This window comes from Engystomops pustulosus, chromosome 1, assembly GCF_040894005.1.
Source record: "Engystomops pustulosus chromosome 1, aEngPut4.maternal, whole genome shotgun sequence".
NCBI lineage: Eukaryota > Metazoa > Chordata > Amphibia > Anura > Leptodactylidae > Engystomops > Engystomops pustulosus.
In genome coordinates, this window is record NC_092411.1 from 240,472,979 (window position 1) to 240,590,970 (window position 117,992).

At 41.7% G+C, this 117,992-nt stretch overlaps 2 protein-coding genes across 12 annotated transcripts; one reads left to right on the forward strand and one right to left on the reverse strand.

Annotated features, from left to right (window-relative positions):
* Nucleotides 1–13,846: 13,846 nt before the first annotated feature.
* FGL1 (fibrinogen like 1) lies at nucleotides 13,847–31,532 on the reverse strand. Of its 6 annotated transcripts, none has more exons than XM_072122416.1 (10): nucleotides 31,448–31,532; nucleotides 30,027–30,120; nucleotides 27,603–27,687; nucleotides 25,088–25,163; nucleotides 21,747–21,927; nucleotides 21,125–21,284; nucleotides 19,740–19,837; nucleotides 16,191–16,279; nucleotides 15,405–15,592; nucleotides 13,847–14,367 (listed from the first exon to the last, which is right to left on the reverse strand). In XM_072122416.1, exons 4-10 carry the CDS (start codon nucleotides 25,151–25,153, stop codon nucleotides 14,208–14,210), a joined length of 942 nt encoding a protein of 313 aa, XP_071978517.1. In that variant the 5' UTR covers nucleotides 25,154–25,163; nucleotides 27,603–27,687; nucleotides 30,027–30,120; nucleotides 31,448–31,532; the 3' UTR covers nucleotides 13,847–14,207. The 6 variants fall into 6 exon arrangements, with proteins under 6 accessions (XP_071978517.1, XP_071978524.1, XP_071978510.1 ...); XM_072122423.1 differs by having other exon boundaries at nucleotides 30,027–30,136; nucleotides 31,448–31,494; XM_072122409.1 differs by lacking the exon at nucleotides 27,603–27,687 and having other exon boundaries at nucleotides 31,448–31,525.
* An 8,260-nt stretch (nucleotides 31,533–39,792) lies between these two features.
* On the forward strand, nucleotides 39,793–106,969 carry PCM1 (pericentriolar material 1). Of its 6 annotated transcripts, none has more exons than XM_072122457.1 (39): nucleotides 39,793–39,948; nucleotides 53,776–53,903; nucleotides 55,790–56,032; nucleotides 56,197–56,469; nucleotides 61,906–62,019; nucleotides 63,591–63,740; nucleotides 67,010–67,187; nucleotides 68,290–68,390; nucleotides 69,217–69,433; nucleotides 70,669–70,852; nucleotides 72,835–73,020; nucleotides 74,131–74,288; nucleotides 76,458–76,699; nucleotides 78,955–79,109; nucleotides 79,578–79,707; nucleotides 80,209–80,340; nucleotides 83,281–83,465; nucleotides 85,899–86,099; nucleotides 86,444–86,666; nucleotides 86,945–87,090; nucleotides 89,883–90,076; nucleotides 90,202–90,376; nucleotides 91,300–91,622; nucleotides 91,708–91,857; nucleotides 92,433–92,605; nucleotides 95,065–95,196; nucleotides 95,302–95,422; nucleotides 95,545–95,676; nucleotides 97,031–97,170; nucleotides 100,267–100,401; nucleotides 100,711–100,908; nucleotides 102,333–102,392; nucleotides 103,260–103,386; nucleotides 104,062–104,222; nucleotides 104,299–104,356; nucleotides 104,753–104,955; nucleotides 106,223–106,315; nucleotides 106,394–106,523; nucleotides 106,609–106,969. In XM_072122457.1, exons 2-39 carry the CDS (start codon nucleotides 53,808–53,810, stop codon nucleotides 106,632–106,634), a joined length of 6,045 nt encoding a protein of 2,014 aa, XP_071978558.1. In that variant the 5' UTR covers nucleotides 39,793–39,948; nucleotides 53,776–53,807; the 3' UTR covers nucleotides 106,635–106,969. The 6 variants fall into 6 exon arrangements, with proteins under 6 accessions (XP_071978558.1, XP_071978578.1, XP_071978586.1 ...); XM_072122477.1 differs by having other exon boundaries at nucleotides 106,226–106,315; XM_072122461.1 differs by lacking the exon at nucleotides 39,793–39,948 and adding an exon at nucleotides 51,676–51,855.
* The last annotated feature ends 11,023 nt before the right edge of the window (nucleotides 106,970–117,992 follow it).

The window sequence follows — 117,992 nt, forward strand, 5'->3', positions numbered from 1 at the left end:
CAGCTGTTCTATATGCGTTTCAAACGCAATGAAAACGCGACCAAAACGCAACATGTGAACGCGCCCTGAGGGTGCGTTTACACATGATGTTTGCAATAGTCCAGGGATGGGTCTCGGCCCAATCGCATCTGAGTTTCCAGTTAAATGGATGCGATGAGCAACAAGCACCCAGGGGGGCACATTTACTTACCTGTCCGACGAAGTTCCCCAAACTGTGCGACAATCATGCACTGTGCCGTGATTCACTAAGATCCGATATCCTGCATGTGTGGCTTCCCTGCTCAGGTCCGACGGAGTTCACCTTCTTCTTACTGGTGCATGTAAGTGCATTGAGGCAGATTTACTTACCCAATTTGAATTTTAAATCCTGTGCTCAGTCCGAATCAGTCGGATCGTCCGACGGCCCACCCCCGATTTCTGTTGCATGAAAGCCGGCGCCACTGCCCAAAAACTGATCGCATGCGACACAATGCCAGAGCAGACCCTTGTTAAATTAGTAAATAAGCCCCATTGTTTTGCATTGCATGTATTTTTACTGGCTATAACTGGCGCCTGTTCTGGGGAAGGTTTTATTGCAATTCTACTACATGGTGCAACATAACGGCCACTTGCAGGATACTTCACTAGTCTGAAAGCTCCTGATATATCTGGTATGGTGGAGGGGCGGGAATTACCCCAAAATCCCCCCTTCCACTCCATTCATTCCTATGGAACTGATAGATATACGGGTACAGAGCTTGACAACCACCAGAAGGTCCATAGAGAACAAATCACAATGGGGGTAAATATATCACTGCTTCTACACCAGTTTTCGGGCATAAAAGCAGTGAAATAATCTCAAATTCTTGCACAGTGATTATTATACGACCACACCACCTCCAAGCCATGTGGGCATGGAGAGGATGTAGTTGGGAGAGGGCACAGGGTGTTTTTGCCCCATGCCTGCATACTTCTTAAAAACCTGTAAACCTGTAAACCAGCAATCTGGCATAGCTTTGCCTGGCGGCACAGCCTCACGCTAGATACATCAGATAGTCGAAGCCTCTTGACGTATGGGGTGGGACGGAGGGGGTGCTGCTTCTATCATGTCGGCGCATGAGCATCAACATATGATAAATCTTCCCCTATAATTTTTGCAAATCTCTGCATTAATTATAAATGGGATATAAGTCTCCTTTCTTACACCCCATAATGATAGCCTCATTTTTCGTTAGGTTGGAACTTGGCACAACCCCTTAAATGTCTTTTTGATCTACTCTGCAAAGATCAGGGCCGACCTATGGGGTGGGCTTCCCGGGCCCCCACCACTTGAATGGATTCCTGTGGGCACAGGTAGACTACAAAATGCACCGTCCTGATAGAAGATGCATCTTTGGGGAGATGTATATATGCATTATTGGGGGAGGCTGTATATATGCATTACTGGCAAGGAGGTTGTGTATATAGGCAATACTGGGGGGAGCTGTATATATGCATTACTACGGGGTAGCTGTGTGTATATGCATTACTGGGGAGGAGAGGCAGTGTTTATATGCCTAACTGGGGGGCTTTGTATATATGCAATACTGTTAGGGAGACTGTATACAGATGTATTACTGGGGGTCCTATATATGCATTACTGAGGGAGAGGCTGTATCTATATACACGCATAGAAAAAATTGTTGGTACTCCACAAAAAAACCCACAATGGTCCTGTTTACACATATACCTTTCTTGGCATACACTATGAACATGCTAACAGACTAGCTAACACTTGGTCTGTGAGCTTTGGAGTGTGGGATCTGGAATTCGGAAAGGAGGAACCAGCAGCAGAATTCATGAAAAAGATGAAATTACATTAAAAAATTGAGCCGTCTTATGTTAGGTCCATATTTCCATTTCAGCAGATGCTGTTGCATTATTGTTGTTCTTATTTTTTCATTTATTATTATCTCACTGTGGTTTCCTCTTTTAGTGTGTCAGTATCCTATCATGCAGGGACAGTCCTTGACCCCACTGAAGTACAAAAGAAAAGACAATTCTTGGCATCCACAGATAATGAAGTCCTATTAATATTTGGATTTACATAGATCCTATGTGCTGGTCGATAGAATGTACTGCAGATGTGATTTCTTTTAAAACTATTGGTGAAAATGTGTGGAAATCTGAAAAGAAGAATAAAGCAAGCGGTAGACTATAGAATTTGTAGGATACCTGATAACCACAACAAATTTTCCTGGCAGAAGGTGAATGAAGTATTTTAAAGTCCTATTTACTTGCATTGTACTGTGGTATTGGGGCTCATTTACTAAGGGTCCGTAAAGCGCATTTTTGTTGGGTTTCCCGACGATTTCCGTTTTGCGTCGCATTTAACAGGGGTTTTTGGCACGAGCGATCGAATTTTGACGCATCGGCGCCGGCTTGCACAAGACACAAATTGGGAGGATGGGCCGACAGACAACCTGACAGACTGGGACTATGCGCGGAATTTAACATTTCGAATTGTGTCGCAAGACACACACTTACAAGCACCAGGAAGAAGAAGGTGGATTCCAACAGGAACTCGGGAGCACGAGCTACGTGAATCGCACCGGAATTCATCTTCGTCGGACCGTCCGAATCGGGGATCACGACAGGACCAGGTAAGTAAATTTGCCACATTGGGGCACATTTACTTACCCGGTCCAGTCGCGATCCAGCGGCGGGTTCTCCGACGCTGATTCGGGTTCTGCCGGGATTCACTAAGGTCCGTGCGCCGATATTCACCAGGTGTCGCTGCTGCGCCAAGGTCCGCTGGAGTTCACCTGCTTTTTTCTGGTGTATGTGAGTGCTTGATCTTGCGACACAAATGGCTTTTTAAATTCTGCGGTTTTTCCGAATCCTTCGGGTTGTCCGGTGGCCACGCCCCCCGATTTCTGACGCTCGAAAGTCGGCCGCGATTGCGCCAAAAATTGATCGCGTGCGCCACAATCCCGTGAAATACAGTGCAAAGTGGAAATATTCGGGAAAAACCCGACGGATTCGCGGCTGCGGACCCTTAGTAAATGTGCCCCACTGTCTTTAATCAGCAAAATGTCAACCAAATCTTAAAGGGACATTCCTATACTATGATTCTAAGGACCCTCAACCCTTTAATGGCGAGAGCCAATAGTACGGCACATCGGGATGTAATTTCCTAAAAGCCACAGCCTTTTATGGAGCACAGGTAAACTATCACTGTGTCTACAAACACAAATGGCTGCAAATGACTTCCTACGTAGACTGGAGTGATTGTGATGCCCCATCTCTCTGTTGCACAACATACATACTCCTTTGACAAAATAAAATACATCCAGTTTTTATACCCCTCCCAAAAAACTTAAAAATGGCCCATTCCTCAAAAAGATTGTATTCAGTCAATGAAGCATAAGCCATCAATGCCTCTGATATTGATTCAGAATGTCCCATTCCTCTATTTCTCCTCCTCAACCGGGGATGAGGGGCTCTCAATTTGTCAGCCGGAAATTTGTCGGCAGGTCTAGTTTTTCTTTGTGAAATTTGTAAATTATTGGTTTACTATAAAATATTTTTCTTTATCGTGCTCCTGCCTTGTGAGGCATATTTATGAAGTGTCAGTGCCACAATATTGGTCCTTTACTGATACTCATGACACTTATTAAGATACTCATGACACTTATTTTATGTTTGGTTGCACAATTTTGGTGCAGCTAGGGAATCCCAACACTTTTCCTGAGCTTCTATGTTCCCAACACTTTTTTGGCACACAAATAGAGGAGCTAAAAGCTGGTCTCCCAGGCTCTTTTTGATCTTCATAAATGTGGAGACAGTTCAGAACCTTTTCGGTCATGCGCCAATTCCTGAATCCCTTGTGCCACAACCTAACATCACAGTGTAAATTACTGCACAATCCGTGTGGCAAAAACCAGAACCTGCACCACAATTGATGAATTCCCCTCAATGTATCCTGCCAACTGGCAGTCAACTTATCCTAGATCTAAACAAATCCTTGTCTGTATGACCTCAGTTCATTGGTGAATTGCATATTCTATTTATATGCTTTGACTTTTTTAACCAAATGCAGTGCATTTTCGCTCAAAAGAAATCTACCATTTGATTTGATGCAGTATGAACCAAACATACCTTGAGAATGCTGTAGGTACACTGATGCAGAAACATATCTTGTTTGATCCCTGAGTTGAGTGGTTCTGCTGAAAAAACTATTATAACATTCGGGACCTTGAGAAAGCTAGATTGCATTCAGTCTACCGTTCATAAACACATTGCAATGAGCTTCCTGAACTGTCCAGACAGGACTAATCAACCTGAGCTGGTGGGAAACCCCCTTTAATGTAAGAGGAGAAGTGCCGGAGCAGCCACAGGAATGACAGAGCCTCATTATAATAATTTTATAATAGTTTTTTCAGCAAAAGCACTCAGCTCAGGGATTAAACAAGATATGTTTCTGCATGAGGGAAGCTACAGCATTCTCAAGGTATTTTTGGTTCATAATGTATGAAATCAAATGGTAGATTTCCTTTAAGCTAAGTGTAGAGTTGAATATGGATACAGAAAACCTTCAGCAGATGATCTGACTACCTTTATAACAACAAGTTAATGTAGCAAAAGAATGGCCTTGATATTCATTTCCAGGCCTTGCTAATAGGCATCTCAATAACATTATCAATAGATTTTACTAAATTCTTCCCATTATCGAAAACCAAAATTAAAAAATGTAGCAAAGTGTCATGATATGTGTCATATATCAGGTGTAACAAAGTCAATCTCAAAATTATGAGTAATTTTTCACATTACACTCTACCAATACACAGACAAGATTTCACGTGATGACCATATAAGGCTTTGGCTACCAATTGTACAAGGGAGCCAATAAACACAAAATCGCAGTTTGTAGATATTACAATAAGCTTTGGATTTTTTCTGCAGCAGACCTAATATATCCCCATGTTAGGTTACAAATTGTAACAGGCAGTAATCTTCCAGGAACAGAACACGAACAGATGGCTTTACAACTTCCTGTAGATGACAAAATACGGCATGGAATATTTTCGGAATCCAAATGAATTTTTGCTTTCTTTCTTACAGACTGCAGTAATTACAAATATAGCTGGAACTAATACTAATAAAAAATAAAAGAACAGACTTGAAGGGTCACCAACTTTTCAAAACATTTGGAGTGAATGACGAGTACAAATAAATACTATTTTATTTTATTTCATTACAGCAAAGTGTTTTCTTGAACACTTTATTTGTCTCCAGGGGTGTAACTAGGAGAGGCTGGGCCCCATAGCAGACTTCTGAATGGGGCCCTCTTCACCAAGCAGTCTTCTTATCCCAAGGAGGTTGTGGGCACATATCTTTCCCAGTAACTGCAGACCACATGGGGGGAGTAGGAAGCTTGAGATCAGAGATTTATAGTCCTGCCATCTCCTTCTCCCAACATTTCTTATATGAGTTCACAACTATGTGTGTACTGTCTCTTATCATATTTAGGATAGCACACGGACAAACGCTTTTCTATGGTTTCACACACGGCTGTGGTTTCCACTGCCCCATGTATGAGCCAACTGCAGTATTTTCTACTGTCATCACTGTGTGAGTGGACCTCACCACAAGTCTGTTGTTTGCAGAATGAGAATGCAAATGTTTGTGTACAGGTAGGTTTACTTCTGGGTCAGGGGTGGATAAGACCCACCCTACATGTGGTATTTGAGTCAAGCTTCTTGCCGAATGGAAGATGATTCCCTTCTGCCTGCTTCCATTCTCCAGTTTCAGGACCTTTCATGGACCTTCATATCAAGTATAACATTTGGTGGGTGGTGTAAGTGTCCATGAGCCTCGGGCTAGAACCACCTAAATTATCATCCACTACTGCTCTGGTTTTTAAAATACAGAACAAGTATATTCTATCTCTTTGACTGGTTTTCAGTCACAATCACTGAAGCAATGGTGAGTGAAACGACATGGGTGGTCCTACTGCCCATCATGAGCATGTGCATTCTATTGGACTTTTGGCGAGGCACATACGACAAGCTGATGCAAAACTATATACAGTAGCACAGGAGGAACTATGGTTCTGCCCATCCTAGCAAGTCAGTGACTCAATCTACAGAGATTGCAGAAACTCAGGTTATAAAGTACCATATACTCGAGTATAAGCCTAGTTTTTTAGCACAAAAAATGTGCTGAAACCCCAAACTCTGCTTATACTCGAGTAAAAAAATATAGGTTTTTACCAGGCTTATGCGGTAAAAATTAGGAGCCTTGGGTTATATTTGGGCCGGCTTATACTCCAGTATATACGGTATCTACAAATATTAAACAAATGTGGTGAACCTTACGGAAAATTATTTTTTCATTAGCTCAACACATCATCTCAGGGAATTCTGTCTACATACCCAGTTACAGCAAGTGAAGGGAGGAATTGGGAGACATAAACATGTTGATTGTGGACAGAACTTCAAGCTTGTGTAAATAAAATGTATGACTACCTAAACTCAATACAACAGTCATAAAAGAACATAGAAGACCATAGCATCACCACAGTTCCTTTATCCTCCGCTGTGACCTTTTCTAAACCACATGGAACAGAGTTTGATGTGTTATTGATGAGTGTTACTATACTCAAGACAATTACCTAAAGACCAGGTTGTGTAGTTGAGAGATATTTTTGCTCTAAATTATATATTGTGCTTTATTTTTATCATCGTTATTATTGATACATTAGATCTACTGATGTCTGACTGAGTAATATCGTGCTGCAGTGAGCATCTTATACTAGAACACAACAAAAGGGATTGAACAAGTCAATCACATCACTGATGTTCTCTCTGATACTCTGGACTGTTTGCATCTACACTCACCGGCCACTTTATTAGGTACGCCTGTCCAACTGCTCGTTAACACTTAATTTCTAATCAGCCAATCACATGGCGGCAACTCAGTGCATTTAGGCATGTAGACATGGTCAAGACAATCTCCTGCAGTTCAAACCGAGCATCAGTATGGGGAAGAAAGGTGATTTGAGTGCCTTTGAACGTGGCATGGTTGTTGGTGCCAGAAGGGCTGGTCTGAGTATTTCAGAAACTGCCGATCTACTGGGATTTTCACGCACAACCATCTCTAGGGTTTACAGAGAATGGTCCGAAAAAGAAAAAACATCCAGTGAGCGGCAGTTCTGTGGGCGGAAATGCCTTGTTGATGCCAGAGGTCAGAGGAGAATGGGCAGACTGGTTCGAGCTGATAGAAAGGCAACAGTGACTCAAATCGCCACCCGTTACAACCAAGGTAGGCAGAAGAGCATCTCTGAACGCACAGTACGTCGAACTTTGAGGCAGATGGGCTACAGCAGCAGAAGACCACACCGGGTGCCACTCCTTTCAGCTAAGAACAGGAAACTGAGGCTACAATTTGCACAAGCTCATCGAAATTGGACAGTAGAAGATTGGAAAAACGTTGCCTGGTCTGATGAGTCTCGATTTCTGCTGCAATATTCGGATGGTAGGGTCAGAATTTGGCGTCAACAACATGAAAGCATGGATCCATCCTGCCTTGTATCAACGGTTCAGGCTGGTGGTGGTGGTGTCATGGTGTGGGGAATATTTTCTTGGCACTCTTTGGGCCCCTTGGTACCAATTGAGCATCGTTGCAATGCCACAGCCTACCTGAGTATTGTTGCTGACCATGTCCATCCCTTTATGACCACAATGTACCCAACATCTGATGGCTACTTTCAGCAGGATAATGCGCCATGTCATAAAGCTGGAATCATCTCAGACTGGTTTCTTGAACATGACAATGAGTTCACTGTACTCAAATGGCCTCCACAGTCACCAGATCTCAATCCAATAGAGCATCTTTGGGATGTGGTGGAACGGGAGATTCGCATCATGGATGTGCAGCCGACAAATCTGCGGCAACTGTGTGATGCCATCATGTCAATATGGACCAAAATCTCTGAGGACTGCTTCCAGCACCTTGTTGAATCTATGCCACGAAGAATTGAGGCAGTTCTGAAGGCAAAAGGGGGTCTAACCCATTACTAGAATGGTGTACCTAATAAAGTGGACGGTGAGTGTATATATGTTCTTTTGGGGTCATTTATCATTAGTCCAGCTCTTTGGAGCTCCACTTCCCATTAGATTAATTGATGTGGCTTTGGCCCTTTCTTACACTGTATTTGCTGTGTTGGATGTGTTTTTCAAAAAGTCCCAAAAAAGACGCAAAATGCATAAACAGTTCCAGCACACACAGCAGCAGGGGACTGAAGTGACTATGCAACTTTTTGTCCCAAATCATGCACGGCGTTGCACTAGAAGTAGTCTTACAATATCCTGAATGGTCACCTAAAGTAGGAGTTTTTACAACCAGTTCATTACAAACTATGTTCTTGGCTAAAAGATGAGACAAGCTTAGACAGTGTATCTCCATCACTATGTGTATTATATGTGCTCAGTGGAGTGGTACTCACACTTATTTACATTTGCTTGGAGCATACAAAGGTATTTTCTGTGATATCAGAGTCAAACAATAGAGAGATCCGGTGCTTTCTCCTTCTGAACACTGATAATGGAGATGTGTTTTTATAGTGATACGGGACGTAACATGTAAACACTGCTCCATTGCTTGCGTAGATATTCAGTCACTTTGTTGTACAAGTCTGTGATTCCTCGGCACAGCCAGTCCTCTGAGAACGCTTGATCCCAGTGCAGGCCTGTGCGTGTCAGGAATTATGAGATCAGACCTGTAATGCTGGGCACAGCACAAAACATTGGTGTGATTCCAATACGAGAGTGTTTCTTTCCAAGTATTACTAGGCTATCTAATTAACAAACCTGTGGGAACCTGAGACCTTTCACATGACAACCCATTTTCTGAATTCTCAGAATTTTCAGCTCATTTAATTTATAAAGGATTTATATACTTTTAGTTTAAATACACTGGAAGATGATACGGACACACTGCGCCAGCGTATGATGAATAACCCCCCTAGGCTACTTATTGCTGCAACACTGGCTCAGATTTATTATAAGTGAGGCAAACTGTACTATGTGCAGGTTGCCTCACTAATGTGCAGAGTGCACCAGATTAATTAAGACCGGTGCACAGTCTTTACTAATCCGGTGCACCTTGCATAGGCGGATCACGCTTAAACTGAGTGCATTTTTTTCCCCGGTGCACTCAGTTTAACGGATGTGCACCACAATTATGTTGGTCTTGCCAATATAAATGTGCCGACCGGTGCAAATATGCTGCAGAAAGCCTCTTTAGGTGCACAGCATAGTGTCAGAAACGCTACATAATGTGCAAACTACACCTGAAAACTGACTTAAAGGGGTTGTCCGAGTTTAAAAAAATAATAAAATATATGTGGCCGGGAGCAGGCTGCCAAAAATAATAAAGATGTACTTACCTCCGGTGCCTTCCGGTATCCAGCGCTGCTGTCGCTCCAGTCCGGGCGCCATGTAAACAAACATGGCCACCGGAGCAGCGCTGGACTCAGCTTCCGGCCGGCCGTGGCCGGGTACGCCTATCCGTCCCTATACACAGCATTGTGTATGGGGGCCGGAAGGTTGTCGGGTCCGGCCGGAACTGAGTCCAGCGCTGGATACGGGAGGGCACCGGGAGATAAGTACAGCTTTATTGTTTTAGTCAGCCGGCTCCCGGCCACATATAGTTTTTTTTTTTAAACTCGGACAACCCCTTTAATAAATGTGGGCCACTATGTTTGCTGTTCCGTTTAGGATTAGGTACAGCAAATCTAAGCTCTGATTTTCTGATATATAGTTCCAAATATTGTATACTGAAATTAACTCCTTAATGACTGCCATATCAACTTGCCATATCATTTGATACAAAAGCTTTCCTGAGGCTGTGCTGTGTTATCAAAGCCCAGCCTCTGTACTAACACCCACGATCGGAAAAGCTCCAATCCCAGCTGTTTAACCGCCTTACCACCGAACATGGACATGTCTAAGTAGGTTCAGAGGGAGCTTGCTCCCATCAGCACCCTGCAACAACGATCATATGGTGCCGACGGTGGCGCCAGATGTGCAGCCGTGCGCCGCTGTTCTCTACGGAGGGGAGAAGGGTCACCTCCTCTCCACCGCAGAGCGGTATGCCTGGGCATACCGTTGTTTTAGCATGTGCATAGTTTCAATATACTGGCCCAGATATATTATTGGGGCACATTTACTTACAAAGTCAGACAAAAGGGCATTGTCCATGTATAATAATTGGTGTGATCGCTTCCCTGCACTGGCCCGACAGAGTTCACCAACTTTTTTGTGGTGCACCTTTAACATAGGGCGTGGAACACAATTTGCAAGTTAAATACGGCGCTTGGTCCGAATTAGTCAGACCGACCAACGGCATGCCTACCATAATTTGTGCCGCATGGAGGCTAGCGCAGCTACACCACAAAAGGGTCACGTCCGACACTTCTTCAATACCAGTGCAGGTGCACAGTCCGACAAAAGTGAGCAGCGCAACCAATCACAGCTCCCCTTTAAAATATTCATGAGCACTGGTAAAATAAAAGCTGAGCTGTGATTTGTTGTCATGGGCAACTAGAAATATTCTGACTTTCAGACAGCTTGATAAATCTGCCCCAGAGTGTTTGGAGATTGCACATGTATTTATTATGTGTTTGCACCACAATTATTTTGCAGTTGAATTTTGTCCAAAACTGGGGCGTGGTAGTGTGTGTTCTTAGTTTGCGCCATATTTATTACTGTGATAAGCAACATTTGTGTTGCAATATCATGAAGCAAAGTACCAAGAAAAAATAGGTGCAACTGTGTCACATCCTGAAAACAGACCAAATTAACTAAGAGCGTGCGCCACTATTAAGTAATGTGATACAAAGTGCACATTACTGAGGCAAACTGCATTAAGGAAGATTACACCAGTTTTTATATATCTGGGTCACCGGGGCTACTTTACCAAGGGTCCGCGGACCGCATTTTCATCGGATTTCCCGGCGATTTCCGTGTTGCGCCACATTTAATAGGGGTTTTTGGCGCATCGACGCCGGCTTGCATGCGACACAAATCGGAGGCGTGGCCGTTGGACGATCCAACGGATTCGGACAACGTGTGGGATTTAACATAGAAAATTGTGTAGCACTCACATACACCGGGAAGAAGAAGGTGAACTCCGGCAGACCTCAGCGGGGAAGTGACAGATGCAGGATCTTGGGCGCACGATGTTGGTCAATCGCGCCGGACTTCATCCTCGTCCGGATCTGGGATCGCAACAGGACCGGGTAAGTATATGTGTCGCACTGTGTTTTAGTGTGTGCATTTGTTTCAATATACCGTGTTTTCTCCGTCTTTCACTGATGTTGGCAAATTTCAATCCCCTAGTGATGTTTAGGCAATAAAGATCATTTTAACCCCATACTTTTCAATTTTAATCAGTTTTATTAATGTTTTACCTCCTATCACTCAGTGATGGCTAGTGAAAGATCCCAGAGTGTGGACGGGGACTCTCTAAGCAGACACTTTATAATGAGATGCTATTAGCTGACAATGTGCTTAGATTATCAGGGTACAGGTTTATCTACACTTTTATTTAGCTTCTGAAAATTCTACTAGTATCTGACACATAGACACATAGAAAAAGAGATGAGATGAGATCCATGAGATGGATATAACAAAATGACACAGTCAGCACTGCTACATCTCTGCTCTATCACACATCAGATTTGATGTGTCTCCCCGGAAAAGAACTTATCTGCATGTAGTAGCTTGTAGCTCTCTCCCTGCTGTTGTTTGCCAGTGTATCAGTGTGAGCTTGTCCTGGAATGCAAGGAGAGGGGCCACTGCAGGGAGCAGAGAATATATCAGCTCGCAAAAAACATATCCTTTTGACTGGCAACACGACCACATTCAGTACCTAGGTCTACAAGTCACTAAATCCACAAACCATGTCTTTTATCAAAACTATGTACCGCAACTGTCCAAACTTTGCATATAAGTAATACACATCCAAAAAACAGAAATAGCTTGTACAGGGAGGATTGCAGCGTTCAAGGTGCTGCTGTTACCTGGGCTACTATACCTTTTTAGCACCTTATCTAAGTACCCAACCGCTTCTTAGAAGCACAGTCCATGATGTCTCATTGCATCTGGGGAGGCCACAAACCTAGAAAAGCTAAATGTACAATGGTAAAACATAAATAAATGGGAGGGTTAGGTTTACCTGATATTAAGGTCTATTATCAGGCTATAGCCTGGCTGGATCCTAGCTAGAGCAGCCAAGTGGTGGAGGGGAGAAAGGGAAATGCCGTAATAATAATATGGCACTTAGGACTCATGGCAAACATATGGCAGATACCTACAAATATTCACGGATCTCCCTTCACTACAGCCCTACAGCCCTATACGCATGCTGGGGAGGTTTACACACAGGCCCCTCCATTCCCCATGGAGGAAATGGAATCCCTACCCATAGAAATTCTAGAAGGAGCACTCGGCCGCCAATAGCTAAGACACTGGATAGATAAGGGCGTGCTTAATATCTCCCAAGTACTATCAGGCTCCAAGGTGAAGCCTTTCCCAGAATTGCAGAAAATGTTCATGCTCCCAAATAGGGATATTTTCCAATACTTAAGGGTAAAGCACATGGTTGATTCCATCGCACAACGGAAAGTTGGTTTTGATCCAAAGCTTGAGAAGATTCTATCCTCAGAAATGACGTGTATGTCTTGCAACAATTGAATTTTAAATCCCGCGCTTAGTCCGAATCAGTTGGGTTGTCCGACGGCCATGCCCCCTGATTTGTGTCGCATGAAAATTGGCGCAATTGCACCAGAATCCGAGTGCGTGCGCCAAAACCCCTGTTAAATGTGACACAAAACGGAAATAGTCCGGAAACCTGATGGAAATGCGATCTGTGGACCCTTCGTAAATGTGCCCCAATGAGGATCCAGGGGCACGCTGTATCACACTCTGTGGGACTGCCCAAACTCCAGGAATTCTGGAGAGCAGTACACGAGATAATAGAACAAATTATCCAGAAGCCCTTTCCTGCACAACCAGCGTAGACAGTCCTTCACCTAAAAATGAAAACTTATACAGATTTTTGTAAGAGTCTTCTGTGCAAACTGTTTACTATAGCCAGGAACGTTATCACTCGCCACTGGAAGGCCATGCATCGGAATACATGAGGGAAATAAATTTAAAGGGCACCTACCACCACGATTCTACCTATAAAGGTAGATTGGGTGGTAGGTGGATGTAAGGGACGTGAGGATAGCTCTTTTTAGAGCTAATCCTCACGTCCCCGCTAACTTTTGGTACACTTTATGGAACTAATATATAGGTAGAATCGTGGTGGTAGGTTCCCTTTAAGCTATAGATACGAAATGTATCTTCCAAAATGGCCTCCTCAAGGGACAACCAATCCAACAGATATGGGCACCATGGGCATCTCACACTCTTTGTGATCCGATTGTGGTCTAGCAGCTTGTACCTAATGGGGTTTTTATGGAAAATTACTTCCTTGGGTATATGTAATGCATCACCATTGAGGTCCTCATAGACACCAGATGCTAGAGATGAGGTCAGAGATTTCTGTGAGAGTTTTAGCTATTGTTGTTCAATGTGTTGTAGTTTTTCTTTTCAGACAAATCATATAATATATGTATGACTAGCTGTGAGGGGCCGGGGGTTGATGACAGAGAGGGACAAGTGTATAGCACATTACTTGTTTAATACTCAGCAATTGTACTTTAACCGTATTTTAGTCTCATCCTTCACTCAGTAGCGTTTGCAATGCGAATCCAATGTCTGTTTGTTTATGCATAGTATAACAAAAACCCAATAAAAATTATTGAAACGAAAAGTACAATAGAGGAGTTGACTTTTATTGCAATTCAACTAGTGAAGATAATGAGATAACTACTGAAAAGTGATCTCTACGGAGCAGGAAATCTGTTCTTATGGTAAAAGCTCATTATTATTATTATGTTACCAAAAATATCACAATTATAAAAAAATAAAATAACAGTCTTCTGATGCTACTTACAATCTATATTTGCCAAAATATATGTGATGTGTATGGCTAGCTATGGAAGATAAGAGTATTGATACACATTAATAACCTTTTAGTAATGATGGTTATGCATCTGTGCGGAGGACATGTATAATGCTCTGGAAACATTTGTGGCTGTACATATCAGTGAAAAGAACAGTTCAAGAAACAATTTATACAAGATTTGGCTCAAAGTGTATGGATCTAATCTTCATAGCTACATATTTAAGGGAATACCACCATCCGTGCCATGTGTACCAAACAATCCCGTCATCTGTGTTAGATGTGTAAGGTCCTTTGTAGTACAAGCCATTCAGGTTGGTAGAGTGACACCTGGTGGAAGTATCATAGAAGAAATCAAGTACAGAAATTGGAAAGACATGTAATACAAATAATCAATCATAATACATATCATGTCTTAATAAAAATGTTTATTCTGTATATATTTTATTTTTTATTTTATTTCTTTATCATACATAAATAAGAAGAATATATTCTACAGATTTCACCACAATGTGCTGAACTGCAATAATAGCTCTAGTAATTGACGCTCCAGGACTCAATAGAATACAACACATATTGGGGGTCATTTACTAAAGGCCCGATTCGCGTTTTCCCGACGTGTTACGCGAATATTTCCGATTTGCGCCGATTGTACCTGAATTGCCCCGGGATTGTGGCGCACGCGATCGGATTGTGGCGCATCGGCGCCGGCATGCGCGCGACGGAAATCGGGGGGCGTGGCCGAACGAAAACCCGACGTATTCGGAAAAACCGCCGCATTTAAAGACCGAAAAAGTGTCGCTTGGGGAGCGCTTACCTTCACTTGGTCCGAGGTGGTGAATTCCGGCGCGATGAGATGACTTTCAGTGCAGCAGCGCCACCTGGTGGACGGCGGAAGAACTACATTCATAAATCCCGGCCGGACCCGAATGCAGAGCAGAGAACGCGCCGCTGGATCGCGACTGGACCGGGTAAGTAAATGTGCCCCATTATTTTAAAAGTATTGTCCAGGGTTTTAAAAAAAATGGCTTATCCTGTTCAGTACAGCCTATGGTGATGTGCTTTACTGCTTTGTGGATAGTCCCCGATTCAGTAGTCCTGCTACTTACTGCTGTCTGCAAACTCTCTGTGATTCTTTGTTTACATGTCTGAGCTGTGCTGAATAGGAGGTGTTATAAAGTGGGAGACGCCATAAAGACAGCTTATAGAAGTGAGACATTTATTGAAAAGTGGCCAACCACTTTAAATCTACAACTAAAGAATAAGACGCCACTTAAACCAATGAAGATGGCCCATAGTGGCATACAGACTAACGGACTGCATCATGTGCCCCACTAATATTCCATTGCATAGTGCACAGATGTTACCTGTTATACCACCATCCTCCTTTGTCCTCCTTTGCACAATTCTCTTCATAGTTATCATTGTCTCGATCCCATGTACTGAACTTCATCCCATTGTGGTTTGCCCACCATTGAACTTCAGGGTTAAAGCCCCCAGTCAGAGAGTCACCAGCTGTACCCGAGTATTCCCCACAACTTATTTGGTAAGCATTCTGGTGTGGAGGAAAAAAGTATCAAGATAACAAGTATTAATATATATTAAATTCTTTGATAATGAATATCTATGAAAGCCTTTACCTTCAGTAATATTGCTCTGTTATTTTTCTCCCCTTTATAAATGAGTCTGTGTAACAACATTACACAATGTTTCCACCCTTGTATGTATGACTCAGTGTGACCATTTTATTACAGTGTTTTGCTAGAGTTGAAGTACTGTCATGACATAGCACCTAAAATATTGTACTATAAACTTAGCAGTGGTGATGCTTTCCTATACTACTTTTATGGAAGACGACTGTTGTTCTAACATGTAGGCAGGGGTGTAACTTGAGGGGGTATAGAGGGTGCAGTCACAACTGGGCCCAAGAGGCTTAGGGGCGCCATAAGGTGTCACTTTCCCATATGAGAAGACTAGTAATATAAACCATATGTTATAGTTGGGGGCTTGGCACAGACTTTGCATTAAGGCCTATGAGCTTCAAGTTATGCCACTGCATATATGTTTCAGCTGTACTTTACAGGACTAAGAACCCAAAAACACAGTCCATCCAAGGGTGCAAAAACCTGTTTCTTAATAGTTTCCTAAATTACCTCTTCATCTCCAACTCTGAAGCTTTTATAGTCAGCATATCTCTTTTGTCCTTCAAAATCCAAAAGGTCTATTCTCAGTATGTAGTCATCTACAAAGCAAATAACTAGTGATTGATCACTCAACTCACATCAAAAACAGCTTCTGCTAGTATAAATTGTTACTAAACATGCACATTCAGGCAAAACAACAATCTCGTTGCCCCAGCTGGTAATTTAATAACCCAATATTATGGTACAGATATTTGATTTACCTGTAGTCTAATATTTAAGGTTCTGTTTTGGTGCAGACAGTATGAAAAAGATAGAAGCCGCAATATTTATAATAATAGACAGGAACATTTCATAATAAGGGTAAAAAATGAGAGTTTACACAGTACCAAAATTCATTCTAGATATATACACTATATGCTAGCCTTCTCCTGCTCTATAATATACTACCTACAGATAGCAAACTATGTATAATATGCTAGCCTCCTCCTGCTCTATAATATACTACCTACAGATAGCAAACTATGTATAATATGCTAGCCTCCTCCTTTTCTATAATACACTACCTACAGCCAAAACTACAAGAAAAAGCCAGATATTTTCACAATTTAAAGTAATTCACAGGTTTTAAATGTATTGGCGCCCTAATTACACCAATACAAGAGAAAGTAGGAGAAATTTGGATTGTTATTGTAGTTTCCCTCTAGTTTCCTCTTAACAGGATGAATCATGGGTCTGGAGAAGAGGCTACAATGATAATCAAGCTCTGTCCACACCTCCTCGATTCAGGTCTTGAGTCATGAATGTAAACCTTTGTGCTGGGCAATGGCCTGGGTGCCCAAAGAGAGGGTTCCAAGTGCCACCTCTGGCACCCGTGCCATAGGTTCGCCACCACTGCTCTATAACATGCTGCCTGCTGATAGGGCTCTATCCACAGTCTGCTCAACATCCACAGGATGTTTCGTAAAATCTGTTTAGTTCCTACTGCTCTATAACAAACTATCACGTTGTCCAGCCTGCTCAGCTCCTCCTGCTCTAAAAGATGCTACCTGAAGACAGAAAACTTTATACAACCTACTGGCAGGATTGTCTGGGGAGCTATCAGGTCCAGCAACAGAAGGATTCTGAATCACCAACTTCAATGTTCATTGAGTGACTGCAGGATTAACAGTATCACCCCATACACACTGCTGACTCATCTGTCCTTTATGCACCTGCAGAGGTCACATCAAGGGATTTCCTTCATCTTCTCTGCATAGCCGGCTCACCGGCATCACATCTACACAGCCACATCTAAGTTATGTCATCTGTGTTTGAAAGATGAAGCATGGGTAGCATTTAGGAAGAAATGTAGATTGAATTGCTGGTATTTACAGATATAGCTGTAATATATGAGATAACTGTTTTATTGTAGAAATTTAGGAATCATGAATCACTCATGTGTGAGATTGAATTTTTCCTATCTGCTTCTGGACACTGCCTCCACTTTATGTCACATCCTCATAGTATAGCAGAAGATGGGAAATAGAAGGACATTGCCCTTTACACTGAATGGATCAAAATCAACTAATGTTCACGCGCCGGAGATCTTAGCACTAATAAATATTCCGCTACCAACACAGAACTGTTTATGTGAAGCTCCAGTTTGTAATATATGACCTGGGATAAGGATAACCTCATCACATGCAAATATGGAAGCAATTGAATGTTACTAAATTTGTTATATTTATAAGCAGCAAATGTAAACTCCATGGCTGAGGAAGGATGAATTTTCAGCCACGCATACAGGTTATTGTTTATAGCTGTTCTCATTTTCGTAGTACGCTTTTTATATTCTTTGTATATATTTTTCTGCTTATTCTCTCATGAATTTAATAAATATTATATCTTGTGTAATATAGTATAATATTTTTTTTATAGTTTGTATTGTTTGTAGCTGCCTGTATTATGTATAGGAACCGCACAGACAAAAGTAGAACTAAGAGGTCCATGTTTTCAGGAAAAAAAGACCATATCAAAAACAATGTTGTGTGTAATGCAGAAGGACACTGAATAGATGCTACTCGTAGGGAGTGGTGTAACTGGCCCCCTGCTTTTTACCATCTAACGTGGAGGGATTTCATTTTTTAAAGTGGTATATTGGCTGTGAAACAAGAAAGAAGAAACACTTATCTTTTGGGACATCAGATCCAGTTCTGTGCCTCCGTCAGCCCTGGTCTCTTTAAATATACAAAGGCTCAGCGGTGACATCATGACCATAGCTCATGTCACGAACAAGAGTAGGTGCTTGCTGTGGTTGTGACGTAACCGCAGAGCCCACACATACAGAGACCAGCAGTGACAGGGGTACTGTCACACAGTGGGGCTTATTTACTAAGGGTCCGAGGACCGCATAAACATCGGATATTCCACCGATTTCGGATTTGCGCAGCATTTAAAAGGGTATTGTGTCGCACACGATCGGATTTCGGTGCAATCGTGCCGTCTTTCATGCAACGGAAATTGGGGGGCGTGCCATCGGACGATCTGGCGGATTCGGACAAACAGCGGGAATTAACTTGAAATTTGTGTCGCAAGCCAAGCACTTACAGGAGGAAGATGGTGAACTCCGGCGGACCTGATCAGGGAAGCACACTATTAGCAAGTCGGGTGCACAATGTAAGTGAATCGCGGCACAGTGCATTGTCGGGATCTCCTCCGGACCGGGTAAGTAAATGTGTCCCAGTGTGTTCTTGGTCAGTTCTTGGACCGTTCTTGGTCGCATGCGTTTCTGCATGTTTACCATGTGTTTGGCTGCTTTGATTCTGTTTTTCTTCATTTGTGGACGTTTAAGCAGCTGTGAAAATGTTAATACAGTATTCCAACCAGCCAAACAACGCATGCATTTTCAGTGCTTGGTTTAAAAGCACCAAGAACACACCCTTAAGGTTTTTTAAAGGGTTAACACACCTTACAGCCAAGGATTTAAGTACTGCAGCCCCTCTATGCCCGTCAGGCTCATTAGCATAATTTTAACCGTTGATTTTAGAAGGAAGGAGGCTGTGGATAACAAATATAAGAAGATTACCACAGTCACAGTGCCTGGATCTATGAGTAAGTGTCTCCGGTTTATGCATGATACTATGGGGCAGATTTATCAAGCTGTCTAAAAGGGAGAATGCTCTTAGTTGCCCATGGCAACCAATTACAGCTCAGCTTTAATTTTACCAGTGCTTATGAATATTTTAGAGGGGAGCTGTAATTAGTTGCTTCATTAAATTTAGATAAGCAACGCTGCACTCTCCTGAAATTGCATGTATACGAAGTTATAGTATGGTTCCATAGTCATGGGGTATATCACTATGGCACACTAACTTATATTCAGGGAGCAGGGAATTTGTGAGCCCATTTTGAGGATTTGGGGCATATGCGACAAGGATCTTTTGAAAAAATTGATATAGCTGGGAAATAAGCTGAAATTTGTTGCATAATCTGTATTTCCCATAGATGAATGGTTCTAAACAGCACACTAAATTGGGTCAAGAATTGAAAATGCAGTGCAATATCATAAAATAAATGTACCTTGTAATGTCAGATAATGTAATTTGTCATTTCCGAGCCAGAATTCTCCCATTGCTGTATTGAAATCACCAAACCCATCTTTGTAGTCAGTCCAATTTCTTAATGAAAACATGAACACAGAATAATTTTAGGTGTCAAAAAACCTTTGCAACAATTTTTATATTATTTGAGAAGTGAATAATAATAAATATTTCCGGTACTTCTGTGGCATCATCATATTGGCCAGCACTTTACAGATAGTGGGGTGCATATAAAAGAGCATTACTGAGTGATAACATAGTCATATGAAACAATAGGAATTGATAGTGTAATATATGGTATATGTTACCTTTTTTCTACTTTCTTCTCCTGCAGTGAGCAGTGAGTTTAAAGAAATCTACAATGAAAGTCAAGCATGATACACCATGGACATTTACTCATAGATCTAGGCAGAGTGACACCATGCTGCAGCTTCATAGGCTGTTAAACTATATCAACCTCCTCCTATCCTTGGCACTTCCCCCCTTCCTCGGCCTGATGTAACCTCACTGCAACAGAGGAAGTTTCAGCACACAGAGGAAAGGGGAATTGCTTCTTGCACACATGTAACAGCCTGTGAATCTGCAGCACAAATGGCCTCCGGTAACACCCCCAGGAACACTTCAAACTCATTAGCATTATATTAAAAATTGATTTTAAAATGAAGGAGACCATGGATAACAAATATAAGAAGATTGCCACAGTCACAGTGCCTGGATCTATAAGTAACTGTCCCTGGTTTATCGTGTGTGATTAAAAGTAGTTTCCCGTTAAGTCTACAAATCGGATTGATAAGGAAAGGGAGCTAAAGATAAACTCTTTACAGGCTGTGGCCGCATTCACACAACCATACATACGCCCCTCCATAGACGGTAATGGGCGCACCGAGCGATACGGTGCTGTATACACGTGGCACTATACTCCTCGGTAAACAGGAAAAAGATAGGACATGTGCTACCACATCAGTGTGAATGCGCCCTTAGCGGATATTTATCTTGAAAATTCAACACTGTACTAAGAGATAAGACTATCCAGGGACCATAAAGACTTAAAGCATTAGAAACTTGAACTCCGGGAGCCCCTCAAGCTCATTTGCTCATCTGCTTTGTAAAAACAAGGAAGAGCAGATACTGCCAGAAGAGGCACACACCAGAACGTAAGTGTGCTTGGTTTACAATCCTTGATCCTGGTGGTAGATTTCCATTAAAGCAGTTTGAAGAATTGTATATTCCCACTATACATCCTTTTGACAGGGCAGGCTATTGTTTGTGACTTATTTTTTTGATCTCACCTCTTGGTACCATGCAGAAGATGTTGTACTGGCTGTTTCATTATATTATAGTTTTTTTTATAAAGTTAATGATTACCTATAAAAGTTCTGACTTCCATCAGAGCGTCTCTGAAAGACTGTCCATCCCCCTCCTTCAGACATGTCACAAAATACAGAGAATGAGGAGTTATTCTGCAGGGGTTTAATTTTATAGAATCCACTTTGCTTATGTCCATCATTGTAGATTTCGCCGCAGTCTGTAAAAAAGGCAGTAAACAGGCAGTTATGTTTAACTTTTTTAATACTGAGGCAGGAATAAGCGATGGGCCCTGGGCTGTATGGCTATTATAACCCCTACATATAGTACTGGAATCAAGCTTTTTGTGGAACGGAGAATGTGTCCCTTCTGCCTGCTATCAATATGCAGTTTCAGGACCTTTGGAGGATCTGCAAAGGTCCTGAAATGGCTCTTGTGTACATATGTATTGAGAGCAGGAACAGAGGATTTCATGAATGAAGGTCCTTCTCAATATAACATTTGGTGGGTGGTTCAGGTGGCCATGGGCCGCTACTGACTGGGGCTATGTAAAAAAGACCAGTGGACGACCACTGGAGTGTTTGCGCTGGATTAAGAAATGGTTAACTCAGATGCACAACCCCTGTCCAACTACAGTGAAGGAATAAGGACTGTACTTACTGGGTTTAAACAAAAAACTGACCTGCAAATGTTCTTTTGTCTCCTAAATCAATTACAATCGTCTCATCTCCTCTGTCCATGAACTGAAGCTCCTTTTCTTGCAAAAGGTTTTCAATTTTTATTTGTTGTAATTTTGTTTGGTGCTCAAGAAGTCTTACTTGGGCCTTTAACCTCAGTTGTTCTTGGATACATTCTTCTAAGGCCTTAAAAATCAAAGATATGACCATTATATATATTATATATATGAACTGAGTTTATCAGAAAAACTGTTTCATCATTTTTAAGTGTCAAGGTTAGTTTATATGGCAGATTTTGATCTCAGGTTTTGTGGGGTGAAAGTCAGTGGCAAATTCATTCTCCCATAATAACCAATAGGAGGCTCCTAAGACTTGCTCTATATTCTAAAGTGAATCATTGTGGATACTGCTCGATACTTAAATGGATACTTAAATGGAACTTATCACCACAAATTTCACATATACAGCTGAGCCCTATTTACTAACTGACACACAACTTTTAGCTAAAATAGTTTCCCTTACATCCCCATAGATCAACTTTATCTTATATTACCTGGAATCAGAGGGGGAGTGTCCTACTCAACTGGCCCCTCCCATCTACTCCTCCCCATGTCCCATACCTCTTCTCAGCAGTCAGCACTTAAAGGGGTATTTCCATTTCAGCAAATTAATGCTATTGTATGTATTATAAAAAAATTGATACAATTTTCCAATATACTTTTTGTATCAATTCTTTACAGTTTTCTAGATCTCTGCTTGCTGTCATTCTATAGGAAGCTTCTATGTTTACTTCCAGTGCATAGAAATCTCACCATGGTCACACAGGTGCACGACTCCTTATAACACACAGCTCTGATTACTCTCTGGGATACCAACGAGCCGTGCACCTGTGTAACCATGGTCAGATTTCTGTCCACTGGAAGTAAACTTCCTGTAGAATGACAGCAAGCAGAGACCTAGAAAACAGTTAGGAATTGATACAGAAAGTATATTGGAAAATAATGTTTTATAATACAAACAATGACATTAATTTGCTGAAATGGGAATACCCCTTTAATGTCATGTGACCAGGGTGATGTCATCTAAGGTTCTTTACCCAGTTACACTTGCAACATCTACCCCATGCATGTATCTGATAACATGAAATCACTGCAGCCTCCCTGGACTTCTACTCCTCCCGATGCCTCCATGGAGTTTTCTGTGATTTCATGTGATCAGATACATACCTGAGGTAGATGCTGCAAACTTAACAGGACCTAAGATCAACCTGGCCACATTGCACTTTCCTGTTTTTTCATGTCCATTTTCACTCCCCACCTTCAAAAATCTATAACTTTTTATTTTTACATCTAAAGAGCTGTGTGACGGCTTGTTTTCTGCGTAACAAATTGCACTTCATAGTGATGGTATTAAATATTCCATGCCATGTACTCGGAAGCGGGAAAAAAATTCCAAATGCAGTGAAAATGGTGAAAAAACGCATTTGCGCCATTTTCTTGTGGGCTTGGATATTACGTCTTTCACTGAGCACCCCAAATGACATGTCTACTTTATTCTTTGGGTCGGTACGATTAAGGGGATACCAAATTTGTATAGGTTTTATAATGTTTTCATACATTTACAAAAATTAAAACCTCCTGTACAAAAATTATTTTTTTGATTTTGCCAACTTCTGGCGCTAATAACTTTTTTATACTTTGGTGTACGGAGCTGTGGGTGGTGTAATTTTTTGCGAAATTTGATAATATTTTCAATGATATCATTTTTTGGACTGTACGACCTTTTGATCACCTTTTATAGATTTTTTTATATTTTTCAAAATGGCAAAAAAGTGCCATTTTCGAATTTGGGCGCTATTTTCTGTTACGGGGTTAAACGCATTGAAAAACCGTTATCATATTTTGATAGATCGGGCATTTTCGGACGCGTTGATACCTAATGTGTTTATGATTTTTACTGTTTATTTATATTTATGTCAGTTCTAGGGAAAGGGGGGTGATTTGAAATTTTAGGTTTTTTTATTATAATTTTTTTTTTTTAAAAACTTTTTTTTATTTTTATTTCTACTATTTTTCAGACTCCCTAGGGTACTTTAACCCTAGATTGCCTAATCGATCCTATCATATACTGCCATACTACAGTATGGACGTATATGGGGAATTTCCTCCTATCAGCACATTGTAATGAAGGGGTTAAAACGAAATAATACCATGGAGACGGATCGCCGCTCCCCGATGACGTTACGGGGAGCAGCGATCCCAGGTAAGATGCCGGCACCCATGCGCCGCTATCTTTTTGAGGCTGCCGGCAGCTTTGCCGGCAGCCATCACATTGATAACACCCGCGATCGGTGCTGGCAATATGCAGCAAAGACTTACCGGCTATGGAGAGGGCTCAGCCCGTGAATACACGGCGGGCGGGCGCGAACTGGTTAATGTTTCATACTGCAGCATGTCCTAGCAGTGAGACCTCTCCATCAGGAACAAGGAAGCAGGGAAATGCAAGTAACATTTACTATACAGGACTCGCTTAGTGTGATGGACTCACATCAGCTGAGTTGCAAATCAGTTTACAAACTGATTTTTTTAACATTGCAGCCATGGAAAAGGACCATTTAGGGATAAGGACAATGCTTTTGATCATAGTTTTTTTTTAATAAAGAATTTATTTTGGGTGGGTTAATTTAAATGGCAGGTTTTAAGATACATTTCCAAAAACATATTGACATATATATATATTGATAAAAAGGCTCTTTTTTGCCCACTTCTTTTTCCTAACCATTGAGAGTATGGACTAGTAATAAGAGAAAACTAAAGCAACATATTCAATTCAGAGAACTTTGTGATTTACACTGTTCTTGATTAAAATCAGACTTACAAAAATATTTACATTTTTGCAATAAACTACTTACAACCAGAAGTTTTCAGGAATACAAAGCAGATGTGCTCATGGTTTATAGCCAAATATTCAGAGACAGAGAATGAGGTTTTATGTGGATTCTCAGTGCCAAACTATACTATTTAAGTTGGGGGCTTAAAGAAAAGGTGCCACATAGGTGCAGCAAGTACCGTTGGATAATATGGTCCTTTATAAGGGACAACTGTTCTCATCAGTATACTGTATTAAGTTCTGAAAAACTTTTCATAAAGTTTATCTTACTGAAACTAATCTCAGAATGCCCGGCTGGTCAGAGTCAAATTTGTTCGGTGAGATTTACTTTATACTGGGTGGGTCAGCACTCCTACCTCCTCCTACCCCCAGTCATTATGCTAGCCATCGTCAGCCCCAATGACCAATTATGAAAATAATCCAATGCATCCCGTCCCTCTACATATGCATCACTTACCATTGATGGGAGAACAAGGAGTGTAATGAAGAATACAATATTGAAAGATTTAATGGAATTTTCCATTGTGACAGATCTAGGAAGATAAAGAGAAAACTTTTCAGTATACGGGTAATAAAATATTAGTAAAACAATATAAATCCAGGGCACCTACTCATAGATCCAGGAAACCATGACTGGTAAAAACTTATATTTGCGATCCATGGCCTCCTTCCATCTCAAAACCAACTTTTAAAATAATGCTGTGAAGCCAGAAGTGCTTCGGAAAGGGGGGGGGGGGGGGGTGAACGGAGCCCATGCGTGCTCACAGGCTGTTACACTGTGCAGAAGCACTTCTCCCTTCTGACTGTGTGAAAAAACTCCCTCAGGTGCCTGAGATAACAGCAGCGAGAGGGTAAGTGCTGAAGGAGCAGGGGGAGGGCAAGACTGTGTAACATGCTTGTGAAGTTACAGAATAGATGGGCTCTGGTAACACCTTCAGAGCCCTTCTGGCTCATTAGTATAATTTTAAAAGTTGTCTTTAGAAGAAAGGAGGTAATGGATGACAAATGTAAGAAGATTACCATGGTCACAGCGCCTGGATCTATGAGTAAGTGTCCCTTGTTTATGATGCTTAATTTTGATGGTAGCTTTCCTTTAATATCCTCTCCTTTGAAGCCGAAATCAAGGCTGAATTGGAAAAAAGAGGTAAAAAATGGAAAATCTGTCTCTTTATGATTCAACCCTCATTATTTTGTGAGGAAAACCTACACAAGCATTCTTACTTATACATATAAGATGAGAAAACATACTGTGTGACCAATTAGCAACAATATGGGAATTTAGGAAAGACATATATCCTAAGATATATCCTCACAAAATTAAATCACTCCATATAAATTGTGTCGCATACATTACACATTCCATACTTTCCCCTGAGACTTGGTTTGGCTTCCAACAGAGGAACGGCAGCACCTGGGCCCAATCATGTGGGTGGGGTTTTCTCCAGAAACATATGATTCCCATTTTAATATATTTTGCAATACTCAAGTTTCAGACGTCATTGTCAGAACACAGCTTGTTCCTTCTATGAAGTTTCTCTTCACTAAGAACTGAAGTGGCTTACATCTGCTATGAGGTTAGACGCTAACTTCTTATTAGAAAAGGGAGGTAGCTAATTGGAGAGCTTCCATAAAACTTCTTCTCTTTCATGGTTCATCAAGTTTTATTTTATGTGTTGTTTGAATAGAAGAAAATTGGCAATTTAGGTTTCTTTCAAAATAAGTATACCATCATGATTAAAAAAACTATTTACTATTTAACCTAAAGGGGTATTCCCGCGAAGAGAAGATTCTTAAATGTACTCAGGATAACAACATAACACATTCTCTAATTCATAGTTATTGACAAAAATATAGCATTTCACATATAATTCCAACTTGTCTCTATCAGTCCTGGTGTACACAATTTCGGTTAGCCCGTAAATCTGCTGATTTTTATAATAGGGCAGGACAGATTTTTCTCATGAATTGTTTTTTTGCTCAATGCAGTGTGATCTCTGCCCCTCCTCCCTTCATTACAAGATGAGCTCACACAGACACTTCCTGCTGGCAGGCAGCACGTTCAGAGACCTTGTGTTATTGTGTGTTATATGCATCTCATGGATCTCATCATCTCCTCTCTGATCTATCTCATCTCTCTTTCTATGTGTCAGATACAAGTATAACGTTCAGAAGCTAAATGAAAGAGTAGATAAACCTTTACCCTGATAATGTAACCGCATTGTCCTCACACAGAGATCATATTATGTCTGCTTAGAGAGTCCCGGGCCAGACTCTGGAATATTACACAGACCATCTCTGAGTGATTTCAGATAAAATAGTAATAAAACTGAGAAAAATTGTAAAGTATGATGAGATCCATGAGATGGATATAACACACACTGACACAATTCAGCTCTGCTATAACTCCTTCCCCTGCGATAAAGATCTTTTCTTATATGCTTGTAGATTTAGTCTCCTCACACTGCTACTTACCGGCAGGAAGTGTGTATGTGTGAGCTCATCAGTGTATAAATGTGTGTAATTGTATAAACATGTCTGTATAATGGTAAATTCACAAGAATGTTTGGGGGACGTATATCTGGCTGCAAATTTGCTGCCGGATATACTTCCCTCATAGGCGTCTATAGCGCCTGGGCTTGGTACGGTGAGCACAACAAGTACTCACTGTTTCGAACAAAAGAGAAAGACCCTGCTCTATCTCTAAGAACAGCCATGCAGCTCTATTCTCTATGGAGAGGGGAGGGGTGAGCCACGATCACCTCTCCTCCTCTCCAGCACACCAGACGTGAATGCAGCCTAAATATATATGTTTTTTTTTATGGAGAAGGGGGCTCATATGCAGAAATCTGCTATGGGGCCCAGGCTCTCCTAGTTACGCCCCTGGTCTCTGCTACATCATTAATCACTCCCTAAGGAAGGAGGGGGTGATAGTGATGCTGGCTGCATAAAGATAAATAACCCTTCCTCCTTACCCCTCTCTTAGGAGTTCTCTTCAGCCGGGTTAACAGTGTCCACTTCAGTATGCTGACTGTATACTGCAGCTTCCAGCCTCCATGACTGAAACAGAGGACGTAAATAAAAATCTTTTTTAGAAGAATAGTGCCTCTAATCCCATGCATAGTGGAACATGTATAAAGATATCTAAAGGGTACTGTGTGAGATTTGTGGGTGGGGGAGCACTGTTGATGGGTTCTTTTTAAAATCAATTTTATTTTTATGGTAATGGGGCACCAGAGCCCCTCAAGCTCCAAGGACTCTGGCTATTACACACTACCTGAGCCCTTCTCCCCCTAATTGCTTCAGAACTTGTGCCCTGAGATGCTTATGCCTCCCAAAGTATTTTAGCATTATTTACATATTTCAAAAGTTAACTTTTGCCACAGAAAAAAGCAGCGTGAAAATAAAAACAAAAGTATGGGTGGCAAGTGTAAGCATAGACTTACTTAACATAGCAGTTGGTTTGGGTAGGTAAATCATGGTGACTGATTCCCTTTAAACGTCTCATATCATGATATAATCACATCTTTTAAGGTTACTGTGGTCACAGTATTGAATAAAATCATCAACCACCATGAACCTATCAGGGGTGGTGATCTGCTTTTATGAAAACCAGGATTCTGTCATAGAACAATCTGTATTAGATCCTGGAAGGAGAAGAGTCTGGTACAGATGTACTACACTGGCAATTTACTGCAATAAGCGCTGGCTTCCATGCAACACAAATTGGGGAGGAGGGGTGCCAACTGCCACAATGGCACATCACCAAAACACTGGCCATACCGGATGCACTGCAACCAACCGACTACAGCCAAACATAGTGAAGATCACATGACCTGCCCAAGTGCAGGACATGTGATGTGGACATGTGATCAGCGGCCATCTTCTGTCCTGTATCTTCTCTGCATGGAGGAAATTAACAGACCGATTAAAGGACAAGTAGCATTGTAATTCTTCATTACAGTCTATGCCAGCAGCATTTTTTCTGCAAAGGGGAACAACATTTTAAATAACAACTAATTACATATTATCTTATATTTTACTGACTCATTTGCCACCCTATGGAGCAAGCGGGGCGGTCTGGGGAAGAGGCAGCGTCGATTACATTGTACTCCGCCACAGTGTTAGATAACGTTACTGGAGGTTTCCGGTAACGCTATCACTCTAACACTGCGGCGTTTGTTTAAGCACTAGGAGCTTCTTACTTCAGTAAGCAGCTCCTAGTGCTGAAATTATGGGTGACAGGTCCTCTTTAAGTTTCATTGATAGTCCTTGTTCCCATGACAGCACAAAATTTAAAAAAATCACTTTTATGGAGTTACAATTATAAAATATACCAATTCCGACTTCAAGTTAAGTACAAATCCGTGGACTGTGAGTATATGGAATATGGTGGTGGGGAGAAAAAAACTAAAAAGATGAAACTGACACTGACAGGAATTCAACTGATTATTTTTCTTACAACACATTAAAAAAACTACCTGCATGGGATTTCTATAAGCCAGACTCAAGAGCCTCTATAAAGACAACCATGTATTTTAAAGGAAATCTGCCAACAAAATCAAGCATAATAAACCAGGGACACTTACTCATAGATCCATGCACTGTGACTGTGGGAATCTTCTTCTATTTGGCATCTATGGCTTCCTTCCCTCTAAATTTCAACTTTTAAAATAATGCTAATTAGCCAGAAGGGATATTGGGGGGCATAATCAGATCCCCTCCATACTGCAGCTTCACAGGCTGCTACAGTGTGGAAGGATCACTTCCCCCTATCGCTGTGGAGGGGGGAAGTGCTGGGCAAGCAAAGGAGTAGGGAAAGCAGGGTAACAGCCTGTAAAGGTACAGAAGAGGGTCTCTGCGAAATGCCTCAATTAGCATAATTTTAAACATTAATTTTATCATAAAAAGATGCCCACAGTCACTGTGCTTTATGAGTAAGTGTCCCTGGTTTATCATGCTGGATTTTGATGGTAGATTTCTACAGTGGTGATAAGTACCTGCACACAGTTTTCAACCCTGGACTCATATCTGTCAACTGACTGGCAGCAGGTCCTTTCTTTCCCAACATATTTAAAAAAGAAACATTTAGAAATGCAAAGACTACAATACCAAAAAAGACCTGGGACCCCATAGACAGAAATCAGGTAGTTTAACATCTAAGACCTGGATGGTGAACACATGCATGGATTTTATAATTTGGATTATTTTATGCATTATGGGTCATAATAGTGCGATACATATCTGGTAAGGAACCAGGGTAATGTTAGAATAAACCCCCAAATCACCAGGCTGTTTCCTAAGATTTAAGGTTGATCACAAGATCTGTTGGCGATTCACATCCATCTATGACAAATCTCCAAAGCCCCTGTGTGATTGGGGAGAGAGAATGAGCTTACCCCTCTGCCAGACCGTGCTCTTGTCTCCTTCTATACTCCTTTCTTGTGTAGGTTTTTCCAAGTTCTGTCCGATGTGCTGTTCAGTTAAGCAACACTGTAACACACATCAGCTATGAGTCAGGGGCCAAGAATGTTTCGGATTATCCAAATTTACAGGGAATACAATAAAAGCATATTGTGAGGAGGACATTCCAAAAAACGCAACATGAACGTGTAACTAAATCAAATCAAACCGTAATCCAAATAAAAATGTATGGAATAAGCAGAGGTGTCATTTCAGCAATTATTAAATCCAACCTCAGGATTATATAACTTGTATAAAAGGGTCTCATAACTACGTTTCTGTACTGAAAATCCCACCATGGAAGTTATTGTATATACTCAAGTATAAGCCGACCCAAGTATAAGCCGAGGCCCCTAATTTTACCACAAAAACCTGGTAAAACCTATATTTTTTTACTTGAGTATAAGCCGAGTTTGGGGTTTTTTGTGCTGAAAAAGTAGGCTTATACTCGAGTATATATGGTACTTAATTAAAAACAGGTAAAATAAATAAAACTGTATCTTTTTTAAAAGGTTTACCCCAAAAAAGTTAATTGAAAGTTGCAGAACAATGAGGGTCTGACCTAAAATAATTGGATTGGCAGGGTGCATGCTCAATCTCTTACTCCGCACAGATGAGGGGCACAGGACCCCCATTCCTTTGGTCAGTGGGAGCCCTATTAGAAAGTTACTCACTATCCTGTGGAGAATTGATAACTGTTAAACCTGTATCAACCCATCCCATAAACCACTACCTGTCATTTTTTTATTTCTCCTAGTCAATTTTCCAATGTTTGATATCTTATTAAAAAAAAGTCAAAAATGCAGAGTAAATTGAGTTACATCAGATAAACCATCTTTTTGAAATTGCGTTGGCTTACGGTACGTCCTCGTAGTATAATGTAGCTGTTGAATGTCCATGGTTTCTGCCAAATGTTCTGTGATATTGTGTCTTTTTGCATTCACTGCTTCTACCTTGCAAAAGGATGCAATTTTGTTAAGTGGACTTCTACAAAGTGTTACTATACATTGCTACACATTAGACAAAGGGGATGGAGTGGTAGATAACCTACAGTCACTGTATCCTGCTGGATGGACCATAAATCTCGATCAATGTGTGCAGAGCACATCTGGTCATAAATGTCAGGACCATGTTATTTAACCCATACAGTAATTCCAACAAGTCTTAAAATATGCTGACAACCAGGGATAAAGTGCACCAGATGTGGATGTAATTTTTGTGCCTGACCATAACTGACCAAGTCAAATGTGTAAATGTCATGAATCCTATAATATCTCCTGGCCGGCCGTAAATGTTTTCATATTGCAAATCAAGTATGCAGGATGTTATAAAATGATATTGAAGGTATCATACTTACATGAGAAAGGTGTTCAGTATGTGCTCATATGTGTCCAACTGATCTGCTTCTACAGCATAACATGGATATATATGGGATAGTTTAAGGGATGAGGCAAACTATTATGCAATATCTGCCTCACTCCGCCAAGAAATAACAGGATCCAAGTTTATTAAAACAATACTGAGGATCAGGGCCTCTGAGTGTTATGAAATGTGATCATGAATTCAGCTAAAAAGTTTGCAACAATTTTTTTGTCTTTCAAGTAGATGGCTTTCTAAGGCTACATTCATATCCCTTTGTTATTATATGCTCAGTGTATATGCCAGGAAAGATATTGGTGTATACATCGAACATATCTATAGAATTATGCTCATCAATAGCCTTACTGTATATACTCGAGAATAAGCCGACCGAGTATAGGCCACGGTACCTAATTTTACCACCAAAAACTGGGAAAACGTATTGACTTGGGTATAAGCCGTGGGTGGGAAATGCATTGGCCACAGCCTCCCAGTATATACCCAGCAAGCCTCCTGTAGTATATAAACCCGCCCCCTGTAGTATGTAGCCACCCCCTTTATTATATAGCTAGCCCCCTTCAGTGTATAGCCAGCCAGCCCTGATTAGTATATAGCTACCCCCCTGTAGTATATAGCCAGCACCTTGTGGTATAAAGCCAGCCCCCTTTAGTATATAGCCTGCCAGTCCCCTTTAGTATATAGCCAGCCCCCATTAGTATATAGCTTGTCATTCCCCTTTACTATATAGCCATCCATCGCCATTAGTATATAGCCAGCCCCCATTAGTATATGGCCAGCCCCGTGTAGAATATAGCCAAGCCCCGTGTAGAATATAGCCAACCCCGGTGTAGTATATAGCCAGCCCCTGTGTAGTATATAGCTAGCCAGCCCCCAGTTTGCACAGCACAAAAAAAATAAACTAAGTACTAAGCTGGCACACACTATGATGTCAGCAGCGCAGGTCCATGTGCAGTGGCTAAGAAGAGGTAAAGGGAACCTGTCATTAGGGAGGTCATTTTTACCTGATGACAGTTACCAATGTGTTGATTTTAAAAATACCTTTATATTACCTGGATCCCTGCCAGCAGTGTGTGGCGAGTCCTGGGGGAGGCAGCTCCAAGGCCCATGCCTCAGTCATGCCGTTACTTCCGCTCCTCACTTAGTTTCTCCCCTACGCATCACAGCAAGGTGTAAGATAAGGGGAAGGGGAATGGGCCTTTGAAACTACTCTACCCCAGGGACTCACCACACACTGATGGCAGGGCACCAGGTAACGTAAAATAAAGTTTTATAAAGAAGTGCAATTGTTCAGAATGCCAATAAAAGCATTTTTAAAATCAACATGGCATAGGCTACTTTAAGCTGTGATCAGGTCAAAAACGACCTCCCTTATGACAGGTTCCCTTTAATACTGTAACTTTGGTGATTTTTACTATACATTATGTGATCAGTGTCATAGAATCAGTCATAGAATGAGCCTACAAAATTATGCAGCATCCAGCATATTCTCTGTGCATTGTTAATCTTAGCTATGGACTTTCCTGATCCTGGTGTCTGTTTAGACACAGCAAAAATATCTGACACGACTCAAATCCCGGAAAACCAAGTCAAGTTATTAAATAGACAATGAGGACTTGGTAACAATGGGATGACTTCTCAATGTCGTGTTTTCAGAAACGCCAAGCATACCTTTGCAACAGAACCTTAGTTTATATCATAGGTGGCTTAGCTACTGGATTAGCTACAATCAGAGCTATAATATACATATGACCATATCCAATGTTGTGACCGATTTCTTTTTATTATACTATCTTTCCAAATCTGAAAAAAGCACATGATAAGCACCATCACAAGAGTGTGGCCATAAGTGCCACAACTGCAGGGGATGAGATGGAGCATGCAATCAGAAGACTATTAGGATGGAAGTCCTAGCGAGGTGGTGGATTCAACAGGGAATGTTTTTAGTTTATAAATGTATCAGTATCTCTTTGGATGAATTGTTGACCAAATCTGCAACCACTACTCATTTCCATGGGATACTTGGGGGTCGCCATTCTTGGGATTACTAAACATTGCAGTAATCAAGACCCCCAAATTGCCAAGAAAATAAGAATTGTGTTCATGGATAACTAATGACCGTGACACTGTATATAAATTCATGAAGGTGGGTGTGGTAATCAAATTCATATTAGGGAAGGAAGTCCAAAACTAGATTGTGGCATATGCGCCCCTGGTGAGATTTTCAGGTTATAGTTCTAATTAAATATAGTGGCCTGAAAAAATTATTTTTATTTTTTTTGTTTAATATGACAACTAAAAGAACATCTTCAAAAGTCATTTTATGGAGACACCTTCCCTTTAAGGGGAAGGAGAGAGCAGCTTTTTGTGAGACTGGGGCGAGGCATCTGAGCATCCCATGCCGCATCATTATTGAGGAGGGTTTGGCACATTCTGTCATCTGATGGAAACATTTGAAAAAAAATTGAGAATATTTAGACCATCACAAAATGGAGCAACTTGGTGCTGCAGATGAGCCATCTATTCGAATATATCAAACAATAAAAATACTCTCAGTATAGTGTAAGCGATCAGAAATCTAAAAAGGTTGTAATAATGGTGCCTGGTTCTCTCCATGCCGGGAGGGAAAAGAAGAAATGATTTTGTGATTGGACATGTTGACACTAACATATCATAGACACCGTTCACACTGGTCCGTTTAGTGCCTTTCCAAATGAAACCAGCAGTTTGTGGTGTAACATGGAGGCTGGGTAAAAAAATGAACACACATAGTGCAGAGCATCCCAAATGTTAAATAAAAGTATTGAAACAAATTCACATAACAGCTTTACAACTGTGCAATCATGAAATCACTAAGGCCCCTTTCACACTTGCGTTTTTCACGCGCATGCTTTTGAAGCGCAGAACTTGCATTCCACTCTGACCCATTGAAACCAATGGGTCTTTTCAGACTTGCATTTTTTTTCACGCACGTTTAAATCTTGACATGCTCTACTTTTGCAAGTCACGCGCGTGAAAAACGCACCATGCAAGTCTATGGAGACGCATCAAAAACGCATTGCACTCTGAGATACATGCAAGTGCAATGCGTTTTTCATACATCAATTTGCCATAGAAAAGATAGAGCTCAGTCCTGAGTCCATTTCAAGCGCATTTTCTGCGCGTAAAAAACGCATTGAAATTGCATTGAAAACGCGCATGAAAAACTGAGACACTGAACAAACTCTGACTGAAAACTGATTGCACTCTGATGCAAAATGTGCGTTTTTTTACTGACCAAACCCTGATCGCACCCTGATCAAACTCTGACGTGATCTGCAACGCAAGTGTGGAAGGGGCCTAAGGGAACGCTCCAGTCAGAGGAAATTGTGAATGATGTTTCATAACGTTTTCTTTATTTACATTTTAAAATTTGCCACCAAAAAGCCTCCTCATTCAGAGCCGTCTATTACAGAAGTTCCTAAACATCAGAACTGTATACATATTTATATCAACCTAATTCTATAGTTATATTTGTATCAGATGTACTGCACTCCATATAAAATAGTTTTATAGTGACATCTAGTGGTTACTTTGTAACTAGCTACATGTTTAAGGAAATCTACCTTTTGAAAATGGTCGTTCACTCTCGGGAGCGAGAACTTTCAAGCATGCAAGGCGGATGCATAGTTATGCTAGAGACCAAGTGCTGAGTGCCCTGTGTCAGGGGCAAAGGAGCGCCAAATGGTTCATTTGCCTATTGTATAAATCAATTTTTGGACGAAACTGTTGATTTCCATCAGCTCACCTACCGCTATGTAAAGCTATGTTTGGGTCAGAATGACCATTTTCAAATGGTAAATTTCCTTTAAGTAATGTGTGGCAGGTGGGATTAGGAAGTAACTTTTTGCGATTAAAGTAAATTTTTATGCATTTTTAAATAAAATTTTACACTTTCATGAAGGTGCCTATGTCAATAAACAACATAATGCAATTTTGAAAATGGGGCAGAAAAATATGGCTCGTTGTGGTATAATTCTTTATGCTGTCATTTCAGTTTTATGTGTACATTACAGTAACAAAATTGTAAAAAAATTCAACAAAATTTCCTGGGAGGAGATCCCACTGATCAGGCGCCTGCCCAGACGTTGTAGTGATCCATCTTTGTTTGGAGGAATTTTCACTAAAGTTCGATCAGTCTGAAATTTGATTTTCCACTTTGATTTTGTATCATTCCACATCCAGAGCTCCCTAGGATATTCATTCAGATTTTCATTGATTATTTTTATGTTTTATTGTTCTCAACACATTCCACTATGTAATGATTAAATAACTGCACCTGAAATCTCCCATTGATTTAAGATATAATATGATGTTTTAGTGCTCCCTTTATTTTTTGAGCAGTGTATGTGGTTGCGATGTGATGGATCAGCTGAATAACCTGCAGATAAACAGAAAATAATTAGCTTTACACCTCCTAAAAGTAAAAGAAGAACATGTGTAGAGCTCATAGATACCTAATGGGCATATGTACATACATATACATATACAGCATATACACCCATGCATCATATACACATACCATATGCACATACAGAAAGAGCATATTTACATCACATATACAGCAAATACACACATGCATACAATAACATATACAGTATATACACACCACACAAACATACAGCATATTCACACCCAATACCCTAGATGCCAGTGCTTAAAGCATGAATCATATCCTAGACCAGTGATGGCAAACCTTTTTGACCCTGAGTGCCCAAACTACAACCAAAACCCACGTATTTTTCGCAAAGTGCCAATGCGAAAAATTAAGCAGTAACTTATTATTACCTGCTCTTTCACAGGTTTAAATTGTATAGGCACCCGAGGACACCAATACAGTAGAAAGAAGGAGAAGAAGTTTGGATTATCATTGTAGCTTCCTTCTGTGGTTCTGGGTTGCCTGGGACTGCAAGAGGCCTTGAGTCCTGTCTGGTGGAGTCTGCGCTGGGGTGATGGCAAGGGTGCCCATAAAGAGGGCTCAGGGTGCCGCCTTTGGCACCAGTGCCATAGGTTCGCCACCACTGTCCTAGATAGTGCAAGGTAGCATGCCGGAAGCACTGACAAATCCCAGCCACATGAGCTCTAGCATTGTGAGGTATCAGAAGGAACCCAGGGTCCATTGCACCTGAACACGGTCTCACAAGGGGTCTGAGGATCTCATCCCAGTACCTAATGGCAGTCAGGCTACCTATGGCGAGCACATGGAGGGCTTTGCGACCCTCCAAAGAAAGGCCACACCACACCATTACTGACCCACTGCCAAACCGGTCATGCAGAAGGATGTTGCAGGGACCAAAAAGTTCTCCAACTAAACACACTACTCCAGCTCACCTAGATCCTTGGCGTCATTTTAGAGTCTGCGTATCCACCCAGCTGCTATGGCAATGTATCCAAACCGAAATAAAATCCACAGATCCAACTCTTCAACAGATTATAACCGCCTTTAGAGTATCAATCCATGGCATCCACCGGCATAAGACAGGTATGACTATAGACAGTCAACGCGTTTCTACTACTATAGCGTGCTCTCACTCATGACAGGTTTGTAGCAAGCACCCAGGTGTTAAATGCACCCGGTGTTTCAGGGAACGCCCTTCTCTCGCTATTTGTATTTATACAAATATAAATCATATTAAAATGCAAAATACAAAACATTCTTCTATAATTGTGAATACAATGTGCATCTTATTAAATACATTTCTGAAATTACGTTGACAATTCAATGAAAAGTTCTCCACAGCACGCCACTGTTCTTAGAGCTGGAACAGTACACACAGTGCCGGCTCCAAGATCACAGGCGCCCTGCACATGTACGAGGAAGCACATTAGGAGGCAGCGCTGGCACGTATGATGCAAATGGCGGGCAGGAGGTGGAGCTGCCTGACTGTCTGCAAGAGAAGCCCCTCCTCCTAGACTGCATGTTACTATAGAATAAAAGTGCTGACACCAATGAATATGACAGACAGTCTGCGCCCCATGTTCTCTCCTCCTCACAGCCTGCACCCCATGTCCTCTCCTCCTCACAGCCTGCACCCCATGTTCTCTCCTCCTCACAGCCTGCGCCCCATGTTCTCTCCTCCTTACAGCCTGCGCCCCATGTTCTCTCCTCCTCACAGCCCGCACCCAATGTTCTCTCCTCCTCACAGCCCGCACCCCATGTCCTCTCCTCCTCACAGCCTGCGCCCCATGTTCTCTCCTCCTCACAGCCTGCGCCCCATGTTCTCTCCTCCTCACAGCCTGCGCCCCATGTTCTCTCCTCCTCACAGCCTGCGCCCCATGTTCTCTCCTCCTCACAGCCTGCGCCCCATGTTCTCTCCTCCTCACAGCCTGCGCCCCATGTCCTCTCCTCCTCACAGCCTGCGCCCCATGTTCTCTCCTCCTCACAGCCTGCGCCCCATGTTCTCTCCTCCTCACAGCCTGCGCCCCATGTTCTCTCCTCCTCACAGCCTGCGCCCCATGTTCTCTCCTCCTCACAGCCTGCGCCCCATGTTCTCTCCTCCTCACAGCCTGCGCCCCATGTCCTCTCCTCCTCACAGCCTGCTCCCCATGTCCTCTCCTCCTCACAGCCTGCGCCCCATGTCCTCTCCTCCTCACAGCCTGCGCCCCATGTCCTCTCCTCCTCACAGCCTGCTCCCCATGTCCTCTCCTCCTCACAGCCTGCACCCCATGTCCTCTCCTCCTCACAGCCTGCACTCCCTGCTCTTCCCTCCTCACATCCTGCGCCCCATGTTCTCTCCTCCTCACAGCCTGCACTCCCTGCTCTTCCCTCCTCACATCCTGCGCCCCATGTTCTCTCCTCCTCACAGCCTGCACCCCATGTTCTCTACTCCTCACAGCCTGCACCCCATGTCCTCTCCTGCCCACAACCTGCACTCCCTGCTCTCTCCTCCTCACAGCCTGCACCCCATGTTCTCTCCTCCTCACAGCCTGCGCCCCCATGTCCTCTCCTCCTCACAGCCTGCTCCCCATGTCCTCTCCTCCTCACAGCCTGCGCCCCATGTCCTCTCCTCCTCACAGCCTGCGCCCCATGTCCTCTCCTCCTCACAGCCTGCGCCCCATGTTCTCTCCTCCTCACAGCCTGCGCCCCATGTCCTCTCCTCCTCACAGCCTGCGCCCCATGTCCTCTCCTCCTCACAGCCTGCGCCCCATGTTCTCTCCTCCTCACAGCCTGCGCCCCATGTCCTCTCCTCCTCACAGCCTGCGCCCCATGTCCTCTCCTCCTCACAGCCTGCGCCCCATGTTCTCTCCTCCTCACAGCCTGCACCCCCATGTTCTCTCCTCCTCACAGCCTGCGCCCTATGTCCTCTCCTCCTCACAGCCTGCGCCCCATGTCCTCTCCTCCTCACAGCCTGCGCCCCATGTCCTCTCCTCCTCACAGCCTGCGCCCCCATGTTCTCTCCTCCTCACAGCCTGCGCCCCATGTTCTCTCCTCCTCACAGCCTGCGCCCCATGTTCTCTCCTCCTCACAGCCTGCGCCCCCATGTCCTCTCCTCCTCACAGCCTGCTCCCCATGTCCTCTCCTCCTCACAGCCTGCGCCCCATGTCCTCTCCTCCTCACAGCCTGCGCCCCATGTCCTCTCCTCCTCACAGCCTGCTCCCCATGTCCTCTCCTCCTCACAGCCTGCACTCCCTGCTCTTCCCTCCTCACATCCTGCGCCCCATGTTCTCTCCTCCTCACAGCCTGCACCCCATGTTCTCTACTCCTCACAGCCTGCACCCCATGTCCTCTCCTCCCCACAACCTGCACTCCCTGCTCTCTCCTCCTCACAGCCTGCACCCCATGTTCTCTCCTCCTCACAGCCTGCGCCCCCATGTCCTCTCCTCCTCACAGCCTGCACCCCATGTCCTCTCCTCCCCACAACCTGCACTCCCTGCTCTCTCCTCCTCACAGCCTGCACCCCATGTTCTCTCCTCCTCACAGCCTGCGCCCCATGTCCTCTCCTCCTCACAGCCTGCGCCCCATGTCCTCTCCTCCTCACAGCCTGCGCCCCATGTCCTCTCCTCCTCACAGCCTGCTCCCCATGTCCTCTCCTCCTCACAGCCTGCTCCCCATGTCCTCTCCTCCTCACAGCCTGCGCCCCATGTTCTCTCCTCCTCACAGCCTGCGCCCCATGTCCTCTCCTCCTCACATCCTGCGCCCCATGTTCTCTCCTCCTCACAGCCTGCACCCCATGTTCTCTACTCCTCACAGCCTGCACCCCATGTCCTCTCCTCCCCACAACCTGCACTCCCTGCTCTCTCCTCCTCTGTGCACTCCCCTGTGTCAGTCTCCCTGCTCCTCCTCACACTTCCCTGTACTACGCCAGACTATCCTGCTCCTCCCACTCAGGAGTCTGGTCACATGGTCGTGTCGTCATGAAAGGTCCTGGAGCTTCCTAGGAAATAGCATCCTCTGCACTGATGGAGGCCGGAGCGGGGAGCCTCCTGCACAGGCGGCACTAGGTGAGTGCGAGCGGAGCCCGGCGGCCGCCTGCCTTATGTTTGTGTGGCCTCGGCCTGGAGGACACATGTAATACCCTGCTGGAGGCCACTAAGCTGCCATCGGGGGTGAGGGACTACAACTCCCAGCATGCCCGTGTACCTAACACTTGCCACAGGAGTGAGACGATGGTCTGCTTGTGTGGCCACCATCCACAGCAGTGCCTATAGTCTGCAATGTTATTGTTGTTTGTATTAATCAATATACACAGGCAATAAACTGATCACTACTAGGGAGAGCATGTAACCCTGTATATTGTGTGCTGTATACACTGAGCACTGCTAAGGAGAGCATGTAACCCTGTATATTGTGTGCTGTATACACTGAGCACTGCTAGGGAGAGCATGTATCCCTGTATATTGTGTGTTGTATACACTGAGCACTGCTAGGGAGAGCATGTATCTCTGTATATTGTGTGCTGTATACACTGAGCACTACTAGGGAGAGCATGTATCCCTGTATATTGTGTGCTGTATACACTGAGCACTGCTAGGGAGAGCATGTATCCCTGTATATTGTGTACTGTATACACTGAGCACTGCTAGGGAGAGCATGTATCCCTGTATATTGTGTGTTGTATACACTGAGCACTGCTAGGGAGAGCATGTATCTCTGTATATTGTGTGCTGTATACACTGAGCACTACTAGGGAGAGCATGTATCCCTGTATATTGTGTGCTGTATACACTGAGCACTGCTAGGGAGAGCATGTATCCCTGTATATTGTGTACTGTATACACTGAGCACTGCTAGGGAGAGCATGTATCTCTGTATATTGTGTGCTGTATACACTGAGCACTGCTAAGGAGAGCATGTATCTCTGTATATTGTGTGCTGTATACACTGATCACTACTAGGGAGAGCATGTATCTCTGTATATTGTGTGCTGTATACACTGAGCACTACTAGGGAGAGCATGTATCTCTGTATATTGTGTGCTGTATACACTGAGCACTACTAGGGAGAGCATGTATCCCTGTATATTGTGTGCTGTATACACTGAGCACTACTAGGGAGAGCATGTATCCCTGTATATTGTGTGCTGTATACACTGAGCACTACTAGGGAGAGCATGTATCCCTGTATATTGTGTGCTGTATACACTGAGCACTACTAGGGAGAGCATGTATCCCTGTATATTGTGTGCTGTATACACTGAGCACTACTAGGGAGAGCATGTATCCCTGTATATTGTGTGCTGTATACACTGAGCACTACTAGGGAGAGCATGTATCCCTGTATATTGTGTGCTGTATACACTGAGCACTACTAGGGAGAGCATGTATCCCTGTATATTGTGTGCTGTATACACTGAGCACTACTAGGGAGAGCATGTATCCCTGTATATTGTGTGCTGTATACACTGAGCACTGCTAAGAAGAACATGTATCCCTGTATATTGTGTGCTGTATACACTGAGCACTGCTAAGAAGAACATGTATCCCTGTATATTGTGTGCTGTATACACTGAGCACTGCTAGGGAGAGCATGTATCTCTCTATATTGTGTGCTGTATACACTGAGCACTGCTAGGGAGAGCATGTATCTCTCTATATTGTGTGCTGTATACACTGAGCACTGCTAGGGAGAGCATGTATCTCTCTATATTGTGTGCTGTATACACTGAGCACTGCTAGGGAGAGCATGTATCCCTGTATATTGTGTGCTGTATACACTGAGCACTGCTAGGGAGAGCATGTATCCCTGTATATTGTGTGCTGTATACACTGAGCACTGCTAGGGAGAGCATGTATCTCTGTATATTGTGTGCTGTATACACTGAGCACTGCTAGGGAGAGCATGTATCCCTGTATATTGTGTGCTGTATACACTGAGCACTGCTAGGGAGAGCATGTATCCCTGTATATTGTGTACTGTATACACTGAGCACTACTAGGGAGAGCATGTATCCCTGTATATTGTGTACTGTATACACTGAGCACTGCTAGGGAGAGCATGTATCCCTGTATATTGTGTGCTGTATACACTGAGCACTGCTAAGGAGAGCATGTATCTCTCTATATTGTGTGCTGTATACACTGAGCACTGCTAGGGAGAGCATGTATCTCTGTATATTGTGTGCTGTATACACTGAGCACTGCTAAGGAGAGCATGTATCCCTGTATATTGTGTACTGTATACACTGAGCACTGCTAAGGAGAGCATGTATCTCTGTATATTGTGTGCTGTATACACTGAGCACTGCTAAGGAGAGCATGTATCTCTCTATATTGTGTGCTGTATGCAGAGGCAGGAGAGTAGTAAGTACACACCCCACACCAGACCCTGGTGTGAATAGATTTACATCCTGGGGCACAGAATCCTGTAACTACCAGAGCTTCCTAATGTATTGGTCCTATTGATGGACGCTGTACCTTTTATATGAGGAGTCTGGCTGTGGGTCAGATCATTCTGATTGCCCCTGCCAAAAAGTTGCTCCAGCAATGTAAACAGAAACCAGTGGTTACCCCAAGATCATTGGTGCCGGGCTGCTGAATAGTTAAAGGGATTGTCCAAGATGGAACAAAACTTTGCTAAGGAGAAAAATGTCTTAAAAAAACAAACAAAAGAATAATTACAGACCTAGCGAATATACTTGCTCTTCCAGCACTGCTGCCCTGTCTGTGTTTACATTGTTGTAGTGATGGTGTCACATCTATAACATGTGAGTGCACTAAACTAAGTCCTGGGACCATTGATTGACCGCAGCCATCATATCCAGAGTTGCCGAGCACAGCGCTTGGTAACTCTCACACATAGTAAATGGGAGTGCTGGATCCATGGTATTGAATGAAGCGGCACAAGAGAACAGAGCACTGTGTTTTCGATTGTTTGGGGTCCAAACAGTCAAACCCCGTTGATCAGATTGTTTTACAATTTCTATGACACCCAGAAGCCTCTCACTCTGGTCTCTGTGACATCCTAAGGCCCTAAAAAGTAGTTTAAAACAAATTAAATAAAAACTGAAAGCCCCCCCCCTTTTCTCTAGAAAAGATATATAAAAATAATTACCCCATACAGAGGACACTGTAATGGAGAAAGGTTCCCTTTAAGGTTTACACAGATACAGCTAGTGACAGGTTCCTATAAAGCCCTATTACTGACGGAGTAAGATAGCAAATGGACGGCACTCCGTATGGGGACGGTGCTCCGGGTAGGGCTAGTGCCTGAATAAGTATTAAAGAAGGTCCCGGCACTCGTCAGCTAAATGCAAACAAATTTTATTGTAAGTTCAACTTACAACATGCTGGGCAGGGTGACAAATCAATGGGAACGCGTTTTCGGCTCCACACGCGAGCCTTTATCAACCATAAAGGCTCGCGTGTGGAGCCGAAAACGCGTTCCCATTGATTTGTCACCCTGCCCAGCATGTTGTAAGTTGAACTTACAATAAAATTTGTTTGCATTTAGCTGACGAGTGCCGGGACCTTCTTTAATACTATTACTGACGGACTCCCTTCTTTTAGCTAAAATTTTTTTCCCTTACATCCCCATAAATCAATTTTATCGTGTGTCTTTCTTGGCTGGCCCCTCCCATTTACTCATCCCCATGACTTGTGCCTCCGTACTATTCAGCAGTTCATGTCATGTGACCAGGGTGATGTCCGTGGTGGTGGTCCGGGAGTCAATTCACTCTGGTAGGCACTTATTGTATAGAACGCCTGGATTGGCAAAAAATACTGTTTGTACTGGTTTGTATACATCTCTCCCTAGATTTACTTATATGCCTATTATGGTGAATACTTGATTGTTGAATTGACCACCACCACTTTTTGTCTGTCTTTTTGGGTTTTATGTGATGATTTTAATATTTTGTTGGTTGCCATATTGTGTACAAATTTAAATAAAGATTTAACGACTTTTATTGACATTTGATGAATTTAGTATTGTATTGTGGCCCTGTATACTGTATTTTGGTCAGTATAGGGATTCTGTATATACATTGCAGGTGTTATCCTTATTGGTAATCTCTGATGTCATCAAAGGCCTTGCTCCCTTTACATTTGTAAAATGTAAACCATGTATGTTTCTCCATGGACTTCTACTCCTACCCATCTTCTATGGAGGCTGCTGTGATTTCATGTGATCAGATGCATACGGGTACAGTTTGCTAATGAGAGGAGGCTAAAGGACCTGAGGTGATGTCACTCTGCTCACATGAAATGAATGTAAGGTAGAGCTGTCAGTCAAAATAAGGGGGCGTGGTTTATTGGCAGCCCAGGAGAGACATGAGTACAGTGCCACACTGACAGCTACTTTTCGGTGATATGGGGAAGACTTGTAACCCTTTATCAGCAGGCATTGTTAGTCAGGGTGGTAAAATTCTAGTGACAGGTCTTCTTCAAAATCTCTGATATCGCTGCTCCTTCTTTCTTTTTTTTGCCCATTTGTACCCTTTTAATTTTTTTTTATTTTTTTTATAAAAAGCGACCAAAAGGTGGTATAGATCAGCTCATCGCCCAAAAATATAATCTCTGTATCCCATGTTAGGATCCACTTTTCTGTAAGCCTCTTATGTCCTTGTTTTTAAGAATAAAAGGCTTTGCAATTATGCAAATGAGCCTGAGGGGCTCCTGGCTCCATTAAAACTTATGTAGCCTGGATCCCCTTCAGGCTCATTTGCATCCCTTTAAAAAAAAAAAAAAAAAAAAAAGATTTTAAACTTGGACATATGAATTTAAAAGAGCAGTTCCTGCCAGAGGGGGCACACGCTAGTATGTCAATGTGCTTGGCTTACAATTGTTGATCTTGATCTTTTAACCCCTTACCGACATATGACGTAATAGTACGTCAGATGTGGGGTCCCGGTACATGGAGAGGGCTCGCGGGCCGAGCCCTCTCCATAGCCGGTAAGTCTTTGCTGCATATTGCAGCAAAGGCTTACCGGTAACACCCGCGATCGGTGCCGGCACCGATCGTGGGTGTTTTACCGCTGATCGCCGCCGGCAAAGGTGCCGGCGGCTTCAAAAAGACGGCGGCGCGCAAGCGCCGCCATCTTTACGTGGATCGTCGCTCCCCGTGACGTCATCGGGGAGCGGCGATCCGTCGCCATGGTAACTTCGGGTCTCACGAAGACCCGAAGCTACTTCGGGTTAACCCATTCATTACCATGTGCTGTCAGCACATGGTAATGTATGAGTAGTAAAATCCCCATATACTGCCATACTGTAGTATGGCAGTATATGATAGGATCGATCAGACAACCTAGGGTTAAAGTACCCTAGGGAGTCTGAAAAATAGTAAAAATAAAAATAAAAAGTTAAATTAAAAAAATTATAATAAAAAAACCTAAAATTTCTAATCACCCCCCTTTCCCTAGAATTGATATAAATATAAATAAACAGTAAAAATCATAAACACATTAGGTATTGCCGCGTCCGAAAATGCCCGATCTATCAAAATATGATAATGGTTTTTCACTGCGTTTAACCCCGTAACGGAAAATCGCGCCCAAAGTCGAAAATGGCCCTTTTTTGCCATTTAAAATTTTTTTTTTAAATTCTATAAAAAGTGATCAAAAGGTCGTACAGTCCTAAAAATGATAACATTGTAAACGTCATCAAAATCCGCAAAAAACGACAGCACCCACCGCTCCATACACCAAAGTATGAAAAAGTTATTAGCCCCAGAAGACGGCAAAATTCCCCAAAAAAATTTTGTACAGGAGGTTTTAATTTTTTTAAATGTATGAAAACATTATAAAACCTATACAAATTTGGTATCCCCGTAATCGTACCGACCCAAAGAATAAAGTAGACATGTCATTTGGGGTGCACAGTGAAATCCGTAAAATCCAAGCCCACAAGAAAACGTCACAAATGCGTTTTTTTACCAATTTCACTGCATTTGGAATTTTTTTTCCCGGTACATGGCATGAAATATTAAATACCACCATTTTGAAGTGTAATTTGTTACGCAGAAAATAAGCCATCACACAGCTCTGTACATGGAAAAATAAAAAAGTTACAGATTTTTGAATGTGGGGAGTGAAAAATGAAAACGCAAAATCGAAAAAGGGCCGCGGCGGGAAGGGGTTAAAGGACATCTATCGCCAGATCAGGGATTGTAAACCAAGCAAATTGACATACTAGCATGTACCCCCTCTGGCAGGAACTGCTCTTCTTTTAGCTTCTTATGCCCTTGTGTTTTTTTAAGAAAAGGAGCTTTAAAAGTTATGCAAATGAGCTCAAGGCTCCATAAACTCCTATGGAGCCTGGAACCCCTTGGGCTTCATTTGCATAATTTAAATGCAAAAACCAAGGTATAAGAAGCTAAAAGTAAAGCAGTTGCTGCCAGAGGAGGCGCACACCAGTATGTCAGTGTTTTTGGTTTACAATCCCTGATCTGGTGATGGATATCTTTTAAAAGAAATCTACCATTAAGATCCATCATGGGAAACCAGAGGAACTTACTCATAGATCCAGGCACAGTGACTGTGGTTCTTATATTTGTTACCGTGACCTTCTTCCTTCTAAAGTCAGTGAAGGGTTACACTAGCCCCTCTGTGATTTGGCTCTACAGGTTGTTACATTGACTCGCCCTCCCCTGCTTCCTCAGCACTTGTGCAGTGAGCCCCTCCTCTTGTATTCTCAGTGCTGAGGAAGCAGAATACAGTGTAACAGTAGTCTGGCTGACAGGGAGTCCTTGCATCATATGTGGGATTGGACCAACATATGGGTATGTTTCCACCAGCTGCACATGTTCTTTTGTGGTTGGCCTTATACCACTGTGGTCTGTGTAGAGGTCACACGCAATTTTTGATTTACTGAAGTATTGCTCAGTTTTGCCTACCAAATTGTGCAGCCTTTGGGTGCTGCTGGACAGGGTTTTGGCCTCCTGCAGTTGCTGCACTTTCTGCGGGATAAATCCGCTCAGGGAGGGGGAACTCTGGCAGGTCTGATGTGCATGTTTTTGCACCTAAATAGTCAGTTTTTGGCACAATTATAACATGCAGCTTTCTAGGGCAGAGACATGCACATAAGAACTGTCAGTTCTTACGATCCCCCCCATATTTTTTTTTTTTTTTTACTGAACAAATTTTGGCCTTTGCAAAAAACTAGGCTCCGTTCACACCTGCATTACAGCTTTCTGTTGCGTTTTAGGAGAGCATGTCGTAAACTAAAACTGAGGATCTTATTTACGTGCATTATCGGGTTGTAGAAAAGAAAGGGTGGCACGGTGGCTGAGTGAGTAGCACTTCTGCCTTGCAGCACTAGGGTCCTGGGTTCGAATCCCACCCAGGTCAACATCTGCAAAGAGTTTGTATGTTCTCTCCGTGTTTGCGTGGGTTTCCTCCGGGTACTCCGGTTTCCTCCCACACTTCAAAACATGCTGTTAGGTTGTTTAGATTGTGAGCCCCTTGGGGACAGGGACCAATTTGACATGCTTGTGCAGCGCTGCGTAATCTGTGTGCCCTATATAAATGAAGAATTATTATTTATTATTATTATTATTATTATTATTAGCCACAAGACCTGCTCCAAAATGTGCGTCTTGGGCAGTCCGTTCACTCATGGAGTTTGTGCATGAGCCCATTGAGATGCATGGGGACGGGTGCTAGATGCTAAATCAACAAGTAGCGCACAGACAAATCCTACGCTCTTGTACCGGGAATTGTAATTGTGTATTATCTGCAGAAATGCTCTGCAGGATATTTATTACTACACGCAGTCCCCGGGTTAAGTACAAGATCGGTTCTGTGAGTTTGTTATTAAGTTAAGTCGGAACTGTATAGTTTATAATTGTAGCTTACAATGGCCTCCCCAGGTCTGACCATTGACTAGTCATAATGCTTTCGGTGAGTGTGAAGGATTTATGTGGAATTGCTGAAGCCAGAAGGTACCTCCGGTCTTCACTCCATAGGGTGATGCCACACATGGCGTTTTGAACCCATTTTTGGTCCATTTTTAAGCAGTCCGTTAAAAATCGCATCAGTTTATGACCATTTTCAATCAAGATAATTGGTAAAACCTGTAAAAAACGCATGCGTTTTTTAACGGACTACTTAAAAACGGACCAAAAATGGGTTCGTGTGTGGCATCACCCATACACATCGAATAGTAGGATTTTCACCCCTGTTTGCATCATTCATTTATTATTATTATTATTCTATGTATTGATTAGAATATTTGACTGTACGATATGAAATATTGTCTGCTTGTTGGGCTTTTCTGAGGGCGGCTTATGTACTCCATGGTTGCCCCATTTTTCCACCAGGGGCCACTTGTGTTTCCCCTTGTTTTCCTCCCAGTATATGGTATATCATATTTAAGTGTGTATATTGACATTATAATAAAGCATATTATGAGATTTTATTGATGTCTTTGCAGCCCTCTTCTTCTTTGGTTGGTTATCTGAGGCGTTATTATTTGAGAGCTTTTCACTTGTATTTCAGAGAGGGGCTAGTTTTTTTCGGTTGTGTAGTTTATTATTGTAACCTCAGTCAAAATTTTTTTGGTCTCTGTGACAATTGGATTTTAAAAATGTTGTGTTGTTATAAGAACCGGGATTAATAATAAATCTGCATTGCAGAAACTTTTGATAACTGTTACAGCTGATCATTGTAGCCTGGGGCTCTAGTACAGTAAATTGCCAACATTCAGAGAGCTGTTTGTAACTAGGTGTCGTCTGTAAGTTTGGGACCGCCTGTATTGTTATTTATTTAGAGAGCACCATTAACCCCTTCACGCACCACACAACTATACTATAATGTTGTGGGTTGTATGGAGGGCTGAGCTCTCTCTATACACTGCTGACACCTGCCTCTTACTGCTGCCGGAGGTGCTGTGGCCAATCACGGTAGTTAACCCTTGCCACGGTAGTGTTGTCGGTGGGAGGCGCCATCTTGGATGTTTGATCGGTGGCCCCCATGTCGTCATCGGCAATTGTAAGGTTGCGGATCATTTTCCAGGACAGCCTACATTCTTCTTACAGACCTGTCATGGATACTGATCTCTAATAGCCTGCCGATGGCAGATCAGCAGAAAAATGACACTATTCTATGAGTGATCAGACCCCCCACGGTTAACCCCTTAAGGACGCAGGGTTTTTTGGCTCATTTCTCGCTCTCCAACTTTAAAAATCCATAACTTTTTCATTTTTACGTGTACAGAACTGTGTGAGGGCTTATTTTGTGCGTAACAAATTTTACTTTTCCGTAATGTTATTTATTTTAACATGCTGTGTACTGCGAAGCTGAAAAAAAATTCCAAATGTGGAAAAATTGAAAAAAAAAAACGCACGTGCGTCACGTTCTTGTGGGCTCAGTTTTTACGACTTTCACTCTTCGCTCCAAATAACATGCCTACTTTATTCTTTGGTTCGGTGCGATCGCGGTGATACCAAATTTATATAGGTTTTATTGTGTTTTAATACATTTTCAAAAATTAAACGAATGTGCACAAAAAAGAAAAACATTTTTTGCCATCTTCTGACGCTAATAACTTTTTCATACTTTGGCGCACAGAGATGTGTGAGGTGTCATTTTTTGCGAAATGAGGCGACGTTTTCATTGCTAACATTTTGAGGTCTGTGCGACATTTTGATCATTTTTTATTTAATTTTTTATGTTATGTAAAAAGGTGTAAAAGTCGCATTTCAGACATTTGGGCGCCATTTCCTGCCTCGAAGGTCACCGCCGCCTGTAACCGTTTTTATATTTTGATCGGGCGTTTTGGGAACGCGGCGATAACTAATATGTTTGTGATTTTTACTGTTTATTATGTTTTATATCCGTTCTAGGGAAAGGGGGGTGATTTGAATTTTTAATATTTTATTAATTTTTTTTATTTTTTAAACTTTTTTTTTTTCTTTTTTTTTCACTATTTTTTAGACCATCTAGGGTACATTAACCCTAGATGGTCAGATCGCTCCTACAATATACTGCAATACTTCTGTATTGCAATATATGGCATTTTTGCAGCACATTCATTACAATGAGCCACTGGCTCATTGTAACGAATCTGCAGAAGCCATGTAGCCTCGTGTCAAAAGAAGACCCGAGGCTACCATGGCAACCGATCGCCGCCCCCCCAATGACGTTCGGGGGCGCGGCGATCGCATTAAAGATGGCGGCGTCCGCGCGCCGCCGTTTTTTAAACGCCGCCGGCGACTTTCCCGGCGGCAATCACATGGTTAATAGCTGCGATCGGCGCAAGCCCAGACCGCGGTTATTAGCGGTGGGGGTTTTCTGCAAAATGCAAAAACCCCCACCTTTGTATGAAGAGGACTCAGCCCATGAGCCCTCTTCATACATCCCTTATACTTCTGCGCCGTAGAGCTACGGCGCAGAGCGTTAAGGGGTTAAAGTAATCATAGTAAAAACTTTTAAACTGTGAGGGCGCATTCACATGTTGTGCTTTGGTTGAGTTTTCATTGCGTTGATTTGAGGTGATTTGACTTAGTACATTACTGTTAACATTTGCATTGCAAATTGCAAACACAATGTTAACATGTATGTAAACAATGTGTCAACACATGCATTTGGTTAACATTGTGGTAACAAATTTGTTCACTGTGTGAACACACCCTCTAAGTTTAAAGAAGACCTGTCGTCAAAATGTTACCCCCCTGACTAACAATGCCTGCTGATAGAGCGTTACAAGTCCTCCCCATATCGCCAAAAATTAGCTGCCAATAAATAATAATTGGCAAAATGTTTTTTAACAAAAGATTACCATTTTTTTTTTTTTCAATCTACCAAAACATAATAAAACATATATAAATTCTGTATCCCTGTTATCTTATCCACCTAAAGAATAAATGGGATGTGTCATTTGGATGAAATTTGGACAGAATGAAAGTGGTGAAAGCACAGGCCACAAGGAAATGTTTGGGGTTTTTTTTTTGTTTTTTTTGTCAATTTCACTGCACTTGGAATTTTTTTTTCCAGCTTTCCAGTACACGGCATGGAATAATAAATGGCGATGCTAAAAATGACGATGACGAAATAAAATGGTTATGGCTTTGGCATGAGGGGAGCAAAAACTAACAAGGGCTGAGGTAATGTTTGGAAGTTGCGTTTTTGACGCATTCCACTGTCTTCCGCACCCACCGGTGCTATGGAAACGCCTGCGATCGGGAACGAGCCGCCGGTGTTTCGCGTTAAATTAACGCAAAACACCGGCGGCTCGTTCCCGATCGCAGGCGTTTCCATAGAAACGCCGATGCGACTGGGCCGAGGCCCGCCCTGGTGGGCGCGCATATGCGACCGCATGTACGTTCCTGCAGACGGCCATGTGAATGAGCCCTTAGCGTGTAATCGCAACGCATCGCGTGAATGCGCCCTAACACATTTTGGTATTTTTTGTGCGGCACATCTGAGGCACAGTACCATAGGATTGTAGTGTGTGGGATTATACGTATTCCAATACACACAATGAAGAAAAAAAAAATCTGAGTTTGTTAATTTCAATCCCTTTCCAACTGCTCCGTTCAGTAGTTGTGTTTTTCCAATCCGTATAAAAGTGGCGCATGTGTTAGTTGTGGTGTGACTAAGCCGTTAGTGTGCGTTAGTGCAGGGTACTGCTGCCTTGTAGGATGTGTATAGGTGAGCGGGGCAGTGCGGTTATTACAGCGGGGGAGCAGTGTGTACATGTGTGTGTGTGTGCAGCCAGTAACAGTTGTGTCAGAGGCCGGAGACAGGCGTGTGATAGGTCGCCATGGCTCGTGCGTCAGTTGCTATCCGCACGGTGTGTACACAGCTGCGCGCTCACTTTTGCCGCCACTGTGAGGCGGGCTTTGTGAGATAGCGCGGCCCCTGTGTGTACGGCGCGGGGTGTGCGCTCCTGTGTCTGCGGTACCGCCCACATCCCGGAGCATTCCTGCACAGCGGCGGAGTGGAGCGGCGGCGGCGGCTGTCCGCTAGGTGGGTGAGTGTCGTGTATGAGGTGTCCTGGGGCTCCGGGCTGCTGCGGGGCAGATGGCGGCGCTGTGCTCGGCGCTGTGCTCGGCTCTCACCATCAGCTGCAGGTGTTGCTGTGGAGACTGTAAACACTGGGAAGATCCTGCAATGTAATGGGCTCCTATGTGTCTGTAATGGACGGACTTGGAGGAAAGTTTCTGCACAGGTTACCTCACAATGATGTGACACTGGCAATAGGAAATTACACATCTGGGGGAATGGACATAAGAAAATGGCGCAACTGTGTATGTACGGCTGTCATTGTGGGGTACAGGTGACACCTCCCATCTATTCTTTGGGTCAGTACAATCATGGTGATATCCGATCTATACAGATTTGTTAGGTCAAAAGTAAAAAAAAAAAAAAAATGGTGCTACAGAAAAAATATTTATGACACCCACAACTTTTTCACACTAAGGCTACATTCTCACACAGCCGTAGTGGGATGTATATCCAGCCGTAGGGATATGTCCCCATAGACGGCTATATGGTGTTACGGTGCACACTTGCTATAGAGGGGGCAGGTGCTACTATTTGGCAGTGTGAAATTAGCCTAAGGTGTCAGTTTGGGACGCAGTAATATAGAACATTTCTATGGCTTAATTTGTTTATTTTACCTATGTGTCTGAGCGTAAGGGGTGTATATTGTGAATATACTGCTCATGTTTTAGAGTTTGCCTCCAGCAGACTGTAATAGTTGCAGCTGAATGACCGGCCTCAGCGTTCGCCAGTATAGTGCCACCTATGCACTGCACTGTCGCTGTTTAGGTGCCACGTGTTTGACCATGGCCCCTAATAAGTTAACTGTAAGTTAATGGTAGGTGGATGTTGTATACAGTTAGGTCTTGGTGGGCTTAGGGAGAGTTGTTTTTATATTTTTAGGAGAGCAGATACCTAATATGTTTGATATATATATTATTTTGCCACTAAGGGGGTTTGAGCCTAGATGATCTGATCACTCATACGATATTCTTCAATAATTTAGATGGGATGCTTGTACTTGCCATAGAAACACTGATTTAAAGGAAATCTGCCACTGTGGAAAATCTTGTATTTGTTATCCATAACCTTATTCCTCCTAAAATCAACTTTCAAAATTATTCTAATGAGCCTCATGCACTGTTACACCGTGCATGAGCACTCCCCTCTCCAAATGTGTGAGATTACAGCAGGGGAAAGGGGAGGGTCTAATAGTCTGAGAATCTGCTGCTCAGAGAGACTGGGAGGCCATGGATAAGAAATATAAGATGATTACCACAGTCACGGTGCCTGGGTCTATGAGTAAGTGCCCCTGGTGTATCATGATGGATTTTGATGGTAAATTTCCTTTGAATGGTGAAAAGGAGAGTAGTGGTTGTAGTGTACAGTGCTTCTCCAGAGCCGCTTATCTCCCTGGGGGGTTTAAAGTAATGAAAGGTAAGATGGGACCGGCAGGCCGTGCCCATAACTTCTTATTTCTTCTTCACTTTTCTGGCTGCGACAATCACTAATATACATGTGCGGTATTGTACCAATACCAGGCTTTAATAACCAATGACAATTAAAGTGGACCTTTCGGGGTTTGGGACGCTAAACCCTGACGGGCCCTATTTGTCAGGATAGGTTTTAGCCATGTTGAAAACTTTCATCCAATAGTCGCTAATCTTATTAATGTTTTCTATTAAAAATATTTTTCTTTTAGTGTTCTAGAATGTGTACAAGTACAGTGCCTGTAGTGGTGTGGTGTAATTTACCATTCATCCCTCTAATGTTTATATTTACTCTCCGAAAGGTGCAGGGAGAATGTTTTCTCTTGATGGCGCAGAGGGTGTTACTAGGGTGCGGCCGGATACAGTTCGCTTTATGTTTATTTTCTTTACAATCTCTCTTGTTGTTTCTTTTAATGCAGGTTTGTATATCATCTTCTGAGCACTTAAGAATATGGCTACAGGAGGAGGTCCACCTGAAGAGTCCATAACTGATCAGGATCTACCCAACTGGAGTCATGAATCACTGGAGGATAGACTGAACAATATGGTAACTTCACATTTATTTAGGGTCCCATTCACTCTGCCGTGGTTGGACCATATAGTCTCCTGTTTCATGTACAAATATAAGGGGATATATGAAGCTTCTGTGCAGAACAGCAGCACCAAATCTTCTTTGCGGTGAAGAAGGGGTTCCGTGCATCGTATATATCACTATATCTGCACGCAAGAATCTTCGGAGGGTATGTGAGGAGGCATAAGTGTTTGGAGGGGTGTACAAGTTTTAGAAAATTTTTTTCTTGAAAGGTTGAAGCAGTCACCATTGCTTCTCAAAGCTTTAAGTGGCTGATTTTGTCTGTCACACTTATGTGAAGTGTGGAGAGATCTGAATTTATTTTTTTTTAATGTAGTTTCATTCATCTCTGGGAGCGACGAGGGGAGAGACTCCCGATCAGCCAGTTATGCCCTGTCCTGTAAATAGGGCCTAAATTGTTTGGTGAGAAAACCCCTTTAACCCTTTAGCGCTCTGCCTCCGATATATCGAACACTGAGCTGATAGCGGCCCAGCGCAAGATCTGAGCTGAGCTGGCATTGGGATACCAGCTGTAACTAACAGCGGTCAGAGTGGTCTCCGATTGTGGGTGTTTAACACGACCGCGGCATTTAAGCTGCCTTCTGGAGGTCTTTGCCCCATGGTCTCCTATGGCAGCCCTGAGGTCCGTTCTGGGCCCCAGGACTGCCTGTAGGTAGTGCCTGTAAGATGGAGTCTATGACGTCATCTTAAAGGTGCTGTGTTAGACTATGGATGTTCATAGGCTATCACAGCTAATACCCTGCAATACATCAGTATTGGAGGTTTCATGGGGCATTAGTGATTTAGAAAGGTATGTGATGAGGCATAACTACTGGAAGTAAACTGAAGAGGCTTAAAGAAACATCCATGCTTTGTCACCACCCCCTGTACATAAACTCTCATGGATTACCAAATGGCAGAAAGATCTGAAAAAGTTGGTATAAACTTTAGTAGGGTATATATACAGAAATGTGTGTTAGCATTATTGAAAATATTTCATGGTAGCAGCTAAGGAGTTAGAGACAAGTAAAAGTACTGCTGTGCGGAAGTTGGTGTTTGCAGGTAATGAATGGATATTGTCGGAAGCCTTTTCCTTTGTTTCCATGGAATAGTGCCTAAACAGGGAGGAACAAGTCTGTGCAGACACCATTAAATATACAATGCAATGGGAAGCCATAAATTACTTCATTATTATTATTATGCCAATAATAATTTAAGCAAAACCAATATCATAATAACAGAATAAGCATTTTCTTTGTGTCAAGATGATATTGAGGCCAGCGAGTGAATGACGCAGAGCTCCCCACGTAGGTCTACCTGCACTGGAACAATGGAGAGATGGGAGCATACCCACTAATCTGTTGTCTCGCATATTAAAGCAGAGATCCACAATACCACTTACCTGACTATTGTCTTACATTGATCATGTGCTAAATAGAAGATCTTACTATTCAGCAATGGACTACCTCAGGCCTTCTTCTTATAACTCTATACTCCATGATGACGGCAATATAGAGTTATTAATATGATGTTAATTAGCCTGGGAATCTCCAGGTACGTCACCACAGTGCCTCATCTGATAACTTATTCACTTTCCGCGTTGCGCTAGCTGTCCCGCCCTTACCTGCTCTCTGAGGGGAGTAAAATTTATCAGACTAGGTGCTCGGTTGACGTAGCTGGGGTGCACCAAGCTAATTAACATAATTATTATAACTGTTGCCGCAATCGCAGAATATAGAGTCATACCCTACCACTTGCACAATGTCTACCTCTATTGCTGTACCCTTTGACACCCTCATTGTCTTGGTTGTGGAATAACACTTTGTTTCCAACACATTATTTCCCTCTTTCTTATTGATCAGGAGTGGAGTGGTCAAAAGAAAGCAAACCGATCATCTGAAAAAAACAAGAAGAAGTTTGGCATGGATTGCGAGTCCCGGCTTACAAATGATATCTCTCCCGGGTCGTCTCCTGGAGTTGGTCGTAGAAGGACAAGAACACCACACACTTATCCTCATACCAGATATGTGTCTCAGATGTCTGTCCCAGAACAAGCAGAGCTGGAGAGACTGAAGCAGAAGATCAATTTTGGGGATTTGGATCAGGTGCTTTTATCCATTTGTGAACTCGTACTCGGACATTTTCCTGTGTGCATTTCTTTTTAGTTTTTCCATTTACAATTATTATTAAGAATATATTTAGTGCTATTTATTTTTTTTCCATTGTGTCATGTGATATGCCGCTTTAATGCTTTTTCTTACATTTTTAGAGGAGCATTGGAAGTGATTCACAAGGAAGAGCAACTGCAGCAAACAATAAGCGGCAACTTTCAGAGACCAGAAAACCCTTCAACTTTCTACCACTACAGCTAAACACTAACAAAGATAAATTGGCATCTCCATGCCCTCCAAAGCGAGAAACCAGCATCTCTTCATTACCCAAGGACTTCTTGGCTTCTCCTCTTTCTAAAGAACTCCTGCAGAATTACCAGGCTTCTTTGGGAGAAGACGGTCCAGGAGAACCAGCTTTTGACAGCAGTCAGGTATGCTGAGATTTCATTTTTCTATGATGAGAATCCAGACCAGTTATGGATTTCTCGTTTTATTTCCTCATAAATTTGAGGTTGCTCACTTAACTTTACTAGGGTAAGCATAAGATCCTAATAGGGTCACCCATATTATACTTTCCCTGTTAAAGTTTGTCATTCGCCACCTGGAGTTGCTGGACTTCCTGTGACGTTTTGTGACCACCTGGTGGATGGAGGGGTCCGAGCAGTCATTACTGCATGCACAGTGTTTGGTGGGATGTATGAGTTCTTGACAAATTGGTCTTGAACGATTGAAGCAGTTGCCATGGCTTCTCAAAGCTCTAAGTGCATGATTTTGTTTGTCGAAATTATGTGTAGTGTGGAGAGATCTGCAATATTTTTCATGTAGCTTAATTTTATCTCTGGGAGCGACGAAGGGTCCGATGGAGAGACCCCCACCCCCTACTCCAATCAGTAAGTTTAGTTTACTTGTTTGGTGGGAAAACCCCTTTAACAAATGCAATAACACTTGCCTTAATGCAGTGTTAATGGCTACGTTTTGTAAACGCAAATGTTAACATCAATTTAATTAGGCAAATCTCTCTTCAGGTGTTGCATTATTTTTGAAAAGCCACATGTGAACTGCAACGTGTGAACATGCCCATAACAATGCACAAGGGAATGCTCCCCTTGTTACATCTATGTGCCTGAAATAGTAACACCAACTAGGCCATTGCTTTTATTTTTTTAATTCCTTCTGGTGATTTTAACCCGAGCATATATATCTTATCCCGAGCACTATATCTTAAACGTTTAATGAGTTTAAACTTTTGTGAGTTTGCGTATCTAATATTCTGGGTAGGTTGAAACCTTTGGGCACAAACCTATGTTGATTACAAGGTTTTGATGCATACATGACATAAGAAAATCGCCTTCCTTTGAGACAATCATCTTGTTACAGATTTTTGCAGCAGAGACTCCTATAATGTGACGGGTGGAATAACTTGTACGCATCACCCAAACTTGCCAACATGACTAAAGAGAAAAAAGAAACCTTTAGCAACACCCACCCTTTCAAGTGTGACAATAATGCTGTGGTGCTATTATATTGTAATTGACTCGTCTTCACCTGTCATTATTGTATTTTAAATATTCATGGGCATATTATTAGCCCATGAAGTACTTTTACGTTGTCATAAAATGAAACTAATCCCCCCCCCCCCCCATTGCAAAGGAATAACTTCTAAATTTATCGGTGTTTGATCTCCACTTTTCACGAGATCCCCTATTTAAATGGAGCAGTGGGATGAGCTTGTTCCAACCTGATTGCTTGATGTCCAACAGATCAATGGGAAGTAAACTTGAACTTTCTCATAAGCTTCTTTACAAACTTTTGTATCACAGCCCTGCAGACTGACAGACAATGGGAGCCGGTGTATCTCCTGTGTACTTGGAGGGGCATGGGGCCTTGTCCAGCAACTGCAGGCTTCGTATTTGCTACAGGTTGCATGGACAAGCCTACTTTAGTGGATCGCTACCAAAAAAAATAAAAATAAGAAAAAGAACTCAATGTTTTTAACAAACATCAATAAAATAGAAAGTATATCCAAATGTTCTTGGCTCCGGATTGTTGTGGTATGAACCTAGTTATCTTGTTACCCAAATTCTCTATTTGTTACTGTATTTAAGACCCTGATATCGTTGTAATAATTTTTTTTGTGTTTTTCTTTTAATTGAGGAAACTGCATGCTGCAGCATGGTAACATAGTATAGTTTGAAAAAAGACACAAGTCCATCATGTTCAACTTTTAAGAATTAAACAAATGTTTTTTTCCGCATAACCAGTGATGATATTTTGAGAAAGTCATCCAGGCCTCTCTTGAACATGTACAAAGAGTCCTCCATAACAACCTCCTGCGGCAGAGACTTCCACAGTCTCACTGCTCTTACAGTAAAGAATCCCTGTCTATGGTGATGGTAGAGCCACCTCTCCTTTAGGTGTAGAGGATGCCCCTGTCTATGGTGATAGGAGAACTGCCTCTCCTCTAGGTGTAGAGGATGCCCCCTGTCTATGGTGATGGTAGAACCTCCTCTCCTCTAGGAGTAGAGGATGCCCCCTTGTCCTGGTCACAGGCCTAGGTATAAAAAGATATTTTGCGAGATCCCTGTACGGTCTGTCCAGGTATTTGTACATTGTAATGAGGTCTTCCCTTAGTCATCTTTTTTCTAAGCTGAGTTTCTTAGGGCAAAACTATGTCCATATCATGAGAATCTATTCCTCTCCTAATACATCCCATTATTTGCTTTATTATAAGCTGCCTGGCTTTGGTCACTAAAATTAAGTCTACCATCCACCAATACCACCCCTCACCCCCCAAGGTACAGACTCGAATTTACCTCCACACAAAAGCTGATCAGATTAGTCTGACAGGAACGATCCCTCATAAACCCATTCTGGTGCTGACTTGTAAGGTTATGTACGGTGAGATACTCCGGGATAGCATCTCTAACAAACATCTCAAATATTTTCCCCACAACAGAAGTTTCCAGTGTCTTAGATCCTTTTTGTATAGTGGCACCACCTTTCCTGTACCAGAACCTGTTCTTGAGGTATCTTCACATATTAGAAAATATACTCACACGTGCGTACGGCTCCCCTATGATTGGAAACCCTACATTTATCACTTATGTAAAGCTATCAGATACACCTATTCTGTGATAAGTGCATAGGTAAACAAGATAAGCACAAAGTAGAAAAACATTGGAGCAAGTATTATTATTATAGCAGCATTTGGGTTATAAAAGGTTTTGTGCTGTGGCTGTAGTGCTTAGAGACCCGTGTAGATATGAGAATAGCTTCCTTCCATGCTACCTTTCCATTAATCACAATCTACTCATTCATACAAGTGAGATTATGAAAGAAAGCCATTGCAGGGCATCATTTGGCAGTAACTTGCATTTGGGTCCCTTGTTTATAAATTATTCTCTCAAACAAGCGCCATCAGAGTCAGACAGAACTCTGGCTGATTGATGGTTAATTGTACCAGGCACAAGTCCAATGTTCTTCAGTCCAGCATAATGGCAGCATGTACCAGTCTCAATGGGTGCATGAAAAATAATGTACGGCAAGCCGATACCATCCTCGCACGCTCAGATATTCACACATATTGCATTTTAAAGAGGACCTGTCACCCCGAATAAACCCTCCCCAAGCTGCTTACAAAAGTTAGCAGCTTCCTAGCCCTATCCCAGTAAAAGCAGTGTTAAACTGCTAGCTTTATACATACTGATAAAGCTAGCAAACACTGCACTACATAGCGCTCCAAACGCCAGACCAGTGTTACAGCCCATACCATAGGTCGGCGGTGACTGCCAGGATTCGCGTGGCAGTCACCGCCTCCTTGCACCGCTCCCTCTGTAAGCTTGGTCCAGCGTTCTGAGGGCTATAGCAGTGAAGTGTTTGCTAGCTTTATTGGCATGTTCCTATAAAGCTAGCCGTTTTATACTGCTATTACTGGAGTAGGGCTAGAGGGTTTATTTGGGAGTGACAGGCCTCTTTGAGGAAGGAGCTCAGAGCTGTGAGAATCTGACACAACTGGTATAACACGAAGACTTCAAAAACAGAAGATCTGATAACACCAGGACTGAAATCTGATCAAAATTGGGTTATTTTCATTCACCAGAATTTTACGATTTGACACAGTTTGTGAACAACTGGCCTTAGGAAACTGAATTTAGGTAATTGAATTCTAATTAGCATGTCCTTAACCCCTTACCGACATGTGACGTAATAGTACGTCACATGTCGGGTCCCGGTACATGGAGAGGGCTCGCGGGCTGAGCCCTCTCCATAGCCGGTAAGTCTTTGCTGCATAGTGTTTTACCGCTGATCGCCGCCGGCAAAGGTGCCGGCGGCTTCAAAAAGACGGCGGCGCCCATGCGATCCGTCGCCATGGTAGCTTTGGCACATGGTAATGTATGAGTAGTAAAATCCCCATATACTGCCATACTGTAGTATGGCAGTATATGATAGGATCGATCAGACAACCTAGGGTTAAAGTACCCTAGGGAGTCTGAAAAATAGTAAAAATAAAAATAAAAAAAAAGTTAAAATAAAAAAATTATAATAAAAAAACCTAAAAATTCAAATCACCCCCTTTCCCTAGAATTGATATAAATAAACAGTAAAAATCATAAAAAATCATAGATTTTTGAATGTGGGGAGTGAAAAATGAAAACGCAAAATCGAAAAAGGGCTGCGGCGGGAAGGGGTTAAAGGGGCTTGCCCATGAAAGAAAGCTCTCAAATTATGACCCTTTAGTGATGTTTACACAATAAAGATAATTTTTAACCCCCTTACTTTACAATTTTACGCCGTTTTATTGCTGTTTTAGCTCCTATAACTCTGTGTTGTTCAGTGTAATATTCCAAAGTGTTGATGGGGACTCTCAGAGCTATCAACAAGTAGCAAAGTCACCTAAAAAATCTTTGTGGGACAGTTCATGTAGGAGAGACCGGACATGAATGTATAGAAGGATAGAAAATCTGTATTCATGCATGTGAGCGCACATTTATCCTGTACATGCATTTCTGAATTCCTGTACAGGTACATATTCCACACGCTGACCACATAGGCTGAGACATGTATACTGACCACGTACATGGGGGTACACTTCTCACATAATGAGGTGTATGACACTTGATGTTTATTTATAGAAGCATGTGTTACATTGTCAACACTTTTTGTTGGATCTCTGGTTTCTTTATCAGTGACGCGTCCTCTGTGTAACATCACGTTAATTGCCTGTGTTTTTAGGGGAATCAAATTACTTGTTAGAATGATTGGCCCAATCACATACATGAGCTGCTCCCTCTTCCCTGCAGCAGGGGGGCACATTTCAAACAGCTGTGGCACCTAGAAATACAGCCCTGGTTGGGAATCTTTCATTTATTATCAAAAGGATTGTGTTTCTAGGTGCCATAGAACCACCGAGAGATCCACTGTTAGTCGAGAGTGGGAGGTGATTATGAAAATTGGACTCCTGACTGTAATTTCTACTCTGAAGAGGCTGAAATTTTTATTTCCTCCTACAGAATCTTTCTAAACCATTTTAGATCTGTTATCTGCCAGTCCCAGTAGACTCCTTTTTTATGACCCTCTCTGTAGGTTGTGAGTAGACTTTTACAGATTCGCCATTGTATCTCCAGGGCTAGTTCCCTAAGAGATTAACTTGTTAAGAAAAACAAAAGTTCTTCAAATGTCCAGCACTTATTAAATTTTAATGCGCATCTAAAAGACGCTTGCTTAAAATTTCTGCAAAAAAACTCTCATAAGTGCAACTTCTACTGAATTCCTATTTTGTGTTTTTGAAGGAAGATGTTTTGTGTCAGATCTTTGAGTGAGATCTGTGATCTGCCGCACAAATGATTTTTATGAACATGATATTTCAGGCTAGCCAAAATGAGGAGGATGCACGGACTGTAGATTCACCAGTGGGATCTGGATCTGTAGCTGAAAGCACATCACTAAACATTGATGTGCGGTCTGAAGCTTCAGATACCACGGTAAGACATTGTTACTTTTGGTATGTATTATGTGTAGAAATGAGTCGCTTTTTAGGAAGAAAAAATGGTGATACATCCTGTATACTGCATACATGCATGGGGTGTCATGAGTGGTCTAAGGATATGAGCTCAGTCAAGCAAGTGCAGATTGTGTTATGGGGACATTGAACAGATCACGGCCCCCATAGAGGTCTATGGCAGCGGACCACAGTGCGGTAAGCTTTCTGTGTCTCATGGCACTGTGACCTGGCCGCGACATGTCCTATATTCTGCCATTTTGCATCTGTTGCTGGGCTTTCTATGGGGAGGGGCAAGCACACTGCAATCTGCATAAGGCCTAATGTCCCTTTTACACTGCTGTTGTGGGGACGTATACTCTGCTATGTAAACTCCTGTGATGCCCGAATGCGGTACGGTGTACACACACACTAGTGGCATAAAACCATGCATGGGGAAAAGCTAGAGCATGTTCTATTTTTCCTGTGTTTCCGACCAGCCGCCACTGCTAACCCCTTCCTCCTGCAAAAAAAACCCAAAAACCCTCCCTGTTAAATATTTTGCAGACTATAAGATGCACCCCAGATTTGGTCATCCGCAAAAAGGAGAAATGTCTTTGACACCAAAATCCACAAACAAGCACAGCACACACCGCTCCATTCACTCACATGAACACATTCAGCATTGCAACACACACATCCCCAGCTCATCTTCATTCTCTTTACTCAATTTTCTCTGGCCTCATCCATTCACAGCATAGTTGATCAGTGCGTCACCCAATCTCTAGGACAGCAGTCAGGAGTGTATGGCAGTGTTAGATCCTCCTGACCTATGGACTTGAAGATGCAGGAACTTATAAGCAAGATTTTTTTTTATTGCTAAAGTCTGTTTGTTTTAGTCCAAAAATATATTCCTTCCATGCAGTTAATATTTCCTAGTTTGACTCAAGGGGTGTATTGAAGATAGGAAAGCTAGTTAAAGGGACACTTTAGTCAAAGCTCATTCATTCAATAAAACATGGTGCAGGGCCTGAAGGGAGGAGTGTGACACAATCTCATAGTACAGTGATGGCAAACCTTTGAGAGGTCGAGTTCCCAAACTACAACAAAGATCCTCTTATTTATCGCAAAGTGCCAACACGGAAATTTAATTTGTGATTTATACTTGCTTCTCTGTCACAGTTTTCATTGATACCAGCACCTGAGGACACCAATAAAGCAGAAAATAGTCCCAGGTAGAGCTGTCACTTTAAAATAGCTCTGTGCACAGCAAGTCCTGGGCTGTCTGGGACTGCAGGAAGGTACCTGGAGTCATCTCTGGTGATGGCCTGAGTGCCCACAGAAAGGGCTCTGAGTGCCACCTCTGGCACCAGTGCCATAGGTTAGCCATCACTGTCATAGTAGAACTTTGCTAGAACCTAGAGTCATACATTGTGCAAGGCCTAAATGGAGGAGCTTAATTCAATGGATGGTCTGTGACAGTAGCAGTCTGTATTTATCTTTTATACTGTAACAACATTAAGTTTTTATATGTTTAAAGATGTCAAAGTTTAACAAAAACCTTATTTAATAAAGGATGTACCTCTCATTCGACCCCGAATTGAGGACAGCCTAGGGAGCTCAATGTCAAAAATGAAAGGTTCGCAGACATCTGACATCTGTGCCTCTCCAAAGAGTAAAAGACTGGCTGTGAATAACGGGGAAATGCATCGATTAAAGTTTAAGGTACATTCCCATATTCGGTATTTACCCCTTTTAAACATCGTATATAGGTGTGGCGTTTCACTGTTAGGCAAGAAGAACACAATCCTGGTCAGTCTGTGAAATCGGCACACTGGCCGGAATTAATGGACTGACCACAGTACCAGGGATGAAACTCCCTATCTGAGAATTGTTGTGGTATATGATACAAGGCGTCCCTGCTTCCCTGCAAAGCAACTATGCCGAGATGTAATTATAATTATATATCGCTATGATGCTTGAAGTGTTGTCCTCTGTGTCAGGCTGTTTATCCAGTGAGTGCAGAGTTGATTTTTCACTGCGGTCGTGTACTGCCAACCTTATAAAAAGAAAAAAGAAATGTGGTTCTGTGCTACCTATTACTTTTTTTTAAATCTATTCTCTGTATCATTTTTATTAAGTGCCACAAATTTTGTTGCTGAATCCCACAGCTTTGTTCTATTAGAAAACGTAATAAAGAACTACAGATCTGTAAAATGTTTATTTTCTGCACTGCCGGTACAGTAGTCCATCGCCTATCATTTATTTTTCTATTCCTGTATGACTGTTCCTGTGATCCCCAGGCTGCAGCTCTTGTGCCTCTTCCTGGTAAACTGATTCTGAAATCTTTATTTAATTCCATTACACAGCAGCTCTATGGAGGGAGGAGCAGAGAGTCAAAGCAGCTAGGTTTCCTCCTAACAGCTGAGACACCCCGACAAAGTGCAGGATTTGAGTTGTATAGTTAACATAATGCTGTTTATCCTGTACTACATGCAGCACACACCAGGCTGCTGATTTTTCCAGTTTATTGGAAGGTTAGATGGGCTTCAAGCCTCTTCTCTGCAGTTAATTTACTTTCATTATTTTGCTTTGTTTTCCAACACTTGGACCCATAATTTGGTTTTAGAAGTCATTTGTCATAATTCTTTATTGAGTAATGTATCCTTCTGTATTTTACTTTGCATGTATGAAAGTATATGTTGGTGTTTGAGTTGTGTAAAGCAATAATGTATTTATCTGTACTGATTTACTTGTATGTGACACTGGCTAATAAGCAAAAAGTAACAAAGGACATTGACCAATATAACACATGTGTTACAGGTTTTGTTATGAATGGAAACCCTGGTACAACAGTGAACCATAGAAAAGGTTGTGGTTGGTCTGCTGTCGTGTGCATAAGCACCATTTATTTTATCATTTTGTCATGCACCAAACTTTTTCTTTTTATACCATTGAGATGGAAATATGTGATTGGACTTTCATGTTTTTCTATCTTTTGAAAAGTTTATTTAATTATTGCGATTAAAATTAAATGTCAAAACTTTTCTCGAAGTAGCCTAGTTTACAGTCATGCAACTGACAACTAGGTCAGGCCTATCAATTGAATCCATTTAAAGAGAACCCGTCATGCAAAATAACTCCCGTAAACTAAATATATTTTCATAAACTGCCATTAGAGAGCATTGCCTCTATCCCTTCATTGTCCCTCTACATGCCTGTAAACTTAAGCAATGAGGTCCTGAAGCTGTATGCAAATGACCTGTGAAATGTCTAATGATTCATTAGCATATTCAAGCTGTCCAGGTTATTCATGAATGGGAGGGACAGTCACACGCCCAGTGCTTGACTGACACCTGCTCCATGTGCTTGCTGGTGGCCACGCCCACTGCTGCCTGTGTGTGCATGTGTATGTATGTATGTGAAAGATACAGCAGCTCCAGGCAGCCATGTTACAGCAGCACAGGTGAGGTACTTGTGTAGCTGATGTCTGTGTCTCTCACATGTTATAGCAGAACATGTCAGGTACTTGTGTAGCTGTCTGTATCTCTGTGTATTAGGAGGATGCAGCATGTCAGCAGATGCAGGACACACACTAGCAATGCTTTACTATACATTACACACAGACATGAGCAGGGGGAGGAGAGGGGAGGGGGAACAGGGGTGACATCACTACCTCTGACCATGTGACCAGCCTCATTTGCATAATAAAGAAGAGATGATTTTACAATTATTAATGTATGAAATAACTAGATAAAGGCTGGGATGGGATCCTTGTGAGGTAGTAGTGACTGAAATAGTGACACAGACCTGATGACAGGTGTCCTTTAATGGCTGAAACAATCAAGCATGGACGGTGGATGGACCACAAAGCAGTAAATGGGACTCTGAGCATCACATAGTCAATGCTGTTCCACAGGGAAGTCTCCTATATCTGTAATCATGATCACACATTGTATCATATTCACTAGAATGCTCAGGGATCCATCATCAATACTGTGGTCAGTCTGTAGCGAGATTCTTCTCAATCGCATATTTGTCGTAAGGGTACGATCACGCGTTGTTAAAACATGTTGTAAAAAACAATGAAACTTTTGCAGAAAGATTTGCCTACTTAAATAGCATTTAACATTTCCGTTTACAAAACACAATAATAAACATGTTGACATTAACGTACATGTTAACATTGCGTTAGTTGACTTAACACCACATTTAAATTGTGTTTTAACATCCATTAGTAAAATCTCTCATAGATGTTGCGTTGCTTTTTGAAACACATGCATTAACCACCAGTGTGAACCGAGCCTCATTCTGCCTCCACTTCAGTTAAACGCTGTTATGATGTTATGGTAGGTGCTGGAGAGATAAATGTTAAGACCAAGGTGCTCACAAGGCAGCAGTGAGGTGCACTGTCGCTTTATGGGGGTACATAATTTAAAGTGACCTGGGATGATACTAGGGGGATACTTATGATTTTATTTGTAGAGCAATTATATGACACAGCACAACACGCTCTTTTAGGTTTTCCTTATCCATATTATGACCCTATTTTTTTCTTCTAAATATGAAACCATACATGGACCTAGTCCTAGGAACCAATCCACCTAAAGGGTGCTTTGAGAGGGCAGAGGCTCGCTGAGGTGAAGCTAGAATTGATGAGTGACATTTTACTATGGGATTTCCACCTTTTTTTTTTTTTTTTTGTGGTGCTCCTACCGCCTGTTCTCCTTCCCGACCCATTAATTAGTATATGTACCACATTAACGACAGCTAGTTGGAAACCAAATCCATGGAGGTACCATCGCTTTATGTACATGTCCCCCATGACTGCAGAAATGATAAGTTAGAAAGCAGAAAATCACAAGTCAGATGTTGGTCATATTCCTCATGTGCAGAAACTACACCCCAGCCCTTGCAGCAAGCAGTATAAGTCTTCTGACAGTCTCTCTGCTTTAATTTATCCTTTTCTAATGTGTTGCTATTTTTTCTTTTAGGCAGTAGATCCACAGCAAGAGGCCAAGGAAGAGCTAAAAAATATGAAAAAGCAGCATGCCCTACTGACAAGGATGTTACAGCAGCAGGAGCAGCTCAGGGCTCTGAAGGGAAGGCAGGCCGCTCTCCTCGCCTTACAGCACAAGGCTGAACAAGCTATTGCTGTGATGGATGAATCTGGTAGGTGCCTACATTGATGACAAACTTGCTGTAACCTCATTACTAGACTAAATAGACTGCACCATTGGTATAAGCATTGGCAGCTTAAAGCCAAGTTTTAGGGATTAATTTAATCCTGGGATTAATGCAGTGTCTTTGAGAAAATAAAAGGCTTTTAAAAGCCCCTCAGGCTAATTTGCATAGTTTGTAAAGCGTTTTTTTTCTTTCTAAAAAATAAGAGCATACAAAGCTAAAAGAGGAGTGGATCCTGCCAGAATGAGCACACACCTGCATGTCAGTGGGCTTGCTTTACAATCATTTAATGCATGAATTGATGCATGTATTTACAGTTTTTTTTTTTTTACAGTGCGGCTCCATTAGAGACATTCAAAACAACATAACATATACAACATGTATAACCTACATACCAAAGAAAGCAGGGAAAGGGAAAGAACATCCTTTAAAGGAATTCAACCACATGTACACTGTTGTTTTCTGCTGAACTCGCTTGCATATCGGCGACTTCATTCTCTTATTTTCATTAGCCAAAATGGTGCCTATGCAGAGAAAAATGCAAATATGCAAATGGAGTCTTTGGTGCCCCATAAGGTGTTCGGCAGTCCCTCATCACATAATTGCACACCTCTTATGTGCGCTTCTTCCCTCCCATTCCCTTGCCTGAGTGTATGGTCACACGTCTCGTTTACTGCATGCGTTTAAAAACACATTGCTACAGCTGAAGGAAGATTTGCCTAATTAAACAGCTGTTAACGCTTGCGTTTACAAAACGCACGTGTTAAAGCATGCATTAACATCCCGTTTAACACATGCGTTTTGTAAATGCAGGTGTTAACAGCTGTTTAATTAGGCAAATCTCCCTTCAGTTGTAGCACCTCCCTGGTGCATTTAAAAAAAAAAAAAAAAAGTTTTCATCTTTAAGCAAATTAAAGAGATTTTCAATTGATTAACAGGAGACTGGAAAGCTCATACAGGGCTGTACACATCACTGCTTTTACCTAATCCATCACATTGTAGTGATCTCTGTGCCAGGCTTCCTTCGTGCTAATGTAATCAGTGACTACAGTAATATTAATTGTATTATTTATTGTTTTTGTTGTCACAGAAAACACAGGAAGTGTCTCTGGATTGAGTTTAACATCTGAGCTAAATGAAGAACTAAATGACCTGATTCAACGCTTTCATAACCAGCTGCATGATGTTCAGGTTTGGCAATTTCATCTTTTCTATATTTTACTTATCCACCTTTTCTTTTGGAAATATATGAATGAATAACTCCTTGATGACAAGTGTCTAAGTTGTTGAGCCCTCTCTATTAGGGTACGGTCCCACGTTGTGTTTTGAAACACATTACAATAGCTGAAGGGAGGTGATTTGCCTAATTAGATTACTGTTAACATTTTGCATTTACAATGCATTGTAAACACAAATGTTAACAGTAATGTTATTGGGCAGATCTCCTCCCCTCAGACCTTGTAATGTGTTTCAAAACACAACGTGTGACCGCACCCTTAGTGTTACTTTACAGGAGACATCTGCCACAAAATTCCCAATTGGTGTCCGCACTGGTAGCAGTTAACTCATTAGATGCCTCTTAATAATTGAACTACAGCACATAGCTCCTCATATTGGTATCTTCTAACATAATTGGGGAAGGGGGGGGTGTTGAAGATCTGTTTCACAAAATGACCAGGATTGGTCTCCTGGCGTCATATATCACTAGCAGTGACCTGCCTCTCCCCTGATTTGAACCTAGATGAAACAGGCCAAACATTCCCCTGTTTGTGGGCCATGGTCATGTGCATGTAGGCTAATGGGAGTTTCTCTTAGGCAAATATATTGTAAATATACAGTTATAATTAGAGGGTTTCAGTAAAACAAACTATCCTGCAATCCCAAGAAATATCAGCAGCCTGGATTTTATTGCACATAAAATAAAAGTTACCAAGAAGAAATATTGTTTGGACCTTTCCTGTAAGTGACTGAGTGTTTTATGATGTGTTTGTTTTTGTTTTTTTTTTGTTTTTTTTAGAGTCCACCAGTTCCAGATAACAGGAGGCAGGCAGAAAGCTTGTCTCTTACTAGAGCGGTTTCTCAGAGTCTAAACTCCTCCATATCAGAACCTGCTTCTGACGACCGGGGTCCTCTCTTAAGTAAAGTCGGAGTTATGCGTGAAAAGAAACAAAAAATGGACTCTATACTGGGAGAACTCCATACACTACAGGATCACCATTTGAATAACACTGCATGTAAGTACATTAACCCCTCGACTACCATACGGCTATATACGTCCTATTTGCGCATGCCCTGTGCAGAAAGGAGGTTTATAAACATCATGACAGTGACCACTTCAAATGGCTAAACCCAATTGGTTGTGTGTGGAGATATCCACCCTAAAAATTTTTACCAAAGGTTTTTACCCTGTTTCTCCAAAAATAAGACAGTGTCTTGTATTAATTTTTGCTCCTAAAGAGGCGCTATGTCTTATTTTTCGATGAACAAGAATTCACATTTATTGGTGAACAAAAAAATCAACTTCTCAAACATCCTTGTAACTCTCCAATCTCTGAATTTCATGCTGAACTTCTTGTGGCTCCATTTCTATTGCAGTATTTTTCAGATTATAAGGTGCACTGGATTATAAGGCGCACCATCAATAAATGCCTGCTTAAACGTCTAGGTTCATATAGAAGGCGCACCGGATTATAAGGATGAATGACCAGCAGGTGGCAGACCTGTGCACAGTTCCAGGCAGCTGTTGTCTTTAAGAACGGTTGTTATATAAGGCGCTCCTTTGATTACTGAGAAAATCAAAGTATTTTTTGTGCGCCTTATAGTCCGAAAAAAAATGGTACAATATTTGGCCCCAATCTCTCATGTTTAGCAATCACACTTTCCGTAAATGATCACTTCTTGTCCGGGTAGCTGCTTGCATCGCAATTGCAATGCAACCGTCAGTGATTTTATTCCGCAAATTCTTCATCCATGTCACAGCCTCTTGCAGCATCTAAAAGATCTACTAATACTAATGTACGGCATTGGGAGTAGCAGTAGCAATGACAGCCGCTAGGTCTTATTTTCATGGGAGGCCTTATATTTCTAAGATTGAACAAAATTGTGCTTGGTCTTATTTTCCAGGATGTCCTATATTGGGGGAAACTGGGTATGTACAGCTTTCTATTTCCGAGTGTTCTGTTAAGCATCCATACAGAATCCTTATATCATAGTAAAGGGCAGATTCTACCCTAATATGACACCAGAATTGTGTGTAGGTACCAGGGTTCAGGAGAACCCCTCGTGCTCATTTGCATACAGTTTTTTTTTTTATCCTGATGGTCGATGCCCTTTAAGGTCCTGGCAAGTCGTTTGCAGATTGAGGGTCATGTATGCTCTAACTGTCCATGAGCAGCCAGTTTATGGACAAATTTATTTGTTTGTCTTCCATGTCTCTGATTGTGGTGACACTTGGCTATCTTTCTTTCAGTTGTAGGTTCTTCAGGCTCTCCCCAAAGGGTTATGGATCAGAGGAGCATAGGGTCCACCTCATCTGCTAATCACATTGCTGATAAACGGACATCAAACAGCCCAACCAGAGGAGCCACATGTTCTTCAGCTTCCATGAATGGCAGTGAAGATGAGGAAAACCAAAACCCTGCAGAAAAACTGAAGTATGTTTAATGCCATCAGCTGCAAACAGGCAGATAACCAAATGGCCAAAGATGAAAAACCTTGTTTTTAAACATAAATATTTTTGTGGTTTTTAGTCTTCATAAATGTGTACACAATTCTGGAATAAACTGAGAAGAAACTAGAACAGAGTGAGGGAATTTAGTAAAGGAACGCTCCGGTCACAGCTGATTCGTTGTATTACACCTTGTACAGGGCCTGAAGCGAGGAGCATGTCTCTAGGTTCTAGGAATACAGTGAGAATGTGTCATGATCCATCTCTTAGGCCCTGCATCATGTATTAATCAATTAATTAACATTGACTGGAGTGTTCCTTTTAAGACTGATGTATTTAGAGGTAGTTTTAATTTCCCCCTCACCAGTGTACTGCATGCTGGATTTACTAAGCGGCTCGGCCACCTGAATAAAATATCTGCCACGTCCCAGCCCGTTCTGTCATGCATACTTCCAAAGAAAGTGGTTTGAGGGTCGGAAAACCAACATAAAAATGCCTTGTCCACCAGAAAAGTTATTTGCTATCAAAAAGTTAGAATATTTTCAACTTGTGTCATCAGCTACACTGGAGATCAAAATTAGAGCACAACACACAATTTCCTAAATCTCAATGTTATTGTGTTAGTCCTATGTGAAAATATCCAAACATGAGTAAAATTGCAATATTTTATTATTTCATAAAATGTGTATAATATAAATCCAATATAATCTAATGCACAGAATTAAAATGTAAATTGGATAATTGTAAAAGAACACTCATCAAAATTAGAGCACTTTTTCAGATACCTGTAAGTTATTGATGTTAATTTGGCACCTGCTGCTAATTTCCTTAGTTATCTGACAAACTCTATTTAAATGGCAGCATAAGGCCGTATTCACACGACCGTAGGGGGACATATGTACTGCCGTAATACTGTGCACCTAAAGGGGCAAACTGTACATTTATATCACAATTATGGCACATGCCTGTTGGTGTATACGCAAACGGCGCATGCTGGGTGGTGCCAGATTAATCAAGACTGTACATGGTGTAGTGCAGTTTGCCTCACTAATAGAAAATTTAGGCCGTTGTGTCCTTCTGGGGAATGACTGAACCCAAAGTGTGTAATGAAATCAGTGAGAAGTTTTTGAGGAAGTGTCATGGTTTGAGGAATAATTTCTGCAGCAAGAGTTGAACTTCTGATACAGCTACATGCCAAAGTGAATGCAAGTTTGTATCAGAACCATCTTCAACAACATGTGGTTCCTCCCTTGTGTTCATCACTCAATCAGCCAGCAATTTTCATGCAGGACAGTGCCCTTTGTCGCACAGCAAAGCGTGCAAAATAGTTAATTGAAACAGAAAACATTGAAACAATGCAGTGTCCAACCCAGAGTCCTGATCTAAACCTAATAGAAACAGATCTGTGCAAGACTAGAAGAAGAGTGGCCCAAACCCCAGCAGAGTCGTGCGAGAGACCAGTGATGTCCTGTGGCCTCAGATGTGCCAAAGTCATTCAAAGCAAAGGCCTGAGCACTGCCTACTGATAGGTGACTGGTGTGACCTTCAGAAAATGTAATTATAATTTTTCTCTGTACTACAGTTATTGCTGTTGCTCTAATAATGACCATCACTTTTTTTTGTAAAATAAAGGTTCTTTGATGATACACTTTTTGGTAATTTTATAAAATCACTGTTCTAGTGGCATGGTGTACCCCTTACAAAAATCCATCAAATGTTGATCAGTGGAGATTATATCATATATTCTCTAATTTTGATCTCTAGTGTATGTGTGTAACAACAATCAGCAGTGGTTTGTACTCCTCGCAAGGTAAAGCTGATTCTATGTGAGAAACATAGACAGCACAGAAGTCTATTTAGACTCTTTCATGGTGGTATTTGGAGTTTGCAATTAAGCACAGGAAAAACTAATTTATGTATTCATTGCTTCAAGAGCTTTCACTCCATCCCTTCTATTCATCTGTGTAGGAAACTGAAAGAAGTTCGTAAAAGGCTCAACGAGCTGCGGGATTTGGTGCGATATTATGAGCAGACGTCCGATATGATCACCGATGCTGTCAATGAGAACAATAAAGATGAAGAGGAAGAAGAAGAAACTGAGGATTCATGGATTGAATCCGATCAGGAAGTAAATCATCCTGTAACCAACATCAGGTAAAAAGCCTCATAAACCTGCTCTTTCCAGTATAAAATATATTTTCTGCCAGTTTCATTAGTTGTAATGTGAAACAAAAGTAGAGGTTAAGAAAAAACCAAGAATATTATATTTTTACTGGTGCAAATTAAAAAAAAATATATAAAGGTATTCCTTATCTAATTACCATAGTTAAAAAGGTGTTCTCATTTCAGCAATTATTGTTTGTATTATGAAAAGTTCTACAACACACATGACCATGGACAAGTTTATATCCACTGGAAGTGAACATATAAGTTTACTGTAAAATAACAGCAAGCAGAGATCTAGGAAACTTTGAGGAATTGATACACAAATTATATTGGAAAATTGTACAACTTTCAATCATTCAAACTAAAAAAAAATTGCTAATACAGGCGGTCCCCTACTTAAGAACACTCGACTTACATACAACCCCTAGTTACAAACGGACCTCTGGATATTGGTAATTTATTGTACTTTAGTCTTAGGCTACAATGATCAGCTGTAACAGTTATCACAGGTGTCTGTAATGAAGCTTTATTGTTAATCCTGGTTCTTATGACAACCCAACATTTTAAAAATCGAATTGTCACAGAGACCAAAAAAGTTCTGGCTGGGAGCTACAATGTTAAAGTATACAGTTCCGACTTGCATACAAATTCAACTTAAGAACAAACCTACAGACCCTATCTTGTATGTAACCCGGGGACTGCCTGTATAGGACAACTCCTTTTAATAGAATTTCCTGGACTGAAATATTTTATTTCTCTGTGGATGCAGGAACTCGTACATGACTGTGTAATGGCCGAACCGCACTTGTCTTTTATGGTAAATAATAAAAGGGGAAGTGGCAGTCAGCAGAGGTCCATTCAGACATAAGCTGACCATTTATATCCATCGAATGTGGAAGCTGTTGGAAAAAATTTAATTTATGTTCTCAACAGAATAGATAATAAGCAAATAGATAATAAGCAAACCCATCCTTGGGTTTTATTCACACAGACACGTCCGTTAAAAGCTGATCCGTTTTGTATCCAATTTCTTTTTCTGCCATATCTGTATTATATTTAATTTGTTAATGTGGGTTTTTATCTTTTATTAATTTTCAGAAACCCTCAACGTATGAGTAGCTGGGGAGCAGTAAATAGCATCACTAATTCCCAGTGTGGTGTAAATAACCGAGATGAAAGGCCTTGTAACACTGACTGTGAAATAAATAACAGATCCGCAGCGAATTTGAGAAGCTTCAATGTGTCGTCGGCATTAGGTATGCTTCAGCAAATAATATTATGAATGCCTGTCTGTAATCTGACGCTGGTGACCTTGGCCATGGGTTAGCGGCTTATCTTCATTAAGTTTTGTAAGGTGAATAATACTGCACTACAGTATACTGCACTGTGCACTGACTACAAGAATGGACTGTTTTTCTGATGTCTGCTCAGAATATTTTTTTGTCATTTTTGATGTTGTGAGTGTGTCGGATTTATTAACAGTGTCTAATATTAAGACAACAGAAAATGAAGATGCATCCAATTCTGGTGGACTAAGTTCACACCTGCATACGGCTGATTACACATACTGTTATCAATAACAAAAACACTGCTGCAGCACTGGACCGGAATTTAACCCCTTAAGGACGCAGGGTTTTTCGGCTCATTTCTCACTCTCCAACTTCAAAAATCCATAACTTTTTCATTTTTACGTGTACAGACCTGTGTGAGGGCTTATTGTGTGCGTAACAAATTTTACTTTCCCGTAATGTTATTTATTTTAACATGCCGTGTACTGCGAAGCTGAAAAAAAATTCCAAATGTGGAAAAATTGAAAAAAAAAAGTCACGTTCTTGTGGGCTCAGTTTTTACGACTTTCACTCTTCGCTCCAAATAACACGCCTACTTTATTCTTTGGTTCGGTGCGATCGCGGTGATACCAAATTTATATAGGTTTTATTGTGTTTTGATACATTTTCAAAAATTAAACGAATGTGTACAAAAAAGAAAAAAAATTTTGCCATCTTCTGACGCTAATAACTTTTTCATGGTTTGTTGTACGGAGCTGTGTGAGGGGTCATTTTTTGCGAAATGAGGCAACGTTTTCATTGCTACCATTTTGAGGTCTGTGCGACATTTTGATCATTTTTTATTTTATTTTTTATGTTATGTAAAAAGGTGTAAAAGTCGCATTTCAGACATTTGGGCGCCATTTCCCGCCTCGGATGTTACGCCGCCCGTAACCGTTTTTATATTTTGATAGATCGGGCATTTTGGGACGCGGCGATACCTAATGTGTCTGTGATCTTTACTGTTTATTATGTTTTATATCCGTTCTAGGGAAAGGGGGGTGATTAGAATTTTTAATATTTTATTAATTTTTTTTTTTTCCACTATTTTTTAGACCATCAAGGGTACATTAACCCTAGATAGTCAGATCACTCCTACAATATACTGCAATACTTCTGTATTGCAATATATGGCATTTTTGCTGCACATTCATTACAATGAGCCACTGGCTCATTGTAACGAATCTGCAGAAGCCATGTAGCCTCGTGTCAAAAGAAGACCCGAGACTACCATGGCAACCGATCGCCCCCGATGACGTTCAGGGGCACGGCGATCGCATTAAAGATGGCGCATTAAAGATCGCATTTTTTTGAACGCCGCCGGCGACTTTGCCGGCGGCAATCACATGGTTGATAGCTGCGATCAGTGCAAGCACCGACCGCAGTTATTAGCGGTAGGGGTTTTCTGCAAATTGCAAAAACCCCTACCTTTGTATGAAGAGGACTCAGCCCGTGAGCCCTCTTCATACATCCCTTATACCTCTGCGCCGTAGAGCTACGGCGCAGAGCGTTAAGGGGTTCAAGACTGTTGAGAATGGAAGGTGACTTTTTTAGTTTCCACTAAACGCTACCTGGCGCAGGCGTATGCTGGGCCTTACTTCAACGCAATCTTTACATCTAGTATCAGAGAGATTATTCATTTTACAAATGCGAGGAGGGAAGGCGGCGGGTGAAATATAGAGAATATTGTTACAAAACGCCAGCATTGAAGAGGGAATATAAATTAACTTTTATAAAAACATGTGGGCAAGGGAGAAAGAAGCCAATGAAGCGTTTTGGATGTTATTGAATTTTGGCAGAAATTTAAGAGTGATAAGAAGATTAGGAAGAAAAATAAAGAGTGATGATGGACAAATGGAGTGAAGAAAGAAGCCCTTTGCTATGATCAGATCTATTACAAAGTTTCGTTTTCACTTCAAGTTTGTTGAATGTTAATGCCTTGTTAAAGAAAAAACCAGTAAGCAGTTTAGTGATCCGTACACATGACTTTATCCCAATGACTTTTAAACATTTAGACACTATTAGTAAATTATTCCCTTTTTTAAAAAAAAAAAATGTTGATTTGACTTTTTTACATCTGATGCGTTTGTCTTGCAGAATGCCTTTATAATAGAGATACGAAGGATACAAGAGAAGATAGAATTGATGGGCTGGAAGAGGATGATGTAGATGAAGATCCTGGCAGTGCACCTTCCCTCTCTAGCCGCAGCAGTGTCACAGAAGACGACCAGAATGATGATGAGGAGGAGGAGGAGGATGATGATGATTTTGAAGAAAAATTTAACAGACTCATAGCCGCCAAACAGAAACTGAGGCAATTACAGGATCTTGTAGCAATGGTATTTTTTTTTTTTTATTTGGAGAGCTCTCTAATTTTGGTGATGGTTTTATATTAGAGCGAACATCTAATGCCCAGTTCATGTCAGGTCCTATGTTGTTGTGAGTCAAAACCAAGAGTGGTCATGCATACAGGTGCAGTGTGTATATAACAGGTGCAGGTTATATACATAACTTCTGTAGGGTCACTGGAAAGACTTGCACCTGTTCTGTTTGTTTGAGCATTGCTGGTTTTGGCTGCAAATAAGTTAAAGGACATTTACCATAAGTATTACTGTTCCGTCTTTTAGTATAATTCTATACGCCACGTTTGCTGCTATATAGAATTTAAAAAATTGTGCTAATCAGCCTCAGTACTCCAACTATGTCACCAGGGCGCCTGATACTTTATTTACTCGCCCCCACACCATGTCCTGCCCATCCACGTTGTATAGAGCAGGTGACGTAGCCTGTGTGTGCGTTCTGGGTTTTTTTTTTCTGTCCTGAAAACAAGTACAATAGTTTGATCCACATTATAATACTGCATTGACATATTTATGTTTTGCATGGAGTCCATTATAACATTCCTTTATAACATGAGCTGCATCTGAGTATTGGGCGTGTCAGTCGAAATGAACTTCTGCAAGCCCAACGTCGGATTTTGACTCCATATTTGACCAATATTTATCTGAGGGTCCTGTTCCAATTTTTGTTTTGCCCATCCTGCAAATTCCATGCGCCGATCTGGGGCATCCTTGTTGAGATTCTGCAGCAGCTGGATTTTATAAGCTACTCACAAATGGCACCCTTATATCTGCCGGAGGGATGCTTGACTGACGCCACTCTCCAGTGACATGCGGCAAGTACTGCACTGTGGGCTCTTGCTGACGACTGATATTTTCTTCATTTGTGGCAGTTTTCTTGCGTCCACATTTTGGCAAATCACTGAAAAACACTGAACCTGTTTCACGAAATTTGGCAAGCAGTTAGCCAATTGTAGCTTGGGAGATGGCTGGTCTCGTAAGGTGTCTTGCATTGAAATCTGCTGGAATGTTCTGGGTACTGCATTCACCAGACATCAACACAATTTTTGTCCGCTCCTCACGTTGTCACATCTGCAACATGTCAATAGCTGTAAACAGAGTGAAACTTGTAAATATAAGGAATATAAAAAAAATGATAAACAGAAGCAAAGAAAAAAAAAGCAAGAAATGGGATGCTATCCTTAAGCCTTATCCAAAGCTGACTAATGCTGAATTGTTGCACATGAGGTGAAATAAACTCCTCACTTGTTTCACTTTACTGGGAGCGCTGCCTTCTTTTTTGGACTTTTGAATCCTGAAATAATATAGTTACTCTCCGTAAGCAAGCACCCCATTGTTTTTCTTGTGAATTTCTCAATAAGTTTGTTCTGTTACATGACCCTCTTCCCATTGGAAAAAATAAAGTTGGAATTAAGTGTCCCTTTTCAAAATGACCACCATGGTCAACACCCATTTTGAAAAGTTTTCCCCTTCCCATATCCTAATTCGCCACAAACAGGAAGTTGATATCCCCAACAATTCCCATTTTATTTGGGTGTATCCGTGTAAATGGCCCACCCTGTAGATGCCATATATTGGGCAATTGTCTTCTTCCTGACTGACTGATGAGTAATCTGCATAATTTATGAACTAGTACAATAGGTCCTTTAGCAATTTCTGTTGTTGATTAACTTTTTAGATTGCAGATTTTTGGGAAAAGGGACAAGGAATTTGTAATTATCTTGTTTCCTTTCTCACCTTGTTGTTTTGAGGAGGGACGTTCGTCATCCACACACGCAAACACTCAACCCCATTTTTTTGCCTCCATAGGCATTGTTCCCTGATTGTGTGGTAAATGAAGTAAATGAAATTATTCCTGTGGTCCTCACCATTTTCAAACAATCAGTTGGAATATTTTTTGATTTCTTTTTAGATGGATAGAGCCAAGCTGTTTGGCCTAGTGCAGGACCACGCATCTGACAAGGGAGCCTAATTAACATATTGAGTAGTGGAACTACCCTGATATTATTCTCTTTAGGCTCCGTCAAATGGATTGGAACAGACAGCCTGGCTCTGCCTATATGACCAGAGTTCAGAAGTGGCACAGAAATGGTGAGGGCCAGAGAGAAAATTCTGGCTTCATCAATGGAGCTGCACATTTTAAAGCTTGAATTGAGTCAGTGGAGGTGGTTGAACTGCCCTCTATAAATAATGTTTCAGTATGTTTGACTATAATTGAATTTTTTGTGTTTAAGTATGGCGATGATTCGGAGTCTGAAACAGCTGCTGAGAGGCCGGTCAGTGCAGCCCATCTTTTACCTGAGGAGACAAGTACAAGCCAGCAACCAAATAACACCCGTCCTAACGCTTCTAAAGCCCAGAAAGATGTTGCCCTTAAAGAACAAGCAAGGTAATTGCATTTCTTTATGTAACTGATGATTGTAGATGGTTATAGAGACTAAGGGGTAGATTTATACGGGCTTGTACTTGTGTACAAGCCCAGGGATTGACACAATTCCTGGCCCCGTTCCTCCTTTATGCCACCGCAACACCAAGTTGGTGCAAAGTGGGGTGGAAGGGGTGGGGACAGTACAGGGCATTCCCTTTCAGGCGCAAGATATAGTAGAGTTCTACACCGGAGCTGGAGATTCCTTATAGATCGTGGAGGGGGGATTACATCATACCCTAGCATACTGGCATACTAGTGCCAGTGTATGATAAATCTCCCCCAGAGTTTTGCTTCAAGTCTTTGTTTAAAGAACAGATGGCTATCCTGTACCCAAACCCCTCTCTTACTACACTAGCTAATCTATACATGATCAACTATGTTCAGTCTGCTTCATATGCTGCTACGTTACTCTCAACATTGATGTTACAGAGAGAAATTCTATGAAACCAAGCTACAACAGCAGCAGCAGGAGCTAAAACAATTACAGGAAGACAGGAAGAAGCTTGTTGAAATTCAGGAAAAAATTCAGACTTTACAAAAAGCATGTCCTGATCTTCAGGTATGTAAAATTATTATGTCCTGGTAATATTATGGGATTTTTTTTTAAATGCAAGGTACTTAAGAGTCCCTGTTCTTGTGAATCTATGGGTCCCATCAGTCATCTTTTAGCTTATTGCAAAGGATAGGGTGCGACATTGCAACAAAAGCTGGCATTAGTAGGTTACCCCCTTTTTTATTATTATTTTTTTTCTCTTTTCTATAAACTCTCCTTTGTTTGTTAGACCAATGCGTTGATAGAGAAGGTGATGGCTAAGATATTGTATGGATGCAGACAGCTAGACGACTGCTATGATTGATGGTGATAAAGGTGTTGGGAGTGGGGGGGGGGTATTTCCCTAGCTTAATTCTTTTTTTTTTTTTTTTTTTTGCTGCTTTAAGGGTTAAATTATATATAAGGACAACGTATCTTTAACACTTTCTGTTTCTGCAAACTTTTATATGTAAAATGTATATACACAGTAATTCTTTCTAATTGATTTTTTTTTGTTGCCTAAACTAGTTGTCCACCTCTAACACTGAAATCTCAAGGAGAATGCCGACAGCAGCCTCAACTCCAGAGGTTAATGACCTTAGTCCTGTGATCATGCCCACCATGCCAGATCCCGAAGATTCATCTTCTGTAGATAATGAAGTAAGAAGCGGCTAGTTACCTAAAATCCAAGAACAGTTGTCTTGGTCTTACAGCTTATGTAGTAGGCTATCTGTAAATTACATCCACCATCAAAATCAAGCATGTTACACCAGGGACACTTTCTCATAGGTGTAGGCACTGTGACACCATGGTAATCTTCTTATGTAACCAGAGCCCCTCCATGTTATAGCTTCTCAGGCTGTTACACTGTGCAGGAGAAGTTCCCTCCCACCCCCCACAAAGTAAACATCGTTCTGCTTGTTTTCAAAGGGGGAATCACATGTAATAATTGGTAAAATCACTATAGCTTTACAGTTAAGCTTTAAAGCTTCGGTAAGCCAATGTAATAAGTAGGGGAGTTGCTCCTCAACCCACTTAAAGGGATATGCTGTTTGTAGGTGAGATTTCATGGAGACTAAAATATTCCTACCTAAAATTAAGTTTGTCTAATAGATTGAGAACAACTGGTAGAGATTTTGTGAGACTAGTGAGTGCTATTTTGAGTCCGATTTTGCCCACCTGACACAGCATTTAAGGCTCTTATAGCTTATGCTAGGGGGCTCCATTACCAGTACATTAGCAAAATGCCTAGCAAATATTAAAACTTTTCTTTTAATTTGTGTCAATAAAATCACAATCCACACTGTAGTTATAGTCAATAGTAAAAAGAAGAAAGGGGTATATAACATAGTGGAAGGAAGTATCGCCAAAGGACCTGCATTAACCATATATCCTCTCTAGTATTTTAGCATAAAAAACCTATATGAACACCAGGGCAGAAGAAGGAATAAACAAGATGGGTTGGATCTCTCCAAGCTTCTTCCAGGAGCTTCGGGCGTAGGGAATTCCGAATCTGGTGGTAGCCTAGTTGTCCCTACTATAGCTTGATCCTTAGCCCCATGAATTTGCTCCCAGCCCTTACAAGGGCGGTCCCCAGTCTGTCCCTGTTTGTGGCTAGTATGCCCTCAAGCTAGAGGATATATTTACATCTTTTCCCTATGCGTTTTGTGCACAGATGAATATGCACTCATCAGGGGAACATACAAAGTAAGCTTTAGAAAGCATAATAGCATTAATCTAAGTGGGCTTAAGCCCATAGTAGTCTTAAGGACGGGCAGTGGCTCTTCTAACATCTGTAAACATACACCTGATCACTAGGTTAAAGCACGGCGTCGGCCTCCATTACCAGAGTGAAGATTAAGGGCGAAAGAGGCCACCCTTGTCTCATGCCATTTTTTATCATATAGGGCTGAGATGAGTAACGCAACATTGACACGCAGGCTGACGGAGACTTGTATAACGTCATAATGCTCATTAAAGCCTCATGCGAGAACCCAAACTTTTCTAGTATTGCTCACAGGTATCCCTAGTGCACTCTATGGAACACCTTCCCTGCATCCAGCGAGAGCAGCAGAGAAGGCATACAATGTCGCTCCATCAGATCCATAAACCGTCTAGTGAGATCCGAGGAGACTCTCTTCCTGACAAAGCCCACCTGATCTTGGTGTAGGAGCCCCGGCAGGAAAAGAGCAAACTGGTCCGCCATGATCCTAGAATATAGCTTAAGGTCCGTGTTGAGTGATATTGGGTGAAAATTGGCTGGCCTATGTGGTGCTTTACCTGGTTACAGGAGGGTAACAATAGAAGTAGCTAACTGTTCCTTTGGAATCTGACCAGTGGAGAGAATGTCATTAAATGTCTGAACCAGGTATGGTGCTAGCATTAGGGAATGGGTTTTGTAATAATCATTGGATAGACCATCTGGGCCTGGAGCCTTGCTTGTTTTCAGGGTCTTAATGACTTCCCTTATTTCTTCTGAGCCAATAGGAGCAGCTAAGGAATCAGTCTACTTTTGGGATAAAGTCGGTAGTTTTACTCAAGCTAAGAATTGTTTGATATCAGAATTTGTTGGCTGTGTGGTGAATCCATCAGACCTTAAGTTGTATAGAGCGGAGTTGTGATCCCCATCACCTCCGTTATTTGATGGGGATCATATATTTTTTCACCCCTCGTATTCACGGTTAATGGGATTCAGTGCTGCATATATTTTTCCTTTAGATGGCAGGATAAAAGCCTTCTGGCCTTGTTCCCTAAAGCATAGTGGGTAGCTTTAACCCCTTACTGACAAGTGACATAGTAGTACGTCACACATCGGCTGCGGGTGAATGGAGAGGGCTCACGGGCTGAGACCTCTCAATAGCCGGTTAGTCTTTGCTGCATATTGCAGCAAACACTTACCGGTAACACCCACTAGCTAGCACCGATCACGGGTGTTAAGTTGCATCTCGTTGTTTGCTGCCGCTATATTTATAAAATGTCCTCTCATGAACATTTTATGTGCTCACCATAATTTAGGACCCAACAATGCAGGGTAAGTGTTCTGGTCCAAAAAAGTTGGACATTTTAACTTTGTGTGTTATTGTGAAATTTGGGCAAATGTAGTAGAAAGTTATTTAGCCTCCACTGTGTGGATCTCATTTTCTGACCAACTAATTATATCTAGCTCAGAGGTATTTATCCTACTGAATAGCAAGTGATCGGGTCAACTCTAGAATACATTTTGTGGGGATGGGAAAAGAAGAAAACTTGCTTTTCTATAGGATGTTGTAACCTCCCAGGTAAGCCTCCCAATGAGAAAGATGGAATAGTTTGATGTGTCTACTGATGGCCACACAATCGAGAAAGTCCCCTGCGAGAAGCACAGAACCTTGTTTATGTGACCTAACTACAGAAAGCAGCTTTTTGGAAAACTTGGGCTGTCTCTTATTCAGGGCTTAAACTGAAACTAATGTGTAGACAATATTGTCAATGGAGTATATCAGGATGACCTATCTCCCTATTGGGTCTAGTTTCTTATCCATGAGCTGCCAGCCACGTTTCCCCCTCCTCTTCATGATGAATCCTTGATTCTGATCAACGCTGTTTTCTATTTTTCTTCAGGTGTGGTCAGAGATACGTAAGCACCAAATCTTGAGAGAGGATTTGCGACAAAGAAGGAAACAGCTTGAATCATTGATGACCGAGCACCAGAGAAGACAAGGAATCCCAGAAACCGCTTCTGCTGGCTCTTTAAGAAGTGATGATTCTGAGGCACCCAGTCTTCAGCACCAAAGCAGGACAGAAAAGTGAGTCCTTTTAAAGGAGTCTTTGGAAAATATGGGCAGCAGAAAAACATCATAGCAAGGGGGTTCTGGATTTCAATTTTGATAAAAGTGACAACTGGTTGAGTTGTGTATATTCTACCTGTTCTTGTGAGGTGGATTCTAGAGCTTCAGATTCCAGTCACATTCAATAACTTACTGTATGGTAAATGTTTGCAGCTGGATACATTCATAAACTTAAATTTAAACGTAAATCATTAAAATCAGTTCAGGTCTTGTCATGTTCTTACTGAATACAGCAAAGTTTAAGGGGTTGTCCACTTTCAGCAAATATTTGATATAGTTTGTGTAAGGAGAAGTTACCAAATTTTCCTATATACTTTCTGTATAAATTCCACATGTTTTTTTTAGATCTTTGTTTACTTCCAGTGGATAGAAATCTGTATTTAAAAGTGTTCAACCCCTTTAATATAACACATGTTGTCCATAAGCATAGTGTCAGGTGTTACACATGACCTCCAGATGACGAACATCCGTATATTGTCAGCCACCAATTGTGCAAGTTCCCCCACCTAAAAAGATGAGGTCTACCTATGATGTCAATTACAGGTCTGTCTCAGCTATGAGAGACAAAATGTGAAAACCAGAAAATCACAATGTCTCAGTTTTAATGAATTCATTTGCAAATTATGGTAGAAAATAAGTATTAGGTATTAGTACAAACAAGCAAGATCTCTGTCTCTCACAGGCCTGTAAGAGGCTCCTCCGTCCTACACCCATTTATCTGTAGTAATGGCTGCTGTTTAAGGTTGTGGACAGTTATCTTTTATACTGATAACAAGTTCAGTCACACTCCAAACTCCACTAATATGAAGACCAAAGAGCTGTGGAAGGACACCAGATACAAAATTGCAGCCCTGCACCAAGCTGGGAAGACTGAATCTGCAATAGGCAAGCAGCTTGGTATGAAGAAATTTAATTGTGGGAGCAATGATAAGAAAACCTAAAAGATCACCAGTAACCTCCCTCGATCAGGGACTCCATGCTAGATCTCACTACACGGGGTCAGAGTGATCACACAAGCACTATGAGCAAAAATCCTAGAACCACACTAGTAAATGACCTGCAGAAAGCTGGAGCCAACATAAAAACGGCCACCGTCGGTAACACACTACACCGCTAGGGACTCCTGCAGTGCCGGACATGCTCCCCTGCTTAAGCCAGTACATATCCGGGCCCGTGTGAAGTTTGCTAGAGAGCACCTGGATGTTCCAGAAGAGTATTGGGAGAAAGTCATATGGTCAGAAATGGAACTCTTGGTAGGAACACAACTGGTCCTGTTTGGGAGAGTGAATGCTCTGTTGCATCCAAAGAACACCAGACCTACTGTGACGCATAAGGGTGGCAACATCATGACGAGGGGCCAACATACCAGCAACAGTGTGTGCAAGCCTTGTGAAGACAACATTTTTGTTATTTATTTTTTGTTGGCAATGATAGAGTCAAAGTGTTGAGATGAACTTTTGTTATTGACCAAATACTTATTTTGCAAATAAATTCTTTAAATATCAGACAATGTGATTTACTGGATTTGTTTTCACTCTTCGCATTATTTTTGAGGTCTACCTATGATGTCACTTACAGGCCTCTCTCATCTTTTAAGTGGGAGAAATTGCACAATTGGTGGTTGACTACCACTGTAGGTTAAAACTTACATATTCGCATATAGAAGTACCTGCCTAAACTATATTATTTTACAAATAAAATAAAGGAATAATGACTCCAAATGTTACCATATATACTTGAGTATAAACCGACCCGAGCATAAGCAGAGGCCCCTTAATTTTACCACAAAAAAACTGGGATAACCTATTGACTCGAGTATAAGCCAAGGGTGGGAAATGCATTGGTCACAGCCCCCCCAGTATATAGCCAGCCTGCCCTCAGTAGTATATAGCCAGCCCCTAACTCCGGTTTATAGCCTGCCAGCCCCTTCCCCCAGTATTATGCAGCGGGACCCCCGGACAGTTGATTTTTTTTTTTTTAATTAAAAAACCTAAACTCGCCTTTCCGGCGCCCCCGCAGGTCTTCTTTGCAATCAGACGGTAAGCAGCAAGTCCATGCAGCGCACACAATACTATTGCGGTGGCTGATGTCTGCCTGTGACGTCGCATGGACCTGCCGCTGACCGACAGCTCGCAAAGAAGACCTTTGGGGGCCCTGGAAAAGTGAGGCTTTTTTTCTTTCTTTTTTTTTACTCGAGTATAAGCCAAGTTGTGTTTTTCAGAACATTTTTTGTGTATAATATATATGAAAAGCTGCACTGGAGAAAGCTGTCTGTTTATAAAATACATACTATAAAGAAGAAAAACAATTGTAGCAATTTTTTAAAAATTTATCTTTAGTCCTTTTATAATTTGATTTGATTAAATGGTTTCTTTCACAATGTTTTGTTAGAACAATGGCGACTTGGGGTGGATCCACACAGTGTGCTCTTGATGATGAAGAGGAGGAAGCCTGCATATCAGATGTAAATCAACCAGAAGAGGAGGAGGAAGATGAAGACGATGAACAAGAAAATACATTCCGAGAAAATGTCCCATATCCCTCAAGCAGCATAAATCGGAGTGCTTTCAGTGAGAAGACCAAGAAACCTGGGTTAGTGGATGTATGTCAAAGATGTGCTTGTACGAAAACTTTCTGGGGCCAGAGTCTGCTTCCTCTACTCTCTGGGCCTTTATGCTGCTGAACAGGCTGGCTATATGTCCAATCCTACTAAGCACATGTCCCATGTAGAAATGTAGATCTAGAATAGGTGAATGGATAGCTGTAGGTGGAGCTTCCCCTTTGTTAAAATCTTTTAAATATATTATTTAAATCCTCAATATTTTTGTATGACATGTTAGATACATTCTGCTGCTGCATAAAGCAACACCTACTTGATTAACCTCATAATAACCAGTAAATAATCTTGTATGGCCATTTCCGCTTTGTACTTCCAGAGGGAAAAACCAACGTTCATACTCTGTTGATGGCAACTACCGTCCTTCTCCAAAGACAAGACAGCAACAAAATATCAGCATGAGAAGGCAAGAAAATGTACAGTGGGTATCTGAACTTTCCCAGGTGGAAGAGAAGGAACATTGGCAGGAGCAGATAAATCAACTAAAGAAACAATTGGAGTTCAGCACAAACATTTGCCAGACTTTGATGCGAGACCAACAGGTACTTCAGAAATGTCTTTGCATTGTTCTCTGTGTCTTGTATATGTTTCTTTGTGAACATTTACCAAGCGTCTTAAAGGTGAGTCATGAGGTCTGTTTATTCTGACAGTAATTCAAGTTTGATTTTTGTTTTGACGTGTAAAGATGGCAGGTCTGCAGGAAACTGCATGTGGTGTGAAATGCCTGCACAGACACAATGAGGAGCAGCAGCTGCATTCAGTTCCTAAATGTTATTTCTAGATGTTATGTGTGATGCAGTGTTTTTCGTTTTTCTTCCAGTCCCTTTCCTACCTCCTGCAAAGCATGTTCACCAATCCATACAGTGTAATGCCAAGTAGCATGGGAACGCCTCAAGTCCACCTTATAATGCACCAGCTGAATCAGTGTTATTCTCAGCTGAACTGGCAACAAAACAACGTGCTCAGGTATGTGCCTATATATTAACCCCTTAAGGATGCAGGGTTTTTTCGATCATTTCTCGCTCTCCACCTTCAAAAATCCATAACTTTTTAATTTTTACCTGTACAGACCTGTCTGAGGGCTTATTTTGTGTGCAACAAATTTTACTTTATTTTAACATGCCGTTAAAATTTTTCCAAATGTGGAAAAATGTAAAAAAACATTCTTGTGTGATCAGTTTTTACGACTTTGACTGTGCGCTCCAAATAACACCTCAGCTTTATTCTTTGGTTTGGTGCGATCGCGGTGATACCAAATTTTGTACAGGTTTTATTGCATTTTAATGCATTTTCAAAACTTAACCCCTAGGGGACTCAGCATCTTTTGGCCTAAAGGACGCGGCCCCATTTTTCAAATCTGGCCTGTGTCACTATAAGTGGTTATAGCTTTGGAACGCTATGAGATTGTTTTCTCGTGACACATTGTACTTCAAATTAGTTTAAAAATTTGGATGAAATCTTTTGCGTTTAGTTATGAAAAAAAACTAAATTTGGCAAAAATTTTGAAAAATTCTTTATTTTCAACGTTCTAAATTCTCTACTTTTGATGCAGACAGTCATAGCACCCAAATAAATTCATAACTTACATTTCCCAAATGTCTGCTTTATGTTGGCATGGTTTTTTAAGATTCCACATATTTTACTAGAATGTTATGAGGCTCAGAATTTAGGTATCATTTTTCACATTTTTTGTAATATCGCCAAAACCCGTATTTAGATGGACCTGCTCAATTTCTAATTGACACTGAGAGGCCTAAATAATAGCGAGACTCATAAATTACCCCATTGTGGAAACTACACCCCTCAACGTATGAAAAACTACTTTTAAGAAGTTTGTTAACCCTTTACGTGTTTTATAGGGGTTAAAACAAAACTGAGGTGGAGTCTGCAAATTGTAATATTTTTTCACAATACACCCATTTTGGGTGGAAAATGAAACATTTAAAATGGATTCAATTAAAAAAGGCTCCACAAAGTTTGTTACCCAATTTCTCCCGAGTACACGGATCCCCCATATGTGGTGGTAACCGGCTGTATGGGCGCACGGCCTGGCATAGAAGGGAAGGAGGCGCCATCCAGATCAGATTTATTTTTTGCGAGAACAGTTGTTCTTTTTAGTGGGCTTATTTTAGAGTGCATAAAATTTTTTAAATCACTTTTTAGAGCATTTTTTTATAGGGTATTAATTAAAAATTATCTTTTTTCGGAACGTTTTTTGCGTTTTTTTCCTCCGACGTTTACCGTGCGGGTCCAGTAACAATTCTGTTTTATTATACAGATTGTTACGGACGCGGCAATACCAAATATGCAGGGTTTTTTTGTGTTTTGATGTTTTTTATACTTTATTAAGTTTTTTATGGGAAAGTGACATTTTAGGGGCTTATATTTTATGTATTTATTTTTTATTTATTATAATGTGTAGTGTTAACTGTTTTTGCATTTTTTTTACTTATACATACTTGAACTTAAACCAGTGATGCTCTGATCACTGGTTTAAGTTCAATACACTGCTCGGAGCTGCCCGGAAGAGGATCGGATCCCCCGGTAAGTGGCACGGGGGATCCGATCCACAGCAGGAACACCCTTGCACGCCGCGGTCATGCTTGACCGCGGCGTGTAAGGGGTTAACACCCGCGATCGGAGTCGGCTCCGATCGCGGGTGTTACAGCGCGGTGTCAGCTGTGATAGACAGCTGACAGCCGCTGCTTCTGGTACCGGCTCAGTTCGTGAGCCGGTCCCAGAAGCTGGACGTTATACTACGTCCCGGTGCGCTAAGCATCTAGCCCCGGGGACGTAGTATAACGTCGTGGTGCGCCTAGGGGTTAAACGAATGTGTACAAAAAAGAAATAAAATGTTTTGCCATCTTCTGATGCCAAAAACTATTTCATACTTTTTGGTATGGAGCTGTGTGAGGTGTAATTTTTTTGCAAAATGAGCTGACTTTTTCATTGCTACCATTTTGAGGACTGTCCGACATTTTGCTCACTTTTTATTCCATTTTTTATGTAATGTAAAATGGTGTTAAAGTCGCATTTCGGACATTTGGGCGCCATTTCCTGCCTCGGCGGTCACCGCCGGTCGTAACCATTATATTTTAATAAATCTGTCATTTTGGGACGCGGCGATACCTAATATGTTTGTGATTTTTACTGTTATGTGTTATATCAGTTCTAGGGAAAGGGGGGTGATTTGAATTTTTTATATTTTATTATTTTATTTTTTTTTTTTTTTTTTTAGATGGTCTACCATATACTGCAATACTTCTGGCATTTTTGCAGGTCATTTATTACAATGAGCCACTGGCTCATTGTAACGAATCTGCAGAAGCCATGTAGCCTCGGGTCAAACGAAGACCCGAGGCTACCCTGGCAACCGATCACTCGGCCCGTGAGCCCTCTTCATACATTCCCTGCACCTCTGCGCTGTAGAGCTACGGTGCAGAGCGTTAAGGGGTTAATAGTTGTGTGCAAGACATGTGCATCATCAGGTTTTGTTTTGTTTATCAAACAGACACTTACTGTATTTATCACTTTACTAAAATGGATGGATTTGGGGATAATTGTAAATGATTTGATTAATACTACAAAAATAAGTGTGTATCTACGCATATTCCCTGCAGCCTGTTAATGTTAATGCGAGGGTGAGGCAGATGAGTGCTATGCTCAGTTATACAGCTGTAATCCTGCTATGAGACCAGTGGATTCTTTGGGTGCTGCTATTTTATGTTTTTGTTAATGGTTTACTTTTATACTTGTAGGCTGAGGCAGATGCTGAATGATATGTGTCAACATCAGGAAAACTTACAGCAAAACAACCAACAAGGACCAGAAAGAGTCAGCAGTGCGCCACCTCTTTCCTCCCCTCATGTGTTTAATAATTTCAGTTTCCTCCCTCCTCCCATGAACATGTTTAACATGCATCCATTTGGAAATTTCCCTAACATGATGCCAGGTAATTTGATTAATTTGGTCAGTTGTGAAATTTGTCAGGTGCGGTTTTCCATGTATCTACTTTTAATTGTATATTCTGATTTATTTCATAATAATTTTTCCTTGTTAATTCTGAATGTGACCTAGGTATGAATTTTAACCCATCCTTTCAACCTGGGATAGGAGACTTTACTCAGAATTCTGCCACTCAGCCTGATGTACCCCTCCAGCCTCATGATCCAAATACTTCTGGGAAAACTGAATACATGGCTTTTCCTAAACCTTTTGAAAGTACTTCGTCCAGTACCGCTGATAAGCCAAGGTACTGTAACTCCTTAGTGTATTGATGTGAAAAGATTAATGGTATTATATCTGTGTAGCTAATATCATATTTAGCAGGTTTCCAGGCTAGCATGGCTAAAGCTGGGTTCACAGCAGAGGCATGCTAACCACCCCCTACTCTACACATTCAGAGGGGACCCCCCGGCAACAGTGGGATATGTCACCCCAGAGACGGGTCCATACAATGTATGGAACAAAACGTAATGTGAACCCAGCCTAAGAGTACTCAGTGACATATTATGGAAAAATTTCCTATACCAACCCATTCAATTCCACTGCCTTTCTGGTTGTCCCTGATTTTCCTCTATAAATCACAGGCAGTCCCTGGGCTATGTACAAGATAGCTTCCTTCAGTTTGTTCTTAAGTTGAATTTGTATGCAAGTTGAAACTGTATATTTTATAATTGTGGATTGAGACAAACATTTTTTTGCCACTGTGACAAGTGGAGTTTCAAAATCTTTCGCTGTAAGATTTTGGATTATCAATAAAGCTTCATTACAGACACCTTACAGCTGATCGTTGCAGTCTAGGACTAAAGTAAAGCATCCAGAGAGATTCACCAGAGGTCACAGTGGGCAGAGGGGACCGTCTTTAACTAGGGGTCGTCTGTAAGTCAGGTGTCCTTAAGTAGGGGACCACCTGTACATAATTGTACAATCGATTATAATTGACTTGCTGCATAAGACCTCATTGCTGAGCTTGTTTTGTAGTCTGCTCATAACAATAAGTATAGATCGAATATACATCGCATATCTTTGGAGGTTTTATTTGAAGGTGTTATGCACTGTATTGAAGATGAAGTATAATAAACTCTGCTAACTAGATATACTGTTATTCTGCCCTTTAATTCTTCATCTATACATATGATCAAGTCCCTATAATTGGATTTTATTATCCCCTAGGAACTCTCCTAAAGCAGCTGAGGAAGGAGAACAAAGTAGAGGTCACCGGTTAGAAACCCAAAAAAAAGACCAAGGTAAAACCTCTCCCTTTCTGGAGCCTGATTATGGAAACTCAGTCAAGAAATTGAGGCAGTTTGATGAAGAGTCTGTGGATAGCTTGAGCAGTATGCCTGATCCAGAGGACCCCACAACAGTAACCAAAACCTTCAAATCCCGAAAAGCATCAGCCCAAGCCAGCCTGGCATCCAAGGACAAAACGCCAAAGTTGAAGAGCAAGAAAAGAAAAATTTTCCATCAGAGAAGTAAAGGATTTAAAAATCATGGTAATTTTATTAATTTAATATTTTGGCAGAAAAACACAAGATGAGCAATTTTTAAATTTTTTTAATCCTCTGTAAATTTTCCTAGATCTTCACAGTGTAAGTGTTTCCAGCGCTGCGAAACTGAAGGAAAGCAGCAGTAAACATGCCCAGACTGAGGAAGTGACCAAGGCAAACCCAAGTGGCGATCACTTAGAACGACTGAGAAAGGACAATAGAACAGCTGATGTTTCTTCAGGTACTTTGTTGGAAACATGCAGGTCTCCTAGGGAAGACATATACTCTTCATTTAGCTATGAAAATCTGCAGAATTCTGCATGGAAAATGATCCTCTTTGGGGCACATTCTCTAAGGGCCGTGCGCCAGTTTTCTGTTGGACTTTGCACATTCTTTTTAGTGCAAACTGCTTGCACAGGTATTTAAGTGTCAGTGCTACATTAGTGGGGCGCTCCGGTGCTCAGTCAGACTGTGCGCCAGATTTATCATGCAAAGTCCAACAGAATTGTGTTGAATGCCCCATGTTAAAGGTGCACCCAAAAAATAAGTGGAGCACTGCAGAGGGCGCCAGAAATCCTGAATCTGGCGCCCTATGCACTATACACAGGCAAACTGCATTTAGTGCTGTTTGCACTGTTGTTAGTAAATGTGCCCCATTATGTGGATATGTTAAAAGGGCAATTCTTGGAATATATTTTATGGTGGCTGTCTAAAACTGAATCTGATCCATAAAGTTCCTTATTTTAAAGATGTTTTAAAATCGGCAAACTTTCTAATAATAATGTTTTCAAAGTTAAATTTGTCTTACGTTTGCAGAAGCAGGAAGTGACTTTTCGATGTTTGAAGCTTTGCGTGATACCATCTACTCTGAAGTCGCTACACTGATTTCTCAAAATGAATGTCGTCCACATTTTCTTATCGAGCTGTTCCATGAGCTGCAGCTTCTGAATACTGATTATCTGAGACAGAAAGCACTTTTTGCTCTACAGGTAACCTTGTAAATTTCTCTTGAGTTTTAAACATTAGAATAATTCGTTTTTATTTTAGAAATGAAAAGTACATAAACACTTGTACACAACGTTGCACAAATTATTATGCAAATTATATTTATCCATCATTTTCTTAAATGGTCAATGCGAATGACAGTCGGTATAATAAAAGTCATCAACCGTTTGGGTATAAATGGAATTTTGTTAAACAAACCTCCCAATGATATCCGTATATATTCTTCAAATATAAAAAACCTCAAAATGCACATTTGCTAATTATTCTGCACAAAAGAGTTTCAAAACATTTTATAGGATGTAAAGAACTGAAAATGGTCTTTTGTTGAATTTGCAGCATTACTGTAAGAGAGCAGCTGCTAAAATGCCATTACAAACCAGCAAGGTGTAGGGTCCTTCAAAGACTTGCTGTGGGGCATGAATCTGCTATCCGCCACCCCTAACCAGTGCTCACAAGCAGAAATGTTTGCAGTGGGCCTTGAGATGAATGAAGACCAACCCTTTTAGGACCTGGCCCTTTTTTGTTTTTTCATTTCTATTTTTCACTCCCCACAATCAAAAATCTTTAACTTTTTTTTTTACACATAAAGTGCTGTGTGGCAGCTTGTTTTCTGCGTAACAGACTGCACTTCATAGTGATGGTATGTAATATTCCATGCCGTGTACTGGAAAGCAGGAAAAAAATTCCAAATGCAGTGAAATTGGTGAAAAACCACATTTGCACTGTTCATTTTCTTGTGGGCTTGGATTGGGGGGGGGGGGATACCAAATTTGTATAGGTTTTAAAATGTTCTCATACATTTACAAAAATGAAAACCTTCTGTACAAAATTTCAGGGATTTATCAGGAGGCCGAACCTGCAAATGGATCCAGCGTGGAGCTTGGGGCATTATTATACGCTGGCATCATCACGTAATCATTACCCATGTTCTCATACTTAAAAAATATTTCCTCTTGATAATTAAGCTCCATAAGGAGACTGTCCATAGATAGACAGGAGTCGTTATAAACTTTATAAGCATTCCTTATCTATCAGCTGTTTGTTTTGAGTGTGTAATTCAGAAAACACTGCTATAAGGAAGAAAGTGTTTTTAATTATTTTAATTTTAAGTATATTGCAATGTTTACCACCTGCAATTGATTACTACGATTAAGGAGACACCGAACATATTCAGGTTTTCTTAAGTTTTTACTACATGGGCAAATTAAAAAAAAAAAACTCCTTTGTAAGCCAATGTCACTCCGCGATTGCACTGTGGGGGACCAGGGGAGGGACCGAGGAAACCCTCTTCCCTCTGTCTTTTTTTAGCTGCCGCGATTGTGCTTAATTGTGGCAGTTAAGGCTTAGGTTTCCCTGCAAGGAGAGATCCCTCTGCCGGGCAGAAGCAGCAGGAACCAGGCTGTATGTAACTGCCAGAGCGATCAGCAGGAAGATGCAGAACGACCAAAGTCCTACTAAGTAGGATGATCTATATCGTCCTATGTCCTTTAACCAGTTCGCGACCGCCCGCCATGTATTCACGGCAGCGGTCGGGTCGCGCTGCATGGAGAGGGCTCACGGGCCGAGTCCTCTCCATAGCCGGTAAGTCTTTGCTGCATATTGCAGCAAAGGCTTACCGGTAACACCCGCGATCGGTGCTAGCACCCGACATAAATATAAATAAACAGTAAAAATCATAAACCCATTAGGTATCGACGCGTCCGAAAATGCCCGATCTATCAAAATATGATAACGGTTTTTCTATGCGTTTAACCCCGTAACGGAAAATAGCGCCCAAAGTCGAAAATGGCACTTTTTTGCCATTGTGAAAAATATAAAAAAAAATCGATTAAAAGTGATCAAAAGGTCGTACAGTACTAAAAATTATATCATTGAAAATATTTTGCAAAAAATGACACCACCCACTGCTCCGTACACCAAAGTATAAAAAGTTATTAGCGCCAGAAGTTGGCAAAATCACAAAAATTATTTTTGTACAGGAGGTTTTAATTTTTGTTAATGTATGAAAACATTATAAAACCTATACAAATTTGGTATCCCCTTAATCGTACCGACCCAAAGAATAAAGTAGACATGTCATTTGGGAAGTGAAAGACGTAATATCCAAGCCCACAAGAAAATGGCACTAATGCGGTTTTTTCACCATTTTCACTGCATTTGGAATTTTTTCCCCACTTCCCAGTACATGGCATGGAATATTCAATACCATCACTATGAAGTGCAATTTGTTACGCAGAAAACAAGCCATCACACAGCTCTTTACGTGTAAAAATAAAAAAGTTATAGATTTTTGAAGGTGGGGAGTGAAAAATGGACATGAAAAAACAGGAAAGGGCCCGGTCCTTAACCAGTTAAGCACTGTGAAGTCCCATTCACTTACACATCCATATAGAACCATGGGAAAAGAATTAATTTACTGAAAGCTTACTGCATATTTTTTTAGGATATTGTGACCAGACGTGTTACAGAAGCTACAGACAAAAAACACGGTGGCACAAAGCAGGTGGAGTCCCTTGGGTGGATGGCTTCCAACTCTGAACTTACTCCAAGTGAAAGTCTGGCTACAACAGATGATGTATGTATTTTAATGTTCCTGCATCTGCAGTATTGTAATCAAAAAGGCAGGTTTACTGAGCTGTGTGGGATAAGATCATATACACAATTTACATTTTATTTTTAGGAATTGTTTGCAAAAACCACCAGCGGTCCAGCTGGTAAAGACGGTGAACAAAATGATGGGGATAATCTGAGTAATTTATCAACGTCTTCCAATTTTGAACCTTTTGCTACTGATGATCTGGGTAGGTCTAATCTTCATGTAACAGTGTAGTATTCTCCATCTCCGCTGCTCGCTACTGTACTTGTTGTAAATAGCCACAGAATGGAAACTGATTTCCAGCTTGTGTTGTCCATTTATTTCCAGGTAACACAGTGATTCATTTAGATCAAGCATTGGCGAGGATGAGGGAATATGAGCGCATGAAACTTGAAAGTGAAAATAACTTAGCTGTTGACTCTTGCAATAACCTAAATAATGCTGCCACTAACCTAGAAGGTAAATTCTCAAATGATGGGATGATGTTGTCAATAAATAAAGGAATTGAAGATTGCAAACAAACAAAAGTTTATATTAACCTACATGAGCAGTACTAACCAATGACTGACACCCAGTCCCAGTAAATGTCCTGCAAACCTAAATTTATGAATAAGTATTCACAGGAAAGCAGTTACGTTGTATAGTATTTGGTGAGCCACCAATTGTGCAAGTTTTCCCACTTAAAAAGATGAGAGCGGCCTGTAATTTATGTCACAGGTAGACCTCAACTATCAGAGACAAATCAATGACAGAGGTTATAAGTCTTCACCAGGTTGGCACACACTGTTGCTGGTATATTGGGCAATTCCTCCATGCAGATCTCTTCTAGATCAGTGATGTTTTAGGGCTGTTGATGGGCAACACAGACTTTCAACTCCCTCTAAAGGTTTTCTATGGAGTTTAGATCTTGAGATTGGCCAGGCCACTCCAGGACGTTGCATTGCTTTTTATGAAGCCGCTCCTTCATTGCCCTGGTGCTGTGCTTGGGATCATTGTCATGTAGAAAGACCCAGTCTGGGATTTTCTTCTCACCGTTCATGTGATCATTTTGACTCCACAAGGTGAGATCTTGTGTGGAGCCCCTGTTTGAGGGAAATTATCAGTGATCTTGAATGTTTTCCATTTTTTAATCATTGCTCCCACAGTTGATTTCTTCACACCAAGCTGCTTGCCTATAGCAGAAATAGTCTTCCCAGCCTGGTGCAGGGCTACAATTTTGTTTCTAGTGTCCTTCCACAGCTCTTTGGTCTTCAACATAGTGGAATTTGGAGAGTGAAGTTGTAGACCAGCGTCTTTTATACTGATAACAGGAGCCATTACTACAGGTAATGATATGAGGACACAGGAGCCTCTTAAGAAGATGTTACAGTTCTGTGAGAGACAGAAAATCTTGCTCGTTTGTAGGTGACCAAATACTTATTTTCCACCATCATTTGCTAATAATTCTTTTAAAATCTGAATGTGATTTTCTGGATTTGTTTTCAGATTTTGCCTCTCATAGCTGAGGTCTACCTATGATATCAGTTAGACCTCTGTCTTCTTTTTAGATGGGAGAACTTGGTGGCTAAATACTTTTTTTTTTCCAAACTGTACATGCTGTCATATTCATAAGCCTTGCTCAGCTTGGGGTGTGAAGTTTCTTGTTTGTGTCTAGTTGTGATGCTTTATCATGTATTTAGAGATGACAAAGAAATTATTAATGAAGTGACAGTATCACTTTGTTTTGGAACTTTTTAGTGCTAAAAACTTGTCACAGATGTAATGCCCTGATACGTTGCTTCCCTGGAATTGTTTATTTTATGATTTGGTAAAGGTTCCAATGAGGAGGAGGCTTCTCACAGCAGCAGATTGTACAATGAAGACGGTTCTGCAGTTCCCTGCCCACGCATCGACACTCAGCAGCTGGACCGGCAGATTAAAGCGATCATGAAAGAAGTCATCCCATTCTTGAAGGTGAGATCAGCCTGCAAACCTATATATATGGACTGTAACATGGTGGTTGTTACTGATGTTTACAATGAACCCATGGTACATTATGATAGGTAGAAGTATTGGGATTGGTTATGCCTGCAGAAAGGTCAGATAACTGAACTAACCTGGCCATTCCTTTCTAATGAAGAAAAGACACTGCACACCGCGCTGATTGTTCACCTAAATAATATTGAAGGCAACTTTATTTTTACGTGGAAATCTTTGTCTCCAACTCAATAGCTTTGCTTTTACATCTGTTCATAAGGGAAACATTCTCAAGCTGTGTAAACCCAGCCTTGGAGCCAACTTAAAGGGGTATTCCCATCTGGGCATTTACATTTAATTGAATTCATTTGCCATATATAAATATTTCTTCAATTGGATGTTATTCAAAAAAATGTTTCTGTGTGAAGATAATTTCTCATAAATTGTCCCTTAGAAACGAGATGGCTTCCTCGGATACGGCCACCTCTGCTGGAGGGAAATGCATAAAGAAACAAAAGATTTTTGTATATGAAATGCCCAGGAGTATCTGCACATCCTACAGCCGTCCTGTGGTAATGATTGCTGAATCCAGGGGGTCAGGCAGGACTCAATAGCGCATGTCTGACTACTGCTGCCAAAATGTGAGGTGGTCGTATCCGAGGAAGCCATCTTGTTTCTAAGGGACATAATGACTGCATTTATGAGAAATTATCTTCACACAGGAACATTTTTTTTAATAACATCCAATTAAAGAAATGTTTATATATGGCAAATGAATTCAATTAAATGTAAATGTCCAGATGGGAACATCCCTTTAAGAAAGAAATAAACAGCAAGACAACCTGTGGGTTGAAATACTGTAGTATTGTTAGTAGTACTAGTAGTAAGAGTAATACTAATTCCACAACATGTCCTGAAACTTGTGACTACTGATGTCATCTCAGGACTTATGACAGATGAATGCAAGTCTTTTAACTTTCTACCAAGTATAGCACTATTCAAAATACAGTGGCTGTGCTTGGTATTGCAGTTTGACCCCATTTACTTGAATGAGACATGGATGCAAACACTTATGAAGTCACTGTCCAGTGATTAAAATGTGACACTTGCCTATCGTGGTGATCTTGACTTACACAGATCCTAAATAATAGAAGATACAGGATAATTAGTGACTTTTTTACAGCTCTTTTGACTGTTTTATGCATCGGAGAGTTTTTACCTTTTAGCAGCATCTGTTACAATTCAGTTTAGTGTATACTTTGTATTCTTCACTATTTTCCCACCTGTTCCCTCCAGCTGCTCATTACATTATGTGTCAGTCTTTAGATAAGCTATTGTGTTCCAGGTACAAAACTTGCATTTTTCTACATTTAAGTGAATCCATCATGTCAGTAGGAAGCTTTGAATTCAGACTTTTACCTTGCGCCCTTATTTATTGACACAGAGAAGTTTTCCAAGACTGACCACAATGTCTACATACCAAAGCATTAAGGTCCTCATGATAGTTATTCATGTGGTATCCTAGAGCACCATCTTTCCGCTTTACCGCCTTTGAGTTTGGGATAAAAATAGGATCCATTGAGAATAATAGATTGCTCAATAGACCTAAATGTAAAAATAAGTAATTGTTTCTTTAGAGTAGAAGTGGCAGTAAATAGTAGACCAAGATGTAGATACCATCTGCACCCCCATGCTGGGTAATTTCTCTTTCCTGGTGACCCAGCAGTCAGTTGGGGCTATTTTAAAGAATTGTATGAAACTAATTTGGTGATATTATGTAGTCCAAAAATAACTTAACGTCAATCTCCTCATTAGATTCCAGTATATCTGATCTCACAGGCGCCAGTCGTTACAGGCACAGAGCATGTCCGCTCTGACTCCTTTTTTTTTTTTCAGTGAAGGTAAACCCTAGGATAAGGGCGAAATGTGTTGTTTGAGAGGTCATAGAGTGGTTTTGTCCTCATTAGTGGTTTGTATTTTAATGAAGTTTGTAGATATAACATTGCCTTTCTTTGGTGGCTGTAGACAGCGGGGCCCAGAATACAAGAGTGGCTGGCTTATGCAGCCTTGGGCACGCTGTGGTCATGGTGCTTGGTATTGGGACCGGAGGACGGGCCTACAGCCTGGCAGGTCTCCAGCAGGTGGTGTGTGCAAGAAAGGTGGAGGGAGAGGCTGAGGGAATATGTTTCTACCTGGTGCAACCCCTGAGGTGTATATAGGGATCCATAGGTGATGAAGGATAGAGAGCCATGATGGTGAAACAGCCTCTACAGCCTAACAACGGCAGCAGATGCAGCAAGCTGCAAAGCTGGTAAGAGATAGCTGGTCCGCAGGAAGGGTTGCTCACTGCCTGGTAATAACTTCATGCTGGGCTGGTAAAGATGCAGCCGAGTCCTGACAGTGGACCTCTGCTCTAGCCTAGTATCCTGACTGGCTATAGGTGTCAGGCAGCTGGCCTGAGACACCTCTGCTTCCTTGTAGTGTGTCTGGATGGCAGCTCTGCACAAGCTTGCACACTGGACCTTCTCTCACTCACTGCTGACTAAAACTTCAGACCATGTTCTCCCGTTCACTCTCCAATCAGCTTCCAGCTTTCTTTACAGTAACAACACAGCATATCATTGGTTATAGACAATGGAGGTGTGACTTTTGCCCTCCCAGGCAGTGGTCCCAGCTGCCATTACAAAGTTCCCCAATTAGGAGTTGTCTAGGGGAGACTAGTGCTCTCTCTATGTTAGAGAGGTGATCATTCGCAACAACTACCTGCTCTATGCATTTTCAGGGTTGTTGCAACATGACCTGAGAAGTATTAATTAAATACCAAGTTTTAAGGGAGTCAGTTCTTTCTTAGAGTTTTAGTTTTTATCGAAGGTGATCAATTTATTCGTAACAATGACATGTCTTTTTAAGTAGACATAATCACATGATGAAAGCTTAATAGTAGCTTACCATATACCAAGACAGGGGGATAGTGTGTGTGTTTTTTTGAAGACGCAGCTCAGGAGAGATGGGTAAAAATGGACTTTGGTTTATCTTGTTTTGTTTGTTTCCACACTATATATTACCTGAAGCCTGTTGTTTGTATTCCTACAGGAACACATGGAAGAAGTGTGCTCTCCTCACCTCCTGACGTCCATTAGGAGAATGGTCCTGACTCTAACCCAACAAAACGACGAGAGCAAAGAATTTGTGAAGTTTTTTCACAAGCAGCTGGGCAGCATACTGCAGGTACGTAATGATAGAGAATGCTACTCAGAATTATAAAATTGTGTTGGGGATAACACCAGCTACACATTAGGTTTATAATAATATTGATTTTATTATTAAAATTCACCTCTAAAATTATAAGAATTGTTTCTACCATTGTGGAGGTTAATTCTACTTCTCTGATACTTTGGTAATTTATGGCAAATTGCACAAGAAGTGTTTGCCTTAGAATTCAACACACTAATTACAAATTAGAATAATAACACACTATGGAAATTTATTGAAATTTAAAGTACTATCCAATGATTGCTCTCTTTTTGTATTTTGTAGGATTCATTAGCAAAGTTTAGCAATAAAAAGTTGAAGGACTGTGGAGAGGATCTTCTGGTTGAAATATCGGAAGTGCTGTTTAATGAGTTGGCCTTCTTCAGGCTGATGCAAGACCTGGACAATACTAGCGGCTCTGTGCAAAGCAGAAGCCAACAAAAAGCAGATACTGACGTGTTGTTTCATTCCTTCTCGAAAGAGGTTAATAACTTTTAGCTTTTTAGCATTAAATTATTTGACAGTATGTGGATCTATTGTTGTGTGCATTTTATTTTATTTCTGCAGTTGGTAGATGCCGAATATGTCTTAAAGGGGTTTTCCCGCGAAGATAAGTTAGGCCCTATCCACGAGATGGGGTTTAACTTGCTGAGCAGTGGGGGTCTTGGTCCTGAGACCCCCGCATGTTGTGAAAACTAGGAGTCCGGCGGTCCGCGCTTGGCAATCTCCATCAGCTCCATAGAGATTAATGGAGAAGAACGGTCAGCTTCATTACTCTCATGGAGCGACGAGGGGTTGGTTGGACTCTTTGTTTTCGTGATCTGTGGAGGTCTCCTGTGGATAGGGCCTAACTTGTCTTCGTGGGAAAACCCCTTTAAGCTCCCTTTTGCAGGCAAATCTCTGATAATTCAGGATCAATGTAAATTACTTTATAAATTTGATTTGGGGGGGAGGGTTTGTTTCCTGTAGAATATGTGCTGTATTTTAAAGTAGTCTTGTTTTTGTAGAGTAGATATTGTGCCAGGAGCAGATGAAAGCGGCTTCTATTGGCTGAGATCTATCATAAGTGCAGACCTGTTGTAGTTGCCCATGGCAACCAATCAGAACTCAACTTTCATTTCCACACAGCTGTTTATTACATTAAACCTGAACTCTTGGTGTTCATGGGCAACTAGAACAGTTCTTCTCTATAACAGCAGTAGGTTGATTCTTGGGGGAAGGGGGGCAACACTTGGTGGGGCAGATTCTGTTAAAAAATCAAGAGAGAACTTGCTGGCTCTAGCAATGTCTACATACCAAACATTTATAGCAAGTTGTGCAGCTAAAAACATTTTCAGTGTTTTAGTGTTGCATGACTGTTCTGTAATTGCGGAAGCATAAAATCAACCAAATTGCTGACAAGAAGCCATGACATGAAGGTTAGATTACAGATTTCACACGGGCATTGCAGAGTTTCAGCAGAGTCTGATCAGGTTTTGGCCAGAGAACTCTGAATGAAAACGGTTTGTCATCAGAGTTGATTCTGTTTTCAGTTTTTCACGCGCGTTAAAAAAACCATGTCTGACAATACCCATTGAATACAATAGGTCAGTGTTCAATGCGAGTCCTGCACTTCAAACAAGTGCTTGAAAAACTTGTGTAAAATGGGCTTTAAAGGTTTTGGTCAGGATATTGATCGCATTATCCTCTAAATAGAAGACTGGTGGCTGACAATTGCCCCTGCCCTGCTTAGCTATTGTCTCCTTGTAAACACGGGCACAGAGGGAACTGCTTCCATATCGGTGCAGGGCCTGGGTGTTGCCTCCTGCAGAGGATAGGCTATCAACACTTAATACCCACACATTTTACAATCGCCTAAACATAAGCTCCTAATACATATGAAAAAAATGTTTTATTCTCTCTACTAGGCAAAGAAAATGTTTATGGATGAAGAAAGTACCGAAACCCGAGAGATTGATGAAGACAAGGTATTATATAGTGAAACTAACTGCATGGATTATAGTACCTCTTCGCATACCGTAAATACTTGAGTATAAGCCGAGGCTCCTACTTCTACTACAAAAAAATTGGGAAAATTATAAGCCTAGGGTGGGAAAAGCATTGCTCACAGCCTCCCCCAGTATATAGCTTTTCAGCACCTTGCCTCCAGTATATAGCCTGCCCCATTATATAGGCAGCCCCCTGCCCCTGTATATAGCCAGCCCCCTGTCCCAATAAATATAGCCAGCCAGCCCCCTGTCCCAATAAATATAGCCAGCCAGCCCCCTGTCCCAATACATATAGCAAGCCAGCATGCCCCCTACCCCAGTAGCAAGCCAGCATTTCCCCATTATATACCCAGCCCCCTGGCCCACCATATAGACAGCCATCCTTTCACCAGCCCCAGTTTGCCCAGTTTATAAAAAAGGTCAAAAGTCAAAACTTACCTTACTGACAACCCCTGTCGGTCTACTCCGCGATCCGTCTGGCAGCGGCAGGTCCGTGTCACAGGCTCTGACGCCGGCTGCCGCAGCCATAATATTGTGTGTGCAGCTGACTTAACAGTTTGTGTGCCGGACCTGCTGCTGCTGGACCTCCGGGGCGTGCCGGAAAGGCTAGTTTTGACTTTCTTTTTTTTTGGACTTGAGTATAAGCCGAGTTTGGGTTTTTCAGCACATTTTTTGTGCTGAAAAACTCGACTTATACTCGAGTGTTTACGGTAGTATGTGCATCAGGATAAAAGCTAACCTCTAGATTCTATCATATATATCCATGTCCCTGAGTATACGTGATTGATGCTCTACATACATGATTTGTTGCTCTATTTGATTGCATATTTTACTTTCTGATTTTAGGACAAAGATGAAACAGAAACATTAGCAAAAACTGAAACTAAAAATATTGATGTATCTGAAGCTCACAGTGGAAGATCTGACATTTCAGAAGATGAAGATGGAAATGAAAACCTTCCAGTGTCCATCAGTAAGGCGCTTAATGTTTCAATTTGTCTACTTAAAGATGTTTTTTCTATAATCAAAATATATCCACCATCCACACAATGATAATTGTCAGAATAGCGACACAGGTCTCCACAATCAGTCTTTTAATGGAGCGGCAGTCAGATCTGTCCATTCATACTGTTCAATGCAGTGTCTAGACCGCTGCTCTATTTCAGTGGCTTATACTAGTCCCCCCTAGTATCACGATTGGGACCTCTGGTTTTTATGATAATTGTCTCACTCGGTATGAAAAGTTTTTGAAGCAAGTCAAGGTTTAAAGAGAAAAACCCTTGAATACCAGGGTGGAAGGAGTGGTTTGTTGTGTTTGGACAATTTGGAAATTATATTTGTAACAAAATGGATATTCCAACCATAAATGTGCATCATCCACATATGTTTACATGAATAAGTTAGAGGTACGGGTCTAGAAGCCCTCATCTAGGAGCGCCAATCTAGTATACACTGTGCTGCTCTGTGTGGAAACTTAAGGAGTGGCAGAAAGTTGTGATCTCCTGTCTGTATTACAGAAAGAACCGTTGCAATACAATGTATTTTTATACCCTACATACCATTGACATATAGTCATCTCCAAAATATTCAGATTGTCTTTTAATATGACATTTATATATTTTATCTGTTCTTTGCTTCTGTGCTTTAGGTTTATCAAAAGCAGAAACTCAAGCTTTAACAAATTACGGCAGCGGCGAAGATGAAAATGAGGAGGAAGAGGAGAATTATGAGTTTGAGGCGGGACCTGTAGATGTACAGACGTCTCTAGAAGCAAACACTGATAATACAGAGGAACATGAAAAGGAGCCTGTACGTTGTCTGTATATGCTGCTGGTGGACATGACGTCAGTACACAGTGTCTAATAGATTGTTCTGTTTTAATCAGGTGCTGAACAGTAGTCCAAAGGAAATGGCAACATTTGAGAACCTGAGGCAGGAAACAGGTAACATCACGGAATATTATGGAAAGATTTCCCACTATTTTAGCATTTGTTTAGTTTTGGGGGGGTATTTTTGTTTGGTGTGTTTCCAGATGTATACATACCAAGGATGACACTAAATACAAAACATAAAGAAATAGAGACCTATCATACTGAATGTGTTTTTTTTCTCTATATGTGTCCCTCTATAATAATAATTAAAAAAAAAAACAGATTGGCCTTATTTGCACTACATTATTATTTTTGGCCCCTTTTGGATGAGGAGCCTATGGTTATTGAAATAGTTTGTAAGTTTCATGCCGTTTTTTTATTAAAAAAGATTCTCTTGCTGTCGTCCTCGCTTTGGAAAATGGTTTGGCCAATAGCTGTGTGAAATATAATATTTTAATCTCGATCTAGGGGATGACCCGACATCGGAGGAAGACCAGAAGAGTTCACCTGCAGATGTGTCATCAGACAATGTCTCGACTCCTGTGTTACTGAACAAAGAGGGGGATATTTCTTCTTCCGTAGATGTCGACACCAAGTCCTCTCTCGCCTCAGCAGAAAGCTCAGGACCTGGCAGTCCAGCAACAGATTCCCCTGTGTTGGTTAATGACTTTGTAAGTAATCTATTTCTCTTTTCTTTCATCTAAACATAATAATAGAATCCTAAATAGGTATCCCAATATAGCCCCCAAAATCTTGTCTAGCTTAGACAATCAATAGTCATTGCTAGAGGTTGCTGCAGGCCATGCTCATAGCTGAACATTATCAAGACAAGTCCTCTAGGCAGGAGATGCAACTGTATTTCTTAACTCTATGCCCACCTTTCATAGCGAGTGGTGCAGGTCCCTGGTCTGCAGAGATGTCTTTCAGTATTGCTGCACTTTCTTCTAATCCTGCAACAATAGTCTGAGACAGGGTGATGCTGTAGATAGAAGTGGTTTATTCCTGCTTCTGCCTTCTCCTTTCCTCACTAAATAGCATTAAATAAGCACTATGTAATGATTAGAGGAGGGGGCCCCTACATACCCGGTGGTCATAAAGGGTTTAACCAGAGCTTCTGGCTTTTATCTGACCCAATACAGCTCTGATCAGACATCATCAGGGTTTGTTTGTGGCTCTTATAATTACAGTGTAAAACTTACATTTTACCCAGATGGGAGACATACAAGGTATAAAACAAACACACACAAGATATTTATAAATAGCCATATTCATATTTCCCAATAAAATTTAGAAAATCCCCCCACCATGAAAAATTTTGCTGTAGTTGCCCCATTTGCCTAATACTGTACAATGTATATATTTTGTAACCGTAATTTAAAATGCTTTCTATACATTCCAAATAAAACTAAAAATGTTCTCTAATGGGTGGATCCACAGGCTGAGAATGTGTCCTGCTGCTCCATTGTACACCATGGGAATGTCAGAAATTTATGAGCACAGCATATGGTATCTCCGGAGATAACCATCTACTGAGCTTAGCAATTTCTGACACTCCTATACTATAGAATAGAGTAACAGGATGCAAGCTCGACCTGCCACCCATTAGTGGGAAAAGGACCCCTGTATTGATGAGGGGTTCTCTGAAGGGACTATACAGTGTATGGAACTGGAGGTAGGTGGTCCTTCCACTGTATAGTGGCTATTCATGGATGCTGCTGCTGAGTTTCTATTCACTGGTGGGGTAGTACTTTAGTATGGCCACTACACACTGGACAGAGCATTGGGAAAGCTCATCCCTTAAAACCCCCTTATGCTGACTGTGGTCCATACTCCTATAATAAGAATGTATTCTGTTTATAGTATCCCATTATACACACACATACCAGAGCTCTTATTCCTCCCGGTTACAGTTCTGATTTATTAAATTTTTTATTCTAGCAAGAAACTGGTTCTGGAAATTTGAGTCAGAAATCTGATGAAGATGACTTTGTGAAAGTTGAGGATTTACCTCTGAAACTAACCTTACCCAAGGTATTTATGTGTTCAATCACAACAGGAAGACTATCGTAAAATGGTTTTATCCATTACGCTGAAATTTTTTGTTTGCAGGCCGAGCTCATAGCGGAGATGGAGAAGGAGGAGTTGAAGAATAATTTATGTGATGAGATACTGAATTTGAATGGACAAGGAAATGGAGTGGAGGAGCTGGCAGGAGAAGCGCTGTCTCTGAAAGAGCCTGGTGAGTATTCTGTGTCCATATCATTGGGGATACGTGTCACCACTAGGAGGCGTACAACTTCAACTGCTTCTTTCTTTTATTGCAGAAAGTTTTGGAGCCCATTCAGCCTGAAGAGCACCTATTGTCATACTCCAACACAGACCTGAAGCAAATGGAAAATCTGCACTATACCTTCCAAGTTTGAAAGTTTAAAAAAAAAAATTCTAAAAATAAAAAAATAACTTGTATACATGAGCTCTTAGGACTCAGCCATTCAGGATCAGATGGGGGTGAAGATAAACAATGAACTTGTCACTAGTAATGTAAGGGATTTTTTTGACACTGATCTGGAAGTCCGAGCACTGTTTTTTTTCCATGTCTAAATCTCTTTGTCTTTGTACGGTTTTCATTTTGTAAATTTGGAATCGTTCGAATGAAGTTCTAAATAAAGTTTTGGCTTATCTGTATGTGAGATTTAACTTTTCATAAAAATGACTGTGTCTGGCTGGTCAGCTAACACAGTGCTGAGGTGTCATGGGATTAATAGCAAAGCAGGGCAAATCGGAGATTCAGGATTGTCCTTTTGAAGCTTTACTCCTAAAAGTGCAAAGGTTCATATCTGGAAGGGAAGTCTAACATAAGATTTCTCACCAGAGTCCTGCCCTGTATACATTTCTGATTCAAGCAAATAGGTGGAATAAACTGTATCATATCTGGAAGACTTGTTGATGAAAGTGGAAGAGATATGTTATCTACAGTGTGCACCTTACTGTTCTTACACTATACAGGCGGTCCCCTACTTAAGAACACTCGACTTACATACGACCCCTAGTTACAAACGCACCTCTGGATATTGGTAATTTATTGTACTTTAGCCCTAGGCTACAATAAACAGCTATAACAGTTATCACAGGTCTCTGTAATGAAGCTTTAGTGTTAATATTGATTCTTATGACAACCCAACATTTTTAAAATCTAATTGTCAAAGAGACCAAAAAAGTTCTGTCTGGGATTACAATGATAAAGTATACAGTTTCGACTTACATACAAATTCAACTTAAGAACAAACCTACAGACCCTATCTTGTATGTAACCCGGGGACTGCCTGTACTTTACTCTGGAAGATGCAATCCCTTGAATTACCTGATTAATGAGGGTACAGGAGACTGACCTCCACCCGCTCTAAAGAGGCCATTAATAGTAAGTTTTCAGAAAAATTTACGTTAATGGTCTCTTTCCTCTCCCCCCCATATAAGGACTTAAGGTGGAACACATTGTACTTCCTGGTGGTACCCTTTAGTAATTTGTGTAAATGTACTAGGAAAAGACTTTAAATCCAGTGAAAATAAAGAAAATTCCATTTTCCTACAGGCTCTTCTCTTATAGCATTCAAGTCATGTTCACAGATTGCTTTTTTTTATGCGTTTTAAACGCAATCCAAGGCTCCGATTGTGATTGTTGGGGTAACATTGTGTTTCCATCACGTTTGCTAATCGTCATGGAGACGATATGCTACCTTAAGATGTGATCATGTGTGGTGACTTGGATTGCAATTTAAAACGCATAAAAAAAAAAATATGTGGAAGCAGACTCATTGCAGTCCAAATTTTATACATCTTTTATTTGGATTGTGCTGTGGCCAAGAACTTTTTTTTTTTTTTTTCTGTTTTTGCTATTTTGCCTTTTTTTTTTTTTTTTTTGTCCCTACCATTCCTGAGCAATCTGTGCCTTTTAGTTTTAGCACTTTTTTTTCTGTTGGTTCTGGGCTGAAGCAGATCAGTGTGGCACCAATCTTTTGCACCGTGTTGGCATAAAGAGAAAACCTTTACCCTCCAACTGGAGAGAAGAAAAGAGGACAAACTAGAAAGATGCATACGAAAATGGGTCTTTATTAATAACACATGTACAGTGACACCGTCTTTGAATTGACAGTTGAATGCATTAAAATTGTATTAAAACATGAGTGGTGTGGTACAGAACAAAAGGAGCGTCCGACCCCAGAACAGGTGGATTGACAAGTAGATGAAAACCTTTTTGATTTTGGCGATAGACTGGGCTGGCATGGAACTGAATTCTGCCGTGAAGTCATGTATTTTAAGCAGAACAGATGTCAGCGATAGCGTGGGAAAAAGTATGTAATTTGTAAATGGTGATAGCGCTATCCTATAAGCTGCATAGCCAAATGGCTATAGTACATAAAGGCAAGGTCTTACCCAGTCATCTGTAGATCCACTGTCCAGGAGAGGCCACGTTCCATGCCAGGCCAGTCTATCGCCTGTCTGTTCTGGGGTCGGCCGCTCCTGTTGTTCTGTACCACACCACTCATGTTTTAATACAATTTTAATGCATTTAACTGTCAATTCAATGACGGTGGCATCGCCTATGTCACTGTACATGTATGTTATTAATAAAGACCCATTTTCGTATGCATCTTTCTAGTTTGTCTTTTCTTCTCTCCAGTTGGAGGGTAAATGTTTTCTCTGTTTGTATCTTGGGGACTCTTAAAACTAGGTGCGTAATTATACATAGGGGTATCACTGTTGGAGCCGTGTATTTGGCCTTAGCGTACATTGGGTGAAGACTCTTGCTTCCCCAAACATAACCCCTCCACCTGTGTCCAATTTTTTGTTTACCGTGTTGGCATACTAAGGCTGAAATTGCCACTGATTTAGTTTTCACTGTACACAAGCAGAGAAAAAAAATGGGAATTATTCTCACCGTTAATTCGGTTTCCATTAGTCCACCATGACGGCCCACCTGGAGGTTGACCCCTTGACCTCTGTAGGGACAGGAAGCAGAGAGATTAAATTCCCCCCCCCCCCCCCCTTGCACTCACATACCAGTGTCTTCCAAATAATAACACCGGCAGTGGATGCAACCCCTTTATTGCATGTTAATTTCACATACACTATAATACAGCAATATATCATTATAGCATAACAATATATATATATACATATATTTCTAGGGGTAGGAAAAAAATACATGGGCCGTCATGGTGGACTAATGGAAACCGAATTAACGGTGAGAATAATTCCCATTTTCCATATCGTCCCCCATGACGGCCCACCTGGAGATTTATCAAATAATTCCTTAGGGAGGGACTACAGCTTGCAAGACTTTTCTACCAAAGGCTAATTCTTTGGTACTCTGGACATTCAGTCTGTAATGTTTGGCAAAGGTCAATTGGCTCGACCAGGTGGCAGCCCTGCATATTTCCTCGATGGAAGCGCCCCTCTTTTCTGCCCATGTGGCAGCCATAGCTCTGGTTGAATGGGCTCTGACTCGCTCAGGAATAGTCAGATTCTGGGATTCATATGCTCCTTTGATGACTAGCTGAATCCATCTGGCGATAGAGGCTTTGGATGCTTTTTTCCCTCTGTTCTTGTTGCCGAACTGAAGGAGAATATTGGAATCTTGGCGCCATGATTCCGTGTTTTTTATATAATGCAGTAAGATTCTTCTCACATCCAAGGAATGCCAAGTAGCTTCTTTTGGAGATTTTGGATCCTGAAAAAACGTTGGAAGGAAAATTTCTTGATTTCGATGAAACTCTGAAGAAACTTTAGGAACAAAGGTTTTATCAAGCCTTAAAGTAACTCTATCCTCAGAGATTCTCAAGTATGGCTCTCTAATTGACAACGCCTGAATCTCCCCTAACCTTCTAGCAGATGTTATAGCTATTAGGAAGGTCAATTTTTGGGTCAAGTCCTTTATGTTAGCATCTTCCATTGGCTCGAATGGTGGCCCAGTAAGGTAATTAAGTACTAAATAAAGGTCCCATGATGGGATTTTCTGTATATAATTTGGTCTCAGTCTGGATGTGGCTTTCACAAACCTGCTGATCCATCTGTTATCGGCCAAGGGATGATCAAAGAAAGCGCTTAGAGCTGAAATCTGGACTTTGAGGGTACTGGTCTTCAACCCTTTGTCAAATCCGGACTGCAGGAAGTCTAGGATCTGAGAAATATTCGGAGATGTTTGGTTAGGTTGACTTGAAAATGACAAACTTTTTACATATTTTATTATAAATAGCAAAGGTGACTGGTTTACGACTTGCTTTCATGGTGGTTATTACCTTGTCTGAAAGATCTCTGGACCTTAGTAATGACCTTTCAGGATCCAGGCCGAGAGACTGAGAGACCGTGGGTTTGGGTGATAGATGGGACCTTGGGATAGGAGATCTTCTCTGACAGGCAGAAGTATCGGTTCCGCTAGGGCCATTTCTTTTAGGGCTGGGAACCAGTTCTTTTTCGGCCAGTATGGCACTATTAGGATTACAGTAGCCTTGTCTGCCCGAATCTTTTGTATGACTCTGGAAATCACTGGAATAGGAGGAAAGGCATACATAAGAGGAGCGTCCCAAACCTGATTGAATGCGTCCATCTGAAGGCCTAACCCGGTGCTGTCCAGCGAGTAGAAATTTTTTACTCTGGAATTGGTCTTGGTAGCAAATAAATCTATCGTCGGATGACCCCAAACCTTGGTTATCTCTTGGAATACATTGTCGTTCAGACACCACTCGTTTTGATCTAGGCGATTCCGGCTCAAGAAATCCGCCACCTTGTTGTCTTCTCCTCTTAGATGGATCGCTTTCAACGAGAGGATATATTTTTCTGCCCAGCAAAAAATCTTTTCCGATAACTCCAGGAGATCTTTGCTCCTTGTGCCCCCTTGATGTTTCAAGTAAGCCACTGTTGTTGTATTGTCTGAATAGACTTTCACATGATGTCCTCTGAGTTCTGAGGCACTGTTTTTCAAGGTCTCCCATACCGCTCTTAGTTCTCGGTAATTCGAGGACCGATTTTGAATGGAGACAGTCCACCGACCCTGAAGAAGTTTGTCTCCTAGATTTGCACCCCAACCTGTCCGGCTGGCATCTGTTTGAATTACTTTGATTGGCCATGGATGCCAAGGTATTCCTTTCATTAAATGTGACATTTCTGTCCACCAATTCAGGAACATTTTGACTCTTGGAGGTAGTTGGATACTCTGGTCTAGATGGTGGGGGTTCTTGTCCCAAACCTCTAAAATCCAGCACTGGAATCTTCGAGTATGACTTTGACTCCATTGAACAGATTGTATGCAAGCCGTCATCTGCCCCAACATTCTCATGGCTTCTCTTATCGTGCAACAGTCTTGTTGCTGGAAGTGGTGTATCTTCTGAATGAGTCTGTCCCTTTTTTCGGGAGGAAGAAATGACATCTGTAAGGATGTGTTTAGAAGTGTGCCTAGGAATATTGTGTTTTTGCTGGGTGTCAGTTTTGATTTCTCCCAGTTTATGCACCAGCCTAGTTGTTGCAGGGTAGTAATCGTCAGATTCCTGTGCTGTATAAGTTCCTGTTCTGTCTGACCAATTATCAGTAGGTCATCCAGGTATGGAATCACCACCACTTTCTTGGATCTCAAAAATGCCACTACTTCTATCATGATTTTTGAAAAGGTCCTTGGGGCAGACGAGATCCCGAACGGGAGAGCTTTGTACTGAAAACAAGCTGTGTTTCCCTCCGGAGTGACTACTGCAAATCTGAGGAATTTCTGAGATGGTGGATAGATTGGTACATGGTAGTATGCGTCTTTTAGGTCGATGGTACATAAGAACGCATTTGGTGGAATTAATGGGGTGGCTGAGCATATAGTTTCCATCTTGAACCTCCTGTAAAGAATATGCTTGTTCAGATTTTTGAGATTGAAGATTAGACGGAATGTTCCATTTGGCTTTGTTATGAGAAATAAAGGAGAATAATGACCTTTCCCCTGTGATTGTCTGGGTACTGGAGATATCACATCCATGGTCTTCAGCTTCAGGACCTCCTGCCATAAGCTGGTGGTTAGTGATTGCGACGGCTGCTTTGTTATTATGAAGTTGTTGGGAGGAAGAGAAGTCAGTTCTAACTTGTAACCGTCTAGTAGAATCCCTAAGACCCAAGGGTTTGAGGTTATTTGGGTCCAATGGTGACGGAAATGGAGCAGTCTTCCTCCCACTCTGGCGTCATTGTTTCCTAAAGTTAGATGTTGAGTTACTGGAGCTGAGTAGGAATCCTCTTCCTCTTCCACCTTTGGGATAACTCCATCTACCTTGTTTGCTTTTACCTCTGTATGGAAACTTCTTCTCTTTTGGGTCACGAAAGGATTGTTTCCTTTGACCTGTTCTTGTTTCAGGAAACCCTTTTTTACGATCCGCCGCTCTCTCCAGAATGGCGTCTAATTCTGCCCCAAATACATATTCACCCTGGAAGGGAAGACTACATAGTTTGGCTTTTGATCTGCAATCGCCACTCCACTGTCTTAACCAAATGGCACGTCTTACTGAATTTGACAAGGCACTTTCTTTTGCGCTGAATCGTACTCCCTCTGCCGAGGCATCCGCAATAAAGGCTGTAGCAGACTTTAACATAGGAATAGTATCCAGCAGCATCTCTCTTGAGGTGCCAGTTTTTATGTGGTTCTCTAATTCAGATAGCCAGAAAAAGAGAGTACGGGAAACAGAAGTCGTGGCTATATTCACCTTTAAAATTAAGCATGGCGGCTTCCCATGCTTTTTTCAATAAACTATCAGCTTTTCTATCCATCGGGTCTTTAAGCTGAATGGCGTCTTCAAATGGAAGATCAGTCTTCTTCGTGATTTTAGTCACCTGGACATCTACTTTGGGTGTAGCATTCCAGTTCTTTACTTCCTCTTCATCAAATATCAGACGATTTTTGAAATCTTTAGAAACAGAAATTCTATTTTCAGGCTCTCTCCATTCCTCCAATATCAATTCCTTAAGTGTATTGTTTATTGGAAACACTCTTTTCTTTTTCGCTTTAAGTATGCCAAATAGTTCATCCTGTACAGATTTTGCCTCCTCAATGTCTTCAATTTTTAACGTATCTCTGACTGCTTTAAGTAATGCATCAAGATTTTCTGATGCGAATAGGTATTTCGACTCCATCTTAGTAGCCGCTATAGATTGAGAAACATCCATATCTAAGGAAAAAGATGTACTAGCTTCCTCTGATTCAGCTTCAGACTCAGAATAGGACTCCATCACCCTGGGCCTCTTAGGTGGTACTATTTGGGGAATAATGGAAGCCACAGAAGCCGCCACAGATGTCTGGACTTCTCCCTTAATGAATGATCTCATCTCTTCCATAAAGGAGTATTTCTCTTCTTTGAGTAGACTGTCTAAACATTCTTTGCATACAGGTTTCTTGTAGTTACTTAAGAGCTTATTGAAACACATATTACATCTGCGTGATTGTGCCTTCTTTTTCTCTAGCTCTTTTGTTTTCTCCTTCTCTTTAGATTCCTACCAAAAAGAAGGAGAACAAAACCAGGTTTTGTAGACAGGCTACATGTAATGTGGAATTAAGAAATCCCAAACATACTAGACACCCCGAAACCACTCACAGGAGCTATAGGCGGGGGGTCTGATACAATGATGTCCATTGCTGAGGACTCGGAGCTGCCAATTGTAATCTATGCATAAACATAACAAACGTTAGAATGTGCAATTACATAGCCGCAATATCATATAGATATATATGTGCTCACAATGGCTGACCTTATTAGCGTATATAAACGTGAAGGCTCAGCTAGAAATCCAGGCACCAGATCTATATCCTAAAAAGACAATAATTCTCCATTAATTTTTCTGAAGGAAAGCATACTCATTCTTAAGGTAATGTACCTGTTCCACGTAGCGTGCACGGCTGATGGCGACAGAAGCATAGACCTCAGATCAACGTGAGAGCCCGCTTGATATTTCAAACATACTCACGCCGGCTCTCGTGTTCGCGATACGTCACTTCCGGTGCGACACTGTTTGGCCGGAAGTCGCCATCTTGGAACACCCGGAAGTGTTCCAGTACACCTGCATGTGCCCGGGTGATGTTGGCTTCGCGGAGCCGTCAGAGCCGGTTGAAGGTCCCCTTCCAGGCAGGGGAAGGATGCGCTATGCACCGCTCGCGGCCCGGGACCAGGTAGGATGTAGGGACATGTCCCGCACCTATACTCCCCCCTGACTGTCCCCCTGGAGGAGACGGGGAGAGCTCTCTCCACTCCCTGCCCTGTGAAGGGACAGGAAGACACTGGTATGTGAGTGCAAGGGGGGGGAATTTAATCTCTCTGCTTCCTGTCCCTACAGAGGTCAAGGGGTCAACCTCCAGGTGGGCCGTCATGGGGGACGATATGGAAAAAAGTATAAACCCCTTTCCACACAAGGAAACTATAGTACTGCCCTGGAAAAGGGACTTCCTGCAAGTTGTAGTATTATTACATTAAGCTTCTGGCACCGGCTCACAAGGTGTCCCAAAGTGAAGTATCTGAAAAGTGGCTCTCGTACCACAAAAAAATTAAGTCCTGAGGTCCAGATTACAAAAAAATAAAGTCGGGTATTGACATGCTCATGGCAGATGCCGCCTGAGTACGTGCAGCATCCCCCACCGGGGGCCTAGCCTTTTCTTGTGGGCCTGGAGGCAGCCAGGGCCCAGAATACCAGAGTGGCTGGCTAGTTTGGCCTTGAACACGCTGTGGTCACGGTGCTTGGTATGGAGACTGGAGGGCTGACCTACAGCCTGGCAGGTCTCCAGCAGGTGGTGCGTGCAAGAAATATGTAGGGAGAGGCTGATGCAATGGTTTCTCCCTGGGGCAACCCCTGAGTGTCTGTAGGATGAGTTCCTGGGTAATGGATGGGGAAGCCTGTGGTGGTAAGCAGCCATATCCAGAGATCAGACTGAGGCAACGTTGTGAAAATCAACTTACAGTTCTTTATTGAACAGCGGGCAACGGCCAAACATGATAACACAGCAGATTTTTTTATGCTGGAAAGGTCATGAAGAGCCATCCACAGCAAGATTACATGCAACCTGATAGTAGATGCAGGCTGGGCTGGTTCAGGTGGAACTGAAGGTCTGGTGGAGCTGCAGGTCTGGGCCTAAGTCTCCAGCCTTGCCCTGTGGGCAGTAGGCCTGAGGTACTAGTAGTTCCTGGGAATTATGTCTGTGGCAGCACTGAAGGTGTGGTGCTCGCTGAGAGCTAACGATTCAGACTAAAACCATGTGCTCTCACCCAGCAGGGATTTATATAACCCTGGTCAGCTGGTGGCACCTCTCCAATTACCTTCCAGCTTTTATAACAGACACATCCTTGGATGATTACCTACAACAGTTAACTGTTGCCTTTCCAGGCAGTATCTACAGCTGCAATTACACAATACTCAGATTTTTAGAACCTTAGAGAGATGATCAATCTCCCTAACAGCTCTTGACCTGAGGAGGGCATTATTCGCAACTTCCAGCCTGCCTATGCATTGGCAGGCGAGTTGCACATGTGATCATTGCTCTATCAATCAGACTGGGAACACAGCACATGCTGTGTGCGCCCTCTGAGGGATGGAGACACAGGAAAGGGGGGGGGGGGGTCTGTGGCTCTTGAGGTAAGTGTAAATGCAGTTATAGGTGCCTCTTTCTTCAGTACCACTGGCTTTTTAATGCCCCCCTGATAACGTATTCTTACCATGGTCCTGAACCTCAGTGGACCCTGACTGCATGACTGTTTAACCCTCTCTGGCTTGCTGATAAAGCACCAGGGCTGAACAGGTTAAACTGATCATAATTTGAGTTGCCAAAAGTAATGCTTCATATCAGCTCTACCACACAGCACACAGTTATGATGATGGATCACTGTGATGTGGACAGATTGGAAGTGTGTAGAGGGACGGGCAGCCTGCCCTGCACTGATGAGACGCCTACATAAAACACTGCCAAGTCAGTTTAACCTGTTCAGCCCTCCTTCCAGCGAGCTTTCCAACATTCCAACAGTGTTTTGATGTGAAACACTGGGTCCTCATTGCCGATCACATACGGTCAGGCCAAGACCCGCCTTCTGAGTTTATAAACGCCCCCTAAACATTTTAAAATCAGAATCCTTTTTTCTTTTCTTAAAAATATTGTGTTGCTAATAATAATAATAATAATAATAATCTTTATTTATATAGCGCCATCATATTACGTAGCGCTTTACAAATCATAGGAAACAAATACAAATATAGTATAACATGACAGAGCACAACATTTGTATGGAACAACAGGAGTGAGGTCCCTGCTCGCCAGAGATTACGGTTTATGAGGATGATGGGGTACCACGAGGTAAAAGAATATTTTATGGTCAAGCCATTCTTCTTAGGGAATAGAACAAAATATAATAAGTGGAATTGCTGTCGCTTGAACCACTCAGCCGTCATCATATATACCAGGTCCAGGGTGAATGGGACTGCAGAGAAGTCTGGTGCCTGTTGGTTGCTGGATAACAGATGGGAGGACGACACAGGACGGGTTAGTAGAAGAGTTAAAACTTCATGCAGTTAATGAGTGTTATAGGCTTGCCTAAAGAAATGGGTTTTAAGAGCACGTTTGAAACTTTGGAGGTTAGGTATTAGTCTGATAGTCCGGGGCAGAGCATTCCATAGAATTGGTGCAGCTCTAGAGAAGTCTTGGAGACGCGAGTGGGAGGTCCGCACTAGGGTAGAGGTTAATCTAAGATCACTGGCGGATCTAAGAGCACGAGTTGGGCGATAAACTGAGATAAGAGAGGAGAGGTAGGAAGGTGCAGCATTATTCAGAGCTTTGTGGATGAGGGTTATTATTTTAAACTGTATTCGAAAGGAGACTGGCAGCCAGTGCAGCGACTGGCATGAACTGGAGGCATCCGTGTAGCGTTTAGTCTGAAAGACGAGCCTGGCTGCTGCATTAAGAATCGATTGGAGAGGAGAGAGTTTGGTGAGTGGAAGACCGGTTAGTAGAGAGTTACAGTAGTCTAGACGAGAGTGAATAAGAGCAACAGTTAGCATTTTACAGGTTTCAAATGTGAGAACCGGTCGGATTCTGGAGATGTTTCTGAGATGCATCCGGCAAGAGCGAGCAAGAGATTGAATGTGTGGCTCAAAGGAGAGGTCGGAATCCAACACAACCCCAAGACAGCGGGCCTGCTGCTTTGAGGTTATGGTGACCCCACAGACTGATATGGAGAGGTTAGGATAGGCTCTGTTAGTGGATGGTGGAAAGACAAGAAGTTCGGTCTTAGAAAGATTAAGTTTCAAGAAGAGAGAGGACATGATGTTAGAGACAGCAGAGAGACAGTCACTAGTGTTCTGGATTAAGGCAGGAGTGATGTTACGTGCTGAGGTATACAGCTGGGTGTCATCAGCATAAAGATGATATTGAAAACCAAATCTGCTGATGGTTTGTCCAATGGGTGCAGTATAGAGGGAGAAGAGAAGAGGACCTAGGACTGAGCCCTGAGGAACCCCGACAGAGAGCGGAACAGAAGAAGAGATAGATCCAGAAAAGGAGACACTGAAAGTGCGGTCAGAGAGGTAGGAGGAAAACCAAGAGAGTGCAGAGCCTTTTAGGCCAATGGAGCAAAGCATCCTGAGGAGGAGCTGGTGGTCCACAGTATCGAACGCTGCCGAGAGATCCAGAAGAATGAGGAGAGAAGAGTCACCTTTG

Excerpts from the sequence above, each read along its gene's own strand:
- PCM1 (XM_072122457.1), top strand. The coding sequence starts at position 53,808 with ATGGCTACAGGAGGAGGTCCACCTGAAGAGTCCATAACTGATCAGGAT. Across the intron at positions 62,020-63,590 it reads CTGAAGCTTCAGATACCACG|GATGTACCTCTCATTCGACC; the intron begins GTAAGACATTGT and ends TATTTAATAAAG. Across the intron at positions 63,741-67,009 it reads TGCATCGATTAAAGTTTAAG|GCAGTAGATCCACAGCAAGA; the intron begins GTACATTCCCAT and ends TTTTTCTTTTAG.
- FGL1 (XM_072122416.1), bottom strand. The coding sequence starts at position 25,153 with ATGGAAAATTCCATTAAATCTTTCAATATTGTATTCTTCATTACACTC. Across the intron at positions 21,928-25,087 it reads TCCTTGTTCTCCCATCAATG|GCCTTAGAAGAATGTATCCA; the intron begins GTAAGTGATGCA and ends TTGATTTTTAAG. Across the intron at positions 15,593-16,190 it reads TCAGAGTTGGAGATGAAGAG|AATGCTTACCAAATAAGTTG; the intron begins GTAATTTAGGAA and ends CCTCCACACCAG.